Source organism: Chenopodium quinoa, unplaced genomic scaffold (assembly GCF_001683475.1).
Source record: "Chenopodium quinoa cultivar QQ74 unplaced genomic scaffold, ASM168347v1, whole genome shotgun sequence".
NCBI lineage: Eukaryota > Viridiplantae > Streptophyta > Magnoliopsida > Caryophyllales > Amaranthaceae > Chenopodium > Chenopodium quinoa.
In genome coordinates, this window is record NW_018743331.1 from 1461487 (window position 1) to 1588931 (window position 127445).

General features: G+C 36.1%; 13 protein-coding genes and 3 pseudogenes across 15 annotated transcripts; 4 read left to right on the forward strand and 12 right to left on the reverse strand.

Moving 5' to 3' along the window:
• Positions 1-2005: 2005 nt before the first annotated feature.
• On the reverse strand, positions 2006-3629 carry LOC110737478. The gene is made up of 4 exons (XM_021917838.1): positions 3539-3629; positions 2814-3287; positions 2108-2380; positions 2006-2011 (listed from the first exon to the last, which is right to left on the reverse strand). Exons 2-4 carry the CDS (start codon positions 3273-3275, stop codon positions 2006-2008), a joined length of 741 nt encoding a protein of 246 aa, XP_021773530.1. The 5' UTR covers positions 3276-3287; positions 3539-3629.
• A 3612-nt stretch (positions 3630-7241) lies between these two features.
• LOC110737497 (protein UNUSUAL FLORAL ORGANS-like) lies at positions 7242-9272 on the reverse strand. The gene has a single exon (XM_021917852.1). It carries the CDS (start codon positions 9157-9159, stop codon positions 7762-7764), a length of 1398 nt encoding a protein of 465 aa, XP_021773544.1. The 5' UTR covers positions 9160-9272; the 3' UTR covers positions 7242-7761.
• Positions 9273-24498: 15226 nt separating this feature from the next.
• Positions 24499-32819, forward strand: LOC110737699 (annotated as a pseudogene).
• Positions 32820-32976: 157 nt separating this feature from the next.
• Positions 32977-33717, reverse strand: LOC110737700. Its single transcript, XM_021918033.1, has 2 exons — positions 33326-33717; positions 32977-33196 (listed from the first exon to the last, which is right to left on the reverse strand). The coding sequence occupies exons 1-2, from the start codon at positions 33523-33525 to the stop codon at positions 33073-33075; spliced, it is 324 nt and encodes a 107-aa protein (XP_021773725.1). The 5' UTR covers positions 33526-33717; the 3' UTR covers positions 32977-33072.
• A 1283-nt stretch (positions 33718-35000) lies between these two features.
• LOC110737701 (uncharacterized protein At4g28440-like) lies at positions 35001-39711 on the reverse strand. Its single transcript, XM_021918034.1, has 2 exons — positions 39291-39711; positions 35001-35580 (listed from the first exon to the last, which is right to left on the reverse strand). Exons 1-2 carry the CDS (start codon positions 39562-39564, stop codon positions 35375-35377), a joined length of 480 nt encoding a protein of 159 aa, XP_021773726.1. The 5' UTR covers positions 39565-39711; the 3' UTR covers positions 35001-35374.
• Positions 39712-47973: 8262 nt separating this feature from the next.
• Positions 47974-49952, forward strand: LOC110737479 (protein FAR1-RELATED SEQUENCE 5-like). Its single transcript, XM_021917839.1, has 3 exons — positions 47974-48809; positions 49303-49527; positions 49616-49952. Exons 1-3 carry the CDS (start codon positions 47974-47976, stop codon positions 49950-49952), a joined length of 1398 nt encoding a protein of 465 aa, XP_021773531.1.
• A 1591-nt stretch (positions 49953-51543) lies between these two features.
• LOC110737703 lies at positions 51544-52688 on the reverse strand. The gene is made up of 2 exons (XM_021918036.1): positions 51909-52688; positions 51544-51795 (listed from the first exon to the last, which is right to left on the reverse strand). Exons 1-2 carry the CDS (start codon positions 52080-52082, stop codon positions 51664-51666), a joined length of 306 nt encoding a protein of 101 aa, XP_021773728.1. The 5' UTR covers positions 52083-52688; the 3' UTR covers positions 51544-51663.
• Positions 52689-52932: 244 nt separating this feature from the next.
• Positions 52933-58034, reverse strand: LOC110737702. Its single transcript, XM_021918035.1, has 6 exons — positions 55357-58034; positions 54983-55152; positions 54688-54873; positions 54542-54601; positions 54217-54276; positions 52933-53990 (listed from the first exon to the last, which is right to left on the reverse strand). The coding sequence occupies exons 1-6, from the start codon at positions 55403-55405 to the stop codon at positions 53775-53777; spliced, it is 741 nt and encodes a 246-aa protein (XP_021773727.1). The 5' UTR covers positions 55406-58034; the 3' UTR covers positions 52933-53774.
• A 3213-nt stretch (positions 58035-61247) lies between these two features.
• LOC110737704 (D-amino-acid transaminase, chloroplastic-like) lies at positions 61248-68151 on the reverse strand. Its single transcript, XM_021918037.1, has 5 exons — positions 66802-68151; positions 66630-66700; positions 63100-63275; positions 62121-62794; positions 61248-61440 (listed from the first exon to the last, which is right to left on the reverse strand). Exons 2-5 carry the CDS (start codon positions 66693-66695, stop codon positions 61343-61345), a joined length of 1014 nt encoding a protein of 337 aa, XP_021773729.1. The 5' UTR covers positions 66696-66700; positions 66802-68151; the 3' UTR covers positions 61248-61342.
• LOC110737706 lies at positions 63940-66179 on the forward strand (annotated as a pseudogene).
• Positions 68152-69608: 1457 nt separating the features above from the next.
• Positions 69609-75799, forward strand: LOC110737707 (E3 SUMO-protein ligase MMS21-like). Its single transcript, XM_021918038.1, has 7 exons — positions 69609-70252; positions 70368-70439; positions 71141-71251; positions 71357-71467; positions 71800-71939; positions 75303-75385; positions 75470-75799. Exons 1-7 carry the CDS (start codon positions 70154-70156, stop codon positions 75610-75612), a joined length of 759 nt encoding a protein of 252 aa, XP_021773730.1. The 5' UTR covers positions 69609-70153; the 3' UTR covers positions 75613-75799.
• Positions 75800-75900: 101 nt separating this feature from the next.
• Positions 75901-77023, reverse strand: LOC110737708. The gene has a single exon (XM_021918039.1). It carries the CDS (start codon positions 76660-76662, stop codon positions 75988-75990), a length of 675 nt encoding a protein of 224 aa, XP_021773731.1. The 5' UTR covers positions 76663-77023; the 3' UTR covers positions 75901-75987.
• A 2669-nt stretch (positions 77024-79692) lies between these two features.
• LOC110737481 lies at positions 79693-81286 on the reverse strand (annotated as a pseudogene).
• A 3952-nt stretch (positions 81287-85238) lies between these two features.
• LOC110737709 lies at positions 85239-96170 on the reverse strand. Of its 2 annotated transcripts, none has more exons than XM_021918041.1 (10): positions 95889-96170; positions 94306-94429; positions 89865-90131; positions 88680-89164; positions 88053-88312; positions 87751-87954; positions 87567-87659; positions 87348-87464; positions 86908-87264; positions 85239-85481 (listed from the first exon to the last, which is right to left on the reverse strand). In XM_021918041.1, the coding sequence occupies exons 4-9, from the start codon at positions 88684-88686 to the stop codon at positions 87088-87090; spliced, it is 858 nt and encodes a 285-aa protein (XP_021773733.1). In that variant the 5' UTR covers positions 88687-89164; positions 89865-90131; positions 94306-94429; positions 95889-96170; the 3' UTR covers positions 85239-85481; positions 86908-87087. The 2 variants fall into 2 exon arrangements, with proteins under 2 accessions (XP_021773733.1, XP_021773732.1); XM_021918040.1 differs by having other exon boundaries at positions 94306-94434.
• Positions 96171-100201: 4031 nt separating this feature from the next.
• Positions 100202-112071, reverse strand: LOC110737710. 2 transcript variants are annotated; one of them, XM_021918042.1, is made up of 5 exons: positions 111776-112071; positions 110298-111381; positions 108755-108877; positions 108445-108675; positions 100202-100547 (listed from the first exon to the last, which is right to left on the reverse strand). In XM_021918042.1, the coding sequence occupies exons 2-4, from the start codon at positions 110387-110389 to the stop codon at positions 108525-108527; spliced, it is 366 nt and encodes a 121-aa protein (XP_021773734.1). In that variant the 5' UTR covers positions 110390-111381; positions 111776-112071; the 3' UTR covers positions 100202-100547; positions 108445-108524. The 2 variants fall into 2 exon arrangements, 1 of the variants encoding a protein (XP_021773734.1); XR_002514437.1 differs by lacking the exons at positions 100202-100547; positions 108445-108675 and having other exon boundaries at positions 108686-110183.
• Positions 102109-106601, reverse strand: LOC110737482. The gene has a single exon (XM_021917840.1). The coding sequence runs from the start codon at positions 106599-106601 to the stop codon at positions 103416-103418; it is 3186 nt and encodes a 1061-aa protein (XP_021773532.1). The 3' UTR covers positions 102109-103415.
• Positions 112072-127445: the final 15374 nt, after the last annotated feature.

A 127445-nucleotide genomic window follows, 5' to 3' on the forward strand; every position in this document is an offset into this window, starting at 1 on the left:
TGGTTGAGGTAACCGAGCAGAATCAAAGAAGAAGATTGTGTTACTGGAAACACAAATCACCAGTAGGGTCCAATGATAACTACACACGAGACAAACAAATCAATATTTAGCCTAATACAGCATATAAACTGGGAAAACAAATGAATTTGACAATCATAATCAGACGTACTCCTCATAATATGGGACGGATATAAACTTGTCTCTCGCAGTCACTGATTCCTTAATCGCCCGTTCAGCATAGTACAATACGTCAGCGGAGTTGCCTATGATTCTAGCAGTGGACATCTGCTCAGGGCATAACCACCCAATTTGACACGGAGATTCAAGCTCCCACATTTGCTCCTGGAGTGCTCTGCATGCATGATAATAGAATGTTAAACCAAAACCAAACGACAATCACCACTAAACTGAATAACATAAATAGAGTACTAGTTGAATTACCTGATGCATATTTGAATGAGGGAAATGTTAAGCATTGCACCACTTAGAAATTCCTTCACATCTTCTTTGAATAGCCATGCCATTGCATCATCATCGTAGTGGAACATTTCCTTAGGTAGTGGAACTTCAATGGGGCTATCACTAGGCAACACACAAACACGGTTGTGCAGATAAGTTAACTCCTTAGAGAGTGATTGAAGCACCGTGTCTTCAACTAGTGGAGTAGCTTGCATAGCTGAACCTCGCGAAAAGCTCTTGTTCGGCGCTTTTCCACTCATCGACCCATGTTCACTCTTCTTCTTTTGCCCCTCCACCCTCTTCTTTGAAGTTTGGCTTTTCCTCGATGACTAATAAGACAAATTAAAGCACACAAATGGTTAAAAAAGAATTTCTACCAACTCTTGGGATTAAAATCGGGTATAGAGTAAAGTGTGAACTCTAAATGTAAATTACCTGGGTTGTAAACCGTATCCAAGCACATGGCCATTGCAAAAAACTACCTTTGGCTTCCCAAAGTGTAGTGAACTCATCCTCCTCTACGGGCACAGGTATTAGGATGTCCTCGAACCCGGCCACCACAGAATTGATCCCAACCGAATAGTGCTCTGGCCGAAGCGGTCACAAATGGACCGTACCTTATTCGGCCGGTTGAGCACTTCCATACGCAACCAAGTTCAAAGCTCATCATTGCTAGCCCTTGTGCATTGGTGCTGTGCACAGCAAGCACATCATTGCTAGCCCTTGTGCAGCAACAAACCAACACACTTGTGCAGTGCACTGGTGCCTGGTGCCTGCTTGTGCACTGCACATCATTGCTACCCCTCGTAGCAACTAAACAACATCAACACACAACACCAACAGCAGTTCAATAGCAACACATCATTAGCAACTCAACCGCAACAACATACAGCACAAAACAACGCAAAAACCGCACAACACAACAAACTTCACAAATTCACAGCTGAATCAATGAACCAATATCACCATCCAAAGAAATAAGTACACAACTCACTTGTAGAACCGAAAAGTCATGAGGTGTCGGATTTTCAAGCTCCCTCAAGTACGCATGTGCAGGATTACCAACCTGCAACAGTGTATTGATAGTGCGAGGCTAATTAGAACCCACGTAACTCAACAAGTCAAAATACTTATAGATTAGAAACCACTTAATCATGTACCTCCTCGTCTGCATGTATCTCATCTTCTCCTTGTTTTCGTGGGTAACTACAAGAGTCGACCGGTGTAGTCGAGGAGAAAGGCAAGCTCGGCAAGTTCATTTGCTTTGCCCATGCATTGAACTCTTCTCGCATCTCGTTGCGCACTTGTTCCTTAATTGATGCCACCATAGCATCCAAGTTGACCGGTGAGTTCACACTTGCCCGGGATCTTCCTGATTTGGTATATTCCGGACCCATCACCTTCTCCCATCCTAGCAAGCTCCCCCCCCCCCCCCCCCGCACCCAATACGCTCTCCAGTGAAAGGGTAGGGCTTTCCCAAAGCCAAGGTGAAAGGGTCCTTCTCCATTGTTGGGACGAGCTTGCCTTCAACAAGCTCTCCAGTGTACTAAAGCTGTAGCAAAAGCAAAAAGGCAACATCAAGTTAGTGTTTATGTAAAGTGATATATGTACAACAGATTCATGCAGTTCACAATTCATAGTTGCTTACAAGTTTATCTGCCATTTCTTTTGTTTCCGGAGCCTTGATGGACCATTTTCCGGTTTTCTTGTCACGAGAATGCAAAGAACAAAAGAAATCTCCAGCACGACTCACCAAAGTACTGGTCGTGGAGTCAGAGGGCACAGTGGAGGACCCTAGTAGCGAAGTGGGGTATACTCCCTCACTCACCCACGTCTCCCTCCATTCATCATACGTCATACACCCCATACGATGGTGGTATTGCTTCTGCAATGCATTCTTGGAATTCTGCTCTCTTATTTCCTACATAATTAGACATATTAGTTTCAAAACTAACAAAATATTAAATATATTTTACAATTGTCATCAGAGTTACTTGAACTTACAATTGCTTCTTTTTTGCTTTTTTAAAGTACGAAAGCATCCCAATCTTCCTTTGATACACTAGGCCATATTTTCCATGGGAGTTTCTCTTCATCGATGACTTCTTCATCCATGCCACCTTCTTTCTTGTTCTTTGGTTTTCTCACAAGCTTCTTTGTGATCAACCGACGAACTAAGGTGGTCTTGAAGCCTTTGAATCTTGCCGCAAGTAAGGATTCAAACACCCTTCGCTTGGCGTACTCATTTGGAATGTTAAATAGACTCTGCAAGCACAAATAACAGTCATTATTAGTTTTCCCATTTAATAACAATAAATTGAAGGAATTTGTAAATGTGCAAAAAACACACTTGCCCCAGTATCATTCCAAAACGTGTCAATCAAGCCTGTAGGTACTTCGCTCAAACGAAGAGTAATGGGAATTTTGCGCGCACAAATCCCAACTTGAACAGCATACTGACGACGCCATTTGCCTATAGGTTGTCCTACCCTGTCATACTCCAAGACCATTGGACCGACAGGTTTCTTGAAACTTGTAGTCGGACCCCTCAGCTTTTTCTGCGCTGGCCCCTTCACCCCCCCTCCACTTTGATCCTCGCCGAACGACTCAGACATTGCATTCTCGATAGGAGGCGCTTGTTCAACTGCAATTTCAAACTCATCAAGCATACGATCCAAAACATCTTGAGCCTGATCTTCTGCCTCACCCAAATCAGGCTCCTTGTTCACATCATACATCTCGTCCCCATCCCCAGATGAATCATCATCATCAACCTCTACATCCTCCACTCCAATACGGTAGTGATCATCCGCCATGAGATGTAAAACCTGTCATTACAAACATAACACGTTATTAGTTGTAATATAAATAAATTTGTAAGGTCAATTTATAATCAAATATAAATTGCTGAATTATAATACAAATTAACATAGAAAATGGGGAACTAAGTTACTTCATTCATTTAAAAGAAAATAAGAAAAATGGGCAAGTAAGTTAGCAATTTCATTCATTTTCACCTAAAAATGTGATTTAATAATACTTTCGACGCCTACAATTTCAAACTAACAAAAAATAGTACCTCAATCTAATATTCCTTCGTCGTGGTCTGATCGCATGTAATTGGCTCGGTCGTCTATCTCATTTGGTACAACAGGTCTAGGAACAGTGAAAGGTGCTGAGTCGGCTGGGTCACTCCAACGCCAAGGATTCTTCTTTTTCCGGCTAGCACAATACACCATTTTGAGTCGGCTGGGTCACTTACGTAAAACACTTGCTTGGCTTGAGATGAAAGGATGAATGGTTCAGCGCTTTCATTCAGGTGGCCAAGATCTACAAGAGTAAAGTCATCATGTTTGACATTACGCCTGATATTATCAACCCACTTACACCGGAAAAGAGCAATCGTGAAGTCACAATAATCAAGCTCCCATATTTCTTGAATTCGACCGTAGTATGACCTATGTTGCACCGATACGGACACGGACACGGGTACGATACGGACACGGTAAAACGGCAATCCTAAAATAGGGGACACGGGTACGGCGAATAACTAGGCATATAATATATTAAAAAAAACGAAAATTTGACAACCTATTCAATAAAACACTAAGTAATTAAACTCAAAATAAGTCATTTTGTTTAAAACAAGTAATTATTTAGTGTCCGTACCAGTGTAATTATTTAGGACCGTAAAACAAGTAAACAAATTCGGTACTCATCTATCTAAACAAGTAAACAAACAAGTACACAAATACACTCAAATAAACACTATTTCTTCTTCCTTTCTCTCTCCTCTCATCTATCATTTCTCACTCTTAAACTCCCATTTCTCGATCTCTCTGTGTCTTCCTCCAATCATACATCACAACACTTTGAAATTTTTTTCAACTCTTCAATAACACCAAAAAATCTACTCTAACAAGAAAAATCGAGAATTAAGGGATGAATTTAAATGAAAACGAGAATGAGAGGATTAACTGAGAGCACCGGCGGTGACGAGCGAGGGCGACGAGCGACGGGAAAGATTAAAGGGGGTTTCCGTTAAATTCGAGAAAGAGAGGACGGAGAATGACACCTGCGACACCGGTGTGAGTGGTGACGAGCGGCGGTTAGCCGGTGACGAGTGACGGCAGTCGGAGACAATCTAGGTTGCGGTGAGGCTGAAGTTCCAGTTGTTGCCTTGTTGGTGTTTGAGTGACGAGAGAAAGAAGCAGAGAGGATTGAATTTGAGATAGGCAGGAGGACATGAGCAATTGAGCATAGGGTTTGAGGAAAATGCAAAATTAGCGTGTCCACTACCAAACGGGCCGTGTCTAGGGGTGACACGGTCCGTGTCCATGCATCGTTTTTAAAAAAAAAAAATTGGACACGGATTTTGGTGTGTCCGAGACGTATCGTACCGTGTCCCACCCGTGTCGGTGTCGGACACGCGAGTCGACTCGGACACCCCTATTATGTGGCGTGTCCGTGCATCACAGAGTATGACAACTCTGCATCAACAGGTGATTTATCCTTAGCACTTGCAAACTCCCTTGACGATGCCACAAGCGTTACACCACTGTTTTGGGTCGAGGATGATTTCAAATCCTGACGCTCAGTCCAAAATGTGTACCCATTTATGTCATATCCTTCAAATGAGCGAACGTCATCCCTAGGACCATAAGCAAGCCACCTTACTGTATCCGTGACACTCTCATACTTTCCACCCATCACTCGATCACGAAACCAACTCACAAACTTCTTATTATGCAACTGCATCAGTGCCCGTTCACCTTTTGATGGAAATTCATCACGCAAACTAGCCATGTGCTCGTCTAAATATGGGTGAACATCTGCAACATGGTGCAACACATATAGGTGCGCTTGTAATAACTTATCTTGATCAAGTGACATTCGTTTCGACCCGATTGTTCCATGACCATCAAGTCTCTCTTCGACACAAAAATGTTAACTATACAGGAATGAAGATAGTAATATGAATATTTATATTTGAAAAATATATATTTAAACTAATCCATTATAAATTATATAATTATATTTGATTATAGTCGGTGACGGAGCTAGAAATTTCAAACCGGGGGACAAATAGACATCACATTATTTGACAAAAATGTTATTAAAAAAAAATAGTACTTGAACACACATAGTATAGTTAAATACGAGAAGTTAAATTTTTATTACAACTCAAAAATCCAAAATATGGAATACTCAATTTAAAAACCCAACATTTTTTTTTTGACACAAAAAAAAAAAATCCAAAATTATATACCAATTCTTCCTAAATACGAAGTACTTGCTTATGGGTTTGGAATTTTTGCATAATTCAAACATTAGATTATATAGTTAATTAAATGCAATTGTCATACACTCATACTTACCTATTACAACCATAATTTTGGGGATTTGTTCATGCAAAACAATTACAATAATTATTTAAATACATATATGTAGTACCCCCTCCTTTCCTTATCTACATACCTAGTTTCGGGAATTAAGGAACTTAAAGATTCCTTAAAAGTCATAAATGGGAAGTACAAATGTGCATGTAGGGTTAGAGAGAGATAAAGAGGAAAAAAAAAGGTAGTTGATAATTATTGAAGAGATAGAGAGAAAAAGTGTTGAAAAATGATGTCAAAAGTACCAAAAAAAAAAAATTTGATGACAACTCATCAAAAAGAGGAAATATTGTAAAAAAGTACATTCTTTAAATAGATTTAGGTATGTAATTTTGAAACCCCAAAAAGAAAAGTATGCATATAGATAAAGAACGGAGGGAGTAATTGTTAAGAAAGAGATGAAAGGAAAGGAAAATACTACTTATACATTGAAATAAAAAAATTACAGGAATATGCTGCTTATAATCTTATACATTTGATTAAAAAAAAATGAAAAAAAAAAAGTAAAAAGAAAGAAAAGGAAACTGCAGCAGAGGATCGAACCAGAATTCCCGTGAATACAAGCTTACTCCACGCACGACTACACCACTCATTTTGTATTACACAAGTTTGTACACAATTATGTATTTAATCTAATTTATTTTTTTTATAGTGGGGGGAGCTGTCCCCCTTTGTCCCACGCTTCGCCAGTGATTTTAGTATAGGCTTGTAAGAAAACTTGCAAACTTATTAATGAAATTTAAAGTAAAAAGGTTTTAAGTATTCGGAAGCATAGCTGTGAGCCTGTGAAGTTAGTTAGTTGCCCAAATTTCCGAAATGTTTCTTGTTCCTAATTGAGAGTAAGGATGATACCAATATGTTCTGGTTCTAAACCTCATTACTCATACATCTTCTATCCTATACTACTATGTATTTATTTTAATCCGGCCCTATATATATCTCCTGGAATCTGAAAATAAGCTCTAACCACTTGAGTTATCCCTCACTCTCGCCCAAATTAAACCTTGTATTTATCGTATTTGCAAATTGGATCAAATCATATTCTAAATTTTAAAACCTTATATGTATATTTATGATTGATTTGAAGCTTATTTTAATACAATTTTCGAATTTATTCTTATGGAATGATGTGGATCACTGTTTTTGAAATTTATTTAAGATTAATTAAGCTCTATTTATTTACTATTTATATGGAGTATTATGTTAAAGTATGTTAGTTTGGGACTCTAGCTTAAATTGTTGAAAAATTGATCTGATTATGTTATTTTAAGACTTTAATATTTTATAGTTAAAAAATGAATTTATGAAATACTTTGTTATGAGAAGCTTTTGTATATGCTCTTAGAAAATTATTTTGAAATAGAGTCTGATACATACATTATAGGGACTAGGGAGTATTAGTCATTACAACAATCATGTCAACAAGATCAAATTACTAAAAAAATCCACCTTTGACTGCGTAGTAATAATCACATCATTTGATTAGAGCTCGTGCAAATCCATCACCTTCAATTAATTCATTATTTGAATTTCATAATTCACATTTATATATTTCATGATTCATTAATATCATTTCATTTTATTGTGCTGATACTAAGCTAGTGATTAAAAAATGGAAAAAAAGAAAAAAGAAAAAAGAAAAAATCTAGATAGGCTTAAAATTAAACAACAATATATTATTACACAATAACTTAGCTTACTATTAATGTTAACTTACATACATATGATATACATTATATAATAATAACTCCCACATATATTTAATTTGATAACACTTATTAACTAAATTACATTAGTAAACTGACTTGACAAATAAAGCATCAAATTAAAGTAACTAAAATTTTTCAGCTAATTAAATAACCAAATTACATTAACTATAAACTTAATTAATTACCCTAGCTTTAATTTAAAACTCTGAAAGTGAAGAGCTAGCTAATTGGTGAACAAGTGCAGTAACAGGTGCAGCTAATGTTGGTTGATAAGCAAATCCATGCAAATTACCCTCCAAATTACTACTAATCTCACAACTTAAATTACCATTACTTGGACAACAAGGCATCCAAATCCACCTTTTTCTCTCAATATCAAACATTAATCCTTTATTAATGACACCCTTAATCATAATCACAATAAACTCACCACTTCCAACACAATCAAACCCTCTTCCTCCTTCAATTTCCTCAAACTGAGCATACAATTGTTGTGGCATCCTCTCGATTTCGGCCCATTGACTCCCACACCCTTGAAGCACCCACATTCTTAAGCTCCTAGGGACATTGAGCTTGCTCTTTTCGACGGCCGCCACGAGGATGAGTCTGTCCTTGCTCTCAACCAAGCAAGGAGACCTTAAGAACCTTCTCATAGGAGCTTGGATCTTCCACCACGCGTTCGAGGAGACGTCGTAGGCTAAGACACTGAAAGGACTGTAGTTCATACAGTAGAATCTGCCATCAGAGTGAAGCATCTGACCTGATTCAAGGCTGCAGAGCCTTGGAAGGGAGGAGGTGGTGTCCCAGACCGAGTAGAACCCGCTCGAGTCGATATGGAAAGACTCTGCAGTAAGGTTTTTGACTGCATAAGGGGAGATCATGTCATCTCCTGCAAGAATCAGATCAACTGATGCTGTGGTAACAGACAGTCCAACAGACGGAAAAAGCCGAGGCCGGCGGGTGGGTGGTAATTGGGTCACTGACCCGAGTAGTGGGTTGTGCAGGAAAAGGTTTTTCAGGCCGGGTTCATCGGACACCCAACAAACAAGCCCGCCCGAGGTGGTAGCTGGCGAAAACCCTAGTGGTATAATAGAGAAAGGGATAATGTACCATTTGACCTCATAAGGGTCAAAAAGATATGCCCTAGTTGATAAAACATTATCTCCTTGTTCGTCTCCATTGTTATTAAGATTAGTGAAGTTATTTCGATAAATAGTACTAGTATTGGGTGTTTTGTGGGTAAAAAAGATGAACCAATGGTGGCAAGGGGAGACTTGTAGGTAGAGTTGAAGGAAAGAGTTGGAGTATAAAAGTGCATACCATCTCTTGCACACGGACCGAGCCCGGAAGAAGGCGGGCAAGGGGAGGAAGGCGAGGATTCGATCCACGAGTTGTTGTGGAAGGCGGCTCCATAGCCGACTATCCATCCATGATGAGGTGGTGATGGTAGTAGGAGTGGTGGGAGGAGGTGGAGGAGGAAATGTTGTAGTGATAGTAGTGTAAGGATGAAAAGTTGGGGCGAAAGTTGGAACATTTGTTATGCCATAATTGTAAGGGAAAGGGATTGCTATTGAAGCTTGGTTGAAAGTTTCCATGGTTTAATGAAGAAATTGATTCAGAGAGTTGAAAAGGAAGTACGTTTTTGGGGGGTTGTTTAAGTGGTTTGTGGGAATTTTAGTGCAAGTGTACCGGGGTTTATAAAGGAATAGAAAAGGCATGCAGCAGTTGACTGACCTTTGCCTCTTTCGATTCCCCCTCTCTTACTCTTAGTTCCTCTTATTATAATACAATAGTAAGTTCTATAATTCGTCTATAAAAGTTCATCATGTTATAACTTTTTTTAAGACAATTACCGTTCAAATAGGAAAAGTTATTAGAAATGGAGAGAATTTTTTCTACACCGTCACATATAGTGGCAATTAAGTCAATATAGTTTGGGCCATATTTGACTGACGAGTTCTTTTAAGATTGATTTCGGTAGAGGGAACGGATCCGGTTATCCTATTTGAATTGGTAGATTACGATCCCATTTTGAGTTTGTAATCACTGATTATGATATTCACGTCTAAGTTAGGCCAAATTTGTTCGCGTCTATTCAGGTGATGCTTGGATTTGGAGGGATTAGTAATTAAGGTTCATGCCAAAAACTGGATCATCCTAATTGAATGCTTGTCATTTATTTCAATTTGGTTACGATCGGATTAATACATGCTACATTGTTTAAGTACACTTTAAAGTTACATTGAATACATTCAACTTGAGTCATATTTAAGTGATGAGTTAACAAGGCCGGAGATTAATAAGGTTCATAGCAAAATCGAACTATTGATGGATCATCCAATAATTTCGGATCTAAATCGGGTCGATCTTGCAGGCTAAGCTATCTCAAATTCTCAACCTGATTCGAATAACATGGGGCCAAATTGGTCACATATATATATGTCAACTTTACATAAGTCACCTGAAAAAAGTGGAAGGTATAGTAAAGCTGAAAGAACCATCTATCAATTCACTGTTTACTTCACACTGCTAGCTACGAGTAAGTTGAGAAATTCACACAAAACTGAGTGAAATTAAAGAAAGAAGCTGCACCAATAAAACCCACAACTCCACTTTTAACAACCCAAATAAAAGCCTGATTCTTGGTATAAAAGGGTGGCGCTCCCAAAACTTTATATTATATGCGTATGTAGTAATTAAAGTATAGTACGTACTCCAAATAATTTTGCAGATTTCAGTAATGTGTTGTTTTTGTCAAACGTTAGCTTTTTTCTATAAATCATCATTTGTCTTTCTGATAGGAAAAAGAATTTTCAACTTATTTCTATAATTAGTAATTTTGTAGTGAATATATTTAGAAATTTCTTTTTACACTTGAGAAAATTCTATTTATATCAAAAGGGTTATGTTTAGATTTGGAAATTTGCGTTTTCTACTAAGAAATCTCCTGAATTTCTTCACCCTGGCCTGCTTCATAAAATCATCTCCTATTCAGGACTAGTGTAGTGTTGTACTCATTTTTATTTAATTTGTCTCGGCTTTTTATGTCTTTGGAGTTAAGAGAATTTTAATTTATTTTGGATGATATAGTTGCAACTTAACTATGGTATGATCAATGAAGTAATAATTACATTACAAAAGTCAAATTTTATTTAGCTCCAAGTTTTGCACCCCTTCTACTCTTCTAGCCATTTCATACTAGGTTCAATTACTTTGTTTCATATTTTCGCCACTAAAAATGATCGGTGTAATCTTAAAATCTCGATCTATATGGATTTTACTATTTAATAATTTTATGATAATATGTTTTTGATTTGAATCTCATGTAGAATCTTAATATATATTTGAAGGATCTTAAGATCCCTCTTAGATAAAAATCAAGAGTTATTGGTAGGATCTTAATACAATTCTACAATTTTACGTACGATCCATTGATTGAATTCAGCATACAATGATAATTTAATATGATAGACCGTGTATATATTACATTTTTTTTTTGTTATTATTATTTTATGTTTATGTGTCATTAAAAGCATGAACCAATCATTATTATTGCTTAAAAGTGATTAAAAAAAATCAAAGAAATTTGTGTTATCTTATTAAGTAGGACCTACAGTTAAATATATTATGGCCTTAATTTATTTTGACATCCTTGCACACATCTTATCAATTACAATGCAACTTGTGTGATGCCTTTAACAACTTGTGCCTTTGAATCTTTGATTTAAATATAACCAAAACAAGGCCTCTTAATATTATGGTTTACTTTAAATTCATTAAAATTTGTGCTTTTATATATTAGAGTAAGATTAACATTATTTCCATTATTAATGAAATTCTTAAATATGACCTCACAATTCAATCCTACCAATCCGATCCTACCCCCTCATTGATCCAAGGTAGAATCTTGATCTTGATAATTAATCTTGTTGTATGCACGTTACTTATTAATACTATATTTTAATTTACTAATTAGCTTATCTTAAATGTCAATGTACTCTTATTTGTCATTTTTCATATACCAATGCAATGTCAATATGTCATCGGTCATTATGAATATCAATTCAAAATGAATCAAATTTTAGGTTATATTCAATTTAATTTATCTAATTAAGAAAATGTTTGGAAAAAGATATATGCAGTCTTGCATATAAGAAGCTAAAAGTGAAAGAATTGATAATAAATAAACATTTATTACACCGATTTACTCGTGAATTGTCGATAAATTCCCAACTTAATACTAAAAAAATAAGTAGATTAAATGCTTATATGCGGCCCTTAGCATTACCTTTTAAATATGGATGGATTGGAGTTTTTTCTTTTTACTTTTTTCTTTTTTATGTTTTTTTAATGCACAAAAATTTGTACAAGTAAATAAGAAGCATGAATAAAGAGGGGATGCTTTTATGATGTAGTGGTACGATTTAATTTTACAAACTGTCATATCATACAGATTGCCAAGGTTATCTAATAATGATGTTACTGGTAAATAAAAAATGTAATGATGTTATTTAACTCTTACAGGCGATTGCATGTATATTAGTGACTAGTAAGAGGCTAAAGAACAATTGTTTACTACTGCACGTATCTTTCAAATTAAAGGCCTAAAATTCATTACAAAATTTATTTTAGATTACTGCTGTTGAATTTACCTAAGCTACATTGATAACGTACAATGACAATAGTTGTGAAATTGTTTTTTCTTGTTGTTTTCGTTTAATATCCTCTTGTACTTTGAAATTTGTTCATCACTACAACAAAATCTAGAATTTTTAGGTTTTTCATATGTATTTTAATTTTATAAATTACTGGGTAGATTCAAGTTGTGTGACCTTGTGACTACTAAAGATAGTATTTTTACAACCTGACCAAGTTATATAGATTGAAAGAGTTTAATTTCTTGAAATTCTGCTAAAGCGGCCCTTGTTTAGTATAGAGAGTTTAGACTTAAAAATGAGCTGCTTTGACCAAATCAGAGGGTTGACCACATAAAACAACTACAACTTTTTTATTTGGTAAAAGATCTCTTTCAAAAAGCTGATTGAGTTGAGTTTACTACTCCGTAGTTTGTAAAAAACTGAAAAAAGGAGCTTTTTCAAATAGTTGATTGAGAAATTTTAGCTAAATAACAATTTGGTCCTGAAGTTATTATAATTTACGAAGTACATCACAACCTACAAATTTAGCTAATTTTACTACGAGTAAACAATTTTATGAAAACAATTAATACAATCAGCTATTAGTTATCCCTTTAATAATAATGATAAAAATAAATAAAAAAAAGGTGTGAATTTATGCAACTAGACTAAAAAAAGTGAGTTATGGGTTGTGTTCGTTTCATACTTCGTATGGGCTCATAGCCACATCAGTTGAAGACCCAATAATTAACTTAACCTTATAAGTCTATAACCAGTTAAACCAACGTTTACATCCCTTGATAAATACTTCCTCCGCCTGCCTTTTTTTTTTTTTTCTCTTTTGTCCTATTTGACTTTGTTACATCTCCAAAATGCGTCTTAAATCATATATATCTTCATTTTTTACATGTGTAAAATTAAAAAGACTTTATTTTAAATAAATACAGACATACAATATACAATTAGATGACTCAAATAAGATTCCACATAAATATAATATCACTTATATATTAACGAGATTTTATGCTCAAAGCTTTAAAAATTTGACCCAAATTTATGCATTGAGTTGATGTAAAAAATAAGGGACGGATGGAGTATTTTTTAAATTCGAAAATATATCTAGTTATATACTTATATGTCATTCTACAAGAAAGCGGAGTAAATTTATTTATTTTTTTTTTACTTTGTTGACAAAAGCACATGACATTATATAAAAGCATAAGCATTTTTGTCGTCTTCTTCAAAAAAAAAAAAAAAAAAGCATTTTTATAAAACACACATTGGTAATAAATAAAGCACATATGACAAAAATTAGACATAACTGTTTCGGATAAGCTCCGATATCCCGTATTCAGGATCTGTAAAAAAACCATATCGTCTAGCCAAGTAGCCGCACAATCAATGCAAATTAGCTAACCCTGAATTTGTCCCGAGATAACCACTCCGATGACAAAGTCAGTTGCGATTTCAAGAAGAAGATAAAAGAAAAGAAGAGAAAAATGATAAAGAAAGAAGAAGAGAGAGAGAGAAAGAGTTTTTTTTTTTTTTTTTTTTTTCCCTTCATGTATTTACTACCTTGTAAATGAGAAAATTAATGAGTATTTATAGGAAGATTAACTTGGCCACGTGGTTGATCCTAAGGTTGTGTAATATGTGCCGATATGGTCATACAACCGTTATGCAAATTCGGATATCAAGATCTGACTCGATCCAAATCTCGTATCTGTTATATCAGCACCGATATCACTCTATACAATAACTAATAGTATCAACAACCTCAACAAAATCATTTTATAAACACATATCGACTAAAAAAAAGGCACATTATAATGGTTTATATATAATCGGTTGTAGCTTCTACTAATCGGTAAAACTTGAATAAATTAGACCCTAACTTAACAACTCTATAAAACTTTTTAAAATCATGTTAGAGCCTAACTTAGACACAACTTAATTTAACTTAACTAAGTGACATTATTCAACTTGATATTTAATAAAAAGAAAAATTGACAAGAATAATCCAAACTATTGGCTCCCTTCTCATTTTAATCCCATGCCAACTAAGTTTTAAATTAGAATAATCCTAACTATTAAGGGGCTCTTTCAAATTAATCCCTCTTACCTACAACTTGTGATACCAATTAAGTTCTTTTTTTTTTTTTTTTTTTTTTTTAAGACAATTAACTTTTTATTTATTTAATTTAATTATTATCACCCATCATTCACCTACAACCTCAGCCACTTCCATAGCCATAGCCACCATTACCTCTATCTTTCTCTTCCCTCCTCAAACCACCATGGACCCACCACCTCCTCACTGCCACACCACCACCACCTCATTAGCCCACCTCCTCTCCCCTCCCAATTGCGGCACCCCCATCACTCGCCTACCTCCACCCCCTGACCCCACATACATCCCCATTCGCATCTCCTCCTCCATCGACGCCTCCCACTTCATCTCCTCCTTCTCCGACCCGTCCCCCTCCCCGTCCCTCTCTCCTTTCCGCTTTCCCAAATCACCTCCATCCTCTCTCCTATCCCCGTTCTGCGGTCGTTGGTCGGTGTGGTTTATGAAGGGGAAATTGTGGTTGCTGGTCATTGTTGTTGGTGGTTGATGGTGATTGATGGTTGGGGTGGCCAAAAGGGTGGTTTCGGTGGATGGGCTTGGCTGGAAAGATACTTTTGGTTGCTGCGGGTGGATGTAAAGGTGGTTTTAGTGGATCGAGGGTAGGTGTTAGAGGGTGGCGGTGGGAGTTTGGGTTTAAGAGCAGGGTTTTTTTTTTTTTTTTTTTTATTTATAATAATGTTAAATAATCTAACCTATAATATGTTGACATGTTACTCATTTTACCTGATTAACAGGTAGAGGTGTCCACCGTGCGAGTCGTGCGAGCTGGGTTAGGGTTAGGTGGGTCGCGGGTTGGGGTTTCATGACACACGGCACGACACACGTAGGGTAGGGTGGGCCGGGTCGTGGGTTGGGTCGGAGAAGTTGGACACACCAGGGTTAGGTTCGTGGGTTAGACGAGTCGTGGGTGGGTCGAGCTGGGTTTGTGGGTTAGACGGATCGTGGGTGGGTCGAGCTGGGTTTGTGGGTTAGACGGGTCATGGGTGGGTCGAGCTAGGTTCGTGGGTTAGACGGGTCAAGGTGGGTTAGTGAGTTAGGGTGGGTCGAAGGGTGGGTTAGTGGGTTAGGGTCGGGTGGGTTTGTGGGTTAGGTGGGTTAGGGTCGGGTGGGTTAGTGGGTTAGGGTCGGGTGGGTTTGTGGGTTAGGTGGGTTAGGGTCGGGTGGGTTTGTGGGTTAGGGTCGGGTGGGTTCGTGGGTTAGGGTCGGGTGGGTTGTGTGGTGTTTTAATTTTTACAAAATTAACAATTTGATGGCTTGCTCTTAATTAAGATGCCTACGTATCCTTATATTATAAAATAAGGAATCAAAGCCAGCGTAGTTCTTATATTGTACTTCTTTTGAAATTTGGGGGGGGGGGCTTGGACCTATCTTTAGAAAACTAAAATTTAATTTTGCAATTAAATTGTAATTTTCGAAAAATAAGTTGCCTACGTATCCCGAAAGAATCAAAGCCCACGTAGTTCTTAGCGTACCTGATTTAGACTTTTCTAGCCACCCATGTTTGTTGCATCATCATCCCCGGAAGTTGCATCATCCGTTGACGACTCCAATATCATCACAGGATCATCTTCATCGTCTTCGTCTTCCTTTAAACCTTGAGTTCTTCTTTCAGCTTGATCCCAATCTTTCTTACAAACACAAATTTGAATGCTTTCCGGAGTTAAGCGAGATCTTTTTTCATCTAACACTCTTCTACCTGCACTAAAAGCAGACTCGGAAGCAACAAATGAAGCGGGAACTGCAAGTATATCTTTTGCAATTCTCGCCAATATAGGAAAACTTTTTTTATGTTCTTGCCACCATTTTATAATTTGAAAGTTGTTGTTGGTCTCATGTTGATATGACAAATAATCATTAATAGCAAGTGTTGAAGAAGATGATGATGAGAATGATGTAGATGCTTTGTGTTTTTTTTTCATAACTTTATCAAGAAAACCAAATCTAGAATCGGAAGTGCTAGTAGTAGTTGGTGTTGCCAAATCAAAACCATAAATAGATGCATAATGATCATAAAGGTCTCCCAAAACAGATTTGCATTTGTTAATATATTCACTAACATCATAATCGATACTTAAACTTGTATAATAAAATTCTAAAAGATTTTCCAAACCTTCAGCTTTGACACCGGGGTCAAGAATAGCAGCAATTCCATAAATGATTGGAAATTCACTAAAATAAGTATGCCACTTACGTTTCATGCTATCAAGAACGGGACGAAGTCCATCAATCTTCATATGCTCTTCGATGGTGTGAACAACTTTAACACACTCAATTATGACTAAATGAACGTTAGGCTCATAAATATAAGAGAAAATATGAGTTGCACTATCAAAAGCATTTAAAACATCACGAAAAAAAGAAGCATTAGTCCAATGACTTTCGGTTATTAACTCAGTAGGATCAACACGAGTCTCATTGTAAAGTTGGGTCAAAATATCACGATACTTTATAGCATCACTCAACAACTTGAAAGTAGAATTCCAACGGGTAGGGGTATCAATAGACCATTGTCTTTTCTTAAGACCTCTCTCTTTACACATAGCTATGTACTTTCTTCTAACTGACTGAGTAATCCTAATCCATTTTATAACTGTTCTAATTGGGTTTAGCAATGGTTGCAACTCAGCGAGACCCTCTTGAACAGACAAATTCAAAATATGAGCACAACATCTAACATGCAAGAGACTACCACCCAACAACAAATTCAACTCGGAGTCATTTTTCAAATAGTCAATACACTTTGTGTTTGCAGTTGCATTATCAAGAGACAAAGAAAAAACTTTATTATTCAAGTGAAATTCTTTTAAACAATCCAAAATACGAACTTTGATGTTAAAACCGGTATGCCTTTCTTCCATAGCTTGAAAACATAGTATACGTTTTTGAATAAACCAATCATCATCCACCCAATGAGCAGTAATGCAAAGAAAAGGTTCGCCAAAACTAGAAGTCCATGTATCACTTGTAAAACTAACACGACCATCAAAAGTACGAAATAATTCAATCAAACCACTCCTATACTTATAATAAGAAGTTTGTGTATAACGTCTTAGGGTATTTCGGGGGACACGAGTAAATGCAGGTTGTAATGCAACTTTATTAAAATGCTCAACGTTTGCATTTTCACCGTAACTAAAAGGGTATTCATTAGCAATAACTAAAGTACTCATTTCATCAATCATTCTATCTTTATTATAAATGAAAGGTGTACCTCCGCCGGGTTGGTTCATGTATCCACCCAATTGTGTTTGGACGCCACCCCCCGAAGGACGGGGGCCATTTTCGAACAAGTCGTGTTTATTTTGCAAATGCCGACTCAAGGTTCCGGTTCCATCTCCCGTTTTCCAATTATATGACTTGACATTTGCACCTAGCGCCTTGCAAACTAGGCATGTACACGTGAACCTCTTTGGTTGACCAGGTTGCCATCCCGGGGGTGTGACCTCAACTCGTTCAAAATGTTTCCACACCCAAGAAAAATGTGCTCGACCTCTACTTTCACCGCCACCACCTTTCATAAATCAAATTATTAAAATTAATTTTTAAATGCTATTCATGAAAATAAGCTTTTAAATTTTAAATATTTTAATTATACTTATTTAAACGCATTTTTCATGGTAATTAACTAATTGTAAATCATAGAAAATTGGAAACTAAACTAACTTTATAATCATTAATAATAGTTTTTTTTAAATATTCATAACAATAAAAATTTAATTAGAAATTACCTTGAGATGAAGGTTGAGATGTTGGTTGCGATGGAGGTGGCATAGTTGAACTTGATGATTGGTGGGACTCGTGGGAGAAATGTTGTGGTGGAGACGTTTGAATATTTTGCCTATCTCCTAAACCATAATCTCCATATTCATTGACAAATTGGTTTAAATTTTCCGTATTAATTTCATACGAAAAATTTGCACCACCACTCCTTTGGCTACCACTTCGACCACCACTTTGACTCCTTCCCATTCCTGCTCTTGAGCTCATTTTTTTTTTTGTATGATTACTAATTATAATATGGAGAAGAACTTTTTTTTTTAGAATCTTAAGAATACTAATAATAATATTAAGGAGATTTTTTTTAACAAAAATATAACTCTATATAACACTTGAGAATTTGAGAACAATAAGAATTTTTAAGTAAGAGAGAAAGAAAGCTTGAATTTGTGTGGAAATTTGAGTGAAATGGAATTGGTATTTATAGGAAAAATAGAATGGATGATCATACACTTAAAAAACTAGCCGTTAGATACAAAAAACTAGCCGTTTTTTTTTTAAAATGGATGTTAGGCCGTGCGGGTCGTGCGAATTGTGCGGGCTGTGCGGGTTGTGCCGGCCGTGCGGGTTGTGCCGGCCGTGCGGGTTGGGTGGGTCATGCGTGCGGGTTGGGTGGGTCATGCGTGCGGGTTAGGTGGGTTGGCTCGTGCGGGTTGGGTGGGTCATTCGTGCGGGTGGGCCGTGCGGGCTGGGTTGTGCCAGGTGGGTCGGGTTAGGTGGGTTCACGGGCTAGGTGTGTCGAATTAAATGAGTCAAAACGGGTTGTGCGATTTGGGTCGAATCAAACGGGTTAAACTGAGCTGGGTTGAAATGGGTTGTGTCGAAAATTTTGGACCCACGACACAACCCGGATTAAATCCGAGCTGTGCCGGGCTGTGCCGGATTGAAACCGGGTCGGACCCACGTGACCCACCAGCCGTGCGAGTTAGGGTGGGCTGGGTCCAACCCGGCCCACTGGCCACCTCTATTAACAGGTTAACAAAAGTATGATACTCTGTACTAATTTGAGAAGGGACTCTTATAGTTGAGATTATTCTTATTTAAATTATAGTTGAGATTAAAATGAGTAAGGAGCCAATAGTTTGGATTATTTTTATTAATTTTTCCTTAATAAAAAAAAACAAATTACAATTAGGGATGGCAGTGGATCGGGTCAAATGGGAGACTCACCCCATCCCCGCCATGGGTGGTGGGGCGGGTATGGATTTTAGAGTAAGCCTGTCCCATCCCCTCCTCGGCCCATTACCCGCCTCATACTACTTTTTGTAAAGGTTGAAACAAGCTTGGAAGAGCTTAGAATCTAGACTATAATAAAATAATAAACATAAAATATTTTATTAATAACATTAACGTCGTATATGAATTTCGCCAAGTGGATGAAAAAAGAGGTTTATTAGAAATGATAATTCTTCGTATTATTGTCATATAATGTCATTATGGTAGCGGGTATGAAGCGGGTATGGGGCGGGTTTGAGGTGGGTATGGATATCCAAATGGGTGGTGGTGTGGGGATGGATATTAACTTGTACTCGGTGGGGTGGGTATGAATGTGGATATTGTACCCGCCATGGGTGGTGGAGCGGGGATGGATATAAGATTTTTAAGCGGGTATGGGTGTGAAGGTACCATCCTCCTCATCTGACCCACCCTATTGTCATCCCTACTTACAATAGAAACTTTTGTTTGTTGCTTTGTTTTTGCTTTCTCTTACAATAACTTACAATAGTTTATTAGCTTTCCCTTGTTTTCTGGGCTTGTCTCTCGTTTCCACAAAAAAAAAAAAAAAACTTTTTACCAATGAGATGATCTCACAAAAATTTATCACTTAATTAAAAAAAGCCCTTACATAGTTACATTATCTAAAAGACTATAATGAATGAGCATAATCATAGATGTCAAAACATTGAATTGGAGCATTAATCATCTTCCCATTAGTCATATTATAAGGAGGTGAAAATATAACTTCAATCCCCTCGCATATTACTTGGATCTCATACTTGTTATCCTCCCCATCTTTTAAACTCCAAACCCCACCTTGAACATGTACCGTAAATTCCAATTCTTTGTAACTTGCTAAATCCTTAACAACGGAGCTAACGGCCGACTCCGATAGTTGTGCACCCTTCACACCACCCATCTCTAGCCGCACAATTTGCTGTGGTGTAGCTTGGTATATAGTAGGCCTGACCATGGCTAACGAGAACATCTCATGGTAGTCCACCAACACTTGGAGAGACTCAACAATTGTTGCTTCCTTGAACATCATGGAGAGTGTTAGGTTTAAACCAGCCGAGGTCACGGTCACAAAATTATTATTATTATTAGTAGTAATATTATTTGTGATTGACATTGAAGTAACCCCTAAAGAGTCGACCTGAAAACTCGAATTTGGTACGTATAGTATTGCGGACATAATTAGTGAAACATGTAACGCGACTATAGTAATAGGAACCAATAAGTAACACCATAATAAACACTCATCCTCCTTGTCAATGTTGTTGTGAATTTTGTGTCTCATACTTTTCGTGTCATCTTGGTTGTCTCGAACCGGGACTATTAGTGCTGTACGTACTTCTGCCTGTTTGTTGTTTGTTGTTGTCGTCGTCGTTGTTGTGTTAGTTGGTATATTGATGAGTTTTGTTATTGGTAGGGTTGTTGCACAAATTATACCAATGTACGGGGTAACCAACAACGGAAGTCTCTAGGCAATGAGTTACACCACTTTCTAATGATGCTTGTTTATCTTTCTCACAAGAAATTGACATTGTTAAAGTACAATACTTTATTTTTATTGTTATTTTATTTTATTTTATTTTTTAAATTTAGTAGATGAAGAGATTTGTTTAGACGTTATATATCTCAAATTTCACATATATCCTAATTTAAAGGGTTTAGGTTATGTATGATCCTATCAGGATTGTGAAGTGATATTAATTTGGGTTATATAGTAAATTAATAACTTGAATCTGGTTAGGATTCTGAATTAATCGATCAATCGTGCTAATGTATTAGATAGGTGAAACATTAGATTATTATGAAAATATAATGATAAATTTTGAAGTCATTAATTTCTTGTTAAATTTTTTTTTTTTTTTTGACAATTAGATAGAAAAATGAAACTAATATATACGCTCCATAAATTATCAAAAATTATCCTACTATTAATTAAAATCACATATTTTGCAATTCGATCAAAGGAGGCTATAATAGTTATCCATTGACTATTTTTTTCTTTGAAACTTAATTAAACCATTGTATTTTATCCCTTGCCTTTTTTGAACTATTATCTTAAGTGCAAAATTATACTAAAATGTTACAATGAGGTTTCATCCCAAGACTAAGGCTTTGTTTTCTCCATTTCATTTTTTGCTAAATTGAAATTATGTTTTTTTAAGGTGAAGAAAATAGAGCCTAATTGACAACAACTCAGGTTATAAAGTGAAAACTATTAACCAAATTGCTTCACCTAGTGTTAAATTAGTCACGAAATCTCAATAATGTTCACTGTATTTCTCATTCATCTTCATGGTCACAATACAGGTATATGTAACAATAGGGTTGACATAACCCTAATATTCTCCAATATCCTATTATATCTTCACATAAGATATTTACCCAAAATATTATCAACACATCACAATACCTAGCTACGCAGTCCTACACAATGTAGTCTACACTTGAAAGTAGAGGAAAGAGGTAAGGAATTTCTTAACAAGCAAATATAGTAGATGAGAGTCGAACTTATGACCTTAAACTCATAAGATAAGTTCCTCCACCAACTCCACCAAACTTTTTTGGATTACAGTCCGTATATTATTTGATTGCAGCCATATGTTTATTAAAGAATCGAAGATGTAATCTACTTATCTCCATCACTCCATGACCATGAACGAAAGCGACTACTTAAACCACTTGTTTGTGATCCATTGTTTTTGAGCTCAAACGCTCAGTTGACTGTAATACAGTATCATCAAGACATCAATGGACCCTGAGCTGACACACTCACACTATTTGCACTATTACTGATTATAGAAAGGGTGCGCCTATTTTTGTTGTAAACATTTATTTGACTCTTTCTTGCCAAATCACATGTCACCCTACAATCTATTGTAATTCCGTATCAAAATAATATTTCATTCGTATTATAAAAATAGTAACAGTTTAATTAAGGCTCCGTTCCTTTCATCTTATTTTTGCTGAACTGAAATTATTTTTACTGAGCTGAAATTATTTTTACTGAACTTAAATTATTTTTACTGAAATGAAATTATTTTTGCTGACTTGAAATTATTTTTACTGATTTTCTATTATATTTTCTCTTTAAGTTTACTAATTTTTACTGAACTGAAATTATTTTTACTGAATATTATTTTTTTAAGGTGAAGTGAACAGGGCCTAACACACGTATCTATGTACAACTTAACCATATATATATATATATATATATATATATATATATATATAATAAAAAGTATAAAGATTGATATAACGAAAATATACATAAAGACTAATCCATAAGTATTTAATTGATGACATTTTTTTATATATATATATTGATAAAAAAAAATAGTCAAATTAATTATATGAATAGCACAAAATTCAAATTGTTGATTAATATGAACGGAGGACATAGTAGCTTAGCTCCGATCCGAATACTTTTTCTATTTTTGGAAAATTCAACTTGCTAAATGTACTCTTATTTCTAGAGATGCATATGGGTGTAAGAAAAAAAAATGTGAATCAAGTATGACAAATGGGCCGATATGTGGTTGAATGTAAGGAAAGTGTAGAAATTATAGGCTTGTTCGGTAAATATAATTGTGAAGGTAGTTGTTAGCGATGGTAATAGACTAATAGTTGTTAGTTAAGCAAGTAATTGTTAGCTGTCAACAAACTGTTAACTATGAAGATAGGTAATTAAAGTATGATTGTTTGGCAAAGTATCAGTTGATTAGCTGTTACATATAAAAATCAATATTTTTTTCTAAAATTATAGATTAAATTTTCAACAGTTACCTCTAATTTTCAAAATCTAATAATATTTCTAACTTTTGATAAAAGCTAGCTCCATCACTAAACTGCCAAAACACTCATATATTTTTTAATAAGTAGCGGTTTGATCAAAACTAAAAGCTACTGCCCGCCCTAAAGTGGAAGTAAATCGAACTTTTTGACATGACTTAAAAACAAAAGTGAGTCGAAATTTCGGAAACGAAGAGAGTATACTCCGTACAAAAAATTAAACGGTGTAAATAAAAATATTATTATGTAATATATTGTTGGATTATATATTTCAATATCAATTTCTAATTTTATACATTTCAATTATCAAATGTTTATTTTATTAAGTTTTACTAATGCTCGTACCAACTACCAAATACATAGAAGTATATTTAAGCTCAATGGTAGGCAATTAATAAATACTTCAGTCAAAGTGTACTGTTTCAAATATTTAGCCATTTAGGAACGAACGAAAGGAATATGAGACATCACTTTTCTTTTTCACCTTTTCCTTATAACAACATTTCACTTTTTTCAACTTAGCTCCGTATCTCTTTTACTTTCCAATAATCAAGTTGAGTTGATACTACTTAGATAAATGTAACCATTATTTTAAGGGATTTTCCGATAAGACATAATAAGTTCCTTACCTGTATAATTACACAAATTATTATATGTGATTGGACGCATCATGTGACCGGAGTTACTTATTTAGGAGTAACCCCTGACCGATCGAACAAGTAACCCCTGATCAATTAAGTAACCCCTAATCGAGTAACCCCTGATCGACCAGGTAACCCTTAACCAAGTAACCAATGACTAATCGAGTAACCCCTGAATAAGTAACCACTAACCGGGTAACCCCCGAATAAGTAACCCCTGAATAAATAACCCATGAGTAATCCCTAAATAAATAACCCCGGCCACACAAAAACGTATTGAATTAATTTTATTAAAAAATATAATGAGAATATTTTCATAGTTATTTAGATTATATTGATGAATTTAAAAATAATTTCTTTAGGGTTCACCATTTCCTTATTTACTTCCTATTTATCTTTCAAAAAAAAAAATACTTTCTTTTTATAGGGTTTTCTTTGAATTTTGACAAAATACGTTTACTTTTTGTTATTTAAAAACTAACTGTTATTTAAAAACGGAAAAAGTAAGTATTATCTCAACGTCATTCATACATATGACAAATGTTAAATTAAATGAGACCAATTTTATAGGCTTAAACGAACCTTTAAAGAAAATAAAATATTTATGAATGCTTGTACATCCACGAGTAGAACCGTTTAACCACGAAACCATTTGTGATTGGTCCTCAACTGAATTTGTCTTTATTCAAAACTCTGCTGTACTCATGCAATAAAGGACAAATTATAACATGTGGTCATGTGGATGTTATATTGCTATAACATTGTAATCTCCGGTTAATATCCAATCTCTAGCCACGATCATTCGTAGTCTTCTTGTTCTCCACCTTTAGTTTAGTTTATATCGCCCAAACTTAAAATCGTTTTGATAATAGTACACCCTCCGTCTCATATTACTTGTCCCGTCGCATAAGCAACATTATTCAAATCGTTCACTAGCTAGTTGATTGAAACCTCCACACCAATGGTTCAAGTACATTTACCACAAAAGAACTACCAAGACATGAAGGATGCGTCAATATTGACAAACCAAGAGGTGATGAATAATAATAATTTTGATGAGAAAACACAAAATATGATCACCATTAAAGGGATTATTGGGTTAATAATGTCGCAAATTGATGAGGATGATGAGAAAGAAGTGATTTCTCTAGGGATGGGCGATCCGACGGCGTATTCGTGTTTTACGACGAGTAATGTAGCAATGGAAGGTGTGGTTGATGCATTGTCCTCGGCTAAGTTCAATGGTTATGCTCCTACTCAAGGTCTTCCACAAACTAGAAAGTAATGCTTCTAACAATTTATTTTTTTTTTTTTTTTTTTTTTTTGCTTAATTTTTTGATGCATTATTTTTGTTGATTGCTTATTTCGTTGTTTTGAACAATTAATTAATGAACGAACTAGAGAAATATGAAACTAATCAAAAAAATGAGATTGAATTGGCTTACAATAATGAATAGGTATTACATGTAATGTAATTAGATTTATATTATTGTTATTGTCTAGCCTTATAAAATTTGAGGAAATGAATCATTAAATGTTTTTATATCAATGATAATCTCATTAATCAAATATCCTAGAAGTGGTTTGTTCAGATTGGTTGAATCCCCGAAAGAAGCACTATTAGATGTCATGGAGCTAGTTCAATAGGGTAATTTAAACTAAGAAGATTCAAGATAGGGTAAAGTTAGGAATTGTTAACATTTGGAGTAACTTGAAGTCTAGTACGGAGAAAAGATTTTTTTTTTTTTTTTGGTTATTACTCGTACAAAATAAATTGGTGATAAGGGGAATTTCTGCTGTTAAGTTTTCTTTGAATTTTACCAACTTAGCGAAAAAAAAGAAATCGTCTTTCATGTTGTTTGTTGTTACCACGGGTTTTCTGTGATTTGTCCATTATGACCTTTTATACATTGACTTTCATACACAAGTACAACTAGAGGTGTCCACCGTGCGAGTCGTGCGAGCTGGGTTAGGGTTAGGTGGGTCGCGGGTTGGGGTTTCATGACACACGGCACGACACACGTAGGGTAGGGTGGGCCGGGTCGTGGGTTGGGTCGGAGAAGTTGGACACACCAGGGTTAGGTTCGTGGGTTAGACGAGTCGTGGGTGGGTCGAGCTGGGTTTGTGGGTTAGACGGATCGTGGGTGGGTCGAGCTGGGTTTGTGGGTTAGACGGGTCATGGGTGGGTCGAGCTAGGTTCGTGGGTTAGACGGGTCAAGGTGGGTTAGTGAGTTAGGGTGGGTCGAAGGGTGGGTTAGTGGGTTAGGGTCGGGTGGGTTTGTGGGTTAGGTGGGTTAGGGTCGGGTGGGTTAGTGGGTTAGGGTCGGGTGGGTTTGTGGGTTAGGTGGGTTAGGGTCGGGTGGGTTTGTGGGTTAGGGTCGGGTGGGTTCGTGGGTTAGGGTCGGGTGGGTTGTGTGGTGTTTTAATTTTTACAAAATTAACAATTTGATGGCTTGCTCTTAATTAAGATGCCTACGTATCCTTATATTATAAAATAAGGAATCAAAGCCAGCGTAGTTCTTATATTGTACTTCTTTTGAAATTTGGGGGGGGGGGGGGCTTGGACCTATCTTTAGAAAACTAAAATTTAATTTTGCAATTAAATTGTAATTTTCGAAAAATAAGTTGCCTACGTATCCCGAAAGAATCAAAGCCCACGTAGTTCTTAGCGTACCTGATTTAGACTTTTCTAGCCACCCATGTTTGTTGCATCATCATCCCCGGAAGCTGCATCATCCGTTGACGACTCCAATATCATCACAGGATCATCTTCATCGTCTTCGTCTTCCTTTAAACCTTGAGTTCTTCTTTCAGCTTGATCCCAATCTTTCTTACAAACACAAATTTGAATGCTTTCCGGAGTTAAGCGAGATCTTTTTTCATCTAACACTCTTCTACCTGCACTAAAAGCAGACTCGGAAGCAACAGATGAAGCGGGAACTGCAAGTATATCTTTTGCAATTCTCGCCAATATAGGAAAACTTTTTTTATGTTCTTGCCACCATTTTATAATTTGAAAGTTGTTGTTGGTCTCATGTTGATATGACAAATAATCATTAATAGCAAGTGTTGAAGAAGATGATGATGAGAATGATGTAGATGCTTTGTGTTTTTTTTTCATAACTTTATCAAGAAAACCAAATCTAGAATCGGAAGTGCTAGTAGTAGTTGGTGTTGCCAAATCAAAACCATAAATAGATGCATAATGATCATAAAGGTCTCCCAAAACAGATTTGCATTTGTTAATATATTCACTAACATCATAATCGATACTTAAACTTGTATAATAAAATTCTAAAAGATTTTCCAAACCTTCAGCTTTGACACCGGGGTCAAGAATAGCAGCAATTCCATAAATGATTGGAAATTCACTAAAATAAGTATGCCACTTACGTTTCATGCTATCAAGAACGGGACGAAGTCCATCAATCTTCATATGCTCTTCGATGGTGTGAACAACTTTAACACACTCAATTATGACTAAATGAACGTTAGGCTCATAAATATAAGAGAAAATATGAGTTGCACTATCAAAAGCATTTAAAACATCACGAACAAAAGAAGCATTAGTCCAATGACTTTCGGTTATTAACTCAGTAGGATCAACACGAGTCTCATTGTAAAGTTGGGTCAAAATATCACGATACTTTATAGCATCACTCAACAACTTGAAAGTAGAATTCCAACGGGTAGGGGTATCAATAGACCATTGTCTTTTCTTAAGACCTCTCTCTTTACACATAGCTATGTACTTTCTTCTAACTGACTGAGTAATCCTAATCCATTTTATAACTGTTCTAATTGGGTTTAGCAATGGTTGCAACTCAGCGAGACCCTCTTGAACAGACAAATTCAAAATATGAGCACAACATCTAACATGCAAGAGACTACCACCCAACAACAAATTCAACTCGGAGTCATTTTTCAAATAGTCAATACACTTTGTGTTTGCAGTTGCATTATCAAGAGACAAAGAAAAAACTTTATTATTCAAGTGAAATTCTTTTAAACAATCCAAAATACGAACTTTGATGTTAAAACCGGTATGCCTTTCTTCCATAGCTTGAAAACATAGTATACGTTTTTGAATAAACCAATCATCATCCACCCAATGAGCAGTAATGCAAAGAAAAGGTTCGCCAAAACTAGAAGTCCATGTATCACTTGTAAAACTAACACGACCATCAAAAGTACGAAATAATTCAATCAAACCACTCCTATACTTATAATAAGAAGTTTGTGTATAACGTCTTAGGGTATTTCGGGGGACACGAGTAAATGCAGGTTGTAATGCAACTTTATTAAAATGCTCAACGTTTGCATTTTCACCGTAACTAAAAGGGTATTCATTAGCAATAACTAAAGTACTCATTTCATCAATCATTCTATCTTTATTATAAATGAAAGGTGTACCTCCGCCGGGTTGGTTCATGTATCCACCCAATTGTGTTTGGACGCCACCCCCCGAAGGACGGGGGCCATTTTCGAACAAGTCGTGTTTATTTTGCAAATGCCGACTCAAGGTTCCGGTTCCATCTCCCGTTTTCCAATTATATGACTTGACATTTGCACCTAGCGCCTTGCAAACTAGGCATGTACACGTGAACCTCTTTGGTTGACCAGGTTGCCATCCCGGGGGTGTGACCTCAACTCGTTCAAAATGTTTCCACACCCAAGAAAAATGTGCTCGACCTCTACTTTCACCGCCACCACCTTTCATAAATCAAATTATTAAAATTAATTTTTAAATGCTATTCATGAAAATAAGCTTTTAAATTTTAAATATTTTAATTATACTTATTTAAACGCATTTTTCATGGTAATTAACTAATTGTAAATCATAGAAAATTGGAAACTAAACTAACTTTATAATCATTAATAATAGTTTTTTTAAATATTCATAACAATAAAAATTTAATTAGAAATTACCTTGAGATGAAGGTTGAGATGTTGGTTGCGATGGAGGTGGCATAGTTGAACTTGATGATTGGTGGGACTCGTGGGAGAAATGTTGTGGTGGAGACGTTTGAATATTTTGCCTATCTCCTAAACCATAATCTCCATATTCATTGACAAATTGGTTTAAATTTTCCGTATTAATTTCATACGAAAAATTTGCACCACCACTCCTTTGGCTACCACTTCGACCACCACTTTGACTCCTTCCCATTCCTCCTCTTGAGCTCATTTTTTTTTTGTATGATTACTAATTATAATATGGAGAAGAACTTTTTTTTTTTAGAATCTTAAGAATACTAATAATAATATTAAGCAGATTTTTTTTAACAAAAATATAACTCTATATAACACTTGAGAATTTGAGAACAATAAGAATTTTGAAGTAAGAGAGAAAGAAAGCTTGAATTTGTGTGGAAATTTGAGTGAAATGGAATTGGTATTTATAGGAAAAATAGAATGGATGATCATACACTTAAAAAACTAGCCGTTAGATACAAAAAACTAGCCGTTAGATACAAAAAACTAGCCGTTTTTTTTTTAAAAATGGATGTTAGGCCGTGCGGGCCGTGCGGGTCGTGCGAATTGTGCGGGCTGTGCGGGCCGTGCGGGTTGTGCGGGCCGTGCGGGTTGTGCCGGCCGTGCGGGTTGGGTGGGTCATGCGTGCGGGTTGGGTGGGTCATGCGTGCGGGTTAGGTGGGTTGGCTCGTGCGGGTTGGGTGGGTCATTCGTGCGGGTGGGCCGTGCGGGCTGGGTTGTGCCAGGTGGGTCGGGTTAGGTGGGTTCACGGGCTAGGTGTGTCGAATTAAATGAGTCAAAACGGGTTGTGCGATTTGGGTCGAATCAAACGGGTTAAACTGAGCTGGGTTGAAATGGGTTGTGTCGAAAATTTTGGACCCACGACACAACCCGGATTAAATCCGAGCTGTGCCGGGCTGTGCCGGATTGAAACCGGGTCGGACCCACGTGACCCACCAGCCGTGCGAGTTAGGGTGGGCTGGGTCCAACCCGGCCCACTGGCCACCTCTAAGTACAACCTTTTCAAAAATTTGCATTTTACAATTGTATACGAAGTATAATACATTAAAATTTGATTATCTTTTGTCATGCAATTTTGGATAGATGTAAGTTTGTTATGATATTGTACTTGCCAGTAGAAATGGTATAGAGCGGTGGATGTGGGCTGATGGTTATTGAAGGAACAACCTGTCGGGGTCACATTGGAATGTTGGACCAAGTCGGCCAACCATTCCAAGAGTGTTCTTGTTTTGTTGGGCTGCACATTGGCAAGGACTTGACCGACTTGTTATAGCATGTGCCTCTAAGATCTATTACGAATGCTTCACTTTAAATGTCAAAAATTAAAGAAAACCATGTGAGAACTTTTATTGTAAAGCTCTTAAGTCTCTCACATTCTAACATAGTGGTTTGAGGTTCAATTCTTACATTTTGAGCCTTAGGATTGGATGGTAATTGCATTTCTTCTAGGTAATCTATGCTTAATTAACATTTATCACCCGCTTTTGCCTTGGTTTCCAGTAAAAATTAATTGTTTGTTTGTTGGACAGGGCAATAGCTGACTACTTGTCTCATGATTTGCCATACAATTTAACCAAGGAAGATGTATTCGTGACGTCGGGGTGCACAAATGCCATAGATATAGCACTGTCTATACTTGCTCGTCCAGGTGCCAATATATTGGTGCCTAGACCAGGCTTCCCAATCTACCAACTTTGTGCTTCCTTTAGGCAACTTGAGGTTAGGCACTTCAACCTTCTTCTGGCTAGGAGCTGGGAAGTAGACCTTGACGCCGTTGAAACTCTTGCTGATGAGAACACTGTTGCAATTGTTGTCATCAACCCTGGAAACCCGTGTGGAAATGTTTACTCTATCCAACACTTGTTACGGGTTAGTCTTTTCCCTCTCTTATGCATTGGCTCTGACATGTATATGAGACGATTTCACAATAACTTTTATTTGAAACGACATATTAATATATCTAGTTACGTAGGGTAAAGTATGTCACTGGATAATTAATTCTGTTTCATTTCAGATTGCAGAGATAGCAAAGAAGCTTGGAATTATAGTCATTGCTGATGAAGTTTATGGTCATCTTGCTTTTGGGAAGAACCCATTTGTTCCAATGGGAACATTTGGATCAATTGCTCCTGTTCTGACTCTCAGATCTTTGTCGAAGAGATGGTTAGTCCCTGGTTGGAGACTTGGTTGGCTTGCTGTAACTGATCCCACTGCCATCTTTAAGCAGCCTAAGGTTTACGTCTTATGCACACTCATACTCCCTTCGTTTTTTTCCAAAATAGTACTCAGTTTAATCATGATTGGAATTGTGGAACATGATACAGTAAACTACGGGTGATAATGAGCCAAGCTGACTCGTGAGCTACTTAAGCTCAACTCTATATATCTTCTTGAGCCTAGTAAAGCTAGGATTTACTCAAGGAGTGTGATGTTATACTTCTATACTCAATCAATAGGTGATACTTAACGCTATGTGTTTGTCTTGCATCATACTCAGGTCATGGAGCGATTGAAAAAGTTTTTTGATATCTACGGAGGACCACCAACATTTGTTCAGGTTTCAATTTGTAAAGCTTAATTAGCACTAATTATTTTGAACCTTTACTTTGCTGTCTACTAAAGTCTATTGTTCTAATTTTAGGCAGCAGTGCCACAAATCCTAGAGAAAACCGATGATGCTTTCTTCAAGAAAATATTAACATTCTGAAGCAAACATCAGAGTTGTGTTTTGAAGGCATAAATAAGATTCCCTGCCTCAATTGTCCTCAGAAACCAGAGGGCTCAATGGCTGTAATGGTAAGTTTTTAGTCATATACTCAGTACTATCTTGACACCCCACATTAATGATTAAATTACGCTATTGAATGTTAACTAATTTAGTTGGTAAAATCCAGTTGGGTGGTATCCTAGGCCTTTCATCATAGGCAGTTTTCTAACCTGAAATTCTGAAAGCATGATTTGGGAATCAATGACTGATTTTATTGCAATAATCTCTGCAGGTAAAATTGAATCTTTCTTTATTGAAAGACATCAGTGATGATATTGACTTCTGTTTTAGGTTGGCTAAAGAGGAATCTGTCGTCATTCTTCCAGGTATGCAACGAAACTATCAATATGTTTACGAGTATATCTAGTTCTTTTCCCTGAGTTCTCGTCTTCACATTAACCCGTCTCCATTAATGTTCATCTCTCGTGCATCATGATCATTCATATTATAGCAGGAAGTACCCAGTCTCTACTCTAGGATCCTTTCCAACTCTTATAAACCTTATATATATAAATTTGCTAGAATGAAAAATGAGAATATAAGAAAGCCACTTAAAAATTGACACATGTCCCACTTCCTAATTTTTTAAAAATAAATATTCCTTAAAAGTTGACATATATATATATATATATATATATGTGTATTAAGTGCTAACAGATACAAGGATTGATGTTGCAGGAGTTGCAGTGGGAATGAAAGATTGGCTTCGGATCACCTTCGCTGTTGAGCCCGCCTCGCTTGAAGAAGCAATACGTAGGATAAATTCTTTCTGTTCAAGGCATGCCTATCAACTGGATTGAAACTAATGAACATATGCTGCCCAATTTCCTACCTATTATTGCTAAGAACTGTAAATAGACTAAGAAACAACGGACCTTTTATATAGTCCAACTTAGTTTTTATTTCCTTATAAAAACAAGGAACTAAAAACGAAATTTAGCATATAGGGTTACCGCAATATATACTATGTGCCAACTTGTCAAAGGCCATATATTTTGCAAAAACAAAAAACGATAAACGAAGATATAATATACTTTTATTTTAATACATTTAAGTTAAACTCGTTGTCATTAAGAAGTCATATTCAGGACTTTAAATCGATATGTACTCGATATACAATATATCATTATTCTTTGTGGCTCTATGTGCATCAAAACACTATATAAATATCATACACATATACACAGTGGCGAATTGACATCATGACATCCTAGATCTAGTGCTCCCAAGGTCCCCACCAGTTGGCTAATCTTGCCCAAAATTATGGGTCTTTTGTATATTATCTATCAAAAACAATAGACTAATTGGCTCGAATTCAATTGGGTAAGAATTATTTAAAATACATAAAGCAACTAATAACACGGCAATACAAAAAATATCTGATTATAAACAAATAAGATATGCTTACCTTAGAAGACACGTACTAAAATGGTGGTTGCAACAAGTTTCACAAATTAAAATAAGAATTATAATTAAATTTAATTAAATAAACAAAAGTCAAATACTGGATATCTGAAATTGAAAACTATGAACTAAGCAAATCAGCAAGGAATCTTATCAACAAACCATCTAAATACAGTAATAGGAAGCTTTATAATGTCCATAGCTTTATTTGCAAGATCTGCACAGCAGCTTAGACATGGGCACACATAACTCAACATTGACCTGTTCAAAAAATAAATAAACATAAAGTCATAAACCTGAAATACCTCTAAACAATATTATTTTGCGTTGATAGTATAATTTGAAGTAGTAATGTGACAACTAAAAGTCGAGTAGGAAAAGTGAACATACCCAAGAATCCAAACAATACCAGCAGCAAGAGATAACAGAAAAGCAGATATAGCAAATGGGAACCCAAGCAAGGCTGCTATAGGCCGGCAACCTCGCCGCCTTGTTTCTTCTTCCTCTTCTTTGTGGTGGTGATGATCATGCTGTGGCAGTTGTTGTTGATGATAATGTTGAGCTTCTAGTTCTGTTTTGTTTCCTTTCATTGTAGAAAGGCGAATAATTCGACGATTAAGACTGTAGGAGTTTGCTTTGCATATATGCTTCAAATAGAAGAAGCTTGCTTTGAGCTAGTTTTCCAGGGCAAAAGGAAGGAAAAGGTAATGGTAGACAGTTAAGAAAATGTTAAAGATGGGGAATCAGGTGTGAAAACTTTGACTTAGTTTTATAATTCTTCTTATTCTTAATTAGTGATCTAAACCTTCAACATCCAGGTAGGGTATTATTCCCTCCTTATAATAATTAAATATATGTATGTATCTATCATTATACAATATAATCAATTATTGTTCTGTGTTACAATGCTACCATTAAATCCCATAAATATTAGAGTAGAATTGAATCCATTTTAAAATATTTTAATGCAGTATTAACGGTATTTTAATGCTAACTAAGGTAATCAAACTTTAATCAATAGTTTTCGAAGGATCTCCTTGAATCGGGAAGGAAGCTCTAACCACTTGAGCTATCCCTCACTCTCAAGAACAAGAAATGTTGATTGGTATAGCTAGTAAGTTTTTCCAAAATTGTTTTTAGTTAGTAGTGTCACCATGTAATGAATCCATGCATCAAATTAGTTTCGTACAAATTTTTTATATTCCCTTTGTTCTTAAATAAAAGCACCTATTTCTAAATTGGGTCTACTGACTTATTTTTTCCACTTTTAATCAACTAACGTGATGGTTTGTATCTACGATCATGGCGAGAAGGGGCCAAACTTGAGGGAAATCTGGATGACGTTGGGGTGTACTCCGACAACAAAGGGGAACGCAGGAGTGTTCCCCTTCGTTATTGCTAAATAATAAACATACCAACTAACAGAGTGCTCAAAGCTTGCGACAAAATTATCACCACCAGTCATTCGAAAGTATGAAACACGATTACCATCAAAGGTCATTGACCACCAACTTACCCATCGTCATAATTTAAAACAATAAATTATTCTCACTATTACCCATCAATTTACTCTCCCCTGAAAAACCCAAACAGAGGAGATTCTTCCATTCTATTCTTTTACGCCATACATCTTTAAAATGTTCTTCCTGTTTTGATTGTGAAGCTGAGATATCTTTAAAGATGACGGGATTATTTTTAGTGGTTCTAAAAAATTGAATAGTTACACATGTCAAGCAAGTAAATACCAATCAAATTTGTAGTCTCTTAATCAAGAACTAGTTCTCCATGGAGAAACAACCAACGGGCCCAGTGTTGTAGCACCATTAGTTCTTGGGTTATTCTCCTTCAAAGGAGAATTATTAGGAAAACCCCGTTATGGAATGACAAATAGCAATAATTTAACCCTAATCTCTTGTCATTCCTCACTCCCTACTCAGTAACACTCCAATTTATACTTACCAATTGCCCCATCATCAATTCATAATACTATATTTTTTATCAATCGACCACATAAAAACAATCTAGCGTGAACTTTGTAAGCTACCATAGGGCATTATAGATGACATTCATGACAACAATATCACCTTGTATTTACCAACGATATGTGACCAGTTTATAGTACATAACAGTTTAAAGTCGATAACAGGGATATTAATAAGCATATATTGCATATCGTCATCATCATTAACACCAATATTTTTTTACAATCCCATGTCCATCAACAAGCCAAAGCATTAACCAGAACATCATAATCTAGATACCACATTCCGAGAGTTATACCCCATTGTGGCTTTAGCATATATCTATACCAATAACCAATATTCCTACTAATCATTTAATTAAGAAAGCCCTTCACCAATTGCTGAAGCACATAATAACCGGATAAGTTAGACTAACCCCAAAACTTTCTTCACTTGAAAATATTTACCAGCTTAAAGATTACTGTCCGGTCTGTCCCCCATCGGTAACATTGACAAGTTCATACTCAATCAAGGAGAGATTGTTGTCCTCTTTCACAGTGAAATCAGCAGGTTCAGTAACTTCAATTAGACCCCACTTGTCAACTACAAGCCTCATAGTTCCCTTAAACATCTCAATCTTTGCATTTCGGACAATAATAGTTGTACCAGGCTTCATGATGTCAACTGCACAGCAGGGCAGACAAAGGAGCATGTAAGCAAACGAGCAGCAAAAGCAACATTTCAGACTCAACATGATTTAACAAATGAGTAAGCAACATCGCAGAACTACCATCCTTAACAGATGAATAAGGTAAACCAAGTACCTTCATAATTCACAAGGTTCTACATCCCCTAGACCTACGTCATGTCGTCATACTGTCATCTCGTTGATTATTACATTTCATAACGCTTTTTACTATTTTCGACTAGGTGGAGCCAGACAGATAATTAAACGCAAAACCAAATTCTAGAAAATCAGTAGATAGCACAGCACAACATGAAAGCAGAAAAAGAAGCCAAAACATCAACAAACAGAAACTAGTATGCACAACAATATGGAATATTGCTTCATATTTCTGATGCATTTATACCGCAAACCATTAAAACAAAAGAAGTTCTTGCACCTGATCATTCAGGTCCTCTAGCACATCACTTTCAAAACTAGCCACTGTCCAGAGGCATACCTTAACTCTGCTTAGATCTATGCTCAAGCTATCTCCAACACAACAAGGGCCCCACTCTTTGAAGTCACCAAGAAAATTAACATCATTTTTCCTTCACCAGTGACCAAACTAATACTCAACAGATTCAGTAATTTTTGGGGAACAGAATCTTTTTATACACACCTGTGCCATATAAAGTGAACAAACAACAAAGCCCCAACCCCAATTCTCATTCATGAAGTATATACGATGAAAGCTTTTTAAATAGCGCACGAATCATATTATATATTCATATATTTAATATCCGACAGCAACAAGGCAAAAAAGCCGCAAAAAAAAAGAACAGGAGAAATCAGCAAGCACTTCAAGGAAATCAAATAAGCTTAAAACATGTAATCAAAGACCATACATCAGGAACCAACAGTCAACCCAAAAATCCACACATCATCTCAACGCTTCCTTAATTGAAATATTGTAAATATCTTTCATCACAATGGCATGATGCAAGCATCCACAAGAATCACAACTATAATGATGCATCTAGATACTTCATCACCAATACAAGTTGAGTAATCTGAACTAATAAAAAAGAAACATAAAAAGAACCAAATTAACAATCTATATTCGTAAAAACATTGTCAATTATGATCCTAATCATTTTGACAGTAGAGCCAATACATAGTTCTCTGATTAAGGGGGAAATGTTTTGAATAAACTGAAATTCAATACTGAGCGACAAACAAAGTGATATTGACTGATCTTTGTGTATCACATCACCTTTCGCATTAATACAAAAAATATCAGAAAATAATACATGAATCATTGAAAACCAAGCACAAATTAATTTCACCTCAACCACCAACTACAAAATTACCAACAAATTATAGAAACTAAGTCGAGGGACAAAGGCAGTGGTGGATCTACGTTGTAAAAAGGGGTAGCATATGCTACCCCCAGAAATTTGGTATAAATTTTTTAAACTGCAAATTAATAATAAAGGCTTACTATTGCTGCAGTGGTAAAAGGAGAAGTAGCTTAAGTTTTGATTGTTGCAGCAGGTCAGTGGTTCGAACCCCACTTTACATTGTTTTTTTTCCTCTTTTTTTTTTTTTCCCTTTGTAAGCACTTTAACTACCCTTGCTCTTTTTTCCAAATCGATTTCCCCCTAAACTTTATTTTTTTACTACGTACAGGAATAAAAAAAGCATTAATAAGATTTAAAGTAATTTAAATTTCTCCATTACTTTTATCAATAAAGATGATTTTTTTTTTCATTTTAACAAATTATTTACGAAGTATGGAGTATTTATTAATTGTAATGATAAATTTAGATACGAATAGTCTGTAAAAAAAAAAAGATACAAATTGGAGGTACAAAATTACTAGTATCAATTAAATAATTGATACTTCATACCATTGTGCATTTTTTTTATATTGTATTGTAATTGTTTTTGATAAGTATAATATATCTTAGTAATTGCTTTTTGAATAAGTTCTTAGTCAAATGTATCCATGTCCAAAATCACATTATCAATTAATAAGGAGCACAACAATGTACTAACACATTGCATTGCATCCAAACAATCATTCGGTTTACTATTTTGCTTATTGTTTTTGGGGAATTTTTCAATACGAATCCCTAAAATAAAATCCTGTATTAATTTCTGTTTTAAATTTCTTAAACATCTACTCGTACGTGCTACCCCTGATTGGAAATCCTGAATCCGCCACTGGACAAAGGCCAAAATTATATATATTCACAGTCAGCAATTAAAACTATCTACACATTACAGAAACCAAGTCAAAAAGACAAAGATACAAGCTTCAGCTACTAAGGTCCACTAGCCTTTAATCTATATATCAGAGAACACATTTTTTAATTATTATGGTTGCGTTGAACCGAAATTTACAATATAACAGTCATACTTTATTATCATATAATGTTCCTGAGTTCCCCAACACTTCACATGTCCACAGTTCCACTCTCCTCAAAGCTGCCACTTGGCCTAAAGAAAATTAAAACTGTGGGGAATTTCTTGCTGCCTTATCAAATTCTAAGCCAAGAATTGTTTTCACTCTTCACACTGTTGGATCTACATTGCCTCATTCTATTTTTAAAGAAAAATAAGTCAACAATACCAAATTCTCACTCCTTTTGCAAGGCCATTTTTGTGCAATGACTTGTAAGAGGTGAAAAGGGCCCTGATTATGCATCCTAGACAAAGCAAACCATGCAAAATAGACGGACATTAGACACAATTTTGCACTGCAACAGTTGCAGTGTAGCACGTATTTTAAATCATGTGGGTCAAATTGAGAACCCAATGTAACGCTTGCCAATATCACTTATTAGTAGTACTTGATCCTTGCCGGAGCAGCTCAGGAATGCACACACAAACATATAACAAAGGATATAAACATTCTATTTACTGCCCATTTGGTAGGTGATCATAAAAGAAGGTATTGGGAATGAATTTGTATGTAAATTTGTAATGAGAATCAAGGTTCATTCCCATAGTAATGCTAGCTCACCCCAAAATGACCATTTTTCCTTAGAAATTTTTTTTCCCACCTAATACCTCCTCCTAAGTGGTAATGCGTGGTAATGCATGGTAATGAAAAATAAAAAGAAAACACATGCTTAGGGATGAAATTGCATTACCATGGGGATTACAATGTTGATTTCCTTCCTAATTTACGCTTTAAATTCATTCGCGGCTACCAAACAGGCCGTTAGGGGCCTAGTGTAAATTATTTCAAATTTGTGCCGAAAATCCTTGACACATCAAAGATATGGACCATTATATCATATCAAAAGTTACAATCACCTATTTCCCTATCAATTTATTGCCAGAAAAACCTATCTCCACCAAATCATATAAAACTAAAACCCTTCATAAAATACCAGAAAATCCATCAATTTTGAAGTCTTTAAATTTTGACTTTCCAGGTGCACATATACAAAATACTTAAAATATTCATGGGTGTTATGCATATAATCCCTTTAAACCCAACAAAAATCCGAAACAAATGACGTAACCCATTATAAAAAAATAAATAAATAATTAAAACATCCCTCAAAATGACAAACCAATACAAATAATTAAACATAAAAATTCAAATCAAAGCCCAAAATTTGAAACTAGGTTTCAAACAAAGAGAATTCCATCAAAAAATTGAACAAATTAAACCCTAATTCATTAAAAAATCACAATTAAAAGAAACATATACCTTGATCATTGCGAGCGGTGAAGATGATGGTACCAGTTTCATCACCAATAAGACATTCAGCAATACGAGTATTACGAAGATTCTGAGAAACTACCCTTCCTCTCTTCAAGACGGTGTTAGAGCTTAGAACCTTGACGGTCAAAGTATGGCCGCTAGTACCAGGCTTCAATTGGTCGACCTTGATGAAAGTAGGCTTTCTCAATGGCGGCTTCGTCGGCGTATTTCCCGGCTTCTGCTGCTGAGAAGAAGCTGTGGAGTTGTTGTCGGAAGACATCGTTGAATTTGGTTATGGTGCGGCTGAATTTCGAAAACCCTAACCCTAGAAATGTTGACGATCGAAGGAAATGTTTGCTCTTTCTCTCTCTATATATCTGGGTGTGTTGTTGTTCAAGGGGTTTTAAAATGAGAAGAGCGTTTTCAATCGTTTTCGTTGTTTTATGGGGAGTTGTAGCGTTTGGTTAGTAGCACGAGGGTTGTTAGCCAATTAGCCATGATGATGGATAAGACTAAAGACTAAAGACTCAAGTAATTGTCATGGTTTGACAAAGATTGTACAACAATTAGCTTATGATTGATTAATTGATTTGAGGAGCATGAGTCCGCGCACTAACATAGACCAATATAGAAGGGATTTGTTAAATGTCGCCCGCAAATCTCCACATAAAACCCACAAATATTTTTACTTTGACTCTTTTGCCCTTTTTCTAATTTTTACCGAAACCGTAATTCACTCTCACGAACAATGTGGAGCTGGAGTGGATCGCCGAGGGACACCGAAGAGCCGTCATCGTCGCCGGAAAGCGAGATAATCCGGGGGAAAAATTACGAAAAGTAGGGGTGGCGTCTGGTCAGGACGCCGCCACCATGGCTATGGCGTCCTGGCCAGACGCCGCCACCATGGCTGTGGCGTCCTGGCCAGACGCCACTCCTACTTTTTGTAATTTTATTTTTTTTTTTTTTGTAATTTGTTATTTTTTTATTTATTTTTCTTTTCTTTTTTTTTGTAATTTTATTTAAACTTTTTGTAATTTTTTTTAAATTTTATTTAAAGTTTTTGTTTTTTTTAATTAAACATTAACACAAAAAATTCTGATTTAAAAAAAATATATACATTAAAAATAAAAACATTAACACATAAAACAAAAATATTAAACATTAACAAAAGAATTCTGATTTTCCAAAAAAAAATATTAGACAAAAAAAAAAAAAAAAAAAAGTGGTAGGGCGCCTGGCCAGGACGCCCAGCCCCTGGTGGTGGCGTCTGCTCCGGCCGCCGGGACCAGGGGGCTGGCGTCTGACCTGGACGCCCAGCCACGGCGGTGGCGCCTCTGGAAAACGCCACAACTGTGGCTAGGCGTCCAGGTCAGACGCCAGCCCCCTGGTTCCGGCGGCCGGAGCAGACGCCACCACCAGGGACTGGGCGTCCTGGCCAGGCGCCCCACCTCTTCTGGTTTTTTTTAAAAAAAAAAATTTTAAAAAAAAAACCTGCCACCGTGAGCCGTCCTTCCCTCCGCCGCTGTGGCCGCCAAGTCCTTGCCTTGCCGCCTCAACATTGTCGTATTTTCGGGTGATTAGAGTGTGGGTATGGGTTAGATTTTTTTATTTTAGGTTTAGGGCAATAAGGTAAATTCAATATAGATTTGTGGGCTTTATGTGGAGATTTGCGGGCGATGTTTAGCGATCCACATATAGAATTGTGTTTGATTTAAGTAACTCTGCAATTTAGGCAATATATAACCAGTTAAGTCAGGTTTGTAATTTGCTTATTTGAACGAATAGATGAGCAGTTTGATTTTGCTTTTACTGTAGCTCGATAGATTTGCTCATTTAGTACACATGAACATAATCAAGCGAGATGAGAGAAACAAATCTGCTCAATCTGTGCAAATGAGCAAATGTTTTTGTCGGTTATATTGTCGGCACATCATAAACTCATGTGGGACTGTGCCTGATTTGGCAAATCATACAATATACAACCCGTTGAATTAGATTTGTAGTTTGTATATTTGCACGAATAGATGATCAGGTTGATTTTGCTTTTATATTTGCTTGACAAATTTGCTCATTTAGTACAAATGATCATAAGCGAGATTATGCTCATTCTGTGCAAATGAGCAAATAATTTTGCCGGTTTTATGTATTGACGACACAACATAGCCTCGCATGGAACTATGTCTGATTTGGCAACTTATGCATTATACAACCTGTTAAATCAGGTTTGAGGTTTGTTTACTTACACGGATGAGTAGGTTGGTTTTGCTTATTACTTGACAATGTGCTCATTTAGTGCAAATGAACATAAATCAAGCGAGATTATGTTCATTCTGTGCAAATGAGCAAATAATTTTGTCGGTCGAATGTATTGACGACACAACACAGCCTCGCACGGAATTATGTATGATTTGGTAACTCATGCATTATATAACTAGTTAAAATCGGTTGCTTTTTGCACAGATGAGAGGTTGGTTTTGCTTTTATCATTGCTTGACAAATTTACTCATTTTACACAGATGAACATAATCAAGCAAAATGAGTGAAATAAAAAATCTGCTCATTTTGTGCAAATGAGCTAATACTTTTGTCGATTGTATATTTCAATTTATAATCAAAATTACCCTAATCTAAATTAATTTTTTCTAACAAAAAAACATCGAGTATGATCATGTTAGATTCATTTCACATGTGTAATTTCAAAGTATTAAAATTCATAAAATATAGTTATATGCATAATAAAAGATAGTTTGGCTCATTAGATTCACCCAAAAAAAAAAAAAAAAAAACCTCTAAATCTCTTAAAATCTCAGTAAACCCTAGTCCTTTCCTTTAAGGGGCTGCCATCTACCGTTGTTGAGGATGGTGAACCCCTATTTTTATTTATTTATTATTTATATTTTTCATTTTTTCTTTTTTAGGTTTCAATTCATTTAAATCATTTATATTTCTCCCACTTCATGAGAGGATTTTCTCCCATCTATATGTGAATTTTGCTCCAATCTTTTTGTGGGATTTTCTAGATTTTTGACCTTCCAATGATATATGGGTGTTTTATGCTTATGGTATATTATGAAGTTATTGCTCGATTTTTTTATTTTATGCTTTTAGTATATTATCAAGCTATTGCTTGATTTTTTTTTTTTTTATTCTGTGCTTTTAGTATAGTATCGAGCTTTCGATGATATATGTGTGGGTGATCTATGCTTTTGGTATAGTATTAAGTTATGAGGGACTACAATTGAACTTGATTGCTCGAATTTTGGTTACGAAATTATCACAATAACTTTCTTCCTCTCAAAGTTACAAAGCGACGAAACCAGTCATAAAGTTGTATGAGGCAACAAATTGAGAATGTGCCGAATTGTTATATCTACGTATTTAGATTCTTAGCTCTTGTGGTTAATTCTTGTTTGATTATGTTAAATATATTTTCTTTGTTGTTAATTGTCAACTGTAGATGATGATGTATGACTTTAATTTATATTGCCAACAACTAAGTTGTGATATAAGACCAAATTAAACTAAAAGAGCTCCCCAAATAAGGCTAGCTATGGCGCACGCATCACGCGCGTTAGCCACCCTACTACGATACAAAGTAATTTAAGCTTATATCAAAAGAACATGGCCTAAATAGATTCGTAAATCGTAATAGATGTGAGTTTGGGTTTGGGTCCAATTTATTTCAACTAAACCATACTTGGGTTCCCACTAATTTATTTGTCGAAAGATATGCTTCAGACTTTGTATATGGTAACAGAATCTTATTAAGTACTTCATTCGTTTTTATTTACTTGCAACACTTTAAAATTCATCACTACTTGAAGTAGGTTTGATGAATTATAATTGAGAAAAATCTAGTCATATGTTGTCTTGTTAAATTCGTCTCAATTTATACTTTCAAAAAATCGAATTTTTATAATTTTTAGATGTTGGTAATTTAAGATATTAATGATTGAAATAATGCATTGACAGCGTAAAATAGAAAGTGTTACAAGTAAAAAAAAAAAAAAAAAAAAAAAAAAGATTTTTCAAGATCCTATAGAGTAAGATCATATAGAGTATAGACCCACTACGAATATGTCTTGTTTCATGTGGTTAAATACTTCTTATCTCAATAAGACAATAATTAAGTTATTACCCAGACTTTTTGCTCACAAAAGTGTGAGAACTATTGTTTAATGAACAGAGTAAGGTTTTAAGCTAAGAGCCAAAATACCTTTACTATGCAAATTAGGAATGACAAAAGGGTTCATCCTTACCCAATTTGGTGCTTGCTTGGTTGGACGGCTAGAAACAAATCTATAAACCAATACTAAAAGCAAATATTGACATTACACTTGTCACATTGAGGTGAAAAAATTTCAATCCAATTTGCTTTTAGTGTGTGTGTGTGTGTTTTTTTTTTATTTCTTTTTTTTTTGGTTCTTCTTTTATTTAATTTTTTCATACCATTTAAATAACCAACAAAATCTTATTTGACAAGGGAAATTTATCTAATCTTACCATTAAACAACCACTAGCATCTTATTTTAAGTACAAAAGTTATTATTGAATTACTATAATTTATTATGAAAAATTAGTAAATACCATGCGTGGCACGGGACTTATATATAAGACAAGCTGTTTGGTTGACATAAAATGGTTAAAATTAGAAAAGTGGAACTTCCTTAATTTGAAAGCTGGAATTCCCATGGAACATGTAAAATGACTTACTTACCCTACCCTTAGTAAATCACAATTCTCATGTCAATTTTCCATGAACTAAAAATGCGCAAGTGTCAATCAAACCTTATAAAGTGTTGAAGCTTAAGAGTTTTGATGATGATGAATAAAAGCAAACTTCAACTAATGCGATTTTTCTAAGTGTTTGATTAGAACAGGTGAAGTTGACTTTGAAAGTGGAAGAGTAACCTATCTATGAAGACTTAAGGAGATATAAAGGAAAGTTAAAGAAAATAGAAGAAGAGTTCATCTCTGGAACTAACTGTGATCCCTAATAGGAACACGAAGAGAAGTTCCCTAACAGGAGCTTGACAGCAAGCTGAGAAGATTAGCTTAGACTGCATTGAAGATAGCAAGTTCCACAACAACTTGGACTGCGAGTTCCAACACGGAGCTAGAGAGTTGAAGACAGCAGGAACTTAGTCCTGGTTAACGTGAAGCCCAAGTATCCTTACAATACAACGATTGATGAGACAATCTAGTTTTAGAATAAAAGTCTTTTTGTTAAGTTTATTTTTCTAAGGATTGTTGTAAATATATTAAGGTTAGTTTATACATGAAATCTGTTAGAAGCGTGGCAAAGCTTGCAAGCTTTTTAATATGGAAAGTTTTATAAAAGATAAGTTTTAATTTTATGAAAAGATTTTTGAGAGATTTATCTTATAAGATCCGTTTTTACAAAATATTATTCTTTTCTAAAATTATATCTTTGTTAAGTTTCCAAAATATTTTCTTCTAAAAAGATTTACTTAAGTGTTGTGATTATATTATGAAAACGGTAGTTTATTAATTTCTATCTATTGAAAACCCTACTTTACATACGAGTACAACTTGCTTGTATATGAAGTAGAATTCATAATTTGCACAACTTGGGAGTTTATGCGTGAAAAATCTAAAGAGTGCGAAAAGTGTAAGTTTGCCAAGTCTAAACTTTGTCATTTTAGTTTCGGATTTCATGTGTACCTTTCCAATCACATATTAGAGTCAAAAGTTTGTATTGTTTTGAAATTGGGGTAAGTGTTTAGCTATTGCATATAGATTGCAGGCTTCAAGGTTGAAGCTGAGTGTGTGAGTATTCGGGGAGTGCTGAGTGGAATCTAAGTCCGGAACTTAGATTGGGTAGGATGGGGTCCTATTGTGTAGCAAGTTCAGTCTGAAACTTGTGAGAAAGGTCTGGTTATAATAGGTTGTAACTTGATTTGTTTAGCCCTATTTAGTGGATTGGTTTGGTGTTTGAAATCCCTTGAAGGGTCGAGGTTTTATTTCCATTTGGCCCTGGAAGGTTTCCTCGTAAAATCCCGTGTGCATTGCAAGTTCCTTTATTATTCTGTTTCAATTCCACAAAAGTAGTCACTAGGAACTCACCTACGATTCACCCCCCTCTTGTAGTGTTTATCTCAACTAACATAAAGGTATTTCATAAAAAAATCATCAAGTAACTTCCCATGAAACGAAACTTCCCGTGGAAAGTTAATACCACGTGTGAACCAAACAAGCACTTGAAATTGCAAAAGTGCTCATCCTAAGCAATTTGGAACTACCACCCTTTCTCCCTTGCTTATCCCTTAACCTCTTTGTGAGTTGCTGCCATCTATGGAGTACGGGCAATCGTTGCCCATAACTACTTTCTCTCTCTTCCCTAGAGTGTTCTCTCACAATGACAAGGGCCACATTTTCACCAAACAAATAAACCTCTAGTGCAAATTGACATTTAAAACATCGCAAACAAAACCAATGAACGTTTAAGACCCTCCTTTCATCTAACGTGGCTTTTGGTGGTGTGCTCGTGTAGTTGACAATATCTAGCTAACTACAGCTGAGTTCTAGGCAGTGTATGAAAAAGTGCGCCTAGGCGCTAATGTAATATCCCGTATTTTTGAAACGTATTTTCTAATTAATTAATTAATTATTATTTTCTAAAAAGGGTAATTTAGTAATTTATTTTTCTATTATTTGAATTTTGGAGCCAAAATGATATTTGAATTTTGGCGCCAAAAGTATTTTAAAACTTAATTATTATTTTTGGATTTTGAATAAGATTTATTATCTATTTATTTTATTTTAAAAACCGGATTATTTATATATATTTCGGATATTTTAATTAAGCAAAAACTATATTTATTATTTAAATAAGGAGGTCCGGAAATTCATAATGATTAGCTAAGGAATTTGGATTTTCCTAGTGTGGAAAATCTGATTTTCTTAGTTAAATTATTTAGTGAATAATTGGTATTTTCTTAATTAATTATTTTATACAATAAATATTATTTACACAACTATTTTTAATCCTTAAATCTAGCAAATAATTTCCTTAAATACACTAAGGAGGTTCGAAAATTTGTTCTATGGAAGCTCAATATTTTTGGCCCTCTTGGTTGATTTTTGGGGGAAATATTTTGGTAATTTGTATTTTTAATTATCTTGCTCAAAAATTATTATTTTCCTTAATTTTTATTTCCCACCTCCTAAATATTTGATCATCTTATTTTCCTACCTTATTTCATCCTTGATTATTCCCCAAGTAAACCTCTTTGCCATATTATTTTTCATGACAACATACTTTTCTTAATTTTATTATTCTTAATCACCTTAATCTCAAACTTTCCATATTTCTTTAACACTCTTATTCAAGTAATTTCCTTAATTCTTTTTACCATAATTCTTCCTACATTCTCTTACCATAATTCATGCATGAGCTAGCCTATAAATATCCATTGATAAATGGCTAAACACTCACACCAAATTCTCGGGCTCCTGTTCTGTACACTCGAGTGTACCTTCCTCTAGGTACACCCAAGGGAATTTTGGTAAATTCGTAATAAAAAAAGCATGTGCCTTACACATGATAACTGGAGCTTCTTTTCTTCTTCCTTATTTCGACACTCAATTTCATCTTTATGTTCTTCATAAATTTGCAGACAATTTACTCGAAAATTCACAACAATAATGGCAGAATTGATTGCAACTCCAATACCAACTCCAATACAAACAATCGAAGATCAATCTCAACAACTAGGTATCAATTGAGCAATTTTTTTTGCACTATTTTTTGCAATTTTTTTTTTTGCGAATTTATCAATATTAGTTGTTGATTTGAGCAAATTCATCTTTTAATTTATGTTTATTGCCGCGGAATTCTATGTATTTTAGCAATAATAAACTTAAATGAGCATAAATTGATCGAGATTATTCATTAAAATAACGGTTTTAATTGTACTGCAATTGAGCAAATAATGAATTGTACTGTAATTGAGCAAATAAAGGTTAATAATCTAGTGCATGCATGCATGTTTTAATTGTACTGCAATTGAGCAAACTGAGGTTGATTATCATATTAGAGGCACTAGTATTGATTTTCATATGAGCAAATTGAAACATATGGGCTAACCTAAATGAACAAATTTAGGTGAAATTAATATTTTTTATTGTTAGAGGCACTAGTAATGAATAAATCAGTGTTGTATCTGATGTTGCATCTGACTTATTAATCAGTGTTGAATAAATCAGCAAATGATCAAATTATGTGCTGACTTAACAAACCAGATTCTGATTCTTTGTGTATTGTCAAAGATAGTTTTGCTCATTTTTCTAATGATCAAATAGTGTTGCTGCAAAAATTGCTAAGTTGGTAAATATTGCTAACAAGCAAATCAGATAATTTTTCTCATTTTTGTAACAAGCTAACAAAGTAGATATTGCTGCAGAATTTGCATCATTGGAAAACATACACAAAGAAGCTAGAGAATCAGAGCTACTTGGTTTAAAAGTCAATACAGTAAAAGAAGCATTCAAGATATACAATGAGTATGCTTTCAAAAAAGGATTTGGGAATAGATATTCCAGGACAAGGAGGAGTGAAGCACATGGTGAAGTTAAAGGGTAAGAATTTTGCAATAAAGAAGGTCTAAAGAAAGAAAATAAGGAGAGGAAATACATCAAACTAATTAGAAGAACTAATTGCAAGGCGATGATATATTTTAAAATAGATAATAATGGTGCATGGGAAGTAGTTAGGCATAGGACAGAACATAATCATAGTTTCAGTCCTCCAGAACAGGTGCATCATGTGCGTTCCCAAAGAGGGATAACAAATGAAGAAGTGCAATACCTTGTGCATATGAAGAGAAGAGGTGTAGGTGTTGCAGAAGCTTATAAGTGTATAAGGGTAGAAGCTACAAGTTCCCCTGCACTTGGTTTTAGTTTAGAGGATGCATATAATGTTGTTGCTAGAGCAATGAGGAAACAATTCGATGGTTGTGATGCAAACACGCTAATTAATATATTTAAGCAAAGACAAGCTAATGAAGAGGATTTTTATTGGGATTTTGAAGTGGACCTTGATTCATCTTTAACGAGTTTTTTTTGGAGGGATAAGAAAATGAAAGAGGATTACATGGTTTTTGGAGACTTAGTGGTACATGACACCACATATAGGACAAATAAGTATGACCTTATTTGTGGTCCATTTGTGGGAATGAATAGTCATGGACACAATTGTATGTTTGGTTGTGGATTTATCTTGAATGAAAGAACTTGCTCTTTTGAATGGTTGTTCACCACTTTTTTGAAGTCAATGGAAGGTCTATACCCTAAAACATTCATGACAGATCAGTCATTCGCCATGAATTCAGCTATACAAAGTGTGTTCCCTGGAGTTACACACAGATTGTGCATATGGCACATAGGTGAAAATTCTAGAGCACATATCAGAGACTTAAGACAAAAGGATGGGTTTATGGATGTCTTTGATCGAGTGCTGAAAAAATGTCATACTCCATTAGAATTTGAATACTTTTGGAACAAGTAAGTGTATATAAAACAATTTCTTTTTATACTTTTTACACTTTCTTTCACTCTTCTCCTAGGTACTGCTTATTTTACAGCTTCTACTTATTATACAACTTCTGTTTATTTTACAGCTTCTGCTCAATCCCTTATACTTTCTGCTTTATACTTATTTTGTTCATTTTATACCATAGCTTCTGCTCATTTTACGGCTAAATCAGGGCTTCCTTTTACAGTGTTTTTATTGGTTCTTTTGCTCATATAATGCTGAACAATAACATATAATGCAGGATGACAACAGAATTATGTGCTTTTTTATAACATATAATCAGGGCTTCTGCTCAATACCATAGCTTCTGCTCATTTATGTGTTGTTTTTATGTGCTGTTTTTATAACATATAATCAGATATAATGCTGAACAATACCATAGCTTCTGCTCATTTTACAACATATAATCAGGGCTTCCTTTTACTGTTTTTATGTGCTGAATTTTATATGTTGTTAATGTAGGATGACAACAGATTTTAAATGCAATGATAATGCATGGCTAAATAGATTATATGAGCTTAAATACAAGTGGAGCAGGGCTTATACAAAAGATGTTTTTTCTGGAGGCATATTATCATCACAAAGAAGCGAATCTACAAATAATGCCTTAAGTCACAGGCTTCATAAAAGCAACAGTTTATATGACTTTTACAATAATTTTTGTGAAGTCATTGGGGGAATGGAGAAGTAAAGAAGGAAAAGACGACGAGCTTTGTTGGGAAGGGTATCCATAAATAGCATTACCTTTTGTCAAACTTCTGTATAATGCCTCAAGAATATACACAATAAACGCATACAAACCATTTGAGACAAAGTTTTTGAGAGGAATGACACATAAGCATGAGCTTAGATCCGAGGAAGATAGGATTCTGGTTTATATTGTTTGGATTCCGGGCTACGATTACATTGGGAATCTTGTAACCTATGATATCAGTAACAACAATGTTTGTTGTACTTGTAAGAGGTTTGAAGAATTTGGAATATTATGCAGACATGTATTAAGAACATACCATGTGCATTGTGTGGAAGACATACCAAGTACATACATATTGAATTGCTATTCCCGTGATACAAAGCCTAAGCCTACAAATGAATCTGGAAAACCACCCTAGAGAAAGGAAATGGTTGCTTCAGCTGTTTGGAGACTCCATATCCAAAGAAAATTCCACAAATTAGTGGTTGCTGCTGACAACAATGCGGAGTGTAGAAGATCAATTGAAGAGATTTTTAACAAAGCTAGAGAAGAAGTTTACAGCCACATTGGAAGCACTTACATATCTGATGCAGAAATTACAGAAAATGATGAAGATATAATAGCTAATCCAAAGGAAAATAAACAAAAGTATGTAAGCAATGACCGTCCGAAGAGTATCCTTCAAGTGAAGACTAATATTGCTAGAGGAAAAAAGAAGAAAGCTGCTACATCAAGTGAAGAAGCTAAAAAAAGAAAAGAGAATCCACCACAAGTACCTATTAATCACTAGGAAAGAAGAAAGTTACATGCATATCAGTTTTTGATTTTGATAATGTAACAAATTGATATTATCGTTAGACCTTATTTCCTTATACATTTGATAACTTGCATTGCCAAGTGTTATATCTTTTTTATCAAAGGTGTTATATCTTTTTTTGTCTTAACAATGAGTTGTAGTATAAATGAGTACTTGTAATCTAACCATTTGAAATATGAGAAAAAGTATTCTAACCATTTGAAAATTGAGCAAAAGTATTCTAACCATTTGCAAAATGAGCAAATTTAATGAGAAATGCCTAAACAATATAGCAGTTGGAGATGTTTCAGTAGATATATATTTGGCATAGCTGAAAATAATGAGCAAAATAATTTAAGCATTTGACAAATGAGCAAAAAAAAAAATTTAAGCATTTGACAAATGAGCAAAGAATTTTTAAACATTTGATAATTGAGCAAAGAAGAGGTACTTAAATGGAATGGCCTTGGTCCAGAGATATTGGAAGCCAGATCTAGCAAATGAATGTGTTCGTCAATTAAAGCTAGCAAAAGAAAAGGCTGCATCAAAAAGAAAAAGTAGGCAGAAGGGTAAAAGACCAGCTGTCAGAAGACGTCTGCTTGAAGATTTGTCCCAGCAGCTGAAGTTTAATTTGGGGAAGATTTTGAAGAAACAGATCATGATAAATTTTCTTGTCTCGAGGATCCCCCTTATATTGAGTTTGATGTATATGTTCAAGATGTTGAGCATGAAAATGATGTGTACTCTGACGAGAGATGTTCTGGCCTGAGTGTTGCCAGTGAAGAGCATTCTCCCACCTTTTCAGAGCCACTCTAAGAAGAGCATGACTATGAGAAGAGCAGTATGTATGATGCTGAGCATAAATACAAAGTAAAAGTTGCTAGTAAATATTGCCATCAAAGCTAGACAATTAGCAACACTTCAGATTGTGTATAATTACTTACTGTGCTACTGCACTATTTTGTATAATATTTGAGATTAAGAAGTAGCATTATGCATAGTCATTACCCAAATCGAAAACATGCTGTGAAACATGACTACATGAGAACCATGTTTTATTGTGTAAATGTAAAACCAGAGTGAAACAAATTGATTGTTTATCTGAAATCCTCTGAAATTAGCATGACCAAATGAGCAAAACATAAGCATTTGACAAATGAGCAAAAAAATTTTTAAGCATTTGACAAATGAGCAAATTTAATCATACTTCCATACATATTCAAAGTGATACTACAAGTTCTATTGTTCTAATAAGATTTAAAATAAGAATGTAAAAAGTTCTAAGCTTTATACAAGTTCTAAGTCTTAAAAGAATTCCAATTAAAACTAATTTTCAGCTTTTTTTCTTCCTTGGAGATTTGTTTGACATTCCTTTAGTTGACTGGCTAGCAAAATCTGCACCATTAACTTTACTTGATAAGATTAAGTGACAATGTTTCATCCGAAGCTTTTCAATGATGGTTAACTGCAAAAAAAGAACATAACAGATAATGAATATACAATGATTAGATGAAATTAACTAAGTTGACAAAAAATAAACAAAAATACAGCAACTAGTTCAGTAAATTTGAAACTTACATCATTCTTTTTCAAACCAGAATCCCAAACCTTGGAGCCCATATAAGTCTCCATGTGTCTCATCAATACAACACCACAATCAACATGCTTTTCATCCGCAGATTTCCAAGTGAAATCAATAGAAGCAGTGGCCATATTCTTAACTTCTTTGGACAAAACATGTTTAGAGTCCATAAGACAAGAAAAAACACTTTTCTGAAACACACAAAAATAAAAAAAAAGAGGATTTAATACGTAAATATAAAAAAAATTTGAAAAGAATAGGATCAATGCTAACCAAATTTTTCAGAAATTTGTTGTAATGCCCATTGCCTTCATTCCAATCTATAATCTCCATTGTCCCATGCAGTGTATTTGTATTAAAACATACCAAAAAATAGTGACTATTTTGATAAACCGGGAAAAAGAACAGTTGAACATCTTTCTTTGCAAATAAGCTTTTGCAAAATAATTCTTTTTCAGCAATTTCACAAAACATTTGGTTTCTTTGATCAATATTATCACTTTCATAGTGGACTAGGCACTCATGATGCATGAATAAATCTTAAGTCATCAAATTACTCTTAAAAAATGAGCTAATAAGAAAACTACAACCTAAATAAGTAAACAAAATTAAATGAGCAACAAAACACATTAAAAAAAAACACATTAAAGTAACCTTAGAAAAAGCTTAAACGAGTATGTAAACAAGAAAAAATCGAGTACGTAATACTTAAACGAGCAACAGACGAACATGATACTTAAATGAGCAACATAACACATTAAAAAAAATACAGTAAAGTAAAATAATATGAGCAAAAAATTAACTTACACTTGTAAGAAGAGTGAAAAAGAAACGCATAGGAGAAGCAGGATCTTTAAACTTCTCATTACAATTCAAAATAACAGACCAAGCATAAATCACTTCTGAAGAAACTATTTGAGATGGAGTTTTCAAAGTTGCAAGTTGAAATCTCATTGTATGGAGATCATCATCATCAACAACATTAGACTTGTATGCAAACACTACATCACTACAAAGAATGAAAAAAAGATTAATAAAATATAAACAATAAATAAGAGTAATAATACAGATTTAATCATACTCATTCAAGATGACACTTACAAACGAGATTTCTCTTCATCAAAAACAGAATCTAGTAGAGCTTTCTGAGCTTTTGTCAATGGTGTTTGGAAGTTGACAACTCGACATTTATAAGGCGATCTAAACATCATTGATGGCTGCACTTTCCTCTTTTTCTTCAAATTTGTAACCTGATTTGGAGTTTCTGTTTTCCTTTTAAGCACAAGTCGAACAACCCTCACTAAATTCTGCGCTGAGTTTGTTGTTTTAGTGTCTTTTGCCCCCTGAACTTCAGTAGCTTTAGTTGCTTGATCAGTATGCTGATAAACCAAAGATGTTCCTTCATCTGTTGTCTGATGAACTGCTTGATCAGTTGGTTCTTCATTGATCTCAACAACTTTTGCTTCAACTGATTTGGCAGGACAACAAGGTATAGGTGCAATGACTAAAGACTTCTCCTGAGATGATTGTGGAGAATTGTGTCGTAAACTAAACGAAGGGCTTCCGCCAAATTTAGCAACAGAACTTCTTGTAACCCTTTTGGATGGTGATTTTTGAACATCAACACTTGGATTTACAGCCTCTAATGAATCTCCAGTTGCAGCTATAAGAGGAGGTTCATGCTCAGGGATTTGATTAGCCATACGAACACTTTCAGCTGCAATTGATCTGATATCTACAACTTCTGATTCATTGCCACCAACATTAGGTTGTACAATGTTTGCATGAACTAAATCAGGAGTATTATCACTGAAAGAAACCTTAGAAAAGGCGTCCCAAGCTTCAATAAAAGCAGGATCTTGCTAATATTCTTCGTCTTGACTAAATGACAAACCTTGACCTTTATTTATAACTTTTGAATGCAATTTCTGCTCATCACATATCATCATAGCATCTTTTAACTTTCGATTCTTCTCATTATTTGGAAAATGCTTAATTGCAGCTTCATGCTTTTTACCAAAGTCAATATACGCTAAAACCAGATTTATAGATGCACTAGCAAGCTCCATCAAACACTTCTATAAAATTAAAAAAAAAATAAAAAAAAAAGTATATGAATAAACAAGAATAGATGCACAATCTAATCACTTAAAAAATGAACAAAAATAATATGACCATTTAAAAAATGAGCAAATATAATCTAATCACTTATAAAATGAACAAAATTAAGATGAACATTTAAAAAATGAGCAAATTCAATGTTTGAATAAACAAGCATAAATCTGATATGACCAAAATTAATACCTTCTTCGGATCTGGTTTAGCAACTTTATGATTTTCTGTATCAACAAGAACATAATTTTCCTAGATGCAAACAAAACAAAAAGGAAAAAAAAGTTATAAATACATGATGAAAAGTAAAAAATGAAATAAAAAATGAGCAAAAATAATATAAACATTTAAAAAATGAGCAAATTCAATGTATAAATAAACAAGCATAAATACTAGTCTAAAAGTCTCTTGACCCCAGCTAGATAAATCAATCAAATCTAAAGTTCAACCTAAAGGCCTTAACAAAATGAAAAAACAAGGTGTAATTAAAAGCAAAATCTGCGACCAAAATGTATACCTTCTTCGAATTTGGTTCAGAACCTTTATCATTTTCTGTATCAACTGGAACAGAATTTTCCTAAATGAAAACAAAACAAAAAAAAAAAGAAAGTTAGAAATATATGATGAAAAGTAAAAATGAACTAAAAAATGATAGTTAGCTACCATCTTTGGCTTCTTGCTGCCAGAAGAAACAGCAACAGGTTGGTTGTTACCAAAGCTTCCAATCCTCCCTTTAAAGAATTCCAATTTCTCACGTGTAGACAACATATTAGTTGTCCAACCTTTAAGAATTGGAATTTCTCTTTGAGCTCGAACTTCCTCAATTATAAACCGATCAACATAAAGAAGCTACAAACAAATAAGAATATGAATAAACAATCACAAACACATAAAAAGATTAAGTTTATACCAAAAAAAAAAAAAAGTGGTAAAAAAAAAAAAAAAGTGGTAAAAATACCATAAGAAATAGCAAAGATCCAGGAAAATAACGAGTTGGATGCTCGTCCCAATATATCTTATTAGCCACAAGATGATCAAGAATGTACTTTGACCAATTCAAATATCTGATTTTATCCGTATCACCAAGATATTTCAGAATCGAATAATTCACATTCATGTTTTGTCCACCTAACATAAAATGAGCAAATTGAAGAGTGAGGGTGTGTTCATAAGTCAGTGTAAAACATCCAATGATAACAAATGATACGCTTGCTTAAGGAAAATGAGCAAACTAGCTGAAAATAAAACAAAGTGAATGTACTGAGCTTAAAGCTGAAATTAATTCATTAACGTATTGAGTTAGCTGAAATTAACTAAAATTAATTCATTCACCTGACATTAACGTGGATACACAAAGAACAACAAAGTTTCTCTTGAACATAGGACCACCAGACTTGTGGTTCTTCAAATATGAGGCAAGTTCACCCAATTTAACACAGATTGAGTTCCTCTTGAACTATTTTTTCCATCGCCTAACCACACTTGGATATGTTGTTGCATCTTTTATATCTTGACCTCCAAGAGGAAACCTAAACACTTCGTGCACATGTTGCTCAGTAATACGCAATGGCTCACAATCGGGTATGCACAAACTAGAAGTTTTGGCGTCAAAATGCTGCACCAGCCACAAACCCAAGTGAAGAGGCAATTGGGACACCTTTAAATACTCTAACGACCCGAAACCCATTTGCCTAATAGATTCCAACTAAGCGTCAGAACAATCCTCTACAACACTTACAACTAACGAAGGAGACATTCTACTTCGCAAAGAATCAGAAAAGCAAAACTTTTCAGCTTTGATGTTCTTAGGAGATTCATCAGATTTAGCCTTCTCTTTACCTTTACCAAGAACCTTCTGTTTACCTTTACCAACAACCTTCTGTTTTTCTACTTTTTTGTTCAAAATCTTTTTCCCTTTCTCCCTCATAGCTAATGTTTTAAACCTCTTCAACTTATATTCTACTTTAAAAGTCTGAATATCGGAACATTGTGGTTGAACTTGTTGCGCAGAATCATTAACATCAGGAGCTTTTACTGCAATACAAATAAGCAAATAATCATTTCTGGTACAAAAGCACTAGTATAAGAGGCAAAAGCACTAGTATACCACCAATGCTATTCATTTCTGGTACACAAAAGCACAGACTATTATAAAATGAGTACACATAATCATTATCAGAACCACTAGTATATTCGACAAACAATCAAAAATAAAATATGCAAACATATAAATGAGAACAAAAATAAAAATGAGCAAAAAAACACAAAATGAGCAAAAAAATCATAAAATGAACAAACATAGGAAAAATGAGCCAAATAGGGACCATGCATGAGAGGAACCATTAATGCGTTAATCACTGTCAAAGCATCTCCTTCAAGCCACACTCGCTGTAAACCCAATCTTCTTGCCACCTGACAACCAAACCGGGCAACAACAATTTCTGCTGTTTCAACATCCCACCCCATTGGAATTCTTCGGACTGCAGCCCATAAAACATGCCCCTCACTGTCCCCAGCTACTGCACCTATAGCTACTGCACCTATGGCACCAGATGAGTTCAAGCTGAAATAGGCATCAAAATTAATTTTTATAATGCTAGAAGGAGGTACAGACCACGCAGCTACACTGTGAGACAGTGTAGATAACTTGGGAGGGAAAACCTTCGTTGCATACATTTTGTAATCATGTATTAACTTTGCGAAACTAGCTGCCATTACATTAATATTCAGAGCCACACCTTCAAAAATACTCTTGTTCCAACAAAACCAAACTGACCATGCAATTGACAATAGCACACAAAGATCCTCCTTGCTAATCTTATCAGCAATCCATAGCGCTCTTTCAGCAAAAGAAGCCTACATCGGGGACTCAGAAATAACTGTAGCATGTTCATAATTGTCCCAGATATGCCTGATTGCAATACAGTCAAACAGAGCATGTGAAATCGTCTCCACCTCGCTCACAGGCAAAAAAATGAGCAAAATATACTACGCAAATAAGAACAAAAATATAAATGAGCAAACAAACACAATATGAGCAAAAAAAATATCATAAAATGAACAAACATAGGAAAATGAGCAAACATAAAACAGAAATTATACAAAAAAAATGAGCAACATGAGCAATTCATCACACATAAAAGAAAACCAATTACACCAAATAAATAAGCAAAAAGAGCAATTAATGACACATTACTGAAATTTAAACAAAAATTGAACACAATGAAGGACACATTAATGAAAATAAAACAAAAATTGAAACAAAAATACATGAAACTTAAGAAGTATAATTAATACTCCGTACAAAATTGAGCAAAATAAAAATTGAGCACAAAATTTTATACGAATTATAATTGAGCAAAAAAATCTGAAAAAATTGAGCACAAAAAGTTTATACAAAGTATAATTAATCACACGAAAATACATGAAACTTAATTCGAAGTATAATTGAACAAAAATACATGAAATTAATCATAATGTAACCAAAAACACAAACAAAAATTGAAAAAACAAAGAGGAAATTTACCTAGATTCCGCCATTGTAGCAACTAGAAGCAATTTTAAGCAAAATCTGGAAAATGTAGATAAAGAAACTGAAGAAAGGAAATTCTGGTAATTTTGGAAATTGAAGACTAGAAAGAGAGAAGGAAAAGAGAGAAAGAAGAAAGGAAGAGAGAGAAAATAAAAAATAAAAAAGAGCAGGAAAACGAGTAAAGCGTGAACCCAAGTATCACGTGTACAAGCAAAAACGCGTGAAATGACAATAATAACCCTGGGTGTATCGTACAACCAGGTATATAACACTAATTCTACAAATTCTCTAATTCTTTCCTAATCTCTTTCTTTAATTTCTCTTCTCTTTTTCTTTTCTTTTCTTTCTTGCGCCACCACCACAACCACCACCTCCACGCCGGCTGCCACCCTCCCCGACGCCATCCACCAGCCGCCACCTCTCTCTCTCTCTTTTCCTTGGTTTTCTACCTTTTCTTCTTCTCTTCTCTTATTTAATTAATTATTATTATATGGGGGATTTATAAAAATTATTATGAGTGGTTTTAATTAAATAAAATCAGATTTTTATTCATGTTTATGAAAAATAATTTAAAAGGTTCATGTACATATAGAGTTGGGGGTTTTTAATTTAATTGTTGTGATTATTTTTTAACCTTATATTAATTAAGGTTATATTTATTTATAAGGTGTTTTTTTATCCAAGTTCTTGAGATTTCTTTGTATTTTCTAAGCAAGGACCAAAGGTATGTTTAGGTGGCTAGATACCTTTGAAATTGATTGGTTTGTATAAGCATGTTTTATATGATTTTTATGATGATTGAATTAAATTGAATTGAATTATGATTTATGAAATAAAAGCATGTTTAAAAAAAAATGGTTTTTATAAATAAATTGGAGGATTGATTTTATATCATGTTTTGAATAAAATTATTTATCATGTTTTAAAAAGGTTTGGTTTTGAAAGCAAATAAAAGGAGTTTTGAATTATGTTGGAATTTTGAAATTGGAAAAGGATTTATTGAATTATTATTATTAAAGCTTTACAAGCATGTTGATAGTAATCCCACTATGCGGATTTGGTAGATAAGACTTTGGACTTTGTATGACCGAGTCTTTCCTCAAGAATAGCCTTGAAATAGTAGGAGACTAGCTTGGGGGGTGTGCACACTTGGGTGAGGAATTGGTTTTCAAAGAAGGAATTGGTTTTTCATAAAAAGAATTGGTTTTTTAAATCGTTTAATCGAATTATTATATTATTGGAATTGGTTTTGAATCATGAGTTTTGGAATTATATTATTGGAATTGGTTTTGAAATTTTGAGTTCGGGATTATTGGATTAACATTGGAATTGGTTTTAAAAGCATGTTTGCAAATAAATTGAATTTACTTATCTTGCACTTATCGTACTTAGCATATTTTGCTAACCCGTATTTCTTATTTGTTTTGTTTCGCCATATTTACTGTAATGATAAGCAGTGTTGACTAATTTCAGGTGAAGTCAAGAATTGAGCATATGGGAGTCCCGGGAATGTTCTTCACCTAGATTAGGATTGTTGGTCTCCGTTTGATTATGAGTACTCATGACAATGGTGCTATTTATAGTTATTATTAATAAAGAAAGTATTGAAGTTTCCGATGCATAGTATTGGTTTTGGTTAGTAGTTTTGGTAGCCTTGCGTAATCACGCGGCGGTAATACGCTTAAGTCTATCTCTACGGTATAATTATACGTATTATACTGGGAAATTTGGGGGTGTTACAGCTAAGGCGATAGGCGTTTAGGGGTAAGGGCTTAATTGTTGCTAGGCAAAGCGTTTTGAATGAAGCGCAACTAGGCTCATTGAGGCGCGTGAAGCGCAGTAGGCGCAGAGAGCTTGCTTAGTTGTGCCTTTTTTAAAAAAGTTACTTTTATCTTTTTACTATTATGCTTTATATTAAAATAATGTATGTAGTACTATTTAGTGTGATGCTAGAAAGTTCTATATATTTTATCTGGTTTATTTTGTGGTCCACAATATCCTTAACACTAGAAATTCAAAGAAGAAGAAAGAAAAAAAAAAAAGTAGACGACAGAAGATTGCTGATTTGTTGTAGCCGGTCCTAGCTGTTTCTTGAAGTTTTCTTCAGCCATATTCAGGTACGTAATCTTCAACCAAAATTTCGTTAATTTTTTTTTTCTTTTTCTTCCATACTTCTTCTCTGTCTTTTCTGATTTTCCTTCTGTTTTTTTTATTTAATCTGTTTGCCTGATTTTTTTTCATCTCTCTAATCTTGAAAAAGACCTAACCTTTATGTCCTTTGTAGAGATGAGAACCTTTATAACACCTCTTTTCTGTAAATTTTGCATGCAAATAAAATATATATAAACAATAAATGCAAATATCAACTATCAACCATTTGTCACATTCTACCTAAAAAGCCACATGGTCTACATTAATTTAATAAACTGACATCACCACTAACCAACAACATTTAGGGTAAGTTTATCCCAAGACTGAGACTTATACTCTAGACTCTGCCACATCAAATTTCCGCTATTTAATTACTTTTTTATTATTCAGACTCATACAAGACTTTCTCCAGTTTTACACATTATTCCAAGACTCACTCCAGATTTACTTATCCAATTAATATTAATAACATTAATTTATTAATATATTTATTTCATTTATAAATTATTATTAGAATGGTGAGTTGACAGCTCACTATTGGACAATATAATTATTTTTGTCCTTTTGTATAGTTTCAAGATGAGTTTTGGAATCCAAAACTCATCTCATTATTGCTAGAGTCTTGCTCAAGACTTGTCTAAAGACTCATCTCAAGACTAGGGATAAACTTACCCTAATGAAAATATCAATTGCTTTTATTATAATATGTGGTTATTTAATTTGTTGACTATTTTATTCATCACCCACTGTCATTTAATTATTATAATCCATTAATAATGTATAGTAATATAATTTATTACAAATATAATTTGTATTTAAGTCTTGTTCTTTTATAATGACAGACATGGAGGACATTAGGAGCAAAGGAGGACAGATTTACATATCCTTTTGAAACTACTATATCTGTTTCCTAATTGAAATACACTATTTTGTATGCTATGTTTTGGAAAACTATGTGCAATGGAAAATCAATGTTTTTCTTATATATTTATGTATTTTAATATTATGTTTCAATCACATATATATATGTATAAGTGAAGGGACCTTTAAATGTAGAAAAGTGCACCTTACTTCGATAAGGCGCGCGCCTTGCGCTTGTGCTTGCGCCTATCGCCTAGGCTCTAGAACCCCTATCGCCTTAGTGCGCCTTGCGCTTTTTTATACACTGGTTCTAGGTGAGATTGAGGGAGAGAGAGGGGTGAGACAAGGGCAAAAATGCAAATTTAGCAATTTGCACTATGAACCTAGCTTAGCTTGTCTCAAATTGCCTAAAGATTAACCATATGTCACGTATGAGGCCAAAGACTTACCCCCACAGCCCACCTCATGTCATTAATGTAATAATATATAAGGCCGGGTCAATTCCAGGTCGTTACTCATGGCAACAATGCTCATACTCCGATCTCAAGACTTGACCATTAAAGCCAACTAAGCTAACATTGAAATACTAATTTTTTCGTAAAAAAAAAAAAAAAAAAAAAAAAAAAACTAATTTAGTAACAAAAGTGACCAAGTGTTATGAAAAAAAAAAAAAAAAACAGAGTGGAATAAGGACTTTTATAACCTTTAGTTGAAGCACCACAAGCAAGATGGCAATGATTCAGTAAGGTTCGTAGATAACACATAACACAGATCCTATTCGTAAATTATGCGGATCCTATGTGTTTCAGGTCCTGCTCCCATGTCATTCCAGAGAAGATCAGAGAGTGCAAGAGTCAGTTCTCCCACCTTTCCTGCCAAGAGATGTAGAGCATGTTTGGTAAGAGTATTTTAAGGGTTGGAAACGGATTCAATTAAACCATTACCGTTATCAAATGTTTGGTTAGGTGACTTGGGTAACAATTATCATTACCTAAGGGTAATGGTTTCCACCCATTTGTTACCTCTCTAAAACCTAATATAACAATTACCCTTACCTCCTCAAACAAAATAAAGAGAGTTAGTTTTAGGTGATTCATTTCCATGTTTATACCAAACAAATGAAAAGGTAACGGTAAAATGATTCCTTTCCTTCTCCTTATTTATTTCCTTTCCACTCCATTTTCAATTATTATACCAAACGCCCCCGTAGCATATAAGGATAAAGGCTTAAAACGGCAGTTTATCAAAGAGCAAAGACCAACCAAAACTTTCATCTTATGTGTGTGGAGTCATCTTAATTTATATTGTATTCATGCAAAATACGAAACTTATACCATGACTTTACTTCATGGACATGGACCGCGTGACACAAAGCTTATCATTTTAGCTCATCATTAAGGCCGTTTCATTCTATTTCAGTGAAATAAAGCTAATCTACCAGCACTTTAACTAATTTTAAATATTTGTGCAGTAGCCAGCACTCACAAAGTCACAAGCAGCTTATTTCCACTAACACTACTATAAAGATGAGGGATCAGATAAAGCTACGTACCATTTCCTATGGGCTTTCCATCCCACATGATTATGGGTGCAATTGGCAGGGAGCTTCCCACAAACATCATTTCAGCAGCTGCTTTTGCTTCCTCGATTGAAGTGTCAGCTGTTCTGACAGCCTTCAGATGCCCTTTGTCTATCAACTTGGGTGCAAGTTCTACAAGCCTGTTCTCAGTACAACCAGCAAGGATCTTATCAAATTTTGGGATAACCAACTCTCTTTCATGGTTCACAAAAGCTACATTCATATTTGGACCTTCTGCAATATAACCCTCATCATCAACCCAAATGGAGGCGAATGCCTTCTTCTCTTCGGCTTCCAATTGAGCAAGGACATTAGGAAGGTAGTTTACACTCTTCGTTGTGGCAAATAATGGTGTTTTCATGGGAATAGAGGATGTTATGACTTTAACACCTTCTTTCCACAGTGAGAAATCATGTTTGATAACTATGGCATAGAAAGCTGTTGTAGGGCAGCCTGAAGATGAAAGTGAGAAATTCCCAGGACCTGCACTAAGCCAGTAGCGAAGGGTTCCGTTCTTGCACTTTGATTTTGCAGTTAGTTGGATGAGAATACTACGAAGAGTTGACAGAGGAAAAGGAGGAGATATTTTCGCTACTGAAGCTGACCTGAGAAACCGGTCAAGATGTGCATCCAGGCCATAAAGGAAGCTGTAAAGTGAAAGGAACCTCACCAAATATAATCCATGACAAATGATATGCTAGGAGAGTAACTACGTAAAGAAGGAACTCCAATACCGTCATTTTGTCACAGGATAAAATGTAGGATTACTTGAATTACATCGGATCATTATACTTTTATCTTACGATTACACACTCGACATAGACAATTGAGAATTGCTAAAAAAATCATAAACTGACATCAGCTCAACATTCCAAAGATGTACAACCTAACAAATTTCTCTTCTAGTTGAAAGAGCGAAGTGAAAGAAGCTAGGGGCAATTGAGTGGCTTACCCATCAAAAATAATGGCTGTATCAAATACACCATGCCCTCGATGCACCATATGATCATCTATAGGTATCATCATCATTATAGGATCAAGAACAATACCACCAAAGATGCTGGAATACATTGCAGGATAGGGTTGATCCGTAGCTTTATTGCACTTCTTGTTCAGAATTTCTATTAACTAATTACAATGAAAGCAGTAAGAAACGGAAGCATGTCACTCAAAATAAGAGAAAAGGCCAAAAAAATAAAAATTCAATAATTAGTTTTAAAACGAAAACATATAAGCTCAAACGGGAAAGTCTCATATGACGGGTGATTTGGTTAATTTTGAATATAATTATTAAAAGACAATCTCACCCCAAAACTTTCTTCAAGAAAACTTAGGTGGCTTTTGGAATTGCACATGATCATATTTCTATTACTAATTCATACTTCTTAATAGCTGCAAGACGGCTACCAGGAATCAAGTTTTTAATCATTTCACATTCTTTCATCAGTTTGACATATAAAGACCATAGAAAAGGAAATCCATGGACCTTAATAGTTAATAGGCATAACATAGAAAGTGCCGCATTACCTAACAAATAGAACAGAAATAAAATGGTCCAAAAATTGCAGCTTATAACAGTCATTGTCTCAATTATACTAGGACAGAAGATTCCAACTTGCAACTTAAGTAACAAGATTTTACTGAACTGATTTTACAATTTACACTTAAAATCATTAACTAACCCCACCCCCCCAAAAAAAAAAAAAAAAAAAAAAAGGAAATTTGAAGTCTCTTGTTCAATAGATGACTTATGCATGCTAACTGACATAGACCAACAATTTGCATTCAAAAGAAGCATATTTGCATGATATAGAACATGTTATAAAACATGAAGACATGAAATCAGAATGAAAGAACAGAAACCATAGTGTAATATTCATTATAAGAACATGACAAAAACCTTCTTTTAATACCGAATCTCAAATATAATCTGCTACCAACATTAAAGCATAATCACTCCAAATTCTCTTATTCTCTCAACCCATACAATGCAGGTTACCATAGTCACCAGCTCCAACAATTTTCCCATTGAAATAAGCCACCAAGAGCCTGTACTTGAGATCAAACACAAAATATCGAAAATCCTAGGCATCCCTGTATCCATACAAACACTTTCTGTGTTAGGCTTTGAGCTAATAGATGGGCTTGACATGGATGACTACCCCATCATTCATGAGGGCACTAGAATTGATCTCATTGTCAACACTACTCACGACGAATTACCTCCTATGGACTATTACTTGGAGCACAGTCAGCACACTAGCTGCCATAACAAGATCCCAGTCACAATAAAATTTTCCTCAAGGCAAATAAGCATAGAGGTAGACAACATAACAGAAACAGTCAGAAGCCTGAAGGAGAAAATTCACATTATTGATGGTACCCCTATAAAGAGGATGTTACTATACACTTCAGGGGTAGAAATGGAAGAAGAATTTCGATATTTGAGTGAGTATGGAATTACTGAAAATTCAGAAATCACAGTTTTTCTCAAGAGCATAAACCGGATTAAGGCCGAACCTCTCTGCAGGAAGCTAAGCGTGGTGGTACAAACCTCAAAAGTTTGCTAAATGCAGCAAGCATACCCTTGGAGATGAAAGAGACAAGCACTATAACTGAGGTGAGGCAATTACTGTTAAGTAGAAGGATTCTGCCTATGGATGATTACATATTCATCCATAAACAGAGGATTATGCGCGATAATTGTAGTCTTCGTTGGCACGGTGTTGAAAATGGAGATTATCTCTATGTTTTTAAGGGGACTATTAGCGACGATGGATATTAGGGGTTTGTATTGTTCAGCAGTTGTACTACTGCATTAACTTAGCATTATTGTTCAAGTTTGCATTAGGAGTGATTCACTGCTTCTTAGCAAAAACGATTAGGGGATTTGATCCATTACTACATTATTATGGTCTGTAAGGAAAACTACAATTTATTGATTAATAAACATAAGATTGGAATGTTTTCCTGTCAATAATGAACTTATGACGATGTTCATTTTAAGTACTTTCTACTATATATGTATGACTGACAAATATCTGTCAAAATTGGAAGCAACATATAGATGTAATCATTTCAGAATTCTTGTGCATAATAGTACATGAAGGTATAGACTCGGCTCAAATGAGAAGGGGGAGGGGGGGTTTAAAACATGGTTTGTAACAATTTTTTGTTGTAGACGTATAAGGGTTACAATTTTATTTTATTTTTTTTAAATTTTAAATATAATTAAGCCTTATAAAGAAAAATGATGTAGACAATCTAAGACATGTTTTAAACCCTTAATTAATGCTTTTCCATGAGCTTGAGCATATTATTAAGGGGCAAGTTATATCAGGAACAAGATGGCTAACTGGTATATAATTAATGGTTGTACTTAAAAAAAAAAAAAAAAAAAAAATGTAGATGAAGCTTCAGTTACTCTATCTTGTACTCAGTACTTTTAGTATGATAGGTTGGATTGTTGGAACAGTGATGGGAATATTGCCTCCCTAACGCATGATATATATCTCGTTCACATTGCTGCTTTAACTGCTAGATTAAAGTAAAGTTCTTATTCCACCCGGAGAAGTGCTTTAATTTAACACAGAGCGGTTCACCTTAAAAGTTTTAAAATAAGTTTTAACAATTGTGAAATGAAATTACCAGCTACTCTGTGCCATACAAACTTTAAGTTGCATTAGCATTAACTTTTAACTAATCACAAAGTATGTAAAGGAAGAGGTAGTCCTTGTTTTGAGGTTCAAACGGTAATTTTGCCTTAAATACTCTTCCAAAATTACAATTACTAGTAATAAGAAAAATGTTTTTGAAGGAAAAAAATAGGGTTTTTGGTTCATTTAAATATATTTTCATTTCCTTTGAATTGAGTAATATTGTTTGGTTAAGCGTAGGAAATTAAAATCTCAATGAGATGTTCTACATACCTAGGGGAGGCTAGGTAAACAACTTGCCCCATTGTGTGGGAAATTAGACTCTCTAGGGTGTTTTCACTTCCTACACTCAAGTCAAGTTGTCAACCAAACAAACTCTTTAGTTATTAGACTTATTACTTCCTAACTTCTAAGATATCAATTCTCATGGATACGAATATGAATCAAACAACACCATATGGGATAACTTAATAATTGTGTTCGGAAAAAAAAAATGGGTTTGTTTTGTGACGTAAGGACACATAGTGAAATATTCCATGTGTATGATGTACCTTGTTAATTCAAAATAAGTTCCCAATTTGATTGGCACATATGTAACAAGGAAAAATGATCAATAATATCTTTAATTATAAAAATTTGATGATAAAAAACGATACAATGATACAATTCTTACACTATTATGTAAAAAATATAACAATGGTGAAAGTGGTGTATGTAAATAATGCAAAAGTCAAAGAAACAAAGGGAGTATTAATTATCAATAATAATATCAGAGAAAGAATACCAAGAATCCATCCCTAATACAAGAAAAAAAAACTACCAGTACCTCATTAGTCGATGAAAATACTTGAAGTTTGATTTCTTCAACATTGCCAACTTTTGCTCCAGCCATAGCACCTTCCAAAACAACAAAGTTCTAGTAATTATCCAAAAAATAATTAAAAAAATTAAAAATTAAAAGAAATGTAAATCGAAAAGAACATAGGAAGAGGGCTTACAAATATTTCACCAAGCGGAGAGATTAATAGAGAAGAGATGTAAGCATAATATTGCATAATTTTGCAGTCGGTGGATTCATGTTGTAGTTATACTAATCTACAGAGTACTAGTACACGGTACACGGTACACGGCTTTCGGTTGCCGCTTAACATATTGCCCCACGCTTGTTTAAGAAAAGCTATAATCTTTTGAGTATTATGGAGTACGGATTATTCGGTGATGAAAAGGCATTTTCGCAATGGTTTTTTTATCATATACCTTGAATACAAATTCTCAAAAAAAAAAAAAAAAGACGGATGTACGTTAGTTTATTGTAAGACAGGTTAAAATTATCATAAAAGTTTTTTTTTTCTTTAGGAGGATTTATCTCCTTCGAAAGAAAAGATTTTTCTTCTTTCTTTTGAGGGAGGATTTGCTTTTTTATTTGGTGGATTGTTGTAGAGTTGTTTCATGGGTAAAGATTTGTGCGGGATCGAAAAAGAGGTTAATCTTTCAATTACAACCAGACGAATCAGGCGAAAATTTTCTTAACGGTTACAATAGATCGATAGATCCTCTTGTCGAATAAGGCTTTAAATCACAGCAATGTGAAAGAGGGTATAAAGAATGTACAATTTGCAATAACGATCATAGCTTTGCTGAAAGGATGTTTTTATTTGATTTAATTGTCATGTATTTGTTTGATATAAATCTCTTTGTAAATGTCGTATGACTTTTTATTTATAAATCAATCTTTGTTCAAAAAAAAAATTAAAATGGTTAAAGTTACCATAAAAATAGTTAAAGTTGCCCTCAAACTGACTGTCTTACAATAATATTAATGTACACCCGCCTTATACAAGACTTATTGTACCTTGAATAATTCGTTTATTGAAACTTTTCAAATTCACCATATATCCTTGAATTTAATAAAAATGTGTCTTAATGACTTACAGCGATTAATTCCGTTAGTCATTAACGCTAATTATGCCACGTAAACTTCTGATTGGTTATCTTTTTAAATTATTAATTTTTTTAGAAAGATTATTTGCTTAATTATTCAAAAATAAAAAAAAATTAAAAAAACTCCAACCACCATACCCTAGCTCAGACACCTCCTACCCCACCTCCGCCACCCTGCCTCCCATCACCTGTCACCCTTGCTAACGTATTCCGCCCCTGAACCAATGTGACGACATCGCCACCCGGATCTCCCTGCCGTTGCCGCCTCTCCCCTTCCCCAGTACCACCTTTCCCCACCCTAAAACACCCTCCCTCGCTCCAAAAACTCCGACCTCCCCTCTTGTCGGTGCAAAAACCCCCTCCCCCGCGCCGGCGAAGCCGATTTGCCCCTCCCCCTACATCCCCACTGGCCCCCCCTAAACCACCACCCTAAAACCCTAATATTGAAACCTTCCCCTACGTGTACGCGTGGGAGGAGGTGGTTTTCGAGGTGGGGGCTCGTGGTTTAGGTGGAGAGGCGACAGCGTATGGGGCTCGTCGTGGGGGAGGTAGCAGGGCTGGGCCCGGGTTCGATGTCAACACTGGAGCAAGGAGGGGGCTAGGCCTAGGGTTTGGACGGAAATGAGGGAGGTTTTAGGTGGAGGCTGGAGGTTCCGGGGTAAGTCAACAACAAGGAAAGAGAGGCGAAGGGAGACGCCGGCGCAGGGGTTTGAGCGACGGCGACAATGGGGGCAGAGCTATGGGCGCTAGCTAAAGGAAGGGACTGGGGAGGGTAGAGGGTGGGTGGTTTTTTTTTAAAAAAAAAAAATTAGTTCTTTAAGTTTTAAATAATTAATTAAAATAATTTAAAAAGAAAACCAATCAGAAGTTGTCACGTAGCACAATTAACCGTCATTAGTCATTAAGCGCATTTAATGACATTTTTGTTAAACTTAAGGATATATGGTGAATTTGGAAAGTTTATGGGTATATAGTGAATACACGAATTACTTAGGGGTATATGGTGAAAAAACCATTTTCGTAAATAAATTAACAACTTATCCAATTACCATCCACTATGAAGCCCATATTAATGAAAAAGTTGTTGATTTATATACGAAACGTCAGGTGATGAATAATGATAGTGTTTATTATTGAGAGAAACTTGTATTTTCTGATATTTCATTTTATCCTCTAGCTTCGGTTAACATTTCCTTAGTCTTTTACCCAGTTTAACGTCAGTAAAACAAAAAATTTTACCTCACTATATGGTTTGTGAAAATTAGTTTCTTAAGTAGCTTAATTCCACAATCTGATAAAGGAAGGGAAGCTGCTGAAAAATTGCATGATCTAAAAAGTGGGAAGGGACCAGGTTACAAGAGCTCACACTATTGCTAATTCTTGTAGAGCTAATTTACATAGTTTTTCAATTTAGTTGTTTTTAGTTGCTGTGGTTAAAAAAAAAAAAAAAGGTAGATTAATTCCCATGTAAAACACGTCAGTAGCTAAATTTTATACTGTAACAAATAGCAATGCTAATTAAATATTAATTTACGTAAATAATGGTATATTGTAACAACATATATAGTGATAACTGATAAGTTTAGTTCTTGTTTCATATTTAGTAAACTCTGATTTTATAAAATATATTCAGTTGTTGTTAAAAAAAATAAAAATTCAAATAAGTTACTCCGTATTAAAATACTTTACACTATCTAATGACTATTTATTTACTTAATAATACCTTACTATCTCATAAAAACTACTCCCTTTCTTGCCAAAAATTGTATAGAGTATTTGATATTTTACGGCGTACCAAATACATCTTGCTTGCTTACAAGTTTTTAGTACAAGTTACAACTATTACTTACGAGTTAATCGGGTACGGGTTAGCATTAGCATTAATGCCTTGATATCAACTCTTAAATAATCTATTACTCTACATATTAATTTTTTGGATTTTTTTGGAGGGAATTTCCCCCCTAAACTATGCTTTATTCTTTTTTTTGGATTTTTATATAAATATTAATTTTCGTAGGACCATTACTATCTAATTACATTGTTATGCACAATTTTCTACACACTTCACATTAATTAATCTACAAACTTCATTATTTATTGATGGACTAATAACTTACATTTATATATAGAGACTTCTATATTTCTATTATTATTCCTAATTAATTTTAAAATTCGAGCATGATTCAGGCATTATTAAGTTTAGGAGTATAAAATAAAATTCTTTTGAGCCTTTGAGTAATTGCTCTCATATTGTTGAGAGTCTATTCTGTATACCCGGTGTATATAATAAAATTCTATTGAGAGTCTATTCTGTATATATACCTGTGTGTATATAACAAATTCTATATAACAAATTCTAAATATTGTTTCCCTCCAAAAACACAACCCCTGAAAAGTGAAGAGAGAAAAATGGCGTCTACCTCTGCTGCTCGCCGTGGCGGGGGAGCTTCCATGCGATTCAAAAACGCTACTGATGCCTTCGTTTCCGATAATCGACCACTTATCGCTGTAATTTTTACTGCCTTTTTCATTTTCATTTAATTCCTTTAATTTTTCATCATTTAATTCCTACTTTGTACTCAAATTTTCTTTTTGATTTTTCTGAGGATTTTCTCTTCTTCAGGACATCCGAAAAGCCCTTAATACGATGAGGGAAATTGCTGTAGAAATGGAGAGATTCAATCGGTCTGAAGAGGTAATTTCTCCAAAATAGCAATTGAATTAAACCCTAATTTATCAGTTTTTACTATATTTCCCTTTATATATGATTTCTCATGAGCTTAATGTTAGTTTTTTTTTTGTTTTTGAAGATTATGAACCCTAATTTCTCAGCAGTTTTCACAAATTACACGATGTGATTTTGCTAGTTAGATGATATAATGAATGTTAATAGTGCGTGTTGATAAAATTAGGGCGAAAATGAATTTTATTTCATGGGTATAACAATTCAAATTATTTGTTGCTGTTTTGGCTAAAAAACCCAATAAACTTACAAGATACTGCTACTAAATGGCGCGCTTTCGGAAGAAAATATGTGTGTAATCTTCATAAAGATGCTTGCTTTATTTTATGAAGTTGTTTGGAGGAAATAAGGGATATATATTCTTATTCTGCAACATATATTATCATCTTGGGGATGATCGGCTGAAGGATAAGCTTACAAGTTTTGAGTGATCGCCCTTATAGGCCTTATTGACTTTGGAGGATGTTGACTGAGAGGGAACTTGGTGATACTTATATGTGTTTGTTGTTGATTGTTCAATGCTTATGCTTATGCTTTGTTGTTGTTGTTGTTGTTGTTGTTGTTGTTGTTGTTGTTGTTGTTTAGTTTTTTCTGATGCAATGATGCCATCCACCACAAGCTCCTGTCCATGAACTGACAGTAACATGTTGCAGGTAAGAGAGCTTGAAGACGCTTTTGTAGAGTTATTGGGCACTTATGAAGAATGCATGAATTTTTCCAATGTGATGGAATCAGTTGGGAACAATTACCAACCGGGCCTGGAGGTTCTCTGAACTAACTCTTCTTTTTCTCATGTGATTATTCTCTGCTTCTTTTTTAAAAGCTAATGTCCTTTGTTTTGTTTTGTTTCCCCCCCCCCCCTCTTGCAGTTAACCGATTTTAATAAGTTGTTTAAGAATGAAGTTTCTAGGCTCAAGTGTAATGCCTCTTCAAATCGTCAGACTGCTGCCATGTTACGACAGTTCAAAGAAGCTGTTTGGGTATTCTTTGATCCATCTTCTTGGTATCTCTTGTATATTATTGGATGTTGGTTATGTAGAAATTCAAAAAAGGGATATTAGAAATTATTATCTCTAACTTCAAATTATAAATATATGCTCTTTCTTATTATTTGTGCTGTCAGTCATAATATATAATTATAAGAATTCAGAAACTGAATTTCACCGTGCAAGCGACTGAGAATATATCTGATTAACGTACTATTTGCTAGAACTTAATTACAGATGGAAACTTTTCACTATTTATGCCTGGGTTATTTACATTATATCTTGATTTCTTTCTTATGTTTTTTTTTTTTCTTTTTTTTTGGCAGAATGTCCATCATTCAGGTCAGCCAATGCCTGGTGAAGAGCAAGAAGACATTGTGATGACCAGTACGCAAATTGGCATTTCAAATACAGTTTGCCCAATATCTGGAAAGTCAATTACTGACCTGGCAGAGCCAGTTCGCAGGTAATATTTCATCTATTCTTCATGTGTTATATGATTTATATCTGTTTTGTATGCGGGACAGATGTAATTTTATAATTTGTATCAGTTCAACAAGCTGTTAGAAAAGCAACATGAGTGTGGATGTCAATAGTTTAGTTGATTATAGTCTTGGAGGGCTGTACCCCTTTTCCTCTTTCTTTGTTTACTTTAGTTGCTGTTGGCTGATTTCAGAAGTGAAACTGCTTGGTTGTACTTGCGGTTTTTGGTAGGGCTTGTGTTGTCTCACTTGCAGCTTGTGGATGATGCAATTCTTTCTATCTCAAATTGGAGAAATAAAGAATATTGTTTACTCTTCATTGTATTTTTAAGTTGGTTTTGGGGCTTAAGGTCAATTTTTCCAAGACCCAAAGTCCAGCATCTCTGGTTTTAATATGGATTATGGTATTCTTGCTAGTTTTTCATGTCTGTCCAATTAAGTTATCTGGAGTTTCTTTGACTTATCACAGACTACTTTAGGGGGTTCATTATAAGGGAACCTTTATGGGATCTTATAGTCTAGAGTGTCGCCTAAAGGTTAGATAGTTGGACATAATCTGACATAATACTCTATTTTTCAATCTAAAATATCTCTGTATCCCTTATCCTTGATTAAACTTCCTATGGGCATGGTTGGTAGGTGTGAGAGAGTGATGAGGGGTTGCTTTTGGTCTGAAGTTGGGAAAAACAAAGAGTAGAGGTCACCAGTTTCACCACAAATTGAGTTACCATTAAGATTGTAACATCAAGTTAGGAGCTGTACTGCTGTAGGTTCTGGTGATTTTATATTCAAGTTCATCTCCTTGGTAAGTAAATTATTGTGGGCTTTTGATGGTTTCCGTCGGAACCTGATTTCCTATGACACTAGGATTAAATCGACTGATAGGATATATAGTCTCCAAATGGATGAATTGCATGTATAGTTCACCACTAGGCTTCAAAATTTGTTTTTCAGGTTTTTTACTTTTCGTCTTGGTAAGAATGTAGGATATAGTGTTGATAATGGTGGTCTTATTGCTTACTGTGTGAAACCTCAGGCATGGAACAGTCGTATCAATTCATTGTTCATGCTTTTATAGCTTCTCCATAGTGTACCATACCTACTTTCATGCTTGGAGAAATTCCATTTTTTTGTTGGAACTTCTCATTCAAGAATTATTTCAGATTTTTGTTGATCATTAAAATGCTGAGTCACTTGAGTGTTCATAAATCATCTCTCAGTTGGTTTGGCACATTGATCACTAACAGTTTGGATAGCTACCTCTTGTGGTGTGTGTCGTGGATACCCTGCTGAAGTGACCAATTTGTATTTTTGAAAGTTAGGTGGCTGAGAGCAAGATATTGTTAGAATTATCCTTCTATTAGTATAAACAATTGATGCTTCATAAAAACGCACTTGAGGGGCGCTGAAGGGTTCAAGTAGATAGGGGTTAAGTGTTTTAAGTGGTCAAGGCTAAGCATTTTCTAAGAAGCCCTCCCAAGGCAATAAAAAGCACACCAAGGCACAAATAAGACACACAATGACCTTCTCACCATTTTTTTGTAGCTCCTCAATTCATTGAGGTGTGTGGCTCTGCATGGCTTATTCCTGTGCTTAGCGCCTAGGCTCTATGACCCCTAATGCCTTGATTTTTCTTGAGAATTTAAAAACACATGATACAACCAAGAATGTTGTGACTCTTTTAATTCATTTCAAATTTTCAATCTCACTACGAGGCGCGGTTCTAGAATGAAGTTTCTTTGAAATAAAAGGTAGTTTGTTCTTTAAACATTACTAAGATATTCAAACCCACAACCTTTGTGTGGAAGGTTAATTTTCCACTGTGGCTAGAGATTTTGTGTGGGAGGTGATTTTGGCGAAATTCTAATCTGAGATGGTAGTTTGGCGACCCCATTAGGCATTGTCACTAATATGTTTATATTTTTAATTATTTAATATTTTGTTAGTGAAGATACAGTTTGGCACTTGTCTATTACACTGCAAGCTGAATTCTTCATTGTGGAACCCACTACTTGGTGTGGATGGTGTAAATTGGGGTGATTACAAGTCTAAGATTGAGCTCTAAGTCCTCTAAATTGGGTAGTTTGGCTCTGACTTGAAACACTCACAAATTAGCTTAAATAGAGACTCAGATTTTGTTGAGTTTTAAAATTTCAAGTTTTGCTAAGCTTAAAACTTGCCTTGAGGTTGCGGCATGAGCTGTAATAAAAATCATTGATTGCAAGCTAAAATGTACACTTTGTAGTATGGAAATACTCAATAGGTTAAAGTTCAAGCTTGCCCACTTTGGGTTAAGCTTAGCTCTGCTTAATTTAATAAATCTTATGCCGCAGTTGAGTCACTTGCAAGCTTACTGGGATCATTATCATCCCTATGTGCTGTGGTTGACTTGGTTGTGCTCTCTAATCATTTTGGACATATGAACGTTTTATACTTAATTATATGACTTTTCAGGAGAAATAATATCATATAGGGCAATAAAATGTTACAGTGATTTTATTTCTTTGTTGATGAGATGCATATGTTGCGACGGATGTGTGGCCATATAAGAAAGAATCTATTGAGGAATGAAATAATTAGGAAGAAAGTAGGGTTTACAGCCATTGAATACAAGATGAGGGAAAATTGCCAAAGGTGGTTTGGCTATGTAAGGAGGCTTGAAGAGTGGCAAAGTGAGGGGTAGGGGAAGACCTAAGAAAACTTGGAAGATGTTGATTGAAAGTTATTTGACTATGAGTATATGGGGATTGAGGAAGATATGGTGTTGGATAGGGCGGAGTGGAGGGAGAAATTTCACGTCGAGGACTGTTTAATATATATACTTGTTTGCTTATTTAATATTAATATTTACTTCTAATATCTACTTAACTCATGTTTTGCAAGCTAAGGTTTTCTCATAGATTTGTGTTTTACTCACATTTTTCCTCTCTTTTTTTATCTCCTTACAACTCCTTTAAAATTCTCTTAAATTTTATTTGTTTACTCTTTTTCAGTTCTCACTTTACACACTTTTTTTCCCCACTTTCAATTGATTATCTTGTTATGCTATATTGTCTTTATGGACGGTTTCTTATGACGGTTTATGTTAACCGACCCCTAATCATTTCGGGACTAAGGCTTTGTTGTTGTTGTTGTTGCTGTTGACGGGGTTATATAGTAGAGTTGTGCAATGTGTACTACTTACTGTTAGATGTGTAATTTTGTCTTTTGGTTTGAGACTTTGTGTAACTTCCTAAGTTGACTTGTTGCTTAAAGAAAGAGAATTAAGCAGTCGAACTTTTTTCAAGGCATTTTGTTTCCTGTAACTATCTGCCGTTGAAACTCTTGACTGATTTTTCCTTTGGCAGCATGGACTGCAAGCACGTCTATGACAAGAGTGCAATTCTGCACTTCATGAAGAAAAATCCAACGAAAAAATGCCCTGTAGCAGGTTGTATTAATCATCAGTTCTATGGTTTAGCTCATCTAACCTTTTTGAGCTGTAACATTTATACCTAATTTCTCTTGCTTTCAGGTTGTCCCAAACCATTGCAGGCTAATAGAGTGGTGTGTGACACTCTATTACATGTGGAAATCGAGGAACTGCGTTCATCAAATAAAAATACTGTTGAGCCTGAAGGTATAGAAGACTTCACTGCACTTGATGATGAAGACTGACAAGTGATGAAGGCTGTATATAAAGCTCACACTATTACGTTCTCATTGTTCCTCATCCTGTTTGAAATACAGTAGAGGTACCTTTTGCAATATGAATGACCTTAGATAGCTGTATTACGGAGTATATGCTTGTATTGCAATCACTCTGACCTGTTTTTTGCTGATTATCCTAGAATTATGTCTAATAGTTCTTATTTTGGTGTGTGTATTTATTATAAAATTAAGTGTCTGGAAATATCTCCATTGGTGTTACATAACAAAAGACCAACATATATTAGCACATGTAATTACAAGTATTTGGATGATTTGAAAAAAGAAATAATTCATGAAGCGCAACTGCAAACTCACCTGAGTTGCCTCTTCTATGTAACACATTTATCTGTGATCTGCAGGAGATTGGGGTTCCCTTACCAGGTGAAGTAAGTGTAAAGCCATAACAAAAGCTACACAGAACCACCACCATGCCACGGTTGACCTTTTTTTCTGTGATGACCAAGAAAAGAAAGTTGACTTTTTCTTTTGCAGAGGTAGTGGTTTGGAAAGCAGAAGTTTTGATAGTAGACAGTCAATATGAAGGATTATTGGGCACTTGCCACATTTGTAATACCAGTGACTGCAGTATCCCCCACAAACAGTGCAAGAATTAGATTGTTCTCGATGCTGTAGCTCTAAGCTGTGCTCTACATCTGTTATGTAGTGTACATATTGAGGCAATTGGCTACAAAGTGGGTGAACATAAATTTCACACCGCTTACAGTGATAGAATAGCCCCCTTACACCCTTACCACATACTTCACAGGCATGTTTGATGGAAAATGAGGCTCTTGACCTTTGCACTAAGGTCAAGTGAAGTCGGTGTTTTGGGTGCATAAATGAGCAAAGATCTGCAGGACAATGGCCACAATGCATATGCAGATTGAAACTGCATTCCCTACATTGGTATCTCTGTCCGATGCCTAACATTTCACAGCCATCACATTTGAACTCATTATCCTCTGAAAATTCCTTCAGTGGATGGCATCGATGTGTGAAGTGCTTTAAGGTGGCCATTTCCCTTTTGTCTTTCGTCCTGTCAAGAAAGGACGATTATTTCAGTAGTTGCTCTGAAGGTGTTAGGTGCGATTTGGAAGGCTTAGTCTAGGGACATCTCTTAAGATCCTCATTAGCTGTAATCTGCTGATTGTGTTGTGGAAAGATCTGCAAGGACCTGTTCATTGATTTTGATTTTTGGAACCAAGTTAACTGTCATTGACCACTTCATTTGTTGGACTTGGCCACTTGGGTTACTCATGCTAATTTCATGTGCCGTCTTCTTCGTTTTTCCTCTGTTTTTTGGGCTTAGTATATACTTGGTTTGTGGCTTCAGAACTCAATATGGAAGGAGTACATCACAGCAATTACTTTTTCTTGGTTTTGATAGGTCATATAACTTAACAGTTTCAAAAGAGTGACAGCCTCTTTTGGCTGAGGTATCCTCTGAGCCAGTAAAGCTTTGTTGAGTTTTAATAGAAATTTAAAACAGTAATGTGAAACTGACTGTCATGAGGATCAATGTCCCTGATATTGGACCTGACTGGCTTATTCGTTATAATGGAAAATATTGAGGGAATGGTAATGATTTGGTAAAGTATTTTGGTATTATGTAGCTATTCCCAAGATAATGAAAAATTAAGTCCATCTATTCCTCTTTCATTACCATATGGAATCTGGAATGTGGGCGGATTCGGTGGATGCCCAGCAAGGTCCATCACTCCCATCCTTGTCCCAACTCTTATGACAGGCACAACAAAACCTATAATTTACGAAGTTAATAGAGAGAATGTACTTAGTAAATTTATTACTAGTCAAATGTCATACTTATAGTCTTTAGAATGTGGTAATAAATTAGAGAAGAATTCAACCTTCAAGATAAGAGAGCTGACTTGATCATTGTTCCTTGTTCTAAAATGTTACTGTATTGGGTGCAATTACTAGTCAAATGTGTTGGCTTCACAACTTCCTATACGTTGCACCAATAGAATGTTGGCGAAATCAAAACCAGATACTATGCAGGATAATCTCTCACGACTTTTCGATATCATAAGGCCATGCTAACCAGACTATGTCAATGATTTCAATGTCCTAACAAACAATATATTTGCTGTTTGAAGCCCTACGGTTTATACATGTGTAAGTTAATAAATACTTCGTATTAAAGAGTAATAGGGCTTGATAAGCATAACCCATTCCACTTGACCAAGTAGTAATTGATTGTGAATATTACTTAAATATGACCAAGTATTCAAAATAATCAAATTTCTTGAAAATTACTCCATATCGTTAACTGAATATAGCCATTATGAATCATGATGCTCTCAAAAGAGGTTGCTGTAACAAAAAGTATAGGGTACTTAACCAATTACTAAGAAAAGCTATAAATCTTGAAATACATAGGCAATTATCCAAATACAGCCTTCGATAAATCATTGCATTAAAACACTAACTTTTGAACTTCATACAATGGGTACACAGGAGATATTAAACTATATACTACTGTAATTTATAACTGTATAGAATAGAATAGTAAGTGTTTTTTCTTAAAATTATTGCCTTGTGCTAGCAAAGTAGCAATAAAGAGTAAGCATCAAATTAGCTTTACTTATCAATTGTTTTTCTGATATGTTAAGAAAACAAGGGAATCTCAAACAATCATTTAGAATGCTACAAATCCAAGACGAAACCAGAAGGCCAAAATCTTGATTAGCAATACAAATCAGCTGATAAGTTCTTAATAAATAATGGATTTATATTAGAAAAAAATAATGTATATACATTTTCAAGTGATATTACAAGCCATGACTAACTAGCTTTAAATTTCAGAATAGATCTTTTAATAAGAAGATGTCTCAGGACTTTAACATCTTTGGGATAGTTTTTATCCAAAGATGCCCACCATTCGATATTATGATAGGGAGATGCGAAGTGTGCATTCAGAAGAATCACAAAGCAAGGGCAGGGAGAGCGGGATCATTTTCAACATAGGGCAGCCCTCCTTGTTCAACTTGATAAGAGAATCACACAGCAGTAGTCCTCTACAGATACTCTCCAAATTCGGCATGTTACATAGTGATATAATTTTCAAGTTTGGGAGTGAAAGGAGGCTATCCTTATTACCCCTTGTAGCTCCTTCGTCTTCATTGTCTGCTATTATTTCTGTCATGTTAGGACAGTTCACAAGCTCAATCTCTTGCAGGTTTGGGAATAGTTGCTGCTGTATCAATACAAGTGGAAATAGTTTCTTGATATTGAAGCAACCACGAATGTGCAGCTTTCTCAAGTTAGAAAAGGTGCAAGGTGTAGTAACTGGAGAGGAAGGTGTTGGTGATCAGATATACTCTATTCCTTCACAGTTCTTGATCTCACATACTTTCAATTCTGTTGCATCGTGGAAGGAGGACAAAGCATCAAGTAAGCCTCTTACTTTGAAATTACATCCATTGATTCCCAGGAATTGGATGTTTGCTGGAATCATAGCCTCTTTTCCCCTGTCGAAGCTACAAGTAGACAGCAACATGATTCTATCAAAGCTACTTGATATGTTGTGGTGCAAAGTTTCTACGTGTTTGTTGCCAAGTCTCCATTTGGTTTCCCTGAGCAAAAATTTATAGCACTTCAGCTTCCACTGATGTCGAGATTCATTGAACATTTTCCAGTCATTCATATCAAATATCAACCAACACTGTAATATCTCTAGATGCCTTAAACCCGTCAGGTCCTTGCCCTTTATAGCTTGGCTGACTTTGAGTATCTGAAGGTAGGGAATTCTTGAAATTACCCCACCTATTGGGATACAAAGATCTTTGATTTGAGACAAGTCAAGGCATTGGAGGTTCGATAGTCCATCAAATCCTTCAGGCACTTCCTTGATTCTAGAGTGATGCATATCTAATTCTCTCAATTTCTTAAGTCGGATCAGAGAGGGAACAGAGCTCAAATTCCAGCAACCATGGACTAGAAGAGCAGAAAGATTCTCCAAGTCAGATACGCTATCTGGTAGCTTCTTGATGTTTGTATGAGATAAGTTCAGAACCTTGAGGCCATTCATTTGTGTAAAGGAAGAGTTCGGGATTCTCTCCCCAGGGGGTTGTATTGAAGAAACAACGATGACAGATTAGGGCATTTAGGTGACATTCCTAGTGGAATCTCTGAAATGCAATTGTGAAAGAATGAAACCTTTTCAAGATTCTCCACCCACTTGTGCTCATGAGGTAATTCAGTGAGTTCTACTCCCGGGTTTACCAAAAAGCTAGAAGAAATCTTTGTTATATTTATTGCCATATCCCTTATCAGATCATGCATCTTCACACATCTTTCTCCATTATAACTCTTTGCTTCTAGTAAGCATGAATTTTCAAGTCTGTTGAGAGGATAGTGTGCCCTTTGCAAAACTGCTCCTGTTTGCTGTCAATCTCATCTAATAATCCCTCTGCAATCCACAGATTAATCAATTCATCTTTGAGTATTCTATAATCCTCCGGATACAAAACACAACTCAGGAAACACTTTTGCAATCTGACATCATTCAAGTGGAAGTAACTAAACTCAAGTACTGGAAACACTTCATTTTCCATATCATCTTGTCCCCTCATCAGCTTTCTGAGTTCATGCAGTGCATTGTTCCATTCATATACATCAAGCACCCCATTCATGCTTCGAGCCATGGTCCTAATCCCAAGTGGTAAACCTCCGCATTCTTTGGCAACTAACTATGCAATTTTCATTGATTCCATAGGGAGACCTTCATAGTTTCCAAGATTTTCCAAAAACAAAGTCCAAGCTTCTCTCTCAGGAAGTGGTTCTACCTTGAGAATCTGTTGGCACGACATTCTTCGACATACATCCAAAGAGCGAGTAGTAATGATAATTTTGCAACTATTCCCGGCAAGAGGAATCCCAACTTCATCTAATGGAAAATGTTGCCACATGTCATCTAGGATGAGTAGCTTTTTTCCAATTTTTGACAGCATGTTGGACAGGGTGGCTGCCCGCCTCCTGCAGTCTTCTTCATTCCGAAGATCCAGACCCACTGCTTTTGCAATCTTGTTTTGCAACTCATTAGTACTACTATGAGTGATAGTAACCCAGTACACATCACGGAACATTATTTGGCCTTCTAAGAGCATATTATGAACCTGCATCATTATGGTCGTTTTACCAACACCTCCCATCCCATAAACTCCAATCCTGCACACCTTGTCATCCAAAAGCCATTCCCATATTGTTTTAATGTGTTGTTCAAACATTTGTTTTATCAACTTTGGCGTCAACAGTGGCAGCCTTGCATTTCTAACATCACTCAACACAAGCCCATTAGGAAATTTACCCTGTTGCATTAGCTCTTCGATTTCTCCAGATATTCTTCCCATTTGATTCTTGAGTTGCATATTTGGTAAGAAAAGTTTCGTTCATTTGAGTTCTTCACTCAAGCTCTCAATCTCACTCTTTTTCGTTCTAACACTTTTCAACCAGTGCTCAACTTCTCTTCTTTGCTTCTTTCCTGGATGTAACTCCACAATTTCTAACTCAGACCTGATATCAGATGCTCGAGCAGTCAGAGTATCAAATTTATTTTCAAGTACCTGCATCTTGTCTTTGAGGCTGAAATTCTTAGTTATCAAGCTGCTTATGATAGCCATGTTCCCTGACATGATACATCATATTAGAATATACTACAGAAAAACTCTTGTAATTACAAAATTCCCTGCCCACTCCCAATTGCCCAAACTTGTTTTAGAAAAGAATGGACAAATTAAAAAAAAGAATAAATCAGAGGCTTGGTTGATTAAAGGTGAATAGTGTAAGCAATTACTAGTAGAAGACTAGAAGAAACATGATTTAAGAAGAGATGGTAATAAATAAAAACTTTATAGGGGATCGTCTTTAAGATATTTCAGAATTTACTGCAATTGGTTCAAGAAAGCTAGAAACTTCTCAACGACAACACCAAAAGAGACTAATTATGTTGCAACAAAGGAAGGTTGCTGTACAGAATCTTAAACCACCAAGCTACGCAGTACTTTTGTTTAATCTTTAAAATTCGTCGATTAGCTCAATTCACAGTTAACAAGCTAGATCAATAGGCTAGCTAAGTACAGTTTTATTACAGTTTAGGTTATCTAATATCATATCCAAAGCCAAAGATTTAATCTACTCAAAAATGTACTGGAATTGAACATGATCACTTATATATGCTAAAGGTAGGTCATTAGAGTGATTATGCTTTTATGCTACTTTGTAACAAAGTATAAAGGCTTCAGAAAAGAAGCCATCAGATGCAATATTATGTAATTGCTTTGTCAAATTCCTGTATTTGGTTCAACATATACACCAAAGCCAGAGCAAAAGAAACAGACTCAAAGAGACAGGTAACCAAGGCTATAAAGTTACCTGATTCCTGGTATACTATTGCTTGATTTTCTGGGAAAAATTGTGACTGATAATAAGAAGAGGCGCAATGAAGCCGCTTAAGATGACGAAAATATCCAAAGAGAAACCCAAAGTTATAAACAATAAAATATGAAATGCACAAGAAGTAGCTCAGCTCTGGTGCAGGTACACGAGCTACAATTTAAAGAAAATACTTCATATACTTCACCATTTTCACCACGTATTACTCCCCCAGCACCCGTAGGACCTGGATTGCCCTTAGAGGCTTCATCAGTATTTAAGCTCACCCAACCAATAGGGGGTAGTTCCCACTTGACGTGCATAGTTTCTCTTTTTCTCTTGTTTGACACCGAATTTGCAGATTTTTCCCAAGCTCGCTTGATATCTCCAATCCTCGCTACTATGAAATTTGCTTGTTCAAAAGGAATGTCACTTCACGATCAAAGTTTCGGGCATTCCTCCACTTCCAAAGCCACCAGCAAACTGTGAAGAATATAGGCCACTCATCTCTATCTGTCATCCTCCTGTGCGCTAAATTCCCCATTAACCACCCTCGAAAAGGGCCTTGAAAATCATGAGCATCAACATCGATCCCAAGCTTATTCCAAACAATCCTTGCAGCTAGGCAAAACCTCAGAATGTGATCCAAATTTTCTTCAACATACCCGCATACTAAGCATCTTGGATCATGAGTCGAGTGTCTCAAGAATCGGACTGAGTTTGTCATCACCCTTTCTCTATACCCCAGCCACAAGAAAAATTTCATTCGTTGTGGTACCTACAGACTCCAATTATCTTTTCAGGGAGAGTTGTTCGAATCAATCTCCACAGCCGCATATCGCACAATTCTCATTGCAGATTTGATGGTGAACTTTCTTTTCCTGACGGGGAACCATTCCAATAAACCGAGTCAATAGCATCTTCCTCTTCAACCAACTCAATGGCTTGCATTTCCTTTAGAATATGTCCCGGAAGATAGTCAGAAAAAATCTCCCATTTCCAGCCTCTGTTCATATCCCATAAATCCTAAACCTTTTACTCTTGAATGTGTGCAGGTGGAGTAATAATCGCCAACTCGACAAGCGGCTTTGTGGTAATCCAATTGTGGTGCCAAAAAGAGGTTAATTCTCCATTGCCTACGGCCATGTTGATCCCTTTTCGAAGCGCATCAATATTCTCAACTATACCTTTCCACGCATTCCCTTTTTGCTCAAAAAAGTGAGCAAGAACGTATGATAAGAAGTGCCATTTATTGGTGTCATACGCCTTCCGAATGTCCAATACTTATGTCTCAAGACTCGAGCCCAAAGTGCTTGAACAAATCTATGTCACAACGGCCCTCACAATACTTATCTCTCAAGACTCGAGCCCAAAGTGCATTGGGTTCCGCCAAAATCTCTAGCCAAGCTTCGAGAGGAAAGCGACATTAGTTTGTCTCATCGATCGAATACCAAGTCCCCCTTCCAATTTAGGCTTGGAAACGGTTTCCCATGCTACCAAGTGAACCTTGCGTTTTCTCTCCCCCAAATAAAGCCCCTTGTTTTTCTATCGATGTCATCACAAATCCCTCTTGGGATCCTGGTTGTCTGCATAGCATAAGTAGGTATAGAAGATAAGCAAGCCTATGCTAGAACTGTATGGCCGGCCATGGACAGGTCTTCCAGCGCCAGCCAGCATTCAATTTATCATTCAAACGATCAACTAGAAATTGAAAATTAGCTTTTGTAACCCTTCCATTGATCGTCGGGACTCCAAGATAATGACCAAAATCCGATGTACTCTCCATACCAAGTTCAGCACAGATTTGATCACGCACATCCAGATTTGTATTCGGAGAAAAATAAATTCTCGTTGTCCACATTGACCTTACTTCCTGATGCCGCAGAAAATATATTCAAACACCCATTCATGATCCTTGCTTGATCAACACTAGCTTCACAAAAAAGAATAAGATCGTCCGCAAAAGCTAGGTTAGTAATAGGGGGACCTCCTCTACTAGCTCTCACTGGCCTCTAATCTCCCAACCTGTGCTCTAGATCAATGAGGTGTGCTAGTCTTTCCATGCAAATAACATAGACATACGGAGATAAAGGATCTCCTTGTCGAATTCCACGGGAAAGAGAGAAACTTTCCATAGGTTCACCATTCCATACGATACTGAGTCTGGCCGAGGTGATGCATGTCATAACAATCTCAATCATCAATTGAGGAATACCCAACTCCATTAGCGACTCCTTGATAAAGCTCCATTGGAGTCTATCATACGCCTTTTCGAAGTCTATCTTCACCGCCATGTAACCAACATGATAGGCGTGTCGCGCACCTAACAAAAATAATACCTAACTAGACCTCCTAATTATGTAGTAGGGTAAGTCAGGGTCGATCCCACACAGAGAAGGTTATTTAACAATCAACTTTTACCAATGACAAAGCTAAATAAGAGATAAAATGATGGATTAAATAGCTACGACTACTCAAATATCAAATACGAATCAAATAATAATAAAAAGATCTAGAATTATGTATCACCACTAGTATAATCAATACAAGACAAATTCTTACCCCAATCAATCAATTATATGTTCACAAGGAAAGTAATCCTTAGATAATACCAAAGGTCTCTCTCAAGTTATCAATGGCTTCCCTATTCACAATCAAGCCTATATCACTACTACATTTTTTATCTAATCCAACGGCAAATTTCGTTGTATTAGGTGTTAAAAACCGTTGTATTATACCTAATTCAACGCCTGTATACCGTTACATCAGCTGGCGTTGTATTAGGCCTAATACAACACCTTATTGCATCTAATACAACGATTGCCAATATGCCGTTGGATTAGGTACATGCCGTTGTATTAGCTTGATACCTAATCCAACGGCATTTTGGCTGCCATTGTATTAGATGAATATGCAACAAAATCATGATTTATAGACCTAATCCAACGGCAAGGCTAATGCAACGGTATTTTCCACCTACTACAATAGTATTTGTCACCTAATACAACGGTATATGTCACTAATACAACGGTATATGTCACATAATACAACGGTATATTTTCACCTAATGCAACGGTTGTACATGAAATATACTACGTATTATATTTTTTTGAGGGAATACATATATATTTTGTTAGTTAGTTTAAATTTAAAAGGTAACAATAAATATAAAATATATCAATATATATATGTAACAATAAACGAAGTATATATAATATGTACGTTACATTACAAAATATTGTTTCCATATATATGTTACACTACCGATACTAACTAATAATAAATAATAAAAGTTTACTAATTAAAAATCATCCAAAATACAAATCCTAATATTCACAAGCTCGAACTAAATAAAAATTAGTCACTGACGTGTACGCTCCATTTGTTGGATGATAATATATAATCATTGTACTTCATTCATCTCCATTTAGCTCGTCATGCACCTACATGTAAAAATAAAAGAAATATATATATTGGGTGGCACTCTATGTTGAGTTCTATTAGGACTAATGATTGTAAAATTAAAATATCGTGTGATATAGAAGCACAAGCAAGCAGCAACAGCACAAGTAGGCAACAACAGCAGAAGCAGAAGCAAGGGGAAGACAGTTGGGTAGCAAGTAGTGAAGGGGGAAAGGCAGCAACATCTAGCAAGGGGGGAAAAGACATTATGGCAGCAGGCAGGGGAGGGGGAAATAAAGGCAGTAGCAACCAGCAACTTAAAATAATGCATTAGACAACTTTCTGCACGGACTTGTAGCAGAACGAGCATCGGAGACTCGACTATAGTTCATGGGTGAACTATACATGGGATCAGTAAACCTGATCAGGGGTTCTGCAGTACCTGCAGAGGTAGGATAGTATGCATAAGAGCTATTTGGGTGCCCAAATTTTGTGATTACACTAATTTGAGTGTCTGAAACAGAGGATTTCTTGATACTCTTCGAAGCTCGAGAATTTGACTTTGTTGATCTTCCCTTCCCCATGTCCTTAAGCTTGTAGAACCAAGCATTCGGCATCATATCAGATAATCTGAATCTATACTTACCCATCTTACAAAAATAACTCCTAAATTCTTCTCTACCTATTTTTTTTTTTGTGTGACTATATCTTAGTGTTTCTCCTCTGTCATATGAATTCTTACTTCATCTTTACTATTTCTTAGTGGAACCCTTAGTTTTCCATTAAACATTTACGCGTTTGTAATATGCATCTCCATTTTATTTACATGGATAATGTGGTGTTTATACTAATTTTGGTTCTTGCCTATTCGTTGTCAACCATCTGCTGTAGTTTGTTAGTGTTGCAAAAAGGTTATTTCTTTACCAATGACTCTATGAGAGACACTTTTTTACAGTCTTAATTGTGTGATTAATCTGTTATTTTTTTTATTGCTGTGCTTCCACTTCACTGATTTGTTGTTTAGGCTATTTTCAATTTTCATTAAGACTACTTTGACCTGTTGTCCTACTTAGACAAGTTAATATCACCCAGCAAGATTATAGCATAGTCTGCTTAGTTTGCTTAGTATCTGTGACGAGGTCCAATAAGAATTGTAACACTAAATTCTGCCACAAGTGTTTTTGTCTTGAATTTTCCAGGGCTTGGGATCCTTGACAATGTTTAGTTTATGCTTGTTGGTTCCTTGACAACTATTTATATTAATTCCTACATGAATAGATGATATTGGAACAATTCAACAACTAATGTCATTTTGACTCATATTTGGAGTATCAGATGACCAGATTAAATGATCCTAGAGCAACAACAATATACTAGTTATTTGATTGGCTTATCATCCCAATTAAAAGTAACCCAGTCTACCCTCAGATATTAGCACACAAAAGCAGGAGAAAATATTAGTTCTACCTGATTACATGCTGCAGCTGATTTGGAAGATTGGCCACTATGGTTACCGGTTCGATTTGGTGCACAGGATGCATCATTCGGAGTCGATTGCAGCAGAACATCAGGAATCACAATATTAATCCCAGGGTTAGCCTCGCGAAGTTGAGCCAAAACTGCAGTGGTAACACTTGATACGAATTCCTATGGGAATATGAAATCGGGCTTATTCGCTTTCTTCTTCAAATCTGTCTTTTTCACACCCGATCCATACAGATGCACACGACTTTTGTGTTTAGCAGTAGGAATCACTTCGTAGTAAGGGTCGTTGTAGTTATTACCATCTTCATGTTCGGAAGACTCCAGAGCATCCATTTTGGCCTATTAGGTAAATACAATAATTTATTAGCAATTATCGAATAAAATACACACAAATACAAATTATATCTAAGATGCTAACTCACAATGTTCTCCTTTGATTTTTCACAACTAGTTTTGTATGTCCTTCCAGAACTTCTTTTTCTCGATTCCTTATAAACCTTTGCTTGGGAAGGCTTTTGCTTATCCGGATCTTGTTGCCGCTATAAATGTTAAATAAAAAGGGTAAAGCCTCATATATATAGGACAAGTGATGAATATGAAATTGATCATGTAATTGTCTATAATTAGATAAAAATATTTACCAATTCATGGCGTAAAAAGGCAAATGACTTACGACCCAAAGTGTGCATATCATCTAACATTAGACGATTGTCTTTGTTGTTGTGACTGATTTTCTATAAAATATTACAATCGAACAATAATTCAATTAAATATATATATATATGTGATTAAAATATAATAGATTAAAATCCATTTATACAATACCTTAGCCTCATCGGTATTCCAATATAGCAAAAGATCTCTAAACTGAAGATTTGAAATTGTATCAGGCTTATTTTTCCACCTTAAAGCGTCATTATCATATGCATAGAAGTGTTTTTTCTTGATCTGGCATTTATGATACCTCCAACAGTTGTTCACAGCATCCATCACCCAACTTATTCCACCATCAGGAACCATATACTTTTCCTGCACAAATTCTTAAGTTAATACATTAGTAACGTGTGGAGGTCTAAGTATGAGGAAAGTAGAATAAAGTAATGCAAAAAGATAATATCACTACATACTTGGACGTAATTCCATATCTTGTCAAGTGTGGGTAGGCTTGGGAAGTTAAAGTAGTTAAGCGGAGCCAGTTCGGAATCCCTTGCCATGGTTCCCAAAAAAAACTTGTACTCCTGGACAATCTCCTTTGTAGGTCCAACTGGCTGACCCAATGAGTTCAAAACAATCACTTGACGCTCTTCTGTTGTACGCGCATGAACCTTACGTAGCATTGTTGGACCTCGATGATTTTTCCTTTTAGAAGATGATTCATTTTCTGTTTCTGTATGCAATAATACATGAAAAACCGTTTGCAATAATATAGGAAAAACTAGATTAGTAATATGAAATCAGAAGTCACTGGCACTGTTATCCATTCAATCCTACTGTAAGATTTTATGATTGTTTCTGCTACTTTTCAGCCCCATTAACTCATTTGGAGTATAAAATTCGAACTTTACAGCCACTTTAACTTATCAGAACTTTACAGCCAATTTATTCGTATTAATTATAAAAAACAAGCCAGGCCAAAACCCAAAATTTTATTTTACGTAGTATTTTTTTCTGAAACGGCTACTGTATTGAATACAGTATGAGTATTGAAGTGTTGTATAAATTTCAGCAAAAATGACAGATATTGAAAACCATACCTTCCATTCCGTACTGTGCTACATCTTGCTGGTCAAATTCTTGATCGCCTTCATGATCAATATCAATAACATCAGCATGCTCATTCAGCCCATCATCATTCTCATTCAGCCCATCATCATCATCGATCTCATATATGGCATCATTATCGTTATTCGCATTCAATGCATCATTTTCATTGCGCTGTCATGGAATTATGCAAAGAACGATTACTTTCATCAAGCACTTCATTGTGTTCTTTTTGCCGTTTTCGAAACTCAAGGTATGCTGACATTGAACCAGGAGAACAGAATGCTCTTTTTTTGCCTTTATTTTTTGACCCAACTTGCTGCTGTTGCTGCTTCCTTTGGATGCCATGATCCTGAACTTGCTTGGCCAAATCAACAGAGTTATTGTCGCAAAAGTCATCAACATGCTGCCTTTTTTGGCTATTCATCTCCACTATAGCCGTTTTACGTGTGCGAATTAAATGTAGTTTCTTTGAGACCTAAAAAACATAAGCCAAAAAGTAATTACATAGCATACTTCAATAATGATAGTAATCCTGAATTAAAACTGGATCATAATGTAGCATGTTTACTAGTTAAAAAAAATACTTGCTGTGATATGTAACGAAAAGGTCTCATAGATTTTCTTGTTAGACAATTACTGAAGTACTCCAAAAAAATAACTGATACTACATTTTTTCAGCTGAACATAATCAGAATCTACAGGCAGCTAGATTATTTCCGTCAGTACCAACAAAGAGTGAGTGCCTTAATCGGAGAAGCCGGAGCTCAACAACTAGTAAACCGAGCTCTGGTGCTGATCACCCTTGGTGGCAATGATTTCGTTAACAACTACTACTTGGTGCCTTTCACAGTCAGATCTACCCAGTTCACACTCCCTGCTCATGTTGATTATCTCATACAAGAGTATAGCAGGATTCTTGAGGTGAAAACTAATCTTATTTAATTTTTATCTTATATAAACTAGTGTAACACAATTTTATTTGTTACATTTACCTGCAAATTGTAGTACTATGCTGTCACATGAAAGCATAAGTGCTATAAATTAAAGCAAGATTACCAAATATATGCTTTTGTTAATGTCACAGACTTTGTTACCACAATGCCTTTTATGCATCCATATAGAACTTTTTGTTGTTTACATTTATGACTATATTATGATAGTATGTAGTTGCTTACCTTTCTTTTTCCAGACACAAGACTGTCATCTTCCATAGTTTTGCCCTCCTCTTCACCATCGTACTCTGACGTGGAGTCATTTTCTGTCTGCCTTGCACTTGGAGAAAGTAGGTCTTTTGTTTTTTGTTGAAGTATCTTGTTCGCTAAGGATCCCGATCCTTGGGCTTACATTCTTTCTGCATTGAACTTTAATCTTTGAAGCCTTTGTAACTCATAATCTGTGACCTGACTTTGGGAAGCAGAAACTTTTGTTTTATTCCCCTTCATCTACAAAAACAATAAATGAGAACACGTTTATTTTCCAAAAAAGATAATAAAATATGAAAAGTATTGCAATATAAAATAAGCTATCTTGAGAATGTAGTGAATTATTTAAAATAGTATGTCAATACCATCCGAAAGCTCTCTAGGAGGGATTTGAATAGCATAATGCCAACCATCACTATTAAGATTTTCAACATAAAACACTTGATGTGCTTGAGATGCCAATATAAATGGTTCTTCTTTGGAAATGGTCTTACACATATTAATCATAACAAGCTCATCATCATCCATTTCCGAGTGAAACCAAACACACTTAAATAAGACAACATAAAAGTAGCCATGGTAAGATATTTCAATGATTTCTATTATTGAACCATAATAATTAACATTTCCCTCAATAGTATTCTGATCTTTGGAACTCGTAAAGCTATGTGTCATGGCTGTTAGAGTGACTCCACTATTCTGAGTGACACAGTTTGCATCGCGCTTCATGGTATGGAACCTATAACCATTGACTGAGTACCCTGTGAACTTTTTAGCAATGTGAAAAGGCCCTTTTGATAACCATAAGATATGGTTAGGGATGAAGTCTTGACCCTCTTTAAGAATCAAATCAACTTTATCCCTAAACCAATCCACAAAATCCTTGCTGTGATCTTGAGCACTATTCCATTTCCTTTTTCTTCTAGCGCTTACACATATCTTGTGCTCACTATGAAATATAAAAAGATTATATATTATTATCATAAAACACATTAATAACCAAGAGAAAAAGAAAGAAAAAAACTACATTTTGGTTGGTAACCTAACATGATATATTTCTAAACTTCCTCACAATCACAATTGAACAAGACATAACGATGTGCTTGTGCCCATGTAATGCGATCAATTATGTGTTCACGTTTTTTTTTCTTTTGAGGTCCTTCCTTTCCCTTTTATTGGACGTCCTACCTTAGGAAAAAATGATTGCGATGTACTACAACCATTAACCTTAGGTATGGCCGTGCTTGATCGTTTCAAAAATCTAGCTACAAAGGCAATACATTATTTGGCTTGATATCCTTCTGCCATTGAGCCTTCTGGACGAGCTTTATCTCAAACATCTTGCTTCAGTCCATGAAGATACTTCTCAATTCCATACATACACCTTGAACTTACAGGCCCACCCAACTTAATTTAGCCCACCAAGTGTATAGGTAAATGTACCATTATATCAAAAAATGCAGGTGAAAAAATCCTCTCAAGTAAGCATAAAGTTTCAACTATCTCAGATTGCATTTTTCCAAGATGTTGAGGATTAACAGTTTTACTCCATATACTCAAATATCAAATACGAATCAAAAACGCAAAAACGCAAAAGTATATGGAATAATAAAAAGAATTTGCGTTTTTTGCTCCAATGACATCCAAAAGCGAGATCTTGGAAATTCCTCCGCACCATCTTCCAATTCTATTGGTTGAATTTCTGGCATCAGATTAAACTCTACCAAATCTCGACGAGCACTCACATGATCCTTGGTCTTTTGAGAAATGTCTAACAATGTCCCAATGACACTATCAAACACATTTTTCTCAATATCCATTACATCAAGATTATGACGATTAAGACAATGCTTCCAATATGGTAACTAAAAAAAAATGGGTATCTTTCTCCATGGATTCGGATCATCCTCAGCACGCCTTGGTTTCTTTTGCTTCTTTCCAAATTCATTTGGAAAATCCCGCAACATATTCTCAATATCAATTCCAGTCAATGGAGTAGGTTGCTGTCTTTCCTCAAGTTTCCCATCAAAATTCCTCTTATCACGACGCCAAGGGTGAAATGGATCCAAAAATTTACGATTTTCCCTATACACATTCTTACCACTATAAGGCAACTAATCAGAATCTGTTTCATAATGACACTCAGGGCATGCTAAGTATCCTTTTGTGCTCCACCCAGATAACATTGCGTAAGCGGGAATTTCACTCACAATAGTCATCAATGCTACATGCATGTCAAACCTCTGATTACTGGAAGCATCATAAGTTTCCAATCCAAACTCCCACAAATCCTTCAAGTCCTTCATTAGTGGCTGCAAATATATGTCAATGTCATTGCTTGGGGAAGAAGGACCCGGAATTAGTAATGCTAACATCAAAAACTCAGGCTTCATAATCATCCAAGGAGGCAAGTTATAATTGATCAACATAACTGGCCAGGTACTATAACAATGCTCATTGAGTTGAACGGGCTAAAGCCATCTGTGGCTAACCCTAGCCTCACATTGCGCGAATCATCGGCAAACTCTTTATATAAGGAATCAAATTCCTTCCAAGCTTGACCGTCAGCTGGATGATGTAAAAGATGATCACTTTCACGCCCATCGGCATGCCAAGTCATGTATCTCGCCGTCTCTTGACACATAAACAGTCATTGAAGCCTTTTCTTTATCGGAAAGTACCTAAGAATCTTTTGAGGAATCCTATAGGTCTTTCCATTATCATTTTGTATCTCATTCTCCTTGTCCTTTGATTTCCATCTTGGCGTTTTACAAACATGGCAGCTTGTTGCATTTTCATGCTCTTCCCAATGTATCATGCAATCATTTGGACATGCATCGATCTTTGTATAATCCAACCCCAACACTTTCAAAACACTTTTCGCTTCATTAAAAGTAGGCAACTTTGCATCAGGAAACACCTCCCTTATAAGCTCCAATATATCTCCAAATGCAGCATTGGTTAGCTTATGATCACACTTCAAAATAAAAAGGCGAATCATAAAGGAAAGTTTTGAATGATTTTGGAACCAGGATACAATTCTTCTTGGCCTTCTTCAACTAACCTCAAAAACTTTTTTGCCTCATCATTTGGCCCCTCTTTAAAAGCATCACGTGCATCATGCAACAACCCTACTATGTCATTGTCAGACTCATTTGGGTTTGACCCTTCATCCCTATCCAAAATAGTTTCTTCTCTTTGGATATTGATCCCTAAAACTGATAACTTATCCGTTCTTGGAACAAAACCATTACAAATTAGGTGATCTCTCACAACACCTTCATCACGCCAAAAACGATAATGACAAAGTGAACAAGGACAACATATTTGATTTCCTTGAGACTTAGTAGCAAAAGCCTTTTTGACATATTCGTCTACTCCCCGTTCATATTCATCACTCCATTTGGAAAACATCCACCAATTCTTAGTTCCACCATCCATTCTTTCGGGTTCGAATTCAGAGAGTTATTTTATCTAAGTCACAAAAACTAAAATGAAAAAAAAAAAAGTTAAATTAAAAGAATGACAAGCATATCACTCTATTTCAGTTTGTATTTCAGACAAACACATCAAGTAACCTTCACTACGGAGTATTATCACTTTACTATCATACATAAAAGAATTCTCCACAATCTCCACTGCGTGACTCTTTAGTGAGTGGTAACGACTTTGATCGTTTCCATATATACTTTCTCAAAACAAAAAAAAATGTGAACTAGTGGAATTTTAGCAAAGAATTTTCTAACTTCAATCCCTAGAAGAGGAAAATTAACAATAGACTTTGTTTATTGCAATTTATACAAACATTACCGCAAGACAAACGTTATTATTGGTCTTTACAATATGAAGCAAAATGTCATTGTAATTAAGAAATTGAAAAGGAGTTCATGGGCCACTTAATTGATGTATGATAATATGAGTACATATGTACTAATGACTTTTAAAGGATCTAATTTTTAGCATCTAGTAAACCAAAAGGGTTAGAATAAAGAGCTCAGCCCTATAACGGACACAAAAAACAGAAATGAAAGTGAGCTCTTGTTGTTACTGACTCAGGTGCTAGGGTCACTGTGTCAGACACGAGTACATGTCCAAATGTAACCTAAATATCTGCTGATTGGCCGTTTTGCACCAGACTGTAAGAATGATCTTTGGCTCAACAAGGAACAAGAAACAACAACATATGTCGGTATAGGAAAAAAATTGTGAGAACCCTAAATTCCTTCCTTTTTTGTGTTATACACCAAAATTAAGAGGCAACACAAATGGATGAAATTATACTAACTAATTACAAATGCAGTATAGGAATTCATAAGTTGATGATAACTGTCAGCAAAGAAGATCCAGATATAATTACTTCAAACACAGCGCAAAAAATTAGAAATGAAATGAAAAAACAGCAAGAAAACCTCACCTTCAATACAAGCTCTTCAAAACATTGCTGCACATTTACACGAGTTTTTGCGCTGCATTCAATAAATAAGCATCCATAATCTCTAGAAAAGTCGATTCCCTCTTTCTTTGTAACAACTCTCTCACTTTCCTAACAAGATAGCATAAAAGGTTGGTGATTCAATTTATACACAACATAACAACTCGACTTACGTATTAGCAACAACATACACTACAGTGACAAGGCAAGTGCAATTTCTTGAATAATTAGAATTGATCGACAACTCTTCATTTCTAACGACACCTATGCAGTTGTCTAATGTCCAAAAGTCACCTTTGTTCTAGTTTTGGTACAATGGAATAAGAACTTCCTTTCAAAATATGAAAATAAAGCATCCAGTTAAAAGGTTTGTACAAAAAAAGGCCAACATAAATTTGATAGAGAAACTAAAACAAGCAGGGAAAGAAACAAGGTGGAGGGAGGAAAAGACAAACATACGAACATATTAGTTTAAGAACTGTGGTGCCTTCAATTTTTTGGCTTTGACTAAACGTACATCAATACAAGTTCTCTCAAAATAGGTTCTTCAGAAATAGAAACACCAAAAAACGCAGCTCACTTGGGTCAAAGCAAAATTAACATTTAGTTCTACAGACTGGACTCGGGCTTAGTCAATCATCTTCCTATTTTACCCAGTCCTTTTTGTTGTGGAATATTTAATCAATGTCCCATTAAAAGAGTAGGCATTTATTAAATGAAGCTCTAGCACTGAGGCCCCCAAAAACATTAAAGAAGCATACTCTTGATGACAAAGTAAATCATTATAAATTAAACAACATTTCTTCAATTTAGGTTTACTCATTTTCTTTCTACTAGACAAGATGTTGAGATCTGGGAGCATTCAAAGGGACAAGAGATAAAACAGAACATAAAGAAAAAGCAGCAAGCAAAATGAGAGACACCAAGTACCTTATCAACTACTCATTTACGACTGCTTAGTATGAAATACTTCGCATAAATAGTCTATCAGCATACTAGAACAATTCAATGCAAAACAATACTGATATAACTTCACAAACACCAGAACAACTTCATATTTAAAAGGCTACAACAGTACTGCTAGAGATAAAGCAAAAGCTGCAATCACTCCATCATCTGCCGCATAGTAACTGCGTAATCTTAAATTCAGTATACGTAGGTTGATAGTTCTAATAAGTAGAAATCTTTCATTTTCAAAATAGCTAAACAACTTCTTTATCACCATTTATACAAAAAATCATAAGAACAGTCTATAGCAGAACAACCGATTTCAATTCAAAACCCGGCACTCAATAAACACGAAAAGGTTTGCAAAACCAGCAATCAATACATTATTATAGGAAAACCCAAATTCACATTCGGAACAACGATTGAATACATTAATATCAAATTCAAAGACTGGTGATAATAAATTGAAGAAAACAAAGAGGGAAAGATGAGATACTTTAATTGGCTTAAAGGTTGAGTACCATCGGAGTGAGATAGACTCCATTTTAGGAGTCCTTCCCAATTAACACAAACCCTAAACACAAAGACACTAGAGATTCGAGCAAATTGAGGTATACCTTAAAAGATCCGAGGAAATTTGTGACATGCAAGAGTCGAGCAATCAGCCACCACCATCGTTACCGCCAGCGCCTTCCTTCTCCACCACCGCCGCTACCGCCAGCGAATCGTGAATTGGGAAAAAAATGTGAATTTGTGAACATAGCTGGGCGAAATTAAATGTAAAGCAGAATGATTCGTGAAAGCAGAGCTAAAAATGATTCATGAAGGCAAAGCAAAAAATGAAAATTAGGGAAAAATATGGCCTGGGTATCGCGCGTAGGGAGGAATAATTGGGGAAAAATGAGGTGGGATTTAATCTGTTGTATTTGCCCACTTTTTGATATAATTAACATGTTGCCGTTAACGGTAATAGATGAGCCGTTGTATTAGCTTTGTCTTTACCGTTGCATTAGGTCAAAAATGTAGTAGTGAATAAAACTAGAGAGAAAACTAGGGTTCTAAACTAATGGCTAATGGGGTTATGAAATAATAAAGCCAAGGAGTATTTATAATAAATCTAGGAATTAAGATAGAATTAGGGATTTAATCCGCTAATAAGATGTTTTATTCGTCCAGGCATGGACTTGCTAGCATGAGACACGTTTGTGTCTCGCTGCTGCACGCGTAGCTCATCTTAAAACGGTTATAACGTGCTATCCAGAGCTTTGTTTGAGATGTGTGATATATCTTTGGAAAGCTCTTGAAGTCTAATTTCGAATGAAATTTGAATCACTCCAATATCATTTGTAGATAAAAGTTATGATCAAAATAGTGGACGGGACTCATATTCGTCAAGTCTTTCATCAACGCCTTTGCTTCTTTCTATCCTTATTTCCTCTCGAAGATTGAGATCCTTGAGCGAGATAGATTCATACTCCATGATTATTATACTCAAGATTAGCCAACCATAATCTTTGCAATTAAATCACCTGAAATTCATCAAAACACATAAACGGAGAGTAGTAGAGCATAACCTAAGCAAATAATGTAAAAATACACCTTAGACCTCCAAATCTATAAGCAATTAAGTGTAGATATGCACCTAAAATGTGTACAAATTAGGACTTATCAAACTCCTCCACACTTAACCTTTACTCGTCCTCGAGTAAAAAAAAACCAAAACTAACCTAGAAAGCAATAAATCCTAAACTCACTGTTGTAGGAATCACGATTGCATTTGGCATATGCAACAAGCCCTTAAAACCCCTAGGCTACCCTAGTGGACGAGTATGGTCTCGTGAAGGTTTTCAGAAGGCGTACCTACAAAGCCAAATCAAGAACTTACAAATCAATTTGTTCAACCAAGTGATTAGATTGAAAACCAAAAATCATTTTATTTCAAGACTCAATTTATGTATCATAAATCAAAGACATGGATGAAACAATAAATTGTAGCACCCTTCAATAACCAACCAATCTTACTGCTTCCTTTCCCCAAGTTTGAACCTTCCCCAAGGATGCTCAACCATATTAGCTCATACCTCCCTTCAATTTGATGACCTTCGTCAAGACTTGCACAAAATCTTACCCTCCACCGGTAGAAGGACCAAATTGCAAGGAAAATCAAGAGGACTTTTAAAGGGTAAGCTCAGGTGATAGGGTGAGAAAGATGTAAATTTGGGAATGTGGTGCTCAAAATCAATCCAATAGAACTCATACATAACATCCTTGAATGTAATATGCAAGGAATAAAGAAACATCAACCATGAGATTAATGAGATCAAACATCACATCGCCAACAATGAACGCATTACTCTTCCTTATCAACTCCATTAATTCAACATTAACATTCACCCTTCTGTATTTCTTCTTATTATTTTTCAATACTTGCTCCTTTTTTTTTTTTTTTATATCATATCTTTATTCACTTTTTCTTCTCTCTCTTTTTTTTTTTCATAACACCTTCCTTCAAATAACTCATCATACAAATCAACATGCCTTAGCAAAATACTTTTCTTATCCAAATAATGCATTACGAAACCGTAATCTTGTAACACAAGGGTAGTCAAGAAAGAAATAAGGCTCAAAGTGGCTATCAAGAAAGGGATGTAACATATTATAAAGAAAAATTCCTAAAGATGACTCTAAAAGCTCTAAATATCAAAAATATGCCTCGATCATATTTCCTAAACAATTTGGTAATCGATCTCAAGAAGCTAAAATGCAAGTCTCAATTGGGGCAATCAAGAAAGAAGACATTCGAATTGAGTCTTACGAGGTTTGTGGCCCTCCAATAGGTACTTATCGCACAAGAGGAAAGCAAAACCATCTTACCATAAACAATTGTCATTAAAAGGATTTATACTACTTATCGAATTACTCAAGTCAATGCCAATCAATTCATGAAAAAAATAGAAAATGTGTTGTTTCACATTTTGGAATGGAAAATCAAGATAATAATAAGACAACTATAAACTACTAAAGCAAACTCTAATATATACAATGAATAATACCCTCCCCCACACTTGAATCTTGCAATGTCCACATAGCAAAGGTTAAGCACAAAGATAAGTAGGAGAGAGGATACTCACAAACCCTCATTAAGGGGGAAGAGGAGGGTTTTGAAACCCTTGAGACTACAACCAAACACCAAAGTTAGTGAAAGTCTTCGATATAGAAGCCAATTGATCCTTGATTTCCTTTTGCTCAACTTTGATTTCATCAACAAACTTTTGCAATTTTGTAAGTGCTTGTTCAATCAACATTGAGAAACTCTAGCACCTTCAAGAGGAGATGATGAAACGCGTGGCTCAGGGAGCAATGAAACTTGGTCTCTCGATGAAGAATGAGTAAAGGACCAATTATTCATATCCTTTAAAGACATTGCTCGGGAGAGGGGAGTGCATCTTCGTCTTTATGAGTGTACTAAAGGGTGGTGCCATCTTTCTTTTTCAACCAACTAGAAGGAATTTCTACTGCATTGATCCCATCTACAAAGCCATCTCTTTTGAGTTCTTCATTTTATCCTAGATAAGTTGCAATGCGAGTGATAAACCCTCCTTGCACAATTTATAATTTATATTGAAATACTTATTATAATTTAAGATATTTTTTTAATGGGCTGGGCCGAGCTGAGTTTTAATCTGTTCGAGCTAAGCTTGATAAAAACTATTCGTGTTCGAACTATCTCAAACTTGAACGAGCTTTTAAAAATCTTGTTCGAGATGGGATCGTTAAGAATTTGGCTTGTTCAAGCTTTGTTCATGAACGTACTCGTTTACATTTTGGGTTTAATTTCGAGCTTGAACGGATTTAAATCGGGTTTGGTTAAATAAACGAGCCCTAATTTATCATTAAAAAATGGCTTCTTTCAAATTTTAATACATGCATATAATTTTATATAAGATGTTTTTATTCTTTCTATAGAAAAAGGTAATAACGGAGTTTTCATGCATGCCTTTACATGATGAAATAATTAGTATTTCTTACAAATATGTATGAATAAAAGTTACTTCTTACATAATTTATCTGAGTTTTACTTGGCGTGAAAAACTAATAAATGGACTAAAACGAGCTGTTCATGAATATTACCGAGTCGAACATGATATGTTGTTCGAACTTTGTTCATCTATTTGACGAGCTTAAGATTTTTGTTCAAGCTTGTTTGTTAGCTTAACAAACGAGTTTTGACCAAACTTTGACAGAGCTTGTTCGCGAGTAGTTCACGAATGTATTAACTCATTTACACCCCTAACAACAACCTTGCCTTTTTGGAGTTAATCATGCTCTTATTTTTCTATTTTTTCTTTAGATTTTCGTTTAATTCAATGTTGGATATGTATATGGTGGCGAAAAGGTGGTTTGCGATTTGCTTCAATGGAGGGGGAAAGTGGCTTCAATGGTGATTCGCGAAGAAGGATAAAAATATGGAGGAAGAAGGGTAAAAAATACGGCAGAAAATATACGAAGTAGAATATTAAAATATTTTGGTTTTATTTACTATTCACTAGACGAAAAAGATAAAAAGGCACCGGTTCAAACCCCCCCCTTTGGCACCGGTTTTGAACCGTTGGGTATTTGAGGGATGCCAAATTCATGAAAATTTGGCACCGGTTCAAAACCGGTGCCAACTAAAGCATTTAGCACCGGTTAACCGGTGCCAACTACATGCTTTGGCACCGGTTAACCGGTGCCAACTACCATGGCGCGATTTTTTTTTTTATTCAATACTATTGGCACCGGTTCAAAGCAAGAACCGGTGCAAGAAACCCCACTATAGGCACCGGTTCTGGTCAAAACCGGTGCCAAAAATACCCCCAAAAAAAAAATATATATTTGCATTTTTTTTCACTTAAATTGATATAGAAACATTAACATATATATAAAGTTAAATATTTTCATTAAAAAAGGCTGTAATATTACAATTTTCGTCCAAAAAAAAATAAATAATCTAGACTTATCTCTGATCGACCTTTCTTGCATTTCATTTAACTAGATGTCCTGGTCTTGTGCTGGTGGCTGCTCTGCTGGCTGTGTTTCTACCCTGGTGGCTGTGGCTGTGTTTCTGCTCTGATGGTTGTGGTTGTTCTGCTTCTGTGGCTGTGTTTCTGCTCTGTTCAAGCTGGCTGGGTGATTGATTTTGCTTCTGTTTAGGCAGGCTGTCTTGTGCTGGTGGCTGCTCTTCCTTCGGAATTTGTTTCTCTTCCTTTGCTATGCTTAAGCACTCAACAGTTTTGCTAAAGGCAAAACGTACACAAAAAAAAATTAACAAACTGAGTAAATACATGAACAATAATCAAAGATGAATTCCAATAGTCTGATCAATAAATGGAGATCAGTATTAACAGTTGTGTTTCGAAACTCCTGTGCATTACAAATGACAGTATGGAAATAGCCTTCTGGAAAGGAAATGAGATTTGCATAGTACATGAGAACAGTTCACAAGTCAACTCTTACTTGAGTATATTAGCAGTACGGAATTTACACATTATTTGTTCTAAATTCCAGAACATTGGTAGACATAACGACTGGTCCAAGCCAAGCAAACTAGCCTCCGGGTACGAGGAGCATAGCCTATCTAACCAAGAGTAATACTACCCTCCCTACGACGGCAGAAACCTGTGAACATCAGTGCACAGCACCAGGACTTGCAAGTTTCAGCAAATTATTCATACACATCACCTAAGTTTCGCCTAAGTTCTAGCTGATTCATTACATTAAATCCAATAAACCTGCCAAATCTTAGATATCGGAGATCAAGCTGTTCACACTATCAACAGACAGCTGACCCAAATTCTCTCAACTGTCAGCAATGCATGCATAATCAGCTAATCTTCAATGAACAAACAAGCCGCTATCCAAACATACTCCAAAGCAAGGTAGAATGAGTATGCCAAAACTTCAATTAAAAAAAAGTTAAATAGGTGACATTAAAAATAAAACTCAAGGTGTTCTACGAAATGATTCACATTTACACTATATCAGTTGCTCTACATAGTAACTGTGTAATAGACTAACTTATTGCAATTATAATTTAAGACAATTTGCAAGAACCAAGGCTTAAACTTGAGTATTTGATTCACTGATGATTGAATTACAAGGGATAGGCATAACTTGAGGTTATGAATCTCACAGTAGCTTGAGGCCACAAGTCTCTCATGTATTTTCACTAATTTCTCGATGGTCTCTACTGTCCCCTAACTACAATACATATACTCAAGACTTAACTAGAACATGTGACATTAATTAACTAAAATAGAAACCCACAAAGGTTATGATTAAAGGAGGCTGCCTTCTTTCCTCAACTTCCCCTTAATTGGCCTTGTCCTGTTGTTCATTGTTCCTTCTCACAATTGACCCTTGCTGCTGCCCCTGTTTTGCGCGCCTGGAGTACACCAAAAGTGGTGGTTGAATTGGTCCGATAGCTTTGTTGACCTTATTGACCCGTTCCATAACATCACTCCCCCCTGTGAGCTTCACCTTGTCCTCAAGGTGGAAGGAGGGAAAACGCTCATTGACTGCATCGAACTCTTCCCAAGTAGCATCATGCGCTGGCAAACCCTTCCAAGTGAGCAGCACTTCAAGCACGAAAACAGGTCCTTTCTTAATGGTGCGCACCTCAAGCAATTCTGCTGGTTCCACCAACAATTCCAAGTCGGGGGAGAGTTGGGGTGGAATCGTGGGCGGGCAGGTAGAGTCCCCTAATGCTCGCTTGAGTTGTGAGATGTGAAACACGGGATGGATCTTGCAATGTGGTGGTAGTTGTAGTTTATAAGCTACTCTGCCAATGCGCTCCAAAATTTCAAAAGGCCCATAGAATCTGGCAGCCAACTTCTCAAATGGTCTCTTCGCAAGTGATTTCTGACGATAAGGTTGCAATTTAAGGAACACTCTTTCCCCAATCGAAAATTCCTCATCCTTCCTTTGTTTGTCCGCGTAACCCTTCATTACTTGCTGGGCTCGGTTCAAATTCAATCGTAGCTCGTCCAATATCGCATCCCTCTCCATTAACATTTCTTCAAGACTGCTAACCATGGTTTGACCAGCCCTTAAACGCCACAGCTTGGGTGGATCTCTCCCGTAAACCACTCGAAAAGGTGTCATCTTAGTAGAGGTGTGGGGTGAGGTGTTATAAGAATACTCCGCCCACGGGAGCCATCGAGCCCAACTCTTTGGTTTTTCCGCAATGAAACATCGCAAATACATCTCCAGGCTCTTGTTCACGATCTCCGTTTGACCATCGGTTTGAGGATGGTAGGACGTGCTTCTTCGGAGATGCGTTCCTTGCAATCGAAACAACTCCTTCCAGAATATACTCATGAAGACTCGATCTCGATCTGACACAATGGATGCCGGAAATCCATGAAGTCGGACAACTTCTTTGACAAAGAAATCTGCTACTTTGAGGGCGTTAAAGGGGTGTTTGAGACCAATGAAATGGGCATACTTCGACAAGCGATCCACCACTACTAACACCGCGTCGCTTCCTCGGGATAAGGGAAGACCCTCCACGAAGTCCATTGAAATTTCCTCCCAAACAGCCTCGGGAATAGGGAGCGGTTGGAGCAATCCCAACGGCCGCTTAGTGATAGTCTTGCTTCGTTGACAAACATCGCATTCCCGAACAAATTTAGCCACATCTTTTCTCATCCCGGCCCAAAACCAATCGGCGGTGAGTCGGAGATAGGTCTTGAGCTCACCGTCATGGCCACCAATGGGGGTACTGTGATACTCCTGCAAAAGTAAAGCAATATATTTTGAATGGTTAGGCAATACAATACGATCTTTATAAAAGAGTCTATCCCCTTCAATGTGAAACCCTTTAGGCCCTTCTTTCCCTTGTTTCAAGCCCAACATAATCTGGCCCAATCCTTTATCATTCTCCAACTCCTTCTCAAGATCAGTCCAGTCCACATAACAAGAGTGAACTAAAGACCCAAACTCAACCACTTCATCTTCTTTCTTCGTCCCCTTCACTGGTTTGATAACCAGAGCTTCATCCTTGCGTGACAACGCATCAGCCACCCTGTTGGCGGTGCCCGGTTTATACTGAATGGTGAAATCGAACCCCACGAGTTTCCGAAGCCACCTCTGGTATTCACTACTCACTTCTCAGTTAAGTACTTGAGGCTCTGCTGATCCGTGCGCACAACGAATGATCGACCCAATAGATAATGGCGCCACTTCGCCACCGCCAATGAGATAGCCATTAACTCCTTCTCATAAATCGATTTGGCCCGAGCTCGCACCCCCAAGAGTTTACTAAAGAAAGCAATTGGGCGATCTCGCTGCATCATTACTACCCCCAATCCGTATTCGGAGGCGTCGGTTTCCACCACGAAACCTTCGCGGAAATCGGGGACAGCCAGGACCGGGGCTGTGGTCATGGCGGTCTTCAGGTTCTGGAACGCTGCCGTGGCTTCTTCCGTCCATCCGTAATTTTCTTTCTTCAATTGAGCCGTGAGGGGGCCGGCAATCTGAGCATAGTGTTTGACAAACTTGCGATAATAACCCGTTAATCCCAAAAATCCCCTAAGCTCACGGAGATTCCTCGGGGTTTTCCACTCTACAATGGATCGAATTTTATCTCCATCCATGGAAACTCCCTGCTTCGATATGACATGACCAAGATATGCAATTTCACCCTTCCCAAATTCGCATTTCTTATAATTTGCATATAATTGATTTTCTTCCAACTTTTGAAGGACCAACTGTAAATGATGGACGTGCTCTTCCGCTGCCTTACTATATATTAAAATATCATCGAAAAAGACCAAAACAAACTTCCTTAAATATGGCCGAAAAACGTCGTTCATAAGTGATTGAAACCTCGCCGGCGCATTTGTGAGGCCGAAAGGCATCACGAGGAACTCATAATGCCCCTCGTGTGTCCGGAAAGCCGTCTTGTGAGTATCGCTCGGTCGAACCCGGATTTGATGATAACCGGATTTCAAATCGAGCTTGGAGAAAACCGTTGCTCCATGTAACTCGTCTAATAGCTCATCAATAACCGGGATTGGATATTTATCGGGAACGGTTTCCTTGTTGAGGGCCCGGTAATCTACACAAAACCTCCACGAGCCATCTTTTTTTTTCACGAGTAAAACCGGACTTGAGAAGGGGCTAGAAGACGGTTTGATAATCCCGGATTCGAGCATTTCCCGGATAAGCCTTTCAACTTCATCCTTTTGAATTTGTGGGAATCTATATGATCTCACACTAATTGGGTCGACCCCATCTTTAAGAACAATGGAATGCTCATGGCCCCTTTCTGGTGGCAGCCCATTAGGCATATTGAAGACCCCTTTAAATTGGCCCAAGACATTCATCAAGTAAGAAGGTGGGCTAACTTCAGTTGGGCCCATTTCTTGTGTTTCAGCTTGGTTGAATTCGACCCAAAGGCCTAACTTCTCTTTTTTAAGCACCCTCACCATGGCCTTTAACGAAACTTGGGTCTTTTCGAGAGTAGGGTCTCCGGTAAGGGTCACCGGCACACCTCCGATGTTGAACTTCATGATGTGAGTACGCCAATTAGTCACCACCGGACCTAACTTCTCGAGCCATTGAACTCCTAAAATTACCTCGGCACTCCCTAAAGTGAGAGGAAAAAAATCCTCAATAACGGTGATACCTCCCCTCAATTCCACCTTGACTCCCTTACACACTCCTCTACCACGAATTGTATCCCCGTTTCCTAAGGATACCGCAAATTCCCCACCTTGTGAGATGGGTATGGCCGCTTGCTCGACTACCGAAATAGCTAAAAAATTATGAGTAGCCCCGGGATCAATCATCACCACTACTTCTTGCCCTTTTACTACTCCCCTCAACTTCATCGTTTTTGGGTTGTGTATCCCGATCACCGAGCACAACGACATGCCTCCAACTTCTTCCGACAGGGTGTCACTTCCCAACTCCGGCCCTTCGTCCTCCAACTCGACTTCACCCTCCGCGACTAACAACACACTAAGCTCCTTTCTCTTACAACGATGCCCTACACCCCACCTTTCATCACACTTAAAGCACAACCCTTTTGTCCTCCTTTCTGCTAACTCACTCTCGGTCAACCTCCTCGTAACCCCGGAAACACTTTGACTTGGGCCCGACGTGGCCCGGCCCAAATTCACGGACCCTTGGGACTCAGGAGCCTTGGGCCAGGGTTTGGGCGGCCCACTGCTGCTGGGTAGCCCGTAGGAAGCTATGAGGCCTCCTTTACTGAAGGTTGGGTTGCCTTGCATTGGGCCCGAGTTTGAGGGCCCAGCCGTTGACCCACCTCTCCAATTACTTAATGGCTTCTTTCCCAGCTGAACCCGATTCTTCTCTTCTATTCTTCCTGCCATTTCCATGGCTCTTTCAAGGTTAGGCGGGTTGAGGAGTCTCAGCTCCGATTTCACTTCCCTGTTCAACCCGTGGATGAATTGCCCTAACATGATACTCTTCGGCACGTCCTCTAGCGGCGCCGCCATCTCAATGAATTTCCGACGGTATTCTGCCACCGACCCCGACCCTTCTTGCGTCACCGCCAGCCACTGTTCGTGGAGCGTTCCCGAGTGGGAAGGTCGGAATTCGCTCAAGGCCCTCTGCTTGAGGTCTGGCCACCCATAAAAAGGCCGCCGCTTTTGCTCCCACTGGAACCATTTCAGAGCGGCTCCATCCATCGCCACTACCGCTACCTCCATCGTTTCCTTCTCCGTCAATTTGTAAAAATCATAGTACATTTCGGCCCTCGCCGTCCAATTATCGGGGTCTGACCCGTCGAAGAGTGGCATCTCCAACTTCCGGTGCTTCCAGTGACCGCCGCCGCCCTCTCCGGCTCCTCTCCAGCGCCAATCCCCTTGTTCAAAGTGCGGCCAGTCTTGCTCTTCGTACGGCTTCTCTCTACCTGGCGTGAGGTTATTCCCTCCACCCAATCGCGGGCTGTTCTCTTCCACCACCGGAATAGGTTGCTGCATTCCTTGTGCTTGAGGTTGCCTCGTTTTCTCCAGTTCCTCCTGCAATTTGGTGATCTTCTGGCGATCGATTGCGGCTTGTGTATCGACCGTGGATCGGAAGCGAATCAAACGTTCCTCCACCTTATCAACGGCGGCTGTTACGTTCTCCTCGGTTTTCTTCCTTTCCTCCGCGATTTTTTGTCTCTCCTCCTCCATGGCAGCCCTTACGGCTGCTGTTACTGCTCGCGACAGGTTGTCGTCCGGGGTTTGTAGTTTCTCCACGATGGTAGCCATCTGGGCTTTCAGGTCTGCCAGCGTTCCCTCCAGGGCGTCCACCCTCTGCGAGGTGCTGTTTTCCATCTCCCCTTTTTTTTTTTTTTTTTTTTTTTTTTGGCTTAAAAGGGGGGTGGTGGATTCCGGTGACCACGGCCGCAGGACCACCGCTCTGATACCAAGTTTGTAATAGACTAACTTATTGCAATTATAATTTAAGACAATTTGCAAGAACCAAGGCTTAAACTTGAGTATTTGATTCACTGATGATTGAATTACAAGGGATAGGCATAACTTGAGGTTATGAATCTCACAGTAGCTTGAGGCCACAAGTCTCTCATGTATTTTCACTAATTTCTCGATGGTCTCTACTGTCCCCTAACTACAATACATATACTCAAGACTTAACTAGAACATGTGACATTAATTAACTAAAATAGAAACCCACAAAGGTTATGATTAAAGGAGGCTGCCTTCTTTCCTCAACTTCCCCTTAATTGGCCTTGTCCTGTTGTTCATTGTTCCTTCTCACAATTGACCCTTGCTGCTGCCCCTGTTTTGCGCGCCTGGAGTACACCAAAAGTGGTGGTTGAATTGGTCCGATAGCTTTGTTGACCTTATTGACCCGTTCCATAACAAACTGCAAAATAAACTTCTTCCATAAAATGAGTCTAGTAATAGTAGCTTCACGACTCACCCAAGGAAAGAAGACAGTAAACAGTAACACCATTTTTCAACTTCAAATAGATTGCTAATAAACATTTAACTTAGAATTAGTCATATACCTAAACAAAATAGCCCAAACAATATCATCCAGTTATTACATGCACATCCGATTGATACTCTGCCAACTTTACTAAAATTGAATTAATTCTTAAGAAATTGACATAGGGTTGGATAGTTTTCAGTCCATAGTAGAAAAGAAATCCACCCATAATGAATGCCTACCAAGATCTTAAGAGATAACTACGCATGCATGGTAATCCAAGCATAATCAGCACTTTGGTTTCAACATTTCTAAAAGAAATCCACCAAAAACAGCTTATTCAGAATCCAATGTAACAGTATTTTTACAAATGTATCATTCAAAGCAAAGTCTTAAACGTCAGCAAATTAGTCCAAAAATATACCTTGCTCCTAGCAGTAAGCAAAGTCTCAAATGCGCTTCCACCTTTTTTTTTTTTTTATAAAGCAACTTAAACAATCTAGGGAAACAAGAGCCAAATGGATAATAACCTAAACTACCTATGAGTTTATGCCTGATTTGGTGTATATAAATGGAAGATTATGTTCTTGTATTGTTAGAGATTCATTGAAAGGAAAGAGCGCAGGACCAAAAGTGCAGCGGCGATTTCCGATATGGTACTTCAATGAGAAATATAATAGAAGAATTAATCACAAAACAGCTAATCATAGTAAAGAACAGAAACCAATCAAACCACGACTGAAAACATACTTGTCTTTCGTCCAAATCCAAGATGGAGGCGGCCAAAATAGATTAGAATAGCCAGGGTGTGATTCAATTAAACTAAGATGGGAACCATCTTCCAAATGCCATACTCCAATACGAAGTTTATAGGATTCTGATTTCCTAAACATTTCAGAGTTGTCATCATAACCACTACTATAATTCACGAAACTATTTTGTTTAAAAAGGATGCAATTTTTCCCATAGGATCCATGGAGTAACTCAGCTACCGCAGAAAAGGAAAATTCAGTACCAAAGAAAAAAGTCTGACCACATTTTTCCCATATGTAAAGTGAAGGACTCTGAACTGCCAAAGCAGTCAACTTTCAACCCAATAAACACACAGTTACAATCACAATTCACCAATTAAGGAACTAATAACATAAGCAGCAAGCCAACAATCAAGAAATAACAATCAAATAGCAAAATCTAAAGTACACAGGGTTATAAAATATGATATACCTGATAAGAAGGTCCAAATGCTATTCCAATAAGCTTAGATTTATCCCCAATTGGGCGGTTCTTCATCAATTCATCCTGCTTCACCTCAATAATTTCAGCCGGTGGTTGATCCTTTCTTCTCCTCCCACCAAACTAGCAAAGCTATCAACCCCACTGACCGGCATTGTCGAAGCCATCTCCTCAACTGAGGCCCCATTATACCAATTACTACTATCATACCCCTGATAACCACTATTATAATCATTAACTTTTGCTTCAGCTAGTTGGGCAATCAGTTGAAACACAGAATGACAAAAGTCATGAAACTAACCTATAAAATGCTGCATTACTGTTGATCGCACCTGAAACTTCTATGACATAATCAGCATCAGCCTCTTGGGATAGTAAAGCTTCATCATGTTCCAGTTTTGTCTCTGCCAGCAAATGCTTTGCACTACACATACATCAGTCTTGTGAATCAGACAGTCAAAATACAAGATAAGACTACAACAAAGAGTAACAGTCAAATGGGGAGCAAACAATGGTAATGCTAAAATTAAAGGACAACTCAGCGAACATTAGCAGAATGGTGTACAGATACAAGCCAAACAAAAAATGAAACATAAAATTGTGCCCTGCATCACCTTTCTAGTCTCTAACATGATATATTGATAATCAAGGCTATACCAAAGTTTATAAGCCCTATAATAGCCTAGTCGTGTTTGGGACTTTAGGGTAGCCATCCCCTTTTTGCCAGAAAGATAATAAACTACTTCCTTAGTTTCTCAATTGATGCATCCTTGAGAGTTGGCACACAAACCAATAGAAAGGAGAGACAGAGTAGGGAAATTAACATAATTGCTTATGTGTTAACCTTTAGCCATAGCATGTAAAGTAAAAATGGAGTTGGTCCTCACTTAAGTTCAGGGCAAAAATTTTGCAAATAATTTTTTACTAAAAGGAAAAGGGATGCATCTATTGTAAAACATCCCAAAAAGGAAAGAGATGCATCAATTGAGGAATGGAGGAAATATGAAATTATATGAGATAAGATTTAGAGAATAGGCTATGCTAGTCCTCTGTTGATTCACTCAAATAATTTTATAAAGACATTAGAATTTATAAAGGTAAAAAATGATACTTAACTTGCCATACAGTGGGTTCTATCAACAGGAGGCTGACAGACTTGGGGAACACACTCTTGCTAATTAGCAATGTAGAACCCTAGTAATCATGTGCAATTCCCATACAGCAAGTACATGCATTTCAAATGGACAAATGCAAGTTTGTGCACCCTTTCTTACCTCATATTCTTGCAGTCTTAAGAGCTAAGATTAGTGAGCGGATCATGGGCAATCTAAGCTGCAGAGCCAACAATACATTTCATTTGAGGGACAAGCATGAGTGTCTCATTAGCATTCTGTTTCCTTCTAAACAGGATATCCTACACCAATGATAGCTTAATCAACTAGACAGTTAGTATATTTACTTTTTACATCGATGATATATAATCCTTATTGTTCAAAACTGAGGGTAACATCTTCTGAGTTTCGTGGTCCTGAATATGACCAGGATAGCCTTGGAATTATGCATGGATAGCACTCCATACATTCCACAATATAAAGCTTAAAAGCTTGCATGCAAACTTAAATCAGAAAAGTAGTGCACCGGCTTTTACATGTCTCCTTGCTTAACAACCCCCCCTAATGCCCTCATTAGCTGTTTCCCTTTGTATGCAGCAAAGACCCATCATTATTTCCCTGTCATATACAAAATATAAGGCAATTCCGCACATGCGTTGCTTCTCAACAATTGAAACTAAAGAGAGACTTCCAGATGGTGCATACAGTAGCTTGCAATCAGCAAACACATACCTTTGATCTGTCAGAACCCATATTAAGCTTCTGCCCTCTTTGATCCTTAAGCTCAATGTTGTAGTCATCAATAGGTAGCAATCCATCACCATGTCTCTTGACAAGCATAGCAACAGTAAAATCACAATTAAATTCAGAAAATCAGCAGTAAATCAATCTTCATAGATTATAAAATGATAGATCTGACAAAGTAAACTGTACAGTCTCCGTCAATGTAGTCCAGCCACATTCGCATCTATTATATACAGATGATGAAAACCATTAATATACTACCCGATTCTCACCCACATACATAGAAGGCATATCATACTTACTGTTGAATAAATGAGGTCAACAAGTTCTCATGTGTTCTCTATTTTTCTCAAGAGACGAGTCTAAATCACCAACTAATTTCCTCTCACGCACAAGTTTATCAATTTATAACATGAGCCATTTCTTCATATATCAACAAAAACTGATAGAATTTTCAGGCTGTGTATTTTTCACCTAGAAACTCCAATCATATCTGATGTAAACTAACCAACTTATTGGCCCTAACATAAACTTACTTTTAGTTATAATTGAACTTACCAGCCCTTTTCTAGACTTATTAGCGTAAACAAATTAAAATAATTATAACCTAGAACATTTTTTGAGGAATAAAAAGAGGCCTCAACACCTTCAAATCATCATACTAAGCAGATAAACTTGATCAATACACATTTTTAGCTTACAAATATCTTATATCAGGGTTAATTTGAGGAAAAAAAAAGGCATTAAAATTTGAAGAACAATGTGTTATATATTGAGATTTATTAAGACTTGAGGTCTGACAGAGTGAGTGATAAAGGCTTTAGGCATTTTGTTTGTGAAGTGTTAAAGGCTTAAGCTACAAAATTTTCAAAATTCTAAATTGTGAAGCATATTTAGAAACCACCTAATGGTTCATTTTATGAACTGCTCTACAATTTTTGCGCAGAAAATGATCAAAACAAGGTCTAACCCCCCCCCCCAACACACACATACACACACACACACAAAAATCACCATTCATCTACCTGCATCAATGTCCGTCCGTCTTAGTCAACTAAACATTGCCAGAAAACTGCAATAAAAATCACAATAAAATCGTAAATATAAACAACAATTTAATACAGAATTAGCAAGAAAATAAACATATCTAATCCAAAAACTATAAATCGCAACAAAAAATTGAAAAAAAATTAGAGAAAACAACCAAAAACAGTGTTAGCAGGATTCATTGATTATATCAATCGACTCCAGTAAACGCTCAAAATTTGAATAATTCGGCAAACAAATTGGGTTTTCTACCTTGCATGATTATATCGACCAACTACGATTATTGATTATATCAATTCAAAGACGAAATTTTACCCAAAAATGTTAAAAAATCTCTCAAGTTTTGATAATAATTATTGCTCAGAAATATCAGGTGATAACTGATATCTAGTGTTAAGGAAAAATATCAGAAAAATTACCTGGTGGTCGGTAGCCGACGCACGAAGGACGGGTGAGGGGAACGGAGGGTGGCCGGCGAAGGGTGAGTGGCGGCGGGTAGGACCTACTCTCTTCCTTCTCCTACTTATTTTGTTTGACAAAAAATAGAAATAAAACCAGAACCCTAAAATTACAAAATTGAAAACCAAATCAATGACAAACCCTAGGTTGCGAAGAAATTCGGTAGATTAAGAAGACCACAATGGCCCAAATCTTACCTCGAAGCTGCTTCAATGGAGGTGAGAAAACTCAGAATGCGCTTCAATGGAGAATAGAGAGCACGAGTTTAATGGAGGAGAGATATGGAGAGAGAAGGAGGTGCATGCAGCTGCTTCAATGGAGTGAGAGAGCTCAAAAACGGCTTCAATGGAGAAGGTGAGAACGAGCTGAGGGAAAAAACAAGTTGAAAAATCAGGGGGAAAGAAAAGAAGGAGGAGAAATACGAGCTGAGAAGCCCGTTTTTTTTTTAAAGGCACCGGTTCAAACCGGTGCTAACTACTAAAGTGGGCACTGGTTTAAGCTGAACCGGTGCCAACTCTATTGCTTTCTTCGTTTTTTTTTTTTGGTTGGCACCGGTTTGAACCGGTGCTAATTAGATTAGTTGGCACCGGTTTTGGTTGGAACCGGTGCCAACTCTGAATTTTCCAATCCTGCCCATTTCTTTTGGCACCGGTTTTCAAGAACCGGTGCTAAAGGGGGGTGCCTATTTCAAAATTTCTACTAGTGATTGTGTTATTTTGAGAAACAATCTTGTTTATTAATACTCCCTCCGTTATAATTGATACAATCAAACTTAGTACACATTTCAATGCACCAGTTTGATTATATATGTGATTTATATTAATAAATACTTTAAAAAATTGATAATATAAAACTTATATACTTATATTAATATATATTTAACAATATATTTCATGATAAAATTTATTCTAATACGGTACTTATAAATGATGATCAAAGTTAGTTCTCCCTCCGTCCCTAAATATAGTTTCCATTTTCCTTTTTAAGTGCCCTAAAATGATGTTCCTATTTTCTATTTTTAGACACTATGAATATACCAAATTAGCCTTATTTTTTTGGTATTTATTCACTAAACTACCTACAATACCCTCATATTTTCTCTAAATATATGTGCCTGATAAGTGTCATTTATGTCACTATTTTTAAGAGTTTTCTATTTACTTTTTCATAGTTTTGATATCTTTTTACTTGGTTTTAATAACGTTTTATTACATTTGTCGTGTTTGCGTGTGAAATATCATTATTGCTCAATTTTGGCTTTCCTTGCATATTTTGGTTGCTTCTTGCATTAGATTAAACTTTATTGGTTTATTATATGTTTAGGAACACTTGGATAAGTTCATTGCTCAAGATTGAAGAAATATAAAACATAATTGAACAAGTAATGAAGAAATGTGCACTTGATTTGCAAAGATCAAACTTCAAACGCCTATATCTTTTGATCTAAAAAACATTTTTGAGTGATTCTAATTGGAGATGAAAGCTTATCTTGAGAGCTTTCCAATGATAGGTCATATGCCCAATTCTGATGTAAAACGAGGGAGATATATTTGTTTGAAGCTGAGCAGTTTTGTCAAACACTATAGGAGCGGGCGCGCAGTCTAAGAGGAGCGCCCGCCCCTAACTTTCTGCAACGATTCTACCTCCGTCTGCTGCAGCTAAGAGCGCTCGCGCAAGACCTTTGGAGCGCCCGCCCCTATACGCGCTACTCGACATTTTGCTGACCTTCCTAGGAAATTTAGTAAGGGTATAGATTTTTTGCTCATTTTAGAAAGAGAAATTCATTTCCTCAGTAGTTTTTAGGTTAGTTTTAGGTTTTTAGAGAGAGAAAATCTTAAATTTTGGAGAGAGAAAGTGAGAAACACAATGGTTTTCATGGATTTTGGATAATTAAAGGAGGAATTTGATGATTTGAAGATCTTCATCTTGTATTAATGAGCATTCTTTCTCTCTTTTCTCTTTATATGCTTTCTTTAATTGTTTTGTTAATGATGTTTGAATAGTTTTCCTTCTACTAGGTGTTGAGTGAAGTTTTCTAATGATTAATTGAGTTATTTGAGATAAATTTGATGATAATTGTGTGATTAAATTGATTGAATTGATGATGGCCTGTTGTTTGTTTTAGATTGGATTGATCTCCCATGATAGCAAATTTAATTGCATATTGGTTCTAGTTTGACAAGGGATTGTGAATTAAAATTGATGTATTTGATTGCATTTTGGGTTAATTTCTCTTGTGCACCTAGTCATAGAGGGATTTAGACTAGGAATTTGAGAGATTGCACTTGAGTGTAATTAATTCCCATTTTAATTCTTTCTTTGCATGATTGGTTATCAATGGTTTCTCATTAGCTTATTAATCGTTCAAAATGGATCTTTGCCCCTAGTAGACTCTATTATCCCTTGTTCTATATATGAGTGTTAGTGTAGTTGTAGTATCCTCTATCCATAAACCGACTTCGGCGTAGCTTAAGCATTAGATCAAGAACAATCTAGTATTACCGTTCCTTGTGGTTCAACTCCGAACTTACCACTAGACTTGTTTAGGGGTTAGTTTAGGATTTACAAATTTGTTTGATCCCTGGGAGGTTAGTCAACGACCTAATTTCCCCGCGTTCAAAATGCATTTTAATGGGTGCTAGAACGGTCACACATTCCACACTCAATCAAACACATTTATAATCAAACATCTCACAAACCAACCACGATGATAAGTAAGAGTTCGGTCCACAAGGAACGGGATATAATTGCTAAGGATCTTAACACTTAAGCTAGTTTGAAGGCTTTGGTTGTTTGGAGCTTCGTCGATTAGACAAACAAGCTATGGTTTCTAAATCAAGTAATTAAAACCACTAGGGAATAGGATCCACTCAACCATGGTAACCAAGCATATTGGGAGCAAATAAAGTTAAGAGATAGTAAAGACTACATGTAAGATCGACCTCCTGCAATTAAGAATACAACTCAAACTCCTAAACTTAGATCCCTCATTAGTTTAGCATGCAATAGGAGATAAATAATCAAAGTTGCAATAAGAAATGACAAACTTAATTCACATTCCCATGTCAAATTGAGGATATCATGCCAACAAGCCCAAAATCAAGGGTAACTACTCATATCAAAGTGAACTAACAAGCAATCTCATATAATCAACTTAATCACAAATCAATCACCAATACTTCACCCAAATTCACTTCATTAACCATAAGGTTGAGTTTCACCTAACCCCTAGCAAAGAGGACTACTCACAGCTCGTGGTGAGTAACATGCAAAGTAACAAGTTAGGGTTCTAAGTAGTTCAATAGATGGGGAAAAATGATTTACTAGAGATAAAACTAACATGCAACAACAATTCAACAAGATCAAGAGAGATTCAAAGTTTGCAATATCAAAATAAATTCAGAAAATAAATAGAGAAAAGTAAAGGAAGTTACTAAGTTGAAGCTTCAATGTTGAGTATAATTGCGGAAAATCTGAAAATAAACCTTGAATTTACTTCTACAATGATTGAAATTGGGAGTTTCTACACTAAATTATCAACTAATTTAATGAACTAAGTTGTTAACTAAGAGAAACGTTGCTAAAATGTATTCTTGGACTACTATCTTCAAAAAGAACTGAAGGGGTAGTATTTATACTCGCTGAATTACATAGGTAAATCCGTAAAAAATAAGTCGGTTTCCCAGTTAGGAGCTCCCGCTTTATAAGAATTGCGCACCCGCTCCTTTGTCTTCAGAAGGAGGCATAATTCAGCTCGACAGGGTGGAGCGCCCGCTCCAACGGGGGTGCACGCCCGCTCCTCCTGTTCCAGACAGGAGGCAGATTATAGCAGTGGAAACAGGAGCGCCCGCTCCTTCATGAGTGCGCGCCCGCTCTTCTATTGTTGGCTAAAGCATTTTGTGGTGCAAGTTACAGGAGCGGCCGCTCCAAAGGAGGTGCACGCCCGCTCCTGCTAATCTCAGAAAGGGGCAGAATCTTTGATCTATGGTAGGAGCACCCGCTCCTAGAGAGGTGCGCGCCCGCTCCTCCAAGAGTGGCCTCTTCCTTCATTCTTTGCTGCCTTCATTCTTTGTGCACCCCTTTTTTTTCAAACTTTGTTTGCTTGTCAAAGCTTATCTTATACCTGGAATCATGGAAAAAACACACACAAAGAGGTGGCAAAGCCAAGATATAACCTTTATATACAAAAAGGGGTTAGAAAGAGGGAAAAAGTAGGAGAAATGATAACAAAATCGGGTTAAAATCACCACTATAAGTGGTCAATTAAGCCACTTATCAAATCCCCCCAAGCTAGACAATTGCTTGTCCCCGAGCAATCCATATAGCTCAAAACAAACCGATAGATTATCCCTCTCAAAGAAAAACACATGCATGGATAAAAGGATCCTTAAGCAATAAAACTTGAGCATGAGGTATATGCCTAAGATCAACCATGGTCCTGACTAGCCAAGGCCTAGCTAACCTTCCTGAAAATACTCAACTTAGGCCTATTCAACAAATCTTACCACGTTATCACAAAGTTTAAATTCCCCCTAATGGTAGTGTCTCATGACTCCTCGAAGGAGCCGGAAAAAAGTAGATAAAGCAGGTTTTAAACACTCGGCATCTCAATGAAAAGTACCTTCTCCATATGCTTCGAGACGGGCGACACCTTCTTACCACAAACCTAGACCTTAAGTCTCGTACATTCGGTAAGGTTATCCTCACACTAGCCTAAACTAGCCAATTCTATGTTCAACTAAGGGCATCTAAACCATGCTCAAAATTTTAGTATCAAAAGAAAGCGAGTATCACATGCAATCCAATATCATCATTGCAAACCAATCAAAAGCAAAAATAAATTTTCATTTTCAAATCTCATTTTTTAATTTTTATTTTGAATACATATAGGAGGGAGAAAAGAGAACTAGTTAAAGAATTTGGATATTAGGGCTTTGGATTTTTAAGGGAAAAGAAAAGGGAAGATAGGGAAGAATTGGATATTAGGGCTTTGGATTGTTAGGGAAGGAGTATCATCAACTCATTATCAACAAAATCATCATAATATATAATCATCATCATAATCATCATCATCATAAAGAGACTAAAAGCAAACCAACCATGCATTGCATTCAACCATCAAGACAACCAACCTCAACTAAACCCAAAGAGCATCATCAAGCTTTTTCGACCACTTCTTCCTATTACGAGCAACCGTCTTCTCAAGGATCAACTTGATTTCACGATTTGACACTTTGGCTTGTCCACTGGCTAGTTTGTCGATGATAGGATAGACCAAACCTTTGATGAACCCCATGCTTTCTCAACATCTTTTGATAAACCGCTCCTATCCCAAGACAAAAATCAGAAAGCTTCAAAGAGAATAGGAGCGGGCGCTCTTGAGAAGATGCACGCCCGCTCCTCTATGATCCATAAAAATTAGTAACTACAGGTCTCAGCAGGAGCGCGCGCAGGACCGAGCACTCCATCAGCATTGCACGCCCGCTCCATGTTTTGAAGAAAGGAGTCAGGAATTCCTTCGAGTTTTGGAGCGGGCGCTCCAATGTGCCTGCACGCCCGCTCCATTTATGGGATTTAGGATCAGGAACTCCTTTAACTTTTGGAGCAGGCACTCCTAGAGTGCTGCACGCCCGCTCCTTAACTGGGTTACGAAATCAGAAGCTTTTATAAAAGTAGGAGTGGGCGCTCCTACGGTCCTGCCGCCCGCTCCTACTGGATCCAGTTAAAAAAAAAAAGATTTTCTTATCTCTTTTTACCCACTTACCCCATTTCTCACCACTCATTTCCCCATTTTTTACTCTTTCTCCTCTTCCCATCTATTTCTCTCACAAAAACCCCATTTTCTCTTCAAAATCTTAATCTCCTCATTAAATTTTTCAATCAAAATTCACAAATCCTTACTCTACATCAAATTTTCTTTCTAAAAACACCAAGTTCATCCAAATTTGAGCACTTAAATTCAAAACACTAAGTCACCACCATTGTTAAAAGAAGAAAAGCTTGGATTTTTGAAGAAATTGAAGCAAAGGAAGCAAAATTTGAGCAATACTTGGTTAGTTAAGAGTATTTTCATACTCTTTTTAGTATAATTTTCCTTCGCTACTTCACATTCCCTCTCAAACTAACCCTAAGGTTTTTCTTCCAACTTCTTTGTTCTTGTTTATTTTTTATGAATTGTGTTATTTATTTCATGATTTGTTGAAAATTTGAGAGTTATTGTGGTTGATATGCCTAAATGAAAATTTTGGTTGTGCTTGTGGTAAATTATATTTTGATTACTTCGTATAGTGATTAAGAATTGTTTATTCTTGTGAGAATTGTGGTTTTTGTGGATTGAATATTGTTGTGTGTGGGTTGAAAAATTTTCATTGGTTGTGGAAATTGTGTGTTGGAATATATTTGCTTGCTTGAAATAGGTACTTGGATTTATTTGGGGGTTTGAAGTGAAGGTGGTAGTAGTGTGATTGGTGATTGTGGTGTAGTGTGATTTTGTGAACCTTCTTTGCATTTTCCCTTCTTTTGTCAAAATGGTGTTGAGATTATTTGGAGGAGGAAAGAAAAGAAAAGCACAAGAAATCGCCATTCACACTAATGAAACCCAAATAAACAAAAATCAAAGCCAAACCCAGACCCAAAACCCAAACCAAAACACTTTTCCTACCCCACGTTAGAATCCTTGACAAGCATAAGAATACAGATGCCGAGCTTTTAAAGAGAAAAATTCTTCCAACCCTTTTCTATGATCAAGATGCATGCTGTAAGTTAGGGGTGGATGAAGGGGTTCGACGTGTGGTAAACATTTTCGGATGGTTAGAATTCCTTGACAAAAAGGAACAAACCTATGAACCGATCACACTCGAATTCCTTTCATCAATTTCTATACGCCGAATTAATGGTGAAGGGGAACCACTTGAGTGCGAAATTAAATTTAGGTTTTTCAACTCCAAAAAGACTTTAACTTTAACGCGACTCAATGAGATCTTCAGATGGCCTACCCTCAACCAAATCTACGATCCCGATAGTTTCCATTTCACAAGATATAAAGAGCAAGTTTGGTGGAACACTATAGTGGGATATCCTAACTTTACTACCCGGTCTAGCCATGCTTACCGCATTATCCACCCCGCACTCCGTATATTCATGAGAGTTATGGGGTATGCTTGCTTTTCAAAGCAAGACCTAGAGAAGCTCACTAAAAAGGAGATTAAATGCCTCTTTGTAGCTTCCCGATTTGAGGGGGAGCTTGAGGGTAATGTAAATATGGGATATTTGTTTATAAAGAGGTGCATAAAAATTAGGAAGAGTACGGAGTTGAGAGGAGAGATAAAATGTGGGGGTATGGTCACGATTATTGCAAGGGTGTTGGGGGTACGCCAACTACTTTGATCAAATGGTGCCGGTAAACGGCTCCAATGTCCTTGACATTAGTGGATTTTCATCAATGCAGTTCCTTGTTGAAGTCCACGACCGTGTAACCTGATACAATTGGTTGGTCAAGAGCAAACACCGTCATGCTACCCAATGCGACAGCAATGAACACTGTGGGGAACACTTGGCAAGTGCCAATTGAACCACTCCCCGCAGGAGTTCCCGACCTTGAATAACCATCTCAGCCTCGCCGCCATAGCATTTCCACCATCCCCTGATTCATGGTCGGTTCCTCTTCTACCTCTTCTTTCTTTGACCTAGAAACGGAATTCAACCAACTTAATTTCACCAACCAAAGAATTTTGTAAGAGGAACCGACCCTGATTCATGGTCGGTTCCTCTTCTACCTCTTCTTTCTTTGACCTAGAAACGGAATTCAACCAACTTAATTTCACCAACCAAAGAATTTTGTAAGAGAATGAATACCAAAGCTATGTTTCTGAAATGACCTATCAAAACCAAGTTGAAAGGGGAGACTTTCTTCCCTGTGTCAACTATCCATACCGCCCTGTTCAAGAAGGGCCGGTTCCGAGTTGGAACAATAACCAACCCACCTACTCCTATTGGCAAGGGCCTTGTAGCTCCATTTCAGAGTTACAATCCTATCCACCCTACAATTATTCACAACTCGGGGGTTGTGATTTTAGGGGGGACCCTTCTTATTACCACTTCCCCGAGACTTGTTGTAATATGACTCCCGAGGACATTCCTGATGACTACCCCTTAAGAGGATACTTCGAGTTTCCACCCGGGTATGATGGTGGTTGGGGCGAGGGTAGTGCGCCAAGTTTCGGCCACTACTGGAACCGTCCCAACTATGATCTTCCTCTTTATGTAGATCATCCTTCTTATTCCGGTGCTGTAGACCCAAATTACAATTACATGCCATCGCCGCCAAAAGAGGATGATGGGGGTAATATGTAGACATTTGTATTTACCGTTCCCTTTTTCCCTCCCATCATTAGTAACACCGAGGTCGGTGTCGATTTTTAGCTTGGGGGGGAATGATGTTTCTTATCGCATATAATTTAGTATGGGAATGGTAAACAAATGTCTAGCTTGGGGGGATCTTGTGGTCCTTTTTGCATAGGGGTGGTTTTCGAATTTGATAGTGTATGAGCTTATTGGAGACGCTATTTTTGTGTGTGTATTGAGAAGTTTGAGACTAGATGTGGAGTGTTTGGCATGTGAGGCTTAGCCTTTGGGACTTGTGGTTGGTTTTATATATGTTGTAATATGTTCTAGATTGCGTGCCTATTTTAGGTCGGTTGTTGTTCTTATCATGATTATATGGCATGCCTAGGCTAGAACAATTGCATGTTGATGTGTTTGTCTTACTTCTCTATCATATGTGTGCATTAAAGCATCTTTCTTCTACAATAGCTTTGGTTTAGTTGAGGTTGGTTGTCTTGATGGTTGAATGCAATGCATGGTTGGTTTGCTTTTGGTCTCTTTATGATGATGATGATGATTATGATGATGATTTTATTGATGATGAGTTGATGATACTCCTTCCCTAACAATCCAAAGCCCTAATATCCAAATTCTTCTCTATCTTCCCTTTTCTTTTCCCTTGAAAATCCAAAGCCCTAATATCCGAATTCTTTAACTAGTTCTCTTTTCTCCCTCCTATATGTATTCAAAAAAAAAAAAAATTGAAAAATGAGATTTGAAAATGAAAATTTATTTTTGCTTTTGATTGGTTTGCAATGATGGTATTGGATTGCATGTGATAGATACTCTCTTTCTTGTGGTACTAAAATTTCGAGCATGGTTTAGATGCCTTTGGTTGAACATAGAATTGGCTAGTTTAGGCTAGTGTGAGGATAACCTTATCGAATGTACGAGACTTAAGGTCTAGGCTTGTGGTAAGAAAGTGTCTCTCGTCTCGAAGGAATTTGAACCCTGAAAGGTAGTATTTGATCCCACATTGTTCTAAAACAAATGAGGTTTTATATTTTTCAAGCCATCTACATTTTTGAATGAGTGGCAAGGATCCTCCTTGGTTTAGTACCTAGATCGAGATCTTGAGCTCTAACTCCCAAGATCAAGGCCTAAACTACTTTAATTGTTAATGAAGGTTGTTTCATTAGGTGTATATGCATAATCGCAAGTTAAGGCATCCGATTTTAGTTTTCTTAAGTTTCCTTGTTCATTGTAAATAGTAGTTGGTTTTGTATATAAAGTGTTTCTCAAAAAAAAAATAAAAAAAATAAATAAATAAAAAATAAAGAGAAGTGATAAATAGTCACCACCCTAGCAAATAAACAAGCTTGGGGGTGCATTTTTGTTTAGAGTTTAATCGTAGTTCGTTTGTATTTGGAGTCAATGTTAGAACCCCACTTAGGGTTGCTTTTAATGTTTTACTCTTCATAGCTTGGCATCAAGTGCAAGCCCTCTTGTAGTTTTCCTCTATGCCTTAACTTGTTGTCGAAATCTTCAAATTTTGTGTTTGTTAGTAAGAGTAGTTGAAGCCACCGTCGATGGAGGGAGTTGGTTCACAAGCATATGGAGAAGGTAATTTTCATTGAGATGTCGAGTGTTTAAAACCTGCTTTATCTACTTTCTTCCAGCTCCTTCGAGGAGTCATGAGACACTACCATTAGGGAGAATTTAAACTTTGTGATAGGGGCGTGGTAAGATTTGTTGAATAGGCCTAAGTTGAGTATTTTCGGGAAGGTTAGCTAGGCCTTGGCTAGTCAGGACCGTGGTTGATCTTAGGCATATACCTCATGCTCAAGTTTTATTGCTTAAGGATCCTTTTATCTATGCATGTGTTTTTCTTTGAGAGGGCTAATCTATCGGTTTGTTTTGAGCTATGTGGATTGCTTGGGGACAAGCAATTGGCTAGCTTGGGGGGATTTGATAAGTGGTTTAATTGACCACTTATAGTGGTGATTTTAACCCAATTTTGTTATCATTTCTCCTACTTTTTCCCTCTTTCTAACCCCTTTTTGTATATAAATGTTGTATCTTGGCTTTGCCACCTCTTTGTGTGTGTTTTTTCATGATTGCAGGTATAAGATAAGCTTTGACAAGCAAATAAAGTTTGTGGAAGAACATTAAAGGCAGCAAAGAATGAAGGGAGAGGCCACTCTTGGAGGAGCGGGCGTGCACCTCTCTAGGAGCGGGTGCTCCTACAATATATCAAAGATTCTGCCCCTTTCTGAGATTAGCAGGAGCAGGCGTGCACCTCCTTCGGAGCGGCCGCTCCTGTACCCTGCACCACAAAATGCTTTAGCCAACAACAGAAGAGCGGGCGTGCACTCATGAAGGAGCGGGCGCTCCTGTTTCCATTGCTACAATTTGCCTTCTATTTGAAACAGGAGGAGCGGGCATGCACCCCCATTGGAGCGGGTGCTCCACCCTGTCGAGCTGAATTATTCCTCCTTCTGAAGACAAAGGAGCAGGCGCTCCTGTTTAGGAGCGGGCGCTCCTAACTAGGAAATCGACTTCTTTATGACGGATTTACGTATGTAATTCGGGGAGTATAAGTACTACCCCTTTGGATCTTTTTGAAGATAGTATTCTTAGAATAGATTTCAGCAACGTTTCTCTTAGTTAGCAACTTAGTTCATTAAATTAGTTGATAATTTAGTGTAGAAACTCTCAATTTCAATCATTATAGAAGTAAATTCAAGGTTTATTTTCAGATTTTCAGCAATTGTACTCAACATTGAAGCTTCAACTTAGTAACTTCCTTCACCTTTCTCTATTTATTTTCTGAATTGATTTTGATATTGCAAACTTTGAATCTCTCTTGATCTTGTTAAATTGTTATTGCATGTTAGTTTTATCTCTAGTGAATCACTTTTCCCCAATTATTGAACTACTTAGAACCCTAACTTGTTACTTTGCATGTTACTTACCATGAGTTGTAAGTAGTCCTCTTTGCTAGGGGTTGGGTGAAGATGGTTAATTAAGTGAATTTGGGTGAAGTATTGGTGATTGATTTGTGATTAAATTGATTATATGAGATTGCTTGTTAGTTCACTTTGATAGGAGTAGCTACCCTTGATTTTGGGCTTGATGGCATGATATCATTAGTTTGACATAGGAATGTGAATTAATTTTGTCATTTCTTATTGCAACTTTGATTATTTATCTCCTATTGCATGCTAAACTTATGAGGGATCTAAGTTTAGGAGTTTGAGTTGTATTCTTAACTGCATGAGGACGGTCTTACATGTAGTCTTTACTATCTCTTATCTTTATTTGCTCCCAATATGCTTGGTAACTGTGAGGAAGGTAGCCCGTTGTTGGGGATCCCACTTTCTCTTTTCCTATGGCCCTTTAAAAGCCTAGGACTTTACACTTTTGAAGGTGTGTTAGGGTTTGAATTCCTGACTGTTTGGGGGACCTTAAATTAGAATTGATTCTATTACGCATTTTTGTAAGAAACTAATAAGGAGTCGTCAATGAGTTTTAGGAAAACTCATAAACCTCGTTCATTCCTTTCTCCCAATTAGAGTTCAAAGGATATTTAGCATGAATTATAAGTTTACCCATGCCCAAATTGGTCTACTTGTACCAGAAATGAGTTCGAGAGCGAGGGTACTAAAACAATGTTCCCTTTAGGGGGAATCGCTATCCTAGCCCAAGTGCGGCCTCTACTTGCTCTTCCTTTTTCACAATTTCATCACCAAACAATATATGCAACGTGATACCTAAAACTAAGTTAGTTGATTTTATTTACAAGCATTAATCAACATAAAGATTACATTGCAACGAATGTCGTTATTCTTTGTTATTCAAATTCGTGAAAAGAACAAGAAATAAACAATATTCGCCTTGACTTAACTGGTAAAACAACAATTAATTATTTCAATTCTAGTCTTTAATTAACGCAAGATACTATGTGAAATTATTTAATTAAAAGTTTGTTTAAAGTGATCAAACAACACTAATCAATTGATTAAAGTTATTTAAACAAGAAAAGAAAAGTGATTTATCTAAGTGCTTAGGAAACTAACTATTTTCCTTTGTTTTCTAGATCTTTGTTTTGGATGTTTATGGACCTTCCTTCTTCTTCGTACCTCCAAGACTTCAATGGAATCAATTAGGGTTGGAGAGTATTTGGAAAGAGAGGACAAAAGTAGTATGATAGTAAGAGGGTTTGAGAGATTAGGGATTTCACAATGATAGGGTTTTAATTCTGATTTTTTTGTTGTTCTTAGGGCTAAAGCGAAGACCCCTATTTATAGGCGTAGGAATCTAGGTTTAGGGTTTTAGAGCTGCGGTGTTAGGTGGCGCGTGCAACTCTCAGAGTCGCGCTGGAGTGCCGAGCGCAACTCTAAGAGTTGCGTGCGGTGCGGTTTGCCTTTTACGAGAACGCGTTTTTAAAACTTCCATAACTTTTGATTGCAAATTTGGATTAAGGAAAATAAGATATCATTGAAAATATCTGAATGTCTAATTTCCAATGCCGTTAGAATTAGGTTAAAATCTGTTGTGGATCAAAAGATATGGTCGTTTGAGTGCAAAGGTGTCGGTTTTAGGGCCCAGTTTAGTATTTTGATGATAACTTCTTCGTTTGAAATCAGAATCGGGCTTATAATATACCGTTGGAAAGCTCTTTAAAAGGGCTATCCATATGTATAGGCTTTCAATGATTTTGGGTGGTTAAATTTTCTGGTTGGCTCGGTTGTCTACAATGTAAGATCTATTTGATCCAATGATGGCATTTAGGTCCGTTATTAATCAAGTTTAAACATGTATGAGCACGTTTTAGGCCTAATTATTAATCGAACTAGGCTCTAAGATAATTTGGTCTCAAATATAGTTTAACTTAATTCATAATGCATTTCGGAGTCCATAAACACTTCAACTTTGATCTAGCATGAAGAACGAGTTTTTGTTACATCATCGCACTTCCTGTCGGGATAAGAGGCCAAAAGTAGTTGTCTACAGTTACCATGGTTGAGTAGATCCCATTCCCTAGTGCTTTTAATTACTTGATTTAGAAACCATAGCTTGTTTGTCTAATCGACGAACCCCCAAACAACCAAAGCCTTCGAACTAGCTTGAGTGTTAAGATCCTTAGAAATTATATCCTGTTCCTTGTGGACCGAACTCTTACTTATCATTGTGCTTGGTTTGTGAGATGTTTGATTATAAATGTGTTCGAATGAGTGTAGAATGTGCACCGTTCTAGCACCCATTAAAATGCATTTTGAACGCGGGAAAATTAGGTCGTTGACTAACCTCCTAGCGATCAAACAAATTTATAAATCCTAAACTAACCCCTAAACATGTCTATTGGTAAGTTCGGAGTCGAACTACAAGGAATAGTAACGCTAGATTGTTCTGGATCTAATGCTTAAGTTACGCCGAAGTTGGTTTATGGATAGAGGACACTACAACTACACTAACACACATATGTAGAACAAGGGATAATAAAGTCTACTAGGGGCAAAGATCCACTTTGAACGATTAATAAGCTAATGAGAATCCATGGATAACCAATCATGCAAAGAAAGAATTAAAATGGGAATTAATTACACTCAAGAGCAATCTTTCAACTTTCTAGCCTAGATCCTTCTATGACTAGGCGCATAAAAGAAATTAACCCAATATGCAATCAAATGTATCAATTTTACTTCACAATACCTTGTCAAACTAGAACCAATAAACAATTAAGTTTGCTATTATGGGAGATCAATCCAATCTAAAACAAACAACATGCCATCATCAATTCAATCAATTTAATTACACAATAATCATCATATTTATCTCAAATAACTCAACTAATCATTACAAAACTTCACTCAACACCTAGTAAAAGGAAAACTATTCAAACATGATTAACAAAACAATTAAAGAAAGCATAAAGAGAAGAGAGAGTAAGAATGCTCATTGATATAAGATGGAGATTTTCAAATCATTAATTTCCTCCTTTGATTATCCAAAATCCATGAAAGCCATTGTGTTTCTCACTTTCACTCTCCGAAATGAATTTCTCTCTTTATAATGAGCAAACAATCTATTTATACTGACGGGCGTTAGAACGGTCGCACATTCCACACTCAATCAAATAAATTTATAAATCCTAAAACTAACCCCTAAACAAGTCTAGTGGTAAGTTCGGAGTCGAACCACAAGGAACGGTAATGTTGGATTGTTCTCGATCTAATGCTTAAGCTACGCCGAAATCGGTTTATGGATAGTGGACACTACAACTACACTAAAACACATATAAAGAACAAGGTATGATAAAGTCTACTAGGGGAAAAGATCCACTTAGAACAATTAATAAGCTAATGAGAATCGATTTGATAATCAATCATGCAAAGAAAGAATTAAAATGGGAATTAATTACCATCAAGAGCAATCTCTCAAATTCCTAGCCTAGATCCCTCATTGACTAGGTGCATAGAAGAAATTTACCCAAAATGCAATCAAATATATAAATTCTAATTCACAATCCCTTGTCAAACTAGAACTAACATGCAATTAAGTTTGCTATCTTGGGAGATCAATCCAATCTAAAACAAACAACATGCCATCATCAATTCAATCAATTTAATCACACAATTATCATCAAATTTATCTCAAATAACTCAATTAACCATAACAAAGCTTCACTCAACACCTAGTAGAAGGAAATCTACTCAAACATGATTAACAAAGCAATTAATAAAGCATAAAGAGAGAAGAGAGTAAGAAATGCTCATTGATATAAAATGGAGATCTTCAAATCATCAAATTCCTCCTTTGATTATCCAAAATCCATGAAAACCATTGTGCTCCTCACTTTCTCTCTCCAAAATTTGAGAGTTTCTCTCCCTAAAAACCTAAAACTAACCTAAAAACTATTCTAAAACTGAAAAATCCTCTTTTTTTAATGAGCAAAAAAAAAATCTATTTATTACCCCTTACAAAATTGCTTAGGAAGCTCCGCAAAAAGTCAGCTGAAACGGGAAAAGGTCCGACCGAACTCTATGTAGGTTCGGTCGGACTCAGGGTAGGTTCGGCCGAACTCAGGGTAGGTTCGGTCGAACCTCCCTGATCCTTGTTTGGTCGAACTTTCCTGGTTCGACCCCTCCTGTAAACATGCTGAAAACTTGGTTGAAACTGCCTTGGAGGTTCGGTCGAACTTTTCAAAAGTTTGACCACACCTTGGTTCGACCGAACCTCTTAGAGGTTCGGCCACACCTCCTCTTGAACTTCCTCTTCTTGCTTCCTCTTATTCCCTTTTGCTCC

Bases quoted from the DNA above. Each gene is read 5' to 3' on its own strand.
- LOC110737710 (XM_021918042.1), bottom strand. From the start codon at position 110,389: ATGGTGATGGATTGCTACCTATTGATGACTACAACATTGAGCTTAAGG. The intron at 108,878-110,297 runs GTATGTGTTTGC...ATGTATGTGTAG, and splicing joins TGGGTTCTGACAGATCAAAG to TGCAAAGCATTTGCTGGCAG. The intron at 108,676-108,754 runs GTTAGTTTCATG...TGATTATAATAG, and splicing joins AGTAATGCAGCATTTTATAG to TGGTTATCAGGGGTATGATA.
- LOC110737704 (XM_021918037.1), bottom strand. From the start codon at position 66,695: ATGGCTGGAGCAAAAGTTGGCAATGTTGAAGAAATCAAACTTCAAGTA. The intron at 62,795-63,099 runs GTAAGCCACTCA...TTCACTTTACAG, and splicing joins ACAGCCATTATTTTTGATGG to CTTCCTTTATGGCCTGGATG. The intron at 61,441-62,120 runs GTACGTAGCTTT...ATCTCTTGGCAG, and splicing joins TGGAAAGCCCATAGGAAATG to GAAAGGTGGGAGAACTGACT.
- LOC110737708 (XM_021918039.1), bottom strand. From the start codon at position 76,662: ATGGCCACCTTAAAGCACTTCACACATCGATGCCATCCACTGAAGGAA.
- LOC110737702 (XM_021918035.1), bottom strand. From the start codon at position 55,405: ATGTTCAAGAGAAACTTTGTTGTTCTTTGTGTATCCACGTTAATGTCA. The intron at 54,874-54,982 runs GTATTTTTACCA...ATTTGTTTGTAG, and splicing joins GATCTTTGCTATTTCTTATG to CTTCTTTATGTTGATCGGTT. The intron at 54,602-54,687 runs GTAGCTAACTAT...GTTTTCATTTAG, and splicing joins GCAGCAAGAAGCCAAAGATG to GAAAATTCTGTTCCAGTTGA.
- LOC110737478 (XM_021917838.1), bottom strand. From the start codon at position 3,275: ATGGCGGATGATCACTACCGTATTGGAGTGGAGGATGTAGAGGTTGAT. The intron at 2,381-2,813 runs GCAAGTGTGTTT...CTAATTATGTAG, and splicing joins CGTTTTGGAATGATACTGGG to GAAATAAGAGAGCAGAATTC.
- LOC110737700 (XM_021918033.1), bottom strand. From the start codon at position 33,525: ATGAAAGGAAACAAAACAGAACTAGAAGCTCAACATTATCATCAACAA. The intron at 33,197-33,325 runs GTATGTTCACTT...TTTTTTGAACAG, and splicing joins GGTATTGTTTGGATTCTTGG to GTCAATGTTGAGTTATGTGT.
- LOC110737703 (XM_021918036.1), bottom strand. From the start codon at position 52,082: ATGGACTCTAAACATGTTTTGTCCAAAGAAGTTAAGAATATGGCCACT. The intron at 51,796-51,908 runs GTAAGTTTCAAA...CTTTTTTTGCAG, and splicing joins CTGGTTTGAAAAAGAATGAT to TTAACCATCATTGAAAAGCT.
- LOC110737709 (XM_021918041.1), bottom strand. The intron at 87,465-87,566 runs GTAAATATTTTT...TAACATTTATAG, and splicing joins CCTTTTTACGCCATGAATTG to CGGCAACAAGATCCGGATAA. The intron at 87,265-87,347 runs GTGAGTTAGCAT...TTTACCTAATAG, and splicing joins AAAAATCAAAGGAGAACATT to GCCAAAATGGATGCTCTGGA.
- LOC110737482 (XM_021917840.1), bottom strand. From the start codon at position 106,601: ATGGAAAACAGCACCTCGCAGAGGGTGGACGCCCTGGAGGGAACGCTG.
- LOC110737701 (XM_021918034.1), bottom strand. From the start codon at position 39,564: ATGTCTTCCGACAACAACTCCACAGCTTCTTCTCAGCAGCAGAAGCCG. The intron at 35,581-39,290 runs GTATATGTTTCT...CCTGCTGTGCAG, and splicing joins CACCGCTCGCAATGATCAAG to TTGACATCATGAAGCCTGGT.
- LOC110737479 (XM_021917839.1), top strand. From the start codon at position 47,974: ATGATATATTTTAAAATAGATAATAATGGTGCATGGGAAGTAGTTAGG. The intron at 48,810-49,302 runs GTAAGTGTATAT...TTGTTAATGTAG, and splicing joins TTTGAATACTTTTGGAACAA to GATGACAACAGATTTTAAAT. The intron at 49,528-49,615 runs GTAAAGAAGGAA...TAATGCCTCAAG, and splicing joins GTCATTGGGGGAATGGAGAA to AATATACACAATAAACGCAT.
- LOC110737707 (XM_021918038.1), top strand. From the start codon at position 70,154: ATGGCGTCTACCTCTGCTGCTCGCCGTGGCGGGGGAGCTTCCATGCGA. The intron at 70,440-71,140 runs GTAATTTCTCCA...AACATGTTGCAG, and splicing joins GATTCAATCGGTCTGAAGAG to GTAAGAGAGCTTGAAGACGC. The intron at 75,386-75,469 runs GTTGTATTAATC...TCTTGCTTTCAG, and splicing joins GAAAAAATGCCCTGTAGCAG to GTTGTCCCAAACCATTGCAG.
- LOC110737497 (XM_021917852.1), bottom strand. From the start codon at position 9,159: ATGGAAACTTTCAACCAAGCTTCAATAGCAATCCCTTTCCCTTACAAT.